Source organism: Trematomus bernacchii, unplaced genomic scaffold (genome assembly GCF_902827165.1).
Source record: "Trematomus bernacchii unplaced genomic scaffold, fTreBer1.1, whole genome shotgun sequence".
Lineage (NCBI taxonomy): Eukaryota > Metazoa > Chordata > Actinopteri > Perciformes > Nototheniidae > Trematomus > Trematomus bernacchii.
In genome coordinates, this window is record NW_022987727.1 from 9,352,094 (window position 1) to 9,476,544 (window position 124,451).

Sequence of the window (124,451 nt, forward strand, 5' to 3'; positions counted from 1 at the left end):
GTTCGTCTTCAGGGATCAACTGCCCAATCATAAACGGCAATAACCTCAATAAACACCAATTTTCGTGCGCGTTGCCACCAATTCTTTTGTTTCGGACAAAATTAACTGGGACCAAATGAGGTCGGTTTTTTTTGTCCCCCCACTTGTATGGAAAGTTTTTGATGCTCTTATTGAGGTTTTCAAGCGTAACAAACTTTTTGGGAATAAGCACACCAAGGCACAGTGCAAGCTCTACTGGGACTATGCCCTCAAAAAGATCATGGACAACATCAGGAGGATACCCTGATGTGACACTGAAATGGGCAAGTCTTTCTGTGAAAATACACGCTTTTTTTACACCAAAAAAGCTACCTCCTTTTGCCTGTGCAGTATCAATATGGACTTGATGAAGCTCCTTGTTTCTTGGGGTAAATGCACCCGATTTCACTTCTTTAACCTGAGTTTCTGCTCGCTGAGCTGTACAAAACCTACAAGCATATGGGCCCGAGAAACTTTCCACAAATCCGGCTATTCCATGTGCTGCAAGGTTGTCTGACACTACACACTGAAGTGTCCCTTTCACAAATGTACCCAGTTGTGAGACAAAAACACCCTGCCGCTCCAATGTAACAAGGTCTTGGAGTAATGGTTCAAATACTTTGCAATAGCCAAAGGTCTTCACGTCATCACTTCTACATAAAAGAGCCAGGTATATTGAGGTCAAAGAGGAATGGCTGCCAGGAGGCAAATTTCCCAAAATCCAATAGACAGCACAGAGTTTGTGTGTTTTACGTGAAGTACCGAGTGGGTTGCAGACTTCAAAGTCATCTACGTATAGACAGATGGAGATTCTCAGTTCCCCCCCTGCCAGAAAATCATTGTTCTTGAAGTACTGGCCATCTTCAAAAGATTTATAATGAAGGTGGTCATTCACTACCTGTTGTTCTCTTCTCTTTTCAACAACCTTGCTAAGCACATCATTTTGATGAAGTAGCTGATGTAAAACCTTTAGCAAAGGGACATACTGAAAACTTCTTTTAGTCTTTGCATCAAGTATGTACTGAACTGGATCAACAATATTGAAATGATCCTTGTAGTATTGCTTCCTCTTAAAAGCAGTGGCTAAAGGTCCTTCCTTTTGTAAAGCTTTTGACAGAGGGTTGGACGTACAAAGTGTACAGCCTAACTCATTAATGAGCAATTGGTCAACTTGCAAGTTATGGTTACTGAAGAAATCAGCTAGAATGTTGTTGGATACTGGCACCAGAGAAGAACTAATCAAATAGTGCAACTCGTTTAGCAGCTCATCAATGGCAGAGCCTGGTACATGGAAACAGTTTTCAAGTTTTAATAAAACAAATGCCAGTTTCTGTTCTATAACTTTATGCAAGTTCTCTGACGTTTGGACCAATGCACCAACCTCAAGCTCATCATCGTGTAGTATCTCATCACTCTCTGTCAAGCATGTATCTCCCAAAGTACAACTCAATGAATCTGCCCTTCCATTTTCCACAATTCCAGCTTTGAAATTGTTCAGTGTATGCGTCTTGTGCTTTCTGTTCTTGTGTGATTGATATGTTCCGTAAATATTTGTTGAAAAGGAACAACTTTCAAACACACAACAGATGGTTTCGTGTCTTTTGAGATGGTTGTTAACATGAACGAAAAACTCTCTCAATGAGACAATGCCACTACAAGAACAATGATGGCAGGTAAATGTTGTTACATTTACAGATTTTTGTGACGTTTGATCAAAATGTGATCTGGATAGATGACTTCGAAGGGCATTCCACGTTTTAAATGTGCATGGGCATTTAGAATATGTGCATGGATAAGGTTGTCTGCGGCCAAAGTGGCCATGTATTAACCTGTAGTGCTTCAATAGCTGAAATCTTGAGGTTTCCTCTGCACCACAGTCTTTACACTTCCACATGTAACTGAAAATGAAACAAACAAAAATATTAAACAAAAAATGACAGAGTATAGATCAGTGATGCAAACACAGGTATGGTGAAAAAAAGAGAGAACTATTCGAAGCAGAGAAAAAACAGCGTAATATACCATCTGACAAAGGCCTGTGCTATAATGCTTCAATGAACTGGCTATTCTTTATAATATACTCAGATCAATAGGAGACAGAGATGTTAAGTTATAAATCAAGATTTTTCATTTTGGATATTTTACAAATCACTCCCCTTTTAAACTATATTCTTGTTATTTTTAACAACTTTTTTGTTACTGTCATATAGTATTTTATACCTGTTTTTCATTTAGTCTCTAATGTCTCATTAATAACTATAATGATCATATCAAGGTGTGCCTTAACCTCACTGAGCTGAGGTTATTTGAGCCTCTCAGGAGAGAGCTCTCTTCCACCTGGTTGTAGAGAAGCTCTTTAAATTCGTTAGCATAGCTAGCTAACCAGATGCTAATAACAACAGATCGCCACTGTGATTACAACTAAAGACACAGCCACGCAAACACTGCGGCATGTGTACGGCTCCTTATGGGTACTGCAATATTTGAAGAGCTGGAGCGGCTTTCCGGTGCTCTCCGTCAGCACTCCTTTCAGACATATACCACGTGAAGACACGTTACGCTCGTGTTGTGTTCAAGGAACCTGTCCTTGGTCAGGAAAAACAGGCACTCGCTTGTTTAATTATTTTGCGGTCTAGATTTCTTCTTTTTTTAAGTACGAAGTTGTTGACGGACTCCAAACCCCCCCCCCCCCCCCCCCCCCCCAAAAACGAAAACTCTTCGGTTCTCCACGAATTACACAAGTCACCCAAATCAGCGTTAAAAAAGCGGGAGGCGCCGAAAAGCACTAATTTGCATCACTGAGCCCCGCTCCCTCTCTCACTCTCGCTCGCCCAACCACTAACGTAGCTGGTTTACGTTAGCAAGCTAGCTCTCACACTGTAACATTAGTGCTATCACACAGTCTGTTCTTTATCTGCAAGCTTCTGTCTTCCCCCGCCACAGGCATCTCAGTTGCCGCCGGTTAATAGCCGGTCCTGCTCACTGACAGTCAAACACATATCCCTAAACCCGACCAACAGCCATCTTCGCGCCACTTTCACAATATTAAATTAACATTTCACAACACACAAGTCAGTAATTTATAATTCAATTTAAAACTGTTTGGTTGCTACTGTGATATATTCCTGCTGGCTAGCATTAAGTTAGTTAGTTAGCTTTCCAGCTAGCCAACCTTAGCTGCCATATGCGAAAATATTGCAGATATTTCTGCGAGTTACAACACTCTCAATTTCACATTCTAACCGCATGTTTATAAACTAACTTAAAATGTTGCATAGGAAAAACATACTCACTCATATTCATTTGGATGTCGCTCAGGTCTCTGCCATTGCTTCTTCAGCTTCTCCTGTCCTTCCTCACCGCGAAAAAGCCCACGTCACAATCATATCCCTCATGTGAGCCTCTGCGCATGCGCCACAGGCAATTTACACAGCTGTGTTGCGTTGGAGATAATTGAGCAGCATATGTGGCTTCAACAGGTATCCATTTTAAGAAAACCCTACTTAAATCAACTAGGTTTAAACAGCAAACTCAGATATATCAATTAAATTGGGTAAAGATGCATTCATTAGATTCAACAACTCACAGAGTTCACTTTTTTGAGTGTAGGCCTGTTTTAAGGAGGCGTTCTCTCCATGGTTTGGTTAACGTGCCAGATCGACTCAAAGCTGACACTGGCAGGCCGATTCTCACCCTTCTATCCTCATTTCTGCTGCTTTATTGTTATGAAAACAGACAATGGGCGAGCACTAAACAAAGGAGAGAGGGAGAGATGACGGATGGCAAATGTTTCCTCAAGAGAGATGGAGAAACATCTCCAATTCTAATGGGACAGGAGAGGGCGGCTGGGGGTCAATATGGGGTGAAGGCCCGCAGGGATAAAGACAGTGTGTGGAGGAGGAGAGAAGGGGGAGATTTGGGGGTTATTTGCACCGTCACGGTCTAATCTCATTTCCATAAATGAATCAGGGACGCGTGCCCTACTGTGTTTGCTGGCAGCTGCTGTCCTGCTACATGTCTGCGAGGGAGTCGCTTCATCATTTCTTTTTTTCTTCCTGGACAGGAAAATGCATTTCATCTTCTGTAAGGCGGCTCTGGATGTATTTCTGGAAAATATGCCGCTCACCAATCATGTTTTTGTTTCTTTGCTTCAGATGCTTTTCCAGAAATCTGAAAGCCAACTGTTCCGTCACAATGTGGCTGGGTAATGAAATTGACAGACAATGGCTCTCACAAGAAGTTGGAGCTCTTATTGGCGCATCTGTGTGAACCGTTATGCTTTCATATAGAAACCAGGACAGGCAATACGCTTTGAGGAAGTATCATGAGTTCCTTAATGACCAAACAATAACATTTGATGTCTCAACTATCCAGAAAAGGTTGGAAAAGTGATTTGATGGATAGTTGGACCAATTACATATAGTTCCACTTAACTGAAGTCGTTAAAATAAATAAAAGAGATGTTATTATAGTCAACAATTATTCATAAATAAGTATTATTTCCTGTTCATAATTCTGAGTTATTACAGCACTGTTGACACACAGCTTAAATGCTGGTAAGTGTGCGTTGTGCATGCTTGAGGCCACTGTCAGAGGTTAAAAACAAATGCAGATGTTCCAGTGAACTGGACCAGTTTCAGCAAGATGAACGCTTGGCTTTGTTTCAGTTGCAACTGACAAACACTCATTGGTTTGTTTTTCTATTTCACAATGCTTTCATTTTCAAAAGGGGTAGAGGAGAGTAGAAGAGTAGGTTTTCTCTGAGCTCCCACCCACAATGTTGGTCTGCTGCTGCTCTCTAGTGGACATGCATGGTACGTCCCAATACACATCCCCGTTCCCCTTCCATGAGGGATAGTCGGTTAAGAAGATGGGTTGGATTTGAATCGTTTTCCAAATTTCACAAACAATTTACGCTTCCATCCAATGATCTACAGTATATATGTACCTCCAAATAAGACAATATATCACAAGTGAGATCAATATATAAATAAATATAAACATTAATAGTATAGAGGAATGCTTTCCAACTAAAAAACCCATATTGGTTCAAAAGCTATACCTGATACCTCACAAAATACCTGGAACATCAAGCAAAATAGGAAATAGTCATTCAATTAAATAATTCAACATTATACGAGGGAAGACCTGTGGGCAAGCTGTCTTTAAGGAATCAATATTAGGTTTACATAATGGAACAACAAACGAGTCTGCAACCTAAAATAGATACTTTTTATACAAATATGAATATATATGCTCAGCAGTTAGGGACTAGCTTAAGAGACAAATGTTCCTCACGTGTTGATCTAAAACTGAATTGAGAGTGAATACAGGACTTATATCTGTTCAGTGGCCAGATACACAACTTTGAAATGAACAATACTGTGGCTTTGTGTCTTCTAAGTGTGTCAAAAGGCCACTGCTCTGCTGCCCCAAGTGGCTAAACACAGATCCAACAGCTTTATATTCAGGATGAAGTCAAATGAGACAAGTGTTAGCTTCAAAAAGTGCTGAATCATCACATTTGATTCATAGATGGCAATGGCTAATGACAGCATTCCAGTTTTTATTTAAACTGCTTCTCATAAAACACTTCACTGTCAAACACTTCTGCCACTTTTCTTTCAGAAGTAAAAAGTAGCAATGGGCCAGAAGAAGAGACTTTTGGATCTTTTGATCCGAGAATAGACCTCTCTGAAACACTTTGAACAGGAAGTGAACCTTTGCATGTAAAATCAGATCCTGCAGGGTAACTTATAATTAGCTGTGAGGTAAATGTGGTTACTGATACTGTTCAGTGCTGCAGTTCAACACTACAGCTCTAAGATTATAAACTGGGTAATCATTCATAAGCCTGTTTATAATAAATGACATTGTTCCTCTGAAAGTACTTTGGAGTGTGCTGGTGGAGAACATACAACACAATGACACAAAGGCACCTGACTCACTGACTGATATATCACACTGCAGCTGTGGGCTGCCTCACTGCCCTCTGCATACCAAATCATAACACAAGGGAAAGAACAATGGTTTTGATACTACTTGAATCTTTCAAACTCACAAAACAACATATCTAAGAGTCTGCCATATTTAGAATTCTGAAGAGTTGCTGAATTAAGTTCAAGCACATCAGAGATTTCAAGCTATAAAGTAGTCAAATGACTTTTTATGGATGTAAATAGTTACATCAAGGCTTATTGTACATGTTCTTGCTACTTAGGATGTATTTTGTGTTATATCGGGGATGCCATACTCATTTTAGATGATTGGCCACATACAGTACAGCCCAATTTGATCTCAAATTTGATCTTGGCCGGACCAATCGAAATGTGCACAACTACCAACACTTGCAAATGTTCCCCTTTTTGAAACGTAAAGCAGTAAAAGTAGATTCTGAAAAGAATAATGAGGCCATTTACAAATCAGATGAACAGCCTGAGATATCTTTAGAGACAATATGTTGCACTTTTTCCACATTCACTACATTTGAGCAGTTCAGCAACATCTGTAATGTCCGTGTGCTCAACATTTGCAAGCCAAATGCAACAAATGACTTTGTACTACATGTGGCTGTCCCAAGCTTCAATAAGATCTAAACGTCCTTTCCAGGCACATGGTTTCTGCAGCCTTCTGAATGCATGTCTTCTCAAACTGACCCTCAGAGTTTGGCTTTGATGCTGATGCTATACCCTGAGCAACAAGGCAAGCATGTAGCTAGCCTTCACTTAAAGCAACTTCTTGCTATATTGTTCCACAATGAGTCCGATAGTAGAGCCCATTTTCTTTCTTTGAGAACTGAAAGAGGCTGTGACATCACAAAGCACACTGGCTTGATTGATCCATTTGTCATTGCCAACCAGACAATATTGATCCTATGTGTGTGAGCCTGTACACAAGCATGCATGGTCCAAAACAGTGTATTCAGCATAGGGTCTACTTCTCTTATTAGGAGAATTCAACCACCAGATAGAAATATCACTGCATTTGATTGCGCCTTGTGTTTGGCGCTCCTGTGTGTTTTGGAAAGTTCACAGAGCCAAGCAGTGCAGGGTTACCGAGAATAAGTCTGTCCTTACTCGACCCTGAGCCTCTCCTTCCCTCTCTGCAGCTGCTCTGTGTGTGAACACACACCACACACAGGCTGCTGGGTCTCTGCCAGCAGCTCTAATGTTGACCTGCCGCCAACTTGCACTAGTTAGTTGGGGTAAAATATCTCTTTATGTGTCCGCCTTTCTTTTTCTCTTTCCTCAAACCTCTGTCTTTCTCTCTCACATGTGCACACTCTGCCATGCATTTCCCACCCACTATAAAATGAAGTGTCCTCCGTGTCCTAAAGTAACCTCACTCAAAGCGACCCTTTGTCTGTGTCTGCACAGGAGCAGTTAAGACTCCATATTACATAATGTCATATATTTTGAATATATATATATATATATTTGTATATATAATATCTGCATGTATATTTTCTATTTCAACATGTATATTTTCTATTTTATTTTATTTTCTTTTTCTTTCTATTCTTGTATATTTTGTAGTTTTGTTTTATTGTAAAATGCCTTTTATGCTGCTGTAACAACAACAATTTCCCAATTTGGGATCAATAAAGTACTATCTATCTATCTATCTATCTATCTATCTATCTATCTAAGACAGTGAGAATGATGATGAAGAGGGAAATAAGAGTCCATATCTAGATCTGCAGCTAAACCCAACCCACTTTCTCTTTCCTACGATGCTTTTCCAGATTGTTTACTTGTACTGGTTCGGTCTCCCTCCCTCTCCCTCCCTCTCCCTTCCTCTCCCGCCCACTAGTTGCTTTCTGCTGAGTGTTGGTGGCGATAAAAAGAGCAAAGAGGAGACGGGGAGACGGCCTAAACCGAACTTTTTTCTGTTGTTGCACGTTGGCTGTTGCATCTTCTAACCGTGCACTTTCACTCTCAAACGACAACTGTGAGTATCTGGACTGTGGCTTTGCAGAATCAAATAAACAGGCAATAATGTATTTGGGCACTGGGTAGAGGGGATGAGAACCCCCCGTCCACACACAGCTAGGGACAGTGGCGGACGTGCAGGAAACCATGACAGAGATCTGGCTGAAGATTAGTTGAACTGCACAAATATACAGCAGCTGTGTTGAGATAGGAAAATACGCTTTCTCAACAGTATGTGGGGTTATTTTTATTCTAGAAGCAAAGCAACATATGGAGCTTAGAGAGATTGTTCCAAGGATGACATGCCCTTTTGGATCGTGCAGGGATAAAAGAAAGTTTTCCTACTTAACATTGCAAACATGTTGTGAAATATGTTAGTCAAACACATTGAATGTTTCCGAGAGAGGCACGAAGGTCAGTTCGGACTCTAAAATAGACTAAATGCCAATTTCCGCCATACTCACTTACTGTGTGTGTTTGTGATAAGCCACAGAACAACAGTTGAAAGGACAAGAGCAATATGAGGGAAGCTGCTACTTTGATAGAAACTTCAATCACAGTCTGAACATAAGCTCTCCAAAATCAATGCATGGTTAAAGCTCTGTCTTACGCCACAAAATCCTTTGCTGCACCGACAACAAAATGTATCTTGTACATTCACGAGGGGCACAATTTGTATTTTATATCTTAATGTGCTTCATTTAACGCTCACGCAAGTATCCATCCTTATAAAATCACCTGGTGACTATCAGAGTGACGTAGAGCCATGCCTTTATCAACGGAGCATCTACAATACAGCTTATGTATCATATGTTCCGAAACAACCCAATACCACTTTTCCTGTCAGATACCTGATCTGTCAATAATGATAACAATATAATACATTATATAAGCTATTAGTTTGTAATGCTTCCCTTTACTTTATTAAATAGTCTAACATCATGCACAAACTGTGAAACTATTATCTTTCTCTCCCAAAGAAAGAAAGAAAGACCTAGCCCACAACATGACATAGTTATGCAATACTACTGTGTCTTTGTTTGTTTCAACATTTGGCAGTGCAAATGTCTAAGTCTAAGTGTTTAGAATAACAAAGGAATTATAATTCAAGTGCTAAATACCCAACACTTGTTTGCTGACTGATCGTTTAGGATATCAGATATGCATACCTCTTTATATTGCCATGTGATCATATCTGAACAGTATTGATCCTGCTAGGCTCCACGTGTAGCGGGTGCCTTTAAAACGTAATTTTCACTTGAGTGGGTGGGTTTTAATTGCATTGTATGATACACTGCACGTATATTTAGCAGTAAAAGATAATGAGGTGTCCAGACAAAGAAGGGATTTGGCATTCATCCAGAGCACCTTAATAAAGCACTCCATGAGATGTCCTGATGCGTCGCTGTGAATAACACCTCAGACAGACATGCCTTACTGTACCACTGATGGCTTTTCAAAGAGAATGGTTGATTAAAAGTTCACACTACTGCAACATAAAACATAATGGGCAATTTAGAACATGTAAATGAGTGTGCGAGTGTGCTTAGCCTGTACAATAGTTCAGAAATAACTCTCTTAATGAACTGTTGGATGGGTTATTGCTGCCTTTAAGTGCTCTTCCGAGAGTCATAATTACAGCGTGCATTTCAGTGCTTTTGTCCTGCTTACACAACATTTGATTTTGCCACAAAATAATACTGTAGGTGGACTTGGCATTTACTGTCCAGGGATAGTTACTGTAGTTAAGTATAGGTCAAAGAGACTGGAAAAATATACAAAATCCAGCACTTGGAATCTGATTTGAAATAATGGCTACATTACTAAAATGGCAAGGTCCTTACAAGGGTTCCTGTCATGAGAAAAAAAATCAAGCATCACTTTTACTTTTTATAATGATTTCTGACGACACCTGAAGGCAGCATAATGCTGCACCATTTACAGCAGCTGACTTTAATTACCTTATTGGTGTTCAAAGATATATTTTATGAAGAAAAAAAACATCTTCCACACCATCTTAGATAAATGTATATTTTGTTTTTATTTTTGGTCAAACCAAGACAGTAAATACTGATAAGATAACTAGCCACAGACATTTCAAAGCAATGCCTGTGTTCGAATTTAAACTTGTATTTAACTGACCTGTTTCCAGATGCTCCGTCTGACTGCAGGGCGCGTGGGAAGCCTGGTGGCCAGGCGTGCGACTGTTGCCTTGACTACCAGCAGCGCGAGGATGGCTAGCCATGGTCACGGTAATATGTCACCCATGTGTTTTTATAACTTGGCCCGTTGGCCAGCAAGCAAAACAGTATTTTTTGGATAAACTGTGAACAAATGAGGTGGTGATCAATACATTTAATTATTTTCAGTGTCAAACGGAATTGCTAAACTACAGAAACACAGAACATTACACAGGAAATTAGATTGAACATGAAACATTGCAGTTCACATAACATACCGGTAGATTAATGCATAAACAAATGTTTTGTTAGCATTCAGTTAGCATAACATTAGCTATCTTACCTATGTCCGGATGGTTGTAAAGTCTTCTTTGGCCCCATGGACCAAATATGTATAATTTTTTTTATTTCAGACAGGTGTAGGCACTAACAACATTGATGGTCTTTTAAATCCCTAAATACAGGTGTCGTTAATTAGCTTTACTTAGTAAAATAACGTTCCGAGGGCATTTATAATTCCCCGCTGTCCCAGAATGCACTGCGTTCGGCCATATATGTTACTGTGAACCTTTTTATCCTAGCCTAGCCATACATAGACTTTTAGTGATGAGAAGTACATTAACTTAAGTCCTGTTGGCCTACTTACAATTGCGATGTACACACCTGAGTCATCTCTTTTATGCCACTTTATACTTGTGTGCCACTTCATTTCATAGGGAATATTCAACCTTTTTAAATTAAGGCCTAGCCTACTTGACAGCGTTAACTAGTTAATTTGCCTGAGTTAAGCCAAAATGTAAGCTAACCTACTAAGATTTTTGCTTACAAAATATACAGAGTCTAAATATGATGTCTTGTCCTAAATTAAACAATCAAACAGTCAAGTTAAATATTAATTGTCATATATTTTGATAGAGAAAATATTAAGAAGAATGAAAATATTCATTAGCTCCAGTACTATACTAAACAGTTCAAAAAGAGGCCCCACCTGAACCTACTGCAATGGTTTTAAATGAATGCACCGGCAACAAAGATTATACAATATCTAATATAACAGTGAACATTTTCTGCATAAAATACTTAATTTTACTTAATACTACTAATAATTTGTTGCTTTCTTTTACTGAATTAATACTTTTAATGCTGGACTTTCATTTGAAACAGTATTTTCATAGTGTGATATTAATATTTTGACATAATAATTTTTCTTTAACCACTGAATACAATCACATTAAATTAATCTGGATTAACTAGTCATTCACTAAATGTTCACTTTATGTAACTTTCCCCCAGTATTCAGAAGGCCAATGTACCAGATCAGGAGGCCTCAGTCTGAAGTGACCTCAAACCAGCAGATGGCACTGCTGCATCACGAAATATACACAGATGTGTTTAAACAACATGTTATCATTTTCTAAAGGTTTTAAAATGTTCTCTTGACTGTACGTTGTTGCAGCAGTTTGGTTCCACACGTGTCTCTGTCCATCCATCCAGAGGTGTCAGAGGCAGTGGACATGTCTAAGCCGATGTACTGGGACCGTCGGGAAATCCCCCTTCCTGATAAACGCTACAAAGACATCCTGACCCCTGCTGACAAGAGCCTGAAGGAGAAGGAGAAGGGACCCTGGGGCCAGCTGAGCAACGAGGAGAAGCTGGCCTGTAGGTTCTTATACACACAGGCATAAAACACACATCACAACAAGCTTAAAACATGCTTCAAATGAATAAATACGCTCGACAAACTCTGTGCAGCATCTATGTGTGATGATTGCAATGTCTTTATTAAATAAAATACAGTATCTTTGCTCAATTCAATACTCAGAGACCACAATTCATTTAAGGCTCAAAAAATAAAATAATCCAAGTACATTTACAGAAGTAGTCCAGTATTCAAATGTTATGCTGGATTCTACTTCTACTCCACATGGTAGTGTTACTGTACTTTTTACTCCATCAATCTGAACTAGAGAGGAGCGAGAACAGTATCCCTGTCGATTTTTCTTTCTTTCTTCATCATTTGAGAAGGAATTCAGACAGGAAGTAGAAGACACCACCGTCCATTCAAACTTTAGCTCCAAGTCACTAAATACATGCAGTCGTGCACACAATACAGGACACGAGGAAGGATAACTTTTCTATCTTTCCTGACCTGCAGTGTACCGGCTCTCCTTCTGTCAGACCTACCCAGAGATGAAACAGTCGTCATCAGAGTGGAAGACTGTGGTGGCGGGGGTGTTGTACTGCTTAGGCCTGACGGGCCTGGTGATCATTTGGCAGACAGCCTACGGTAAATCTGCCTCACACTGTGAAACTCTCCTGTCTCTTATAGATTAGACAGTAGTAATGCAGGAGGCTGAGAACAGACACCATTTCTGCCTGAACATCACACGCGGGGTAAATGTCTCTTGCCAGCGATCTTTTTCACAGCAGACTTTCTCACTGATCACAGCTGTCACTAACAGAATTAGTGATGGCTCTGTTCCTTTTAAGTATCAGAGAGCCATACAGGTCAGGCAGTATGAACGAAACCAGAGCCCGGTAAGTGGACTTCAGGCTTTATGCTTTACACCAGCATTTGACAGGTCAGAGTGTCTGCTGTGACAAAGGGAAGCCCTGAGAGGCAAGTGAGAATAAAAGATGGTGGTGACACATTATCCTAGTCAGATCTAAACCGTTTTCTTTCCCTTTATGACTTCACAACAGGTGGAAAAGGTTTTGCTTGTATAATTATTTTAGTTCCTGTGATGTCATCTGAAAAACAGAACGGGAAAAGTTTTGCCTGGTGAAAAAACATTTATTATCACGTCAGGATAACTGTTGGTAGTGTTTGTTGTTGTAATATGCATTTGGACCACAAACTGCTTAAGTGCACCACTACCCTTCTAAATATTACAAAACATGTCTTTCCAAAAACTGATAAGAACAAAATAATATACATTTCTAGCCATAGGAAGACGTGACAGTAAGGTTTTATAATTTGCCAACATACAATATATTTACATTGTGTTTGGAGTGCATGAACAAAGGTATACTCACATGGATTATATTCCTAAATATAACATTGGTTAGTGGAGCACTTCACCCTCTTGTTGCCCAAATGAGTATTCCAACAACAAAAACAACAAAAAGAAATGTCGGAAGTTAAAGTAATGAACCTTGAAATATAGCTTTAATGTGTTCTTAAGTCATACACACAGGATTGAAAACAATTTAGATTCAATATTTTGAGTGTACTGCAGAGTCCATATACATATCAATATGAATATAATATATGTTTTCTCTCTCTATTCCCTGTTTGCTTCAGTGTCCCCTCCAGCCCCCAGGACCTTTGACGCTGAGTGGCAGGCCAAACAGGTGAAGAGGATGTTGGACATGAGGGTTAGCCCCATCGAGGGCTTCGCTGCCAAGTGGGACTATGAGAAGGGCCAGTGGAAGTAGAGAGAGCTGACCTCCATGTGTTGAAGATCTGAATGTGGCATTGATACAGAAACACTAGAAGGATAGAGCAACTACACATTTCCCGTTGGCCCCTATAGCTCTTAGTCAGGGGCCTCTTCTCGAACCACTGCAGCCTTGTATCCGTCCTATTGTGACCTTATTATAATAATAAAAAAGTTCTGCTTCTGCCTCTGTAAAACTCTTTTATTATCTGGAGCTCAACTGCTAAGCTGATTGCATTTTAGTGTCAAGGTCATAATTGTTTAAAGGGGTCCTGTTATGCAGATTTTCAGGTCCATATTTGTATTTTGTGCCTCCACTGTGTTTACATGCTTTAATGTTCAAAAAGGGGGGGGGAGTGTGTGGGAGAGAAACTCCCTCCAGAGGGAACCTAGGGATTTTTGCAGCCATTAACATGCACAAACACCTTTATAACTCCCTACATGAAAGGGAAACCCCCCCAAAAGCATAACAGGGACCCTTTGGATGCAAAGCATTGCACAAAAAGTCCTACTATCGAAATTGTAACCACGGGGTAGGGAGGGTTTTTACAGCTTATGATACAAGATATTGGTCTTCTCAAGGCAAAACATTCACAGTACAAATACAGATCATTTGCAGGGTATTTTTCAAACAAAAGATTATTATTATATCACCATCTATATCAGGGGTCTCAAACTCAAGGCCCGGGGGCCAAATCCGGCCCGCGACTTCATTTTATGTGGCCCCGCAAGAGCTTGCAAAGAATATAATACGTTTATTATATGGTTACATGCCACTTTACAGAAGCAGGTTGCCCATAAACTACATGTCCCACAATGCATCTCGTTTTGTGACATGCGCACTGAAGAGACTTGCAATTATTTGCCCTTGACTTCTGCTTTCAGACGTAGTTAATTACTAAGTTATTATCCTATCCGATAATAATCCAATTCAGAGGCAATAATGTAATATAAGACATTATTTTATATATATATATTATATATTTATATAGTTACAACAGGCCCTTTGAGTGCATCCTTTATGCGAATGTGGCCCGCGATGAAATTGAGTTTGACACCCCTGCATATGGTATTTATTATTCAGGACTAAAGACCCTCTTATCAATTAATTAGTGTCTGTAATGAAGTCCTTTAATCGAATGAACTCATGATTTGCAATCATATAAAGGCCAGTTAAGTCATTATCGCTAACTGCATGTTGAGCTAATGACCCACTGTTGAAAGCTCTTGAATCAATCCAAAAACAGGAAACTACATCTTATCACCATAAGGATATTTTTTACAAAATCAGGTTTAATTTTTCATTGTACTCCTTATGAACTTAGGAGGGGCTTTACAAACCCTTTGATTTCACTGGAATGCTCCAAACTAAAGCAACACACTAACTATGACTACATTTCCTCACAGCAGTCGAAGAGTTATTTTCGGCGTGAAATTGACTTTCTTCAGGATGATTTTTCTCCCGGAAATACCTTGAATATTTGACATGTCTTAATGAGCGTCTCTTCATGCACGCTTTAACACATACTCTATCCAAGACTTCAGAAAGACCCGGCAGACTCAGTTCATGTTCCAACATTGGCTTTATTCGGTTCATTTTACAACGGCATTCTAAGACATACAAACAGACATCTTTAGTCGTGTTCTCTTTATGGCCGACAAGAGAGCTAACGTTTTGAAAATATCCTTTTACTTAGCATGTTCTCCAATAACCCTAACAAACAAAGAAACACAATGCACATCAATGCAAAGAGTTTAAGGCCATTCGAAGGGGCACAATTATGCTTTTTACACCAAATATAAAGCAATCACTTCTGTCCTCCTTAAATATGTCACTAAGCTAACGCACTATTCTAATCAGTTTAAATAACTAGCATATATATATTTATATAGAGGCGTGCCAATGCTGTCACACTTCCTTCATTTGTGCCTCCATCAAGAACATTTTCCGCACAGTAATTCACACGCATGCACACACACACATAATGTGCAGGGGGGGGGGGGGGGGGGTTTGAGCGAGGGGCCAGGAGCAGCTTCTTGGTGGGGCATACACTAGAACACTAGAAAAATAGATTGATACTGTACTGGAATGTATGAGAGCAGACCTTGGCTAATAAGACGCTCCGGACACGAGCATTCAGAGGACACTCAGCAATAGTCAGTTTGTTTTTTATTGGTTGACATATTTATTCCCATCAGTTTAGAAAGGGAAATCCATAAGAGTTTATAGATGGACACGATTCAGTGAACATGAGGAAAAGGAGGACAATTGGAGGTGGATGAAGAGACATGAGACGGATGTTTCTTGCAGAAATCCAAATGATTCTTATTCTTTCTATGGACTAAGACAGTCAAAAGATACTAGCATCATGAACTCCTAAATCCAAGAATGCTATTATTGTGATGTCATAAAGAAGTGCTCCATAGACAATGAATTGTGAGAGATGATCACACGAGAGCAGCCAGGGGAATATTCGGAGTATATGGAACATTTTCTGAAAGCACTACAGTGGAATAACGCTCATTTGGGTATTCAAAAATAAAATAAGCATCTGTAGGTCAACAAAATCATTCTACCATCCATTGTCTATGGAGCAGCTTCAGACTTATTACCTGCTGACATGACAAGTTTGGAGCTTATGCTGCGTTCCAGACAACTTGGACATTTGAAAATAACAACCTACTACTAAAAAAACCTCAAATGGAGCGCCACCTGAAGTCAGAGCTTCTACTCGTAAATGCATCTACTCTACAAAGAGACAGCTCTCTGACGTCACACAACAATGGAGAAACGCACATTGTCAACGGTAAAACACCAACTTAAATGCAACATCAAGTATTTATGTCTGTATTTATTTAAAACAATACAAGCTAATGCATAGTTCCAAACTTCAATCTATATCAGAATATCTCGCTAGCGATTACAATCTCTGTAGGTTATCTTCTCTGCAGCAAAAGCTATTTGAGATCACTTACAAATGCTCCAAAAATGTGGAGGCTGCACTTCTGAGAAAACCCTTTCCAGAAACATCAGCACCTGGAACACATGGAGGGCAGACGTCGGAACATTTTCACTGGAAAACATCTTAGCTCCGAGGTGTCTGGAACGCAGCTTTACCTTTCTGGTTCTGGGTTTGAGAGAGAAGCTCATGGTCACTAATATTGAATTTCTAGGTCACGGAAATAATCTGAATTTAGGTGATGTTCCCTTAAATGTTCACTCAACATTTTTGATAAGAAAATGGCCTGTACTGAGCTGCTGTAACACACGAGGAAATGTTGTAAGCTGGAGACAGTATTCGGGATGAGATCCAGATTGAGCACTGGGTGGGGGTACTGGGAACAGGGTGAAGTACCCCCCCCACCCTTCCCAGTGAATTAATGGAGCTGCCAGTTGTTGGTGCGTGAAACACCAGGCGACAAACCCTCCGACTTAAATTAAAGATGGAAAGATGTTCGGAAACAAAGAAAGGGTCTCCTCGTCTCTCACACACTACATGTGACTGGTAGGTGTAGGTGTGTGTGTGTGTGTGTGTGTGTGTGTGTGTGTGTGTGTGTGTGTGTGCGTGTGTAGCAGCATGTGGGCCAGCTGTGACTGACACACGTGACTAGGTGCAGTGACAGCCGGGGGAATCGCAGAGGAGGAGGTGGAGACGGATGTGTGGGGGGGGGGGGGAGACGGATGGAGCTCTGACAGATTTCCAGTGTCTGGGGGAGAGGGAGGAGGAGGATGAGGCGGGGAGGGGGGGAGGATGGTGAGAGCTACGGCTGGATAACTTGGAATGAAAGTGTGTGAGATGGGAAGGTGTGTGTGTCCTGCAGACGCTGACAGCTGCTGATCATTTTCTAATGAAACTGAAAACACATGTGAGGCAGAACTGCTTTGTCTCTTCACTTTGCTACAAAAAAGGCTGTGATGTTTACGGGGAGAAACTGTGAGACATGTACATTTGAGTAATGGTTTGTAGTTAGGAATGACTATTGAGATAGCACAGAGGAGCATTGCAGCACATGATTAGGATTTTATTTCAAATTTAGCACAGAAATTATAAACACTTTATTTTAACCTTACCAAGAAAAAGCTGCAGCTAACACTTTCTCTAAAAAATCAAGTCTTCAGATGTCGTCGTTTATCACACCAACAGTTTAATTTACAATAATATAACATGACATTAGAAAAGAAAGCAGCAAATCCTCACATTTAACCAGAATATCTATGCTGATAATTATTCAATCAATTATCAAAACTGTTGCCGTTGACTTATCCAAAAACTGACTAATTGTTTGCAGCTCTTTAAACAATAAGTTAATTGTTTACAACGCATGATAATGTAGGTGTAAACAGACATAAGGATATTTAAGTGTTTATTAATGTAGTTTTCAACAATAATAACTTAGCAGTTATCTGGATTATGAACAGATAATCAACCAATAACAATATTTCAATTGCACGGACAATTTAAACCTGCCTGTGAAAGACCGTGTCATTAATAAACGTCTTACTGCTAAAGGTTGAACTGACGCATTGTGGGAGAAGTTATAATTGTTGACTCACACATTGATAAGCACAAGTATAGTGTTTTACAAACCGATGAATAAATGTGTACATGTGCTAATAGAAGCTAAATAGGGAGGGTTAAAATAAAGGGGTTGCCAAAATAGACAGCCAGATCTCTATGGGCTGTGTTCAGGGTGCTACAGTATCTGCTGCGTTCCTCAGTGACTGAGAGGAGGACATGGACGCAGTCGTACAAGAAACTGACACACGGGTCAGAGTGTGTGGTCAGCGGGGCGGGGGGGGGGGGGGGTTTGAATGGAGGAGCTAGGAATTGAGTTTAAGACTCCTGTTAGCTAAGATCTTTTCCACTCCTTCTCATACAGCAAACGATGACGTCTTTTTGTAAACCCGGGATTGAGCATAGCAAGGGCTCCTTCCACACAAACCAATACCATTTATCCATTCGATTTTGGAATATTTCAGAAAATAAGATCTTTGGCAAACACACGTTTATGATACTTTCACGTTTTGTTCTGATGGATTCACTTCAAATATTAACACCACTTTTATAGCAAATGCAATCGCAAGAAGTACTTAGCTAACGTTAGGCTAGCAACGGACTACAGTTTGCCGTGATGGTGTTTAGTAGTTTCAACCAGTTGCGTAGAAGCTTCAGACATTCACCAGTGGGGTATTTATTTTTAATGTCGTAAAAAAAAAAATGTGTAAGCTTGTGTTTACCACAGGTCTTATGATCCGAAAAATCATTGACTTCCATAAGAGCGAACTGGAAGGAAAATCTACAATGCTAACTCATTTCGGGGTTAAGGACACATCCCTGCACCACTCTTTTTCACACTAACCAATGAGCATGAAGGAGCGGGCAGGACAGAGCAATGGTTGGGTTAGGGTTATGTTCATACTGAAGCACAGAAGCTGTTCAGAGAGCAGATGCTACATCCTCCCTGCTCTCACTCTCCATTAGGCTCATACGTACAGCCGTCTGTGGGGGGGGGGGCGAACAGGCAGCCGGGCCTGAAACACACTCTTTATATCTTCAAAGACTGGGGTCCTTTTCAGCTGCTTTGTGAGGGCAAGATTAGGAAACCAAAAATGTGTTAAAAGTGATGCGTACAAACATAAAGACGGATGGAGAGGAGAAGAAGGAACAACTCTTTATAACCGCACAAGAATACTAGAACTCTTCCTCTCCTCTGGCTTTTACTCCAAAGTTCAACACAGGAGGAGTCCTCAGGTGTGTGTGGAGGGAGGAAGGGGGGAGTAAACATCATCAGCAGTTCTGACGAGACAAATGGGACCTTCATTTTATCTTCTTGTAGGGGGAGGGGGTCTTCACTGGCGCTTCTGGGCGAGGAGCGAGCCCACCACCACCCCGGTCACCAGGGTCATCCCCGCCAGCAGCCACTTCTTGAAGCTCTCCTGGGAGCGCCGGCTCTCTGCCGCCGCGTCCTGCCCGAACATCTCCGCAAAGCGCTCCTGGAGGACGGGAGAGAAAAGAGGAAGAATGAATATAGAAAGAAACACTCTATTCTTACTGGTTCATTGTCTGTAGGAACACACCAGAGAGATCTGTCTGGAGACCCTTTATTTGATGCATGGGAGCTCTGTAGGATACCACTACATTATGATGCGTTGTAAACAATTGACTTATTGTTTAAAAGAGCTGCAAACAATTAGTCTATGGATAGGTCAACGGCAACAGTTTTGATCATTGATTGAATAATTATCAGCATCGATATTCTGGTCTGCTTTTTTCTAATGTCATGTTTTATTATTGTCAACTAAACTGTTGTGATAAAAAAAGAAATTTGAAGACTTCATTTAACAGAAATGTGTTATATTTTAAAGACTAAATGAGGTTTTAAAAAAGAAAAGAAAAATCAATAATGAAAGAAAGCGTTAGCTTTCTCAGTAGGGTTGAAATATCAGAATGTCTTTGCTAAATGTGCAATAAAATCCTAATCATGTGCTGCAATTGTCAAACAAGAGAACATTTGTCCTCTGTGCTAACTCACTTATAATAATAGGCGAGAGGAAAGGGTTAACACCGGCTATTTGATATGTTTGAATGTGAGAAACCCCAGAGTTTACTGAAAGTGCCACAGACAGGTGTGCAGGGTCAGGTGGAGTCCCTCTGTAAAGGTCACTCGTCTGATGGCTGCTGCAGCCCACATCTGGATCACAGCCCACAGCTGGATCACAATGACTGTCTCAGCCCACACACGGTCACACGGAAATTTCCATCCACCACAGATATCATCATAAAAGGTGACATCACAGTAGCAAAGAATCCCACCTGCCTCGATGCTGTGCACCGTAACACCACCATCTCACTGATTACAGGGTGTTAAGACGTTCAATCAAAATGCTATATGTTGCCCCGGTGGGAAGTTGGGTTATGTGACCTCCATTTACAATCAAATCTAATAAAAACATCAAATAAAAAAGTTTCATGAAATAGAATAGAAATATGTATATATGACCATATGAGGTTGATGTAAAACTGTGCATTTTGTACTACATTATATGAAGAATAAATATGTAAAAATGTGTTAATTACAATATATACAGTGGTGTGTTATGGAATCAGATTTGTGCCAATAAGATCAAGCAGAACATCTTCAGCATCAAGCAAACATAGGAAGTATAAAACTCAGAAAATGTTATCGGAAAGTCAAACTTTCAAACAAATCATTTGTGTAATCATGTTAACTATTAGCATTTGTCCCGTTTTAAACATATTCTTTTGTTTACTTTGGTTCTTTCCCACTGATCACTGATCTCACCAAGTTTTAGATTCTCTCAAATTCTTATCTTTTCTCGATACTGAAAAAGGTGATGTTATTGGCAGCTCTGATTCCATAGTGTATTAGTGTTAACAAAGTGTAACTCAGTAATAATCCTTAGTGATATGAGTTTTGCGAAGTTATAATAATAATTGCAAAGGTTATACAGCCTAAGTATTATCCGTATTGAACAGAGCTCTGTCCCAGCAACTCCTGCTGGAAAAGTGATCCATACAGCTCCATTGTTGTGCTCACGTCCCACTGTGTTCCTCACATTGCTAAACCTACATCCCTCCCACTGAAATCATTTCCTGGAAATGAAGCTTCCGCACACGCAGTTCTGATGTCGGCCAGCAGGAGGCGCCTTCAGGCTCAGAGAGCAGTAACACAGATCAGCTGATCGACTGGACATGACCCACTGAGTCTCAAGAGCAAATGATCAAACAAATGGGGAAATGACTCAATCAGATGACTGTCTTCTCTTTAAGGGGGGGGGGGGGGGGGGCTCTGCTACTGGGAACCGCAAAGAAGGAGACGAGTGAAAGTACATGGAGGCTATCAGTGAATCACAGCAGGAATGCAGGGAGGAAACAGAGTCATAAAGTAGAGGATATGCTTCTCTAACCCCGGACTTCTCCCAAAACTCCTGTTAACCATGTGGACTCAAAACAAAACCTGACCCTAATCAGCTCCGATGACACAATTCACCACGGCAACGGAGGGAATTTAGATGAGCCTCCATTTTAATCCGGAGCAGCAAAAATATGAATGCATGCATAATACATACCTTTAAAAACACACTGAAGCAGAAGCAAAAGAGCCGGAGAGCACAGTCAACAATTACGTTTTGATCCAGTGTAGTGTACTCATTAATTATTTACCAGACTTGAATTTCCTTAATGCATGATGAAGTGGCGTAATCTCGCTGTATAATATACATAAGAGTCATAAATGTATTTATTCTGCTGTAGCCTGACAGGCAACTGGAGATGAAATGCAAGAATACACCGTTTTACTTATAGAGCCATGATTGTAAGCATCATTTAGGGGGATGTGCAGTTGAAAAGAGGCTCGAAACTCATTTTCTGGAACAGCGGCGGATGGATACGAGTGAAACCAAACTAAAGGGGCAGTGACAGATCAGACAGAGAAAAGGCTGGACAGGGTTAGGAGTATTATTCCTGAGTCATTCCAGAGTTCTAGGAAATTCTAATCTCTGGCTGATAACTTAACTGTGGTGTCTTGTTGCCCCGACATCCTCCTAATCCCTGAAATAAAAACCTGAACAATTCAACTGACCGTTCCCCAAGTTGTGAGGAAACATACCAACAATGAGACCACGTAGTTACAGTGACTCAGACTCTTCAGAATAACTTGTTGAGGAGGAAGGGTGTTTCTGTCTCCATCTGATGCGATGTAATGCTGAGTATTTCTTAGGAAAGGAATCTTGTTGCTGACCTTTCTTTGGGTGTGAATGTGCTGCTGTGAGATAAGGGGAAGGATTGTGTAGAAATGACCTCACTGCTGTGGTGTTAGTTCGGCCCTAACCAGAACCCGATCGATGATTGTGCCAATAGAACAGTCACTTATATAGAGTATACTGGTGTTACGTTGGTTACAGTATCAACAGGACTTTTGTAGTTTTTTTAAGAGCCAAAACTACAACAATATTACATTTCTGTGTTTTGCAACAAATCCAATCAAAAGCCATACAATTCTGGTGTTGTGCAAAAACAATCTAAAACAGTGAGACCAACTGTTGCACTGAATGTCATGTTTCTTCATTATGATTTTTGAGTCAATCCCACAGTATTGCAGCTGGAAATACTCACTGGAGCAACAAATGTGTATTCATCCGCAGCTGAAAATAGTCCCTCAGAAAAGGCCAATTTCCTTCTAAAGAAATAAGGCTGCTAAAAAAAACTACAATCCCTAGCTGTTTCAGGAAAAATACTGCTTTTAAAATGTGAACTTTTATTATTTGTGACTTGTGATGGCAACCAGATTTTTCAAGCTGGTCGCACAGTAGCTCTTTTCATTGATGTTATAGCTCTAAATAAACACACACACCTACAGTGAAGTGCCGGAGCAACTCAGTGAGCAAACATTTAATGAGACACGTGGAGTCAGTGTTCCCTGGCAGTGAGTAGGATGTGAGGAATGTGTAAATATCTAACTGAGAGCAACACGCTGAAGGACGCTCTGCCACTCACACAAGGATCACTCGAGGAGAGAATTTTTCCTTCAACTCTCATTCCTTTAACCCACCCTGCCGAGGCCTCGGTACTCGAGGACGCTCACTGTAGGCATGAGAGGAATCTGACTAGAGTAGTACGAGTAAATATGAGTTCTTAGCTTCACCTTGATTCCGACAGGCCTTGATATGGTTCAAGAACGCTTCAGAAAAGATAAACATGACAACATGGAGGAATATATGGGAGTCATAGTGTGTTTACAAGAGGCTGGGTTAGGATATACACTAGAAAGGAGTTGCCTTTAACCATCATGATGACAGCACTATATAAAAGGGAAGCTGGAATGTGCCACCAGGGATTTTGATAAAAGGCACTTTAACCTGTTAACCTGTTAAGCCCTGAGCCTGTTTTTCAGGTCTCAGGCTCGAAAATGACATTCCCAGAACAAATGACCATATCTTCCCTTCTAAAAGGGTTAAATTAATAATCTTTTTTCTCAAAGTAATGATAAACCTGTGAGTTGGATGTAGAAAAGTCAGAATCAATATAGATGTTTTTTATTTTAAAGAAAATTCAGATTTTACATAGTAAAAAACTGTAAATTATAGTGTCCGTCCAAAAATTCTTTTTTACTTATAGTGAAAACCACCCTTGGATGATGGGTTAGTAGACTAAAAGCTTTAGTATCCAAAATACAACATATAATAAGTACCCTGTATCAAGATTGATGCAAAACAAGTGACATTTGACCTTTTTAGAGAGATTTAGCAAAAATAAACCACTTCTGGGGTCATTTGGGTGGATTTTCCATATCTCTGGCCCCCCTTGCTCGATTTTGATGGTTGACACCTCTTTCTGACCGTTAGAGCCAATAGAATCGAAGGGGGAGTCCCCCACACACACTTATTGTGAAGAGAAAAGGTGGGGGCTTCGCGCATGTAATTTTGCATCAGAGTGAACCTATCTCTAGCTTTGACATCTGGAAACGGAAAAGCAGTTTTAATGCTTATGGATTATCAGAAATCATTTCAAAGGGACACAGACACATTAGATTAACCTATGGATTAACTTCAGCAGCGTTTTTATCGTTTTAATGCCATTGAAGACCACTTTGGAGAGACTACAGAGCCAAGGTAAAAATGTTAGCATTTTTAGCTACCTAGCGTCACCTGTTTTGATGTCCGTTTTTGCTTATAACATCACAAATACGTATAATTCAGTGGTAATGTCGGTGTCGTTAGATTCTGTGTCACCTCACGATGTGAAACGATGTGTTGGATGTGGTGAAAAGATAAATAATAAGGTTTTGCGAGTGATTTTCGGTGCAGTAAGGCGTTAGCATTTTTCGCTCGTTGCTAATTCAGAGGCTCAGTGTTAGCATTGTGGGTTTTCTTTTGAAAAAAAAAAAAAAAAAGATCAGTTGGATGAGTTTCTTCCCGTTACATGGATATAAAACATTCATAGTTTTATTAAATGAACATGCCCTCAGACACCGTTTCCTGCAAGATGTTGCGGCAGTGTCCCGGTACCGGGGTCTCTCGGGCTTAACAGGTTAATAAAATAATGATGTTACATGATTACAAGGTATACGAGTCAATGTTTTACTGAATTGAATACTAATTTCTCTCCAACCTCCCCAGCAGATGGCTCCTTACAAATAGACCATCGTTTCCTACAAACAAGACCAATCTTCAAAAACATTCAAAAGTACTCAAACTGAAGAAAATGGTGCATTTGTATGGGACTATTTTCAGAACAGGATCAATACACATTTGGGGTTCAAGTTTTTTTGGCTGCAGGATGACCAACCAACTAACCAACCAACCAACCAACCAACCAACCACCAAAACACAATACTTTATTTATCCCAATATTTAAAATCTAAATCAAGATTTTACTTGAGTGACAGTGCCACATAACTCAAAATACATTAAAAGGAATTGGTTTTCTATAAAGTATTTCATTCATTCTATACCTATAAACTCGGTTTCTTCACATGAGAATCAGACATGGAGGAATATATGGGAGTCATAGTGTGTTTACAAGAGGCTGGGTTTGAATATACACTAGAAATTAGTTGCCTTTAACCATCATGATGACGGCGCTGCCTAGAAGTTGGAATGAGCCACCAGGGATTTTGATAAAAGGCACTTAAAGTAAATAATGATGTAACATGATTACAAGGTATATGAGTCAATGTTTAAGTGCGGCTTTTTTAATCTTTAATAAAAGAACCATCACTGCCAATCCCTCTCTGTGAAAGCCGAGGAAATGGGTGTGGAACAAAGACAGCACCTTGTGATGGTGACTGACAGCTAAGACGGACATGTCAAGACATGTCAAGACATGTCAAGACATGTCAGCGTCCAGTGGTTCAGAAATATATAATGAAACAATGTGTGATGATGTGCCAAGGGATGCAAAGTAAAGCCCCTTTAATGCTGTGATCTTATTGGGCGTGATAGGTGTTCATGGATCTCTTTTGTGTGAACTTCATTTTCGAATTAATTATCAAATTATAATGTGTTGAGCAGCTTGAATGATCAATAATTAACTGTTCTCTTTCAACTTGAGTCAACTTGCATATTTGGCTCAACAATAAATGTTCATTATTGTTTGCAAGACTCTTCTTATTAATTGGGATACACCTTATCTTTGTTGATGTCAAATACAAATAATGGCTCTCTACAAAAATACCCTTGTTGTAAAGATCAATCTTCAAACACATTCAAAACCACTCTAACTAAATAAAATACTTCATTTGTGACTCATTTCAGATCCGGATTAATACAAATGATTTACATTAATAAAAATGTGTTTTTATAGTTGTCTTATTGTTTTATGTCCTATATTTACTCATTTACATTGCCATAAGTACACTATAGCTACTGTGCAAATGACAATAAAGCCTTTGAATCTTGAATTTGGGCTTCTAGTGAGAACCAACCTGACTACAAAAGTGTGCAGTGTGTGCATTCCCATCAAAATGGGGCTTAATGGCACAGAGGAATGCACTTTATTACAATAAATAATACATCAAAAACGATGTAGTCAAATACTATGACTGGTCTTTGGCATTCTTGTGGAACATGCAATAACTCCTGAAAGTAACCTTTAGTCCTAAAAGATAGAAGGGGTTTCGAACCTTACTTGCTAACTTTTAACACATTATAATGGACACATCACCTGGAAAAGGAAATACATCAAACATGGCAGCCCATCCTTTGTAATGGTGCCAATGGGGTGATCAATTGTACCAGGATCCACTGTGATCACACATCGATTTCTATAAAAAGGTATTTCATTCCATCTCTAGCTTTAAACTCAGTTTCTTCACATGGGAATCAGAAAATCTATAAAACGTCACAGTTTAAATATATTACGAACAGAAAGCCTCAGAGCCCCGGTTTGATTTCTTTCCCATTATAACCAGTCAGCTCACTACGCACATGTCAAAGCCGTTGGTTTGATACGCTCAATCTCTGTTAGTCCCACCTGGCAGGTAAACCCCGTCTTTAGCTGCTCTCTCCCTTCCCTTTCACACGGTCACGCCTTTATTTCTTTATCTCCGCTCCCACAGGGGATCAGGTGCTAGGCAGCGGCCTGCACAGCGCTTTCAGCACTTGTCTGTGCTTTTTCTCCCAGCTCCTATTTCCCTTTCTCTTTCTTCGTTCGCCAGGGAGTCAAAAAGAGGATGAGGGAAGGATTAGCTCATGAAAGCAAAAGTATGGTCAAAGAGACAGAAAGGGAGGGAAAAAGTGAAGGGGCACAGAAAAGGAGATTCTGCAGTCGGTTGCCAAGGCTACCGGCGAGCAGCTGATTAGCGTGTGTGATGTGTGTGAGTGTGTCTGGGCCTGTTGGTCCATCTCTGTGGCTGATAAATGGTCCCGTACTACATGTGGAGAAAGGAGCATTTTAACGATCATTAGCAGCAGCTTCCGATTCATCAGCTCCTGTGTCTGTTGCGCCGGTGTTGCACCATAACAAGTCGCAATACTCAGTTCAATAACTAGGCAACACTTTGCAAAAGCACATTGCGTTAATATTAGCAACCTTAGGTGCAATCCAGGTTGTGTGAGCAGAGAAATCTGGTAATCTCCTGTATTGTATCCATAGTATTTGAGACACCAAAAACAAATACTTTTTAGAGAGGTCAGGAAAAATGACACAGGTAATTTCCATATGTTGTACGATAAGTTGGTGATGTAAATATTGTAACACAATGGTATGAAAAAATGTATTTTCCTATAAAAAGCCTCAGTGACAAAAAATAAGAATTGACATCAGATATATGGAGCTATGGCTAATTTGACAAATCCCCTGCACTGTAATTCATAGGGGTAACACGTCTGTGTAATAAATGATACAAGTAGACTTCCCCCTACACAATGACTCCGTAACTAACTAAGACATTTCACTTTTACCAGACAAGGGATGCTTTCTAGAAACCCGCAGAGCACATGACATTCAGGCCACGGCGGCTGCTACAAACCAGATGAGGCACGCTGTCTGTGAGGAAGCTGCGCCGTTGCTGAAAAGCTCATTCACATGCAGAGAAGATACCAGAAGGTTCTGAGTGGCTAACTGGAACACTCTTTATAGTGACTGAGAGCTGACAAAAGGCTCTCTCCCTTGGACACATATATGCACTTTCACACACTGTGAGCGAGTGTGTGCAACACTCCCTCTGAACAGCTATGACATGACAAAATCAATCTAGATCAACCAGCTTTGAATCTGTTTCTCTTGAAAGAGTGAAAGTTCCTGAAACATGAGGAAGTCATGCTCTGAGGGCTAGTTTCTTATGATAAGAAGAAGGATGTAGGTGGGGTTTAGTGTTTTTATGAACATTTGAGGAATCTCCAGGTCTAATATATTCAAGGGGCCCTATTAAGCTAATTTTCAGGTTCATAATTGCATTTTTTGCCTCTACTCTGACATGTTTACATGCTTTAATGTTCAAAAAGTATATTTTTCCCATACTGCCTGTGCTACAACACCTCTTTTCACCCTCTGACTGTGTGAGAGAATTGGGAACATGGGATTTGAGCCTTTGCAGAGCATTCACATGCACACAAACCTATAAAACACACTACAGGAATGGGAAAATGGGGGCACTATGTGTTCAACTTGGAAGCTGTTCTCGATACCACACACTGACTAAGTGAAACTGATTCAGTGACATAAGATACACACCTCTAAACTACCTTGAGAATGCTTTAAATTCCCTTTGCTTGAATGAGCAGAATGTCATAACATCCGCTGTCAGTCAACATGGAATTCAAGAAAGGGAAGTTTGTTTTCCCTTTGCCTTCTTAACTAAAGGCCACTGTTCAAACACATAGGAATATCAAATGATGTACAGTATACTGTAGGCAGAACCTCTATTTCCATTCCCTCCTTTACAGGGTTGGCTAGAACTGAACAGTGTCTCATATGGTGATGTATGAGAAAAGAAAGCACTTTGAGAGTTGACATGAAGCGGTAACCCAAAGGCCTGATGGTCCCTGATCTGACTTGTCACAAGGACGAGAAACTGTCCCGGCTGTAGTTGAGCAACACTTTCCTGGCAGTTGCAACACTAGGGATGTGCACACGCACACACCGCATGGCCTTGTGCACACACTCAGACCTAAATGGCTGTGTCCCTGGGCTGTGTCAGTGCTGCGTTGGAACACAACTCATGATGTGTTTTTGTTTATCGAGTTAAATAACTCTTGCAACATGGAGAGTTGGCATGATGTTCTGGCTGCTTGAACAAGATGACGTCAGAGAGTTGAGAGTGTGTATGAATCGTAGAGTGCAGTGCGTGAATGTGTGCTGTGACCTCTGCCCCACGTTGTGATTAACAGTCCATGAGGTGATCATGAGATCACAGTGACTCGGCAAGATCAAAGGAATCAGCAGGTAACCCCCCCTGAGGACATAGAGACACGTTGTAAAAACTTGAATGGAAGGCTGAAGGGTAGCCATTTTGAGAAAATTACACTTCTGGCCTTTCTAGAAATGAAACTTTGTTGTTCCATGCCTTTTTGGGGTACGTTTTCAGACTCTGTTTTATGGAATTTCAAATTCAGTTAAGGTGATGAGATTATCTTTGAGATATCTTTAGAACTTCACTGATGGTATATCCTCTTAAGTTTACATAAAGAAAGAAAACACCTGAATATAGTTCCCATTAAGTTCCTATCATTTATTATGCTTGCCAGACTCAAATGAAAGCTTTGAAGTCCAATAAACTCTCCTTAGATACAAAAAAACGATTAAAAGACAACAATTGTAATTGTGTCAAGGTCGATGTCTGAGCAACGGTAGGAAAACCATTTCTACATCTCTGAATGTCCCCACTGGAAAAGTCCATTATTGTGAAAGGGATGACGCTTGGAACGACTAGTAAACTCTTCAAAGATGTTTACGTACAGCTAAACTCTGTAGGTTCTGCTCCCCCACTTGGATAATACCATCCCTGCGGTGATGCACGGGGGTGGCAACATCATGGGATGGGGTCCGTCTCAGTGGCAGGGAGAACTTGGGAGTCACAGCTCCAGACTACACATGTCCTCAGTCACACTGGGGCAAAGGTTCCCTCCTGACAAGTTAGTGAGCAAACACAAACCGCCTGATTGACCAAGTCAAATCCCTACTTGTACCCCAGAGAACACCTGTGGTGATGCCAGATGGCCGTTCAAACTCTCCCCATTAAGTCTGACTTAACTTGAGAAAATGTCAAGAAGATTTGGACTCCTGATAAAGTGTTTCTAAAAAAGTAATTGATAAAGGCTACAAGTACTGGAGATTATTACTTTGGGCTCCCACACATTTCTTTTTTTTTTAGCACCAAGCGTTGGCTACCCCATGAATAAAGGGGCTCCACTTATTCACACAATGCCTATTTCAGTCTCAACAGATGCTAAGTTTGGCTCTCATGAAAAAGAATGATCTCAGAGTTTAAAAGCAGCATAACCCTGTAACACTCATCCTTATCAAGAGTGTCATCACCATCATATGATCAGACTGACTGTATTCCTAAGTCCCTTTAGTACTAGTGGTTGCATGATGCCAGTTTAGATCTTTTTAGAATCAAATGAGTGTTCAAAAAGGGCAACAAAGCCAACAATGTGAATGACTGTTCCCGCTTCTTATCAATGTCCCCATTCTCCACGAGTTCCAGCTCTTCCTGTCCCTCATCAAGGCCGTCTGCCCATTTTTACATCCGAAATTACACTTTCCAAATTATTATTTTTGAAGGAACAAAGATGTCAGGTCAGCTGGAAGAGATTCTATATGACCAGAAGGGTAGGAATTGCTTACCATCTAAGCACTAGGCAGAGAAACCAAAGACATGTACAGAGCATGAAGGGTAACTCGTGGTTTCAGGATTCTACTTCAGAAAGTGACAAGAGCAGACGCAAGGACAAAGTCAAGCAAATAACGAGGAACATGGAATGTATGTACAGTACAATCAAAAAAGACAGACTGCTCAAGCGAACAGCCAAAGAGAGGAGAATACCCTTCTTATGAGAGGGAAATATGAAAAATACATATTACACTTGCTGATGCCTGGAGAGCAGTGCATCCAGTCGCATCGTGTTGCTTAAAATGTGCATGTTTGAAGTTTTGCTTCCATTGCTTATGAAGCTTTTTGACATTAGAATGCCTGTATGAATAGGGCTCTTTTTGCACTGAATGGGGTTCTCTATACTTGCTTTTGATGCGCTGCTAGGACCAAACAAACAAGCTGACAGGCAGCAGCTATTCCCACAAAAGGTATTGAATGTCATAGCTTTAAAAAAAGATCAGATCAATTGGTGTGTTAATAACTAGTCAACCTTTCTTTGTTCTTCTTCTGCGTTACCCTAATTGAAACCCGGAGTTGAGACGAAAAGCCTGACTTGCTCCAAAGAATGAGGATGTGCTTTCGAACGTTGGCGTCCATCAGTCATTTATCTATTCCACTCTTTGGTTGACTTTGACCGTGATCTAAAGATTGGCAAGATCACAGCCCCCTTAAGCGTGAGATCGATACTGGCGATGAGTGGTGGTGGTGGTGAGGGGGGCAAAATAACTGCTTTGAAGTGTGATGAATCGTTTCCAAGCGGCATCAAGGACACAAGAAAAAAAATGAGGAAATTGAATCATTCAATTGAAAGGGTTGACTCTTGGCTTGTGTTCTGTGCCAACATCAATGTGTCTGCTTGTTAGTCTCTTTTTGGACCTTTGAGCGCGCTCTATGTGCTAGTGTATGTGCACGTGTTGAGCCGGTGGTGAGACCATGAATTAAAGAGAAGATTAATGAGTCAGGACATGAGGGCTCAGACTCCAATCTGTTCCCTGTCCCACTCTGGGGGCTGTCTCTCTCCACCAAACCTCATTCTGTCAGCAACATACACACATGTACACACACACACACACACACACACACACACACGGCTGAGCCACAGCAGCAAGGCCAAAGACTCAGGACTGTGTGTTTAGCAAAGGTTCAGGAAAGCGAAAAGAGAAAAATCCAAAGTATCTGAAGGAAAGCAGACGGGGAATGTTCCTGAATTGATGTCTTTCACAGTGTAACCCTCCACCCTGTAGGCCCTCACCCCACCAAGACCTCCATTCCTGCCATCTGTCTGGATAGAGAAACAGACATTAAGAACGGAAACAGTGAGATTGAGACAGAACAAAAAGGCACAAAGAGAGGCAGGGGTTGAGAAAAGAAAAGCGAGATGAAACTAGAACAAAAAGACAGAGGGTGAATCTGGCTGCGGGGGGGTAAAAAAGGCTGACGAAAACGACTGGAAACTGAAAAGTGGGGAAACCCTTGAGGAGTCAAGAACGTGGAGAGAGGAGCAAGTGGCAGCAGTGAAGCTCACCGACACATTTCCTTGAAACGACACTTCCCATCATTTTCATAAAGTTTGACGACATGAAAGAGAGCGAATCCCCAGGATCACTTCAGAGCGTTTTTGTTCCCTCTTACTATTATCTCTGCTCTCTTATTGCGGTGCCACTGAAGATATCTTCCAACTTTATTGCGTTTACCCCCTTGGCCATTCAAAGGAGCCCGTGATGAATAAAACGGCGATGGCGCTGATGCTCTGTATCATCATTTAGTCCTCGTGCTATATGAGATTGGGTGCCGCATTACCATGAAATACTCATCAACGCCTCTCTATCCGTTCCCCGGCTCTCCCACTTTAATACATACCATGAGACTCACTAATCCCATGATATGCCTCATAATCTGATCACAGATATGAGCTTAGAGAGACAAACAGAGAGAGGAGAGATGGATAGAGAAGTGAAATGCAATCAGAGAGGAGAGGAATGCGTAGGCTTTTGCGAGACGGAAGATGGGAAAAATTAAAAAGAATCCGTCGCTGGAGAGAGGGAAGGGATGTGGGCTGGAGGTAAAACGAGGGGGGCATGCAGACAGAAGGAGGGGGAAGACTTGCTCGTGACCTGATTTCAAAACTAAGCCTTGGAAAAAGTGGAGCAGCACAACCAAATGCAGCGTCTTCCCACATCCAGCAGCTCGTACAACATATAATCCTCCCGTATAGACTATACTCGCAGCGTAACCTATTGACCTACATACTGCCTCCTCATCTAGCTGAGTCACGAGCCTCCTCGCCTTCCCCGCCATCTGCATCTCTGACCCTCTTCTTCTTGATTTTCTGCTGCCACACATTGCCAGACACTTCTATGGGGGTGCAAGTATAATGGTGCACTATAGTCTGATGTCTACCAGTCGGGCAACATCGCTCTAATAGCTCCACGCTCTGCAGTGCTCTGGCAGTATAGACACACACACTCATCTATTACACAGCTGGAGATCTGTCCTGTATACATAAACAGCGTGTGGGTACGGAACATACGGACGTCTCGCTGCGGGGACACCAGTGTGTGTTTCTAAATGAGACGGAGAGATTCTGATGCAGTCTAAATGCAGCAAATGTAATCATTAGAGGCTCTATTGATGTCTCACTGCTGTGTAGTGTGTGTGTGTTGGTGTGTGTGTGTTCCCCTGTGTAGTGTGTGTTGGTTACTTTAAGTAGATTTTCCTCATCGTACTTAAATACTTTTACTTAAGTACCATTCTTGATGCAGTATGTTTACTTGAAATGTTGTATTTTTACAGTGTGGCATTAGTACTTTTACTCGTAAAGAATCTCAATACTTTTGCCCCCTCTGCTTTTTTATAACTATCAAAAATAATAGAGTGATTGGAAATGTTCAAGAAAAACGATCCAATTCTGCAGTTTTTTTCCCTGAAGTGTCAGAAATGTAAAAAGGGCAGCAAAAAGAAACCCTAATCGAGTGGCAAAATTAACTCCAAGATCTTTGTCAAATATCTTCTAATGTCCTCATCACCAGGAAGGCAAACTGAAGGATCCTTCAGCAATGGAACAGCCCATTTGCTCCTCAAACATGAGCCTGTAAGCACTTCATGTAACAACACAAGAAAGCTTTGGTTCCTCGCCTTACAGGCAAGAAAGAGTCCGTATATTGTTCACGTATTTACATAAACGCAAGCAAAACAGTCATGGAGCTGTGAGCACCTGACCACACACACACACACACACACACACACACACACACACACACACAACACACCACACCACCACACACACACACACACACACACACACACACCACACACACACACACACACACACACACACACACCACAACACACACACACACACACACACACACACACACACACACACACACACACACACACACACACACACACACACACACACGGCTGAGCATTCATGAGAGACCATTCAGAGATCAATCTGCATAGATCCGCCAACCACACACAGGCGCTTATTGATGCCCGCTCCAACAAAAGTGGCCGCCATTGATCCCATGCAGAAAGGCTTTGGGGAGCATTGTCTGAGCGCGTGGATTCTATGTGTGTCACAAGTTATAAAGTGAGACAATGGCAACGTCGCTTTCAGACCAGCCCGTCATTTTGAGCGATGGCTTTCTCTGCAAAGCTGCAACACACCTGTGGGCACAACTAAAAAGCCAGGAAGGCAAATTCCTGTTACTGTGTGTGTGTGGGGCCACGGGTCCTTTGTTTGAGGTAGTCACATGACCAGTCTGACTTGGCGCCTTCCCCTCCCCTCTGCAGCACGCCATCGTACAATAAAATGTTCGAATGTAGGAGACAAAACAACAACCTGAGCCACGTGCGTGAATACAAACACACAATCAGTTTGTGGACACTTTGCCTGATGACAAAAACAGTGTTCCTAAAACAACAGGCGGAAAGCTAGAGAAAAACATCTCTGCTAATTAACCGCACGTGATCCATTAGTGATGAAGGCAAGAGGAGGAGGATGGGATGAAGGGAGATAAGGAGGGAGTGAAAGTGGGATGAAGGGATGGTGGCAGCTGCACAGGTGGGGGTGGTGAACAGGGGATCAAGTCAGAGGGAATCGATCACACTGGTGGCCATGTTCGGTGCGTTTTTGATAAACTAACGGATATGGGAAAAATAATTGGAAGGCGGTGTTGACGGTGAGATTGACGAGGCGTGTGGCAGCATGTCTGCTCTACAATATGTCTAACCACTATGGTCTGTAAGCTAGGGATGTGGAGGAGGAGGAAGAGGAAGGGTGGAGGAAGGGCAGACAGGGCTGGAATTAAATGAGCTCAAAAATGATGAATAGTGGAGGAGGAGGAGGGGAGGTACAGATCGGAATATAAGGGACAGATCGATCAGTGGCGGCGGGAGGGTAGAGGAGGTGGAAGGACACGGGAGACAAACAGAGGGAGAGACGTATAGAAGATGAAGGGCGGGGGGGGGGAGAAAGAGATGGAGGCGGACGGGATAGGTCCCAAGGGTGAGATTTCCTGCTCTTCTGCGGTAGGGTAGTCTGACAGACGACTGTGGATCTGACTGCCTATCCTATGTGCATGTTAATTACAGAGAGAAAGAGAAAGAGAAAATAGGTCTGTGAAGGAGGATGGCACAAAGGAAGCTCAGGTGTTTCCCTTGTCAAAACAAGTCAATGGCTTTGCCCTCTACGGGCTTTTAATTACAGCCTCAGTCTTACTCACTTTACAAAACAGACAGTTTGCAAGCATTCATTATCACACATATACTGGAGATCAACAGTCTTTTGATGATGTTTAACTGTCATCAAACCCAAAACTTGTTGTCTTTCGGTCGTGAATATACTGTATAGAATTTTTTTTAAATGCTTGGTACTTTCCGAAGACAACTATAAGCGCTGTAATTTCTAGGAAACTTCTCTTAAAATAAGTAAATAATGCATTTGATGGGGATTCTTTTCAGCTGCGGAAACTTTTGTAGAAGCCAGTCGGGGAAAGAGAGAAAACATGTTTTTATATCAACAAAAGCCTTCGGTGCCAGTCTGCTACTGCAGCATCAACGCTATCCAGTTAAAAAGGGGCCATATAATGCTCTTTTTTTTTTTTGCTACAAAAAAAGACACAGGAATTTTAGCCTTTGCAGCCATTTACATGCACACAAACCAATATCACAGATTACAGGAGGGGAAAACCCCAAAAAGCATAATGGAGTTTCTTTAAGCCCCTGTCACACTGTCCCGAAATTGACACCAGATGGACACACGAATATGGAATTGTGAATTTTGCACGAAGATGGCCCCGAAGTTGGTCAACAGCCAAGCAACAGCCGAAGCAAGTACGATGCCTGCAGAAGGCCACACGATGGCACCCGAACGGGCCGAACCACACAAGGAAATATGGTCGTAGACGTTACTGATGATTTAGAATGTATCCAGACTCAACCTAAGAGCTTGTGCCTCTTCGGGGGGTGCTAACATTTAAACATACACGTTATTCTTTACTTTCTCCGTCTTTATATGTAGATTAGAATATATTACTTATTTCCGTCATGTTGTTTCAATAGCAACAACAACTTCCTGTCAACAGCGTAAACTCGCCTTCAAAATAAAAGCATCTAAATAAAATAGGAAGTTAACCTAAATTACATTTAAGACATACAAGATACAACTGCAACAAAAGTAACAAAAACAATGTAATATCCTTTTCAGTTTCACAGAACACAAATTGGGTTATTTACATAATATAGTTATAGTTTACATGATTTTGTTGTGAAATAAATGCAATCTCGATGTCATCGACGACGGCATTGACATTGCCGAATTTGAACATTTCCTTTATCGTGTATCCATCTGGTGTCAATGGCTTCACGTAGTCGTGTTGCCTTCCTAAGACAATCGGGCAGCTTCTTGTTCCCTTCGTATTGTCTTCGTGAGGCGAAAAATGCCCTCACGAGTGCCTTACGAAGGGCACAATGGACACACGAATTCAACACGAAAATGAACCTTCGCAAGGTCTTTCGGCAATATTTTGGCATGCCAAAGATTTTGCCACCGCTCACTAAGTTGCTGCCGGAGCCTGAGAAACTCCACCGGCAGTCATACGATGGCTTAAGATGCCCTCACGAATGGCTTGATGTTGTTACGATCAGAGCCGAATTTGAACATTTCCTTTATCGTGTATCCATCTGGTGTCAATTTCGGGACAGTGTGACGCAGGCTTTAAAGAGCCACCATGTCGTCACACACACCCAATTACCCATCGTTGCCGCTAGCTCCTCAGGGGACACTGATTGGTCGGATAACTTAGTAATTGGACACAAATGTTTGACTTGAAGCCTGACAACATGGATTTCTATGCGATCTTGTGATTTTAGAAAGCTGTCGTGCAAGGTATTAGGGACAGATAATAATCGACTACAGTTTGTGTGTTCATGGTAACTAAGAATCATTTCAGCTCTGTGCAACAGTGCGTCTCATTGAAACGTTTTTGGACCACAATGGAGCTCTAGGCTTTGGTCATTAGTGCTGAATATGGTATAATAACATGTACTGTATACAGCCATAAGTGGCAGTGATGAAGACAAATAAGCTAGGGAAACTACTGCTCGAGGACATTTTTCTTGTAGTTAACTTTAGCTTGACCTTACCAAGACTGTCGACAGCACAAAGCACAACAACTGAGATAATGGGCTCTTTTTTTTCTTGGTTTCCCTACTGGCACCCCCCCCCCCCCCCATCCCTAGCCATCTCCAGCCGAGCTTCCCCAGACCGTGGCAGTGTGGTTCCTCTAAATGAGTTTAGCCTTTATTAGTCTGTCAGAGGGAGAAAAAAAACATTGTTTCCCCCAGTAGCAGGTCGAGATATTATTCATCTATAATTGGTAATAACCCCATACCCCCACCCCGAGGCGGCTCAATCTCCACTGAGTAATCACTGCCATCGCCTGCTCTGCTGGAAACAACATTATTAGGTCGATGGCACGGTCTCTACCTCTGCTGCCTGCCAAGGTCTATTATCTGACAATATATGGCTTGACTCCTGCGCTTCTTTTAACACCACAGGCAGCGGAGGGAGAATCTGCTTTAAAAAGATTTTCAGCATCCTGGACAGTGGAGGCTCCTAAATGAGCTCCAACGGGATCATTTAGGTGGAGGCATCATCAGTTTTCCTGACAGCGAGGTTTGCTCTGTAGTGCAAAACACATTTCAATTTCACTGTTTTACTGTCACCTCAACTATTTCACCAGTTCAATGACTGTCTCCATTTTTTTCTGGATCGAATTGGGGCTGCAAGTAATGATCCATTTTACATTTCACAGAGCCAAAGAAGACCTTTCTTTCTTTTTGCCCCATTCTTTGTTTTGTCAGAAATGCAAAGTTATTACCCACAGTTAAAGAAGATTTATTTGAATTTCTGGTTTAATCTGACCAAACAATAAAAAGTTTATTACTGAGTTTACTTTTATTATATTTGACATGTTCACATATGAGACGCTAAAAGCAGAAATTGTGTGGATTTATGCTTGAAAACAGACAGAAAGTGTTTTTGACTAATCCGTTTATCATGTAATTGTCTCAGCTCTAGACAGAATGGTGCAGTCATGTGCACTATGTTTTGAAGGTGTTGGCTTGTGAAGGCAATGCAGTCTTAGAATGTATTTCAAGTGTCAGATTAGGTAGTTAAGGCATCCAAAAAAAAAGATTAGCTTAAAAAGATGAATTTATCTCATCAATTTCCACCATATTTTCTATTGTTGTAGTATCACCTACAAACAAACTGTCTGTCTCATTTCTTTCCTCTACTTTCTATGTCACAATCCTTCCAAACTGAAATCTGGGAAGCAATAATAAGATCATGAGACAGAGTGCTGGAGCAGCAGAGTGAAAGTGACCTTGCTGCTGCTTAGAGCAGACTAATATTTCATCAGCCAACACTCGGGGCACACCTGCCTCACAGCTATACTCCTGTTCCCACATCTGCCAACGGCTCTGCGCTTCATCCCTGTGAGGAGGCGTCAGGGGAGGGAAGGAAAGAAGAAAGGAAGAGGCAAATAAAAGACAGAAAGAGAGAAAAACAACAAAGTGTCATGTGGGCACACGCTGAAGCTCTGTTCAAAGTCAACCTACACTTTCCCCGAAATGCGCAGAGAAACCACTAGAAAAGAGCACGTAGAGATACTGTGACAAAGAGGGGAAAGCCAGAATGGTCGGACTTTACGGTAAACTATCTACTCATATGTAGATTTTAGTCTGCCACTGCAGCTTGGGACTACCCCTGAGGCTAGAGTGTACATGAATGAATAACTAACACGGGGACACATATCAGGACAAAGCTTTTCCCCTGCACCAGGACGAAACCAGAACCAAACTGAATAAAAGTGAATTCTGGAAATCAGAAGGGAAGGAAGTGGCATCACGTGCTCGAGACAATATTATCCTGTGGCAAGAGAAGTGAAACCATAACTGTGGAAGCTCAGAACAAGACAATCCATTCAGCATTTTACATTCAAGTCCTTCACTTCTCCAAGGTTACACTGACATGCGAGCCACTAAGCACAACCCAGTGACGTGTGAAGTTTGAGGGAGTGTGTGTGGGCACATTGATGATTTTGACTATATGAGATCATGGAGATCAACCACAGATGACAGATGTGTTGATGACACTGCATTGACGACAGTTGTGGTCAAAAATATTTATGAGTAGCCACTGCGAGAAAATAGATTAATCATGAGACCAACCTATTTACGGTTGATCCGTTTTCTCCCTGCATGTACCTCCAGTGTGAATAAGAACCTACTTTAACCTGTTAAGCCCTGAGCCTGTTTTTCAGGTCTCAGGCTCGAAAATGACATTCCCAGAACAAATGACCATATCTTCCCTTCTAAAAGGGTTAAATAAATAATCTTTTTTCTCAAAGGAATGATAAACCTGTGAGTTGGATGTAGAAAAGTCAGAATCAATATAGATGTTTTTTATTTTAAAGAAAATTCAGATTTTACATAGTAAAAAACTGTAAATCATAGTGTCCGTCCAAACATTATTTTGTACTTATAGTGAAAACTACCCTTGGATGATGGTAAGGTAGACTAAAAGCTTTAGGAATCCAAAGTACAACATATAATAAGTACCCTGTATCAAGATTGATGCAAAACAAGTGACATTTGACTTTTTTAGAGAGATTTAGCAAAAAGAAACCACTTCTGGGGTCATTTGGGTGGATTTTCCATATCTCTGGAACTCCTTGCTCAATTTTGATGGTTGACACCTCTTTCTGACCGTTAGAGCCAATAGAATCGAAGGGGGAGTCCCCCACACACACTCATTGTGAAGAGAAAAGGTGGGGGCTTCGCGCATGTAATTTTCCATCAGAGTGAACCTATCTCTAGCTTTGACATCTGGAAACGGAAAAGCAGTTTTATTGCTTATGGATTATCAGAAATCATTTCAAAGGGACACAGACACATTAGATTAACCTATGGATTAACTTCAGCAGCGTTTTTATCGTTTTAATGCCATTGAAGACCACTTTGGAGAGACTACAGAGCCATGGTAAAAATGTTAGCATTTTTAGCTACCTAGCGTCACCTGTTTTGATGTCCGTTTTTGCTTATAACGTCGCCATTTCGTATAATTCAGTGATAATGTGGGTGTCCAACGATTCTGTGTCACCTCACGATGTGAAACGATGTCATGGATGTAGAGAAAAGATAAATAATAAGGTTTTGGGAGGGATTTTCGGTGCAGTAAGGTGTTAGCATTTTTCGCTCGTTGCTAATTCAGAGGCTCAGTGTTAGCATTGTGGGTTTTATTTTGAAAAAAAAAAAAAAAGATCAGTTAGATGAGTTTCTTCCCGTTACATGGATATAAAACATTCATAGTTTATGAAATGAACATGCCCTCAGACACTGTTTCCTGCAAGATGTTGCGGCAGTGCCCCGGTACCGGGGTCTCTCGGGCTTAACAGGTTAAATGGATGTTTGGACAAATGAAATACTAATGAAATTAGGTGGGTATTATTTTCACATTATCTCTATTTGTTTTAGCTAAACAGAGGGTTTCCTGGGAACCTGTGATTTTATATAGAACCAAAAGGTAGCAATACTACAGTTTTAGAATACTCAGCTACAAGTAAAAATCCTGCATTCAAAAGTGTACTTAAGTAAAAGTACAAAAGTATTAGCTTTTTTCAATAGAAAGGTCTTAAACTCTTAAATGTGGAGAGGGTGTCTGCCTTCAGAACACAAAGTGGACTGAAGCTATGGCCCCAGTTGTACTTTTAGAGACTCCAGGAACCATACATAACCCTGAAATGTGGAAATGCAATGCCCTAGTGGGGTAATGGGGGACTATGAGCTCTTTAAGGTATGCGTGAAATGAATGCAACGTTTATGGCAAACCATTTCATAGTAATAGAAATGTGAGTCTAAAAACAAAGTGCGTCACATCCCTCAAAATGCTGTTAGCATGACTAAAAGCATGGGCTCCAGAAGTGGGGCAGTATTTATGAGAGCGTCCCTCCAGGAGCAGGGAAGGAGGATGCTGCTGCAGCAACAAAGGAACCCCAGTATGACGCAAACCCTAGCTTCACTATCACACATCATACTGTCCCCTTCTCCCATAGCCTCATCCTCGCTGCCCCCCTCTCCTCTGTGTTATCTCCAGTCCAGCATTGTATTCAATAAATACATTCTAGATCTGCAGTGCAAACAGCAGAATCGCCAAATGGGATTTTTAGCTAGGTACGCTACTGGGATGTCAGTTTCCATAGGATCGACCTTTGACCCGGTGTTGTGCAGAGCTGGAGCAAATATAAACAGCCCCTCCCCTCACCCCCTCTCCTTCGTACCATCAAATGGCCAGCACAAAGGAAAAGAGCTGACCTTAACTGTCCTGGAGGTGATCATGAGAACACATGCACAAAACACACAGGGATGTCAGTACCAGGGCAGTGCACTTTCAAGCCAACCCAAGACAAAAAAGGAGCTTTCATCTGGATGCAGCTCCCTTGATGAAGAACATAAGAGAAGAGAGGACAGTGGTGGAAGAAGGAGAAGAAAAACAAAGCACAGAGCCAATCAACTGGCCAGAGTAAAACAAAGGGCTATCTGTAAAAGCCCTGGACTTCATCCCACCCTGTGACGAGAGAACTTCGATCCCCAGGCTGCAGGCAGCTCCAAAGCCCTGATGGAGCCTGTTAAGCCCCCACTTCGATTCAGCTCATTGCGCTCCGTGCTGCTGATCAATTAGAGAACAGCTGAACCAGCTGCTGACCACCAACATTCTGCTTTTAATGCTTTTAAGCACAGATGGGGTTTTTTATACAACGATTGTGCTTCTTGTAATCTAGCTAGTCTTTATTTGTATCTAATCTGAAGTCTTTGATCCTCAACTGCTCACAGAGTCAACCCCACCCCAGTGCCACAATCTCATGGAGGCTGATACAGGTGAAGTGTTAGCATGTGGGCTTATCTGCATAAAACAAGTCTTAACATGTAGGATGGAATAAGAACTATGCACTGGGTTATCTTTTTACTGTGGGATACCACTCATCCATATTAAGTCACCAGAGGTCAGGCAGGCACACAGCTGACCAACAGGAATGATGTATACAACCCCAACACATAAGCAAACTTGGTATTGAAATACTTGCAGAGAAACAAGTATGGGAAACAGTTCCACTCCAGATGAAGTCTGGACGAAATATTGTGAATTTCAATAAAATATATCAAGCACAACTCAAGCCCCTAGAAAGTGCGGTAGGCGTTGAAGAACATTTTCATATTCTCTGTGTTTGTCACGTGACGCAATGGGGCCAAGAAATACTTTTTCCCATCGACTTACATGGGTACAGGTAAGCCTGTAAATGTATGTATAATTGTATATTATGGTCCCTCTCCATTCATTTGGCTGATCCGAGACAGGACTGAGCAACTTTCATAGGCATGAGGGGTCCAGCCTTCAACACAGCTCTATTTTGACATCAATTAAACGTTTGTTGGAAGAGTCTTCACAGATATTTTATCACTGCTCAAAAGTGTCACCACTCAGATTCTTCCAGCTGATTAGTAAAGTAAATACTTTCTGGCTTACATTTTATACAAAATTGGTGACTTTATTTGGGACAAATTCTTTAAATGCCCTCAACATTCGAAATTATTTTTATATAATTATTTTCCTGGTTTTATCTCAAACAGAAGGCCATCGTTGTATTATTTTGGTGAGGTCTTACTAGATTGTTAATATTTGAAACGATGGATGAGCCCATTAAGTTAAAGATGAATGTGTGATCTGCTAAAATAAAGAAATAATAACAAAACGGCTTAAACTTCTAAACCCTCATATCAACTAAAGTCAATAGCATCTATACACATTTTCCACACGCAGTTGGAAAAATAAGTACAGGATTTGTTTTTATTTCAAACTATTTTCCAACTGACTGCTGTTTTCCAGTGTTGCTGCCAGCAGTCTTGTGTATAAAAAGTGTCAACATGGACAATTTCCATACAGGCCATGTCAGCGTATCCATACAATGTACGCAGTAATGTTGAAGAGTATAATAGGTGCTATTCAGTACAAGCACACAGCACCTAAACACACTTTTCTTTGAGAGTGTGTGTGAGACTCACCCATCCTCCTTGGCTCTGGATCCAGGGCTGGATGTGGTTGTCCAGGTAGACGGTCATCCACTCGATGATCCTGCCCACCAGCGGACTCATCTCCTTCTCCACGCACTCCACGCACAGCGCCCCGCCGAAAGCAAAAAGCCCTACGATGCGTCCCCAGTTGACCCCGTCCCGGAACACCTCGTCCATCACATTCTCGAAGCTTTGGTAAGCTGTGGCCGGCGTGATGTGCAGCTGGTTGTGCAGATCGCTGAAGGCGAGGGCGTACCGCAGCTCAAACTCGTTGGCCGAGTCCCGGAGGGCCTCTTTCACCGCGTCCAGGTCCGTCGTTGAGGGCAACCGTTGCTGCCTCAGCGGGGATGCCGGCGGGGTCCCGGGACTTGTGCCATTTACAGTCCCGTTGGCGTGCGTTGCTACCCTCTGCTCCTCACCCAACCCTGCCTCCTCCCCATCAGTCCTGTTCGGATGCTCCAAGAGCTCCATGTGATTGAGAGGATAGTTTCTCTGGGAGAGTTTATAGTTAATGTAGGAAGCCACCAGTTCTCCGTTTTGAGACATTTTGTGTTTAAATAAGCTATTTCTCTTCGCTGCGGTCCGTCTCTGCTCCTCTCTTCGTCGAGCCTTCTTGCTGTGTTAGAGTGAACACACACTGTGCCGGGCTTCCCTCTCTTCAGACCACCATGGTCAGCTGATATCCAGAGGACACTCGGGGGACAAAAAATCAAACCTGCACAAGGCTGACAAATCAGCTCAGGCCCTGCGGAGAGACAACAATGAAAGGTCAAAGTCTGGACAGCCTATAAGCACACTGTGATTGTGTGTGTGAGAGTGTGTGAAACGTGTGTGGGGATGGTTGTAGACATTCAAATTAAATTTGGACAGGTAAGGCCAAAGTGCATCGCTTTAATTGGGCTGTTACATATGGAGCAGATGGCAATGATATTAATGAGACTATAGTAGAGCGATCGTGTGTGTGTGTTCCTAAGAGAGAGAGGGAGAGAGGGAGAGAGGGACAGAGGGACAGAGGGAGAGGGGGTGTGAGGTTTAGGTGAGAAGAGATCAGAGGGACAGTCTGGCGTGAGAGTCCACCGGACAGTCATCTCCTAATCAGTGACCTCTGACCTTTAGGATGAGCTTTAAGGCTCCTTGCTTGTATCAGCTCCAGCTTTCTGTCACGTACACACTCCTCTGCACACAATCACACCTACGCATGCCCTTGAATATGTATGAATGGAATATTGAGCATAATGCAGTTAAGTTTTCATTAACTCAAAGTTGGAAACTTTAGTCACAAACATACTTTACAATAACTCCAGTTATTCTTTGTTAAGCATTGATAACATTCTGAAACTACCGTTGCAGTCTTAGGTTAACATTGAGTTAAACACTTTTAGCACATTTATCACACGACTGCAGTTGTAGTTTCCGGTATGAAAAGGCCATAAGCAGGTTGAGCATGTGTGTGAAAATTATTTTTTTAAAGAATTGAGAATATATGAAACTCTCCTGTTAAACTACTACTGATTAAATCTGAATATTTTCTGAAACAGAACAATTGTGATTGTTAAAAAAGCTAATATCTATATCTACAAAACATTTAGTAGTAAACAATATTTGGGTTTTGAACTGTTTGTGAAATAAAACAAGAAACCTGAAAACATCTCCTTGGCTATTGTAAATGATGACGGGCATTTTGACAAAAAAAACAGTGAATCTACTGTAGCAAATAATCTGTGATTACTCAAAATGATTGATTTGTACCAATTCCTCTAAACCTATTGATAGCAAAATGTTAGAAATAGAAACATGTGTGGCTGCATCGCTTACAGACATTTCCAGTACAATACAGTACAGTCTCAGTATTGTAAACAAAAAGTATTGATATTACATTGAAAGATGAATATTGACCATCCATAGTTGAGAGACCAGTGATATCGTTGTCACTAAGTTGTTGGAAACAAACAATAATATTACATGTGTGTCAGAAATCCTGCAGTAAGTTTATTGAGCTTTGGTGAGTTTACAATCCTGAAACAAAAGACAACCTGACGAAGCCGCTCCCTCACACTGAAGCCTGTCACCATCCCATACACTGCTGGAACAGAAGGAAAAGGAACACAACCTGCCCTTTCCTATAACATGAGTGGCATTTCAACTGATAAGTGGCTGGACATCAGAATTACCAGTGGTAGGATGCAATACATTTACTCAAGTGTTACACTTTGGAAGCCACTATTGTACTTTATACTCAACTACAATTATCTGACAGCTTTCAAATCCGCTAATACATAAACATTTTTTCATAACATTTATAGTCAAGATATCCAGCAGCAGTATATCAAGTAAATACAAACATTCCTCCTTTATCAGCTGTAATACTTTTGGAATATACTTGGTATATTTTGATGTATAGGCCTACTGTTGTACATTTACTAAAGTAAGATTTTTACAGTTCAGTTTTGCTACTTTTTGAATAAAAGATTCTAAATACTTCTTCCACTACTGTTTTTATTGTATGAGACGGATGGGAGAGGAGCTCCATGCAAACAGTGCTGGTGACATAACAAAACAGCTAATGTAGTCCCTCCTCACAGCACAATGGAAGCGCGATACTACGCGCTCATGGCCAAACAAGCCAGGTGCTCCAAAAAACTTTTCTTACAAACTTACAAAAAAAAAACCTTAGGAAGCAGACAATGTAGGCTATATACGGTGGTGAAATACTCCGAAACAGCACGTTAAGCGGATGAACACCCAGAGGGAAGCAGTGTTTACAATAGCCACATGGTCCCCACTCCCCAGCTACAGCACGTGGCTCGGGTTTTAATAGCCACAGCTCGGATGTAAACAGCACGCAGCTTCTATAGAGCGAGTAGCGAAAACATGTAGAACCTGAATGCAACATTCGCAAAAACAACCGTTCAAATATTAACTCACATAAAGCAGAGTTAGGGATAGTGTGTTTATTACAGTGGAATCTGGACTGTAAGGTTACAGATAAACAGCCAGGATGTTAGCACCTCCTCTGTACACCACGGGCTGGTTGTGTGACGCATCTGTGTTTGGATGTAATAATATCCACATAAATTCAGATTTCCATTTTAAGCTATGAAGACTACATAAATATATGATTACTAACCTTGTTGTGTCTTTCGCGATATACACAAATAAAACGAGTTGTCCTCTTTCCGTTCCCTTTCCCTCTGTATAAATGTCCGGAATAGGTCTGTCAGTAGGTCTGTGTGTACAAAAGCTGTCACAATCCAAGACTATAAAATAGTCACTTTGTGTGCGAGTGTATGTTTTCACGTATCCTCCTACGTCTCCCCCTCCTCTCTGGGTATGCCCAGCCCCCCTTATTGCGTAATACGACGCCTTCGGAGATGTCTGAATATCTGGATCACGATCATATCGGGAATCCTCGTTCATGCTGGCCTTTAAACCCAGACCCACTAGACATCCATAATGTGATAAAACGCTATGTTGCAACATAACCTGAGATGAGAGTATAAGGTTTGCTGTTACAACCTAACCAACAGTGTGAAGAAAAGATAGATATATAGAACCCCTTAATAATAAGTGTTCGATTATAGGGACGGGACGTTCGTCTGTGTCACTCTTTGTTCACTTATATATTTGACAGAGCTCATTACATTTACTAAAATATAAATGAGTGTTGGAAATCTCTTTTCTAGCCTTGTGTCATTGCAGTTCAATTGTGCCTTTTCTTTAAGAGAGAAACTTATAGGCATTTTTAATCAAACACACACTTAACACAATTTAAAAACGGTTGAACGGGTTTTAGTAAGAGCCCCTGGAGGCAGCACAGGCCAATTTTCATTCTGCTGTCATAAACACTGGGCTAGACTGTATACATAAAAGCAAAGGCGTTTAATAACAATGCAGGAAAATGCCACTTTGCGACACCACCCTGTGTTCCGGCTCTAAATAGACTTCACCACGCCAGCAATCAATACAAAACTAATTCTTGAGCAATGCCTTACACACCCACAGTTCCGCCTGCACTAAAGCCACCGTAGGCAGCTATGTAGGCTACTGAAGATGGCTGTCACTGTCATATACAGTCTTGGTGTAGTCACTTTTTCATTGACTTTAAACATAGAAATGTGTGTTACAGTGGCAAACTCATTCACTACAGTTTGACAATACATTTGGCGTCAAATGGAATTAGATGGAAACATCTAGCAGGAAACGAAATGATGGTTACGCATTCCAAATCTGTCGACCTCCTTCCTCTGGATTCAGAGAGGAAAATCCGCCCTCTCTACCAGCCTTCCGCTCATTATTTCACCAACAAAACAACCACAGCCATTAGAAATACATTCATAGCCTGACAAGACATACTTACTTGTATGGTGGGCTCCATAAAATCATGTCTGGCGGCTCACAATCCAGACCCCGGCAGTAGTAATCCTATCCGTCATTGCTAGCCTGTCTGGCTAACGCCACGGACGGAGATATCCTAGCCTGCCACTGGCTGCCTCAGATCCGCCCACTAAACTACGTCCTCTGCGTAATGCATTCAATATGCCAGCCTCCGTTCAGAGCTCCCAGGTAGTAATTGTGAGATTTATCCAGAGTGAAGAGAATGCTACATATGAATTAGCAGGACAAATGCAGTCCTCCAACCGGAGAATTCACCGGTCACTTCTAACTTTGTATGAGAGCTAGCTTAGCCGGCTAACCGGAGGAAAGTCCCAGCTAGAATGAGTGCTAACTAGCTAAAAGCGTTTTTTGTATGTGGGGTGTCTGACCCCTACGTGAATTATGTAAGTTGAGCAGTCACATTCCTCATTGTCTGCTTATCTATGTACTTGTTAAAGCAATAATAACATAGCGTTTTCTTTTACAAGGCTCCGTGTAGCAGCTGTTGGGCCGCTTTCTACTTTACTCTCCAAAACAAAGGATGTAAGAGGTCTCCATGGTAACCTTTGTTACCCCAAAATGTAGCGCGCGCAAGGCCGACTGCCAGTTTGAGCACAGCGCGCCCCCTTGTGGACATGTTTATATAGAAAGAACGGAAACCCCTCCTAAACACTAGCTTTCCCCCCCCCAATAAAAATAAATAAATCCCAATTCATTATATACACCTACAATACAGATCACAGAGTTACACAAAGTACAAACCAAGAAAAGTAAGAAAAAGCAATTATGCACCAACAATTAATGGCTTCTTTTTTATAATTGTATTGTGGTACCATACTTCTGTGGGTCTTTTTTTAAGGTGTTTAGCCCTTGGTTTATTCAATCTCTTTGTATTGATGTGATATTTTCCCATAATTACAATGACCTTTAAACACTGAATTATTGAGCAGATTTTGTCTCGTCATCTTACCACAATTAAAAATGAACAAAAAAAGATTTCTGAACAAAATGAAATAATCCATATCAACAATGACTTCCCCACAAAAGAAAGCAAATCATGTGTGTGCAAAATCTTAACATTTTAAAGTGAAGTTTGTCATTTACACTTGCCTCTTTAAATTTGACTTTATTTACGTTTCTATTTTACAGAAGCCCTGGAACTGGAAAACCTTGAGTGCACCCTTTATTAATGTTAATTAATTAACCATTAACTCAAGTCAAAATATTTGAGGATTAAAGCTTTAAAGCTTCATAAACGTAATCAAAAGGCACACAAGTGGATCAGAATTCAGGTTTATTGATTACTTCACCAAATGTTTGGAAGATTACATCACAATATTATGTATAGAACCGTATAGCACTTTCATTTCTATGTATCTTACATTGAAAACTTTACAGTCTGCTTTTTTCATGTACTGTATATATATATATATTTATATATTCCCTAGCTTTAGGGAAGAAAAGTAGACATCCATAGTTGCAAGGGAAGGAATGCTTCTCAAAAAATATTTAAATGCACTTTAAATAATTACATACATCCTTCTTTTAAAAAAAAGGCATGGAATAAACTACGAAGGATCCAGAGATTCCTCTTTCTCTGTAGATGCAACATTTGGTTCTGCTCCGTCCCGGAACTCTACTGCTGAATGTGACACAACACTGACGGGCGCTCCAAACATCCAGAGCTAGAGGATACACCGGAAGGCATTAATACATGAGCAAACTGTCGGCAACAGGTGTGCAAAAAGAGTGTGGGAAATGGACAACCACTGTTTCCCCTCATAGGGCCGAATGATGGATAAGTGGAGGATTTTATGAGCCAGCTGATATTGAAAAGCCAGGAAGAGCTGACTCTGTTAAGTCCTTCAGTGTCAGCACAAAAAAGGAATGTATGACTGCAATCAACCTTTCATTGTAAACCAACCTGAAAAATAATCATAAAGCAAGAGAGTAAAATAAATATGAAAAATCTCATTGATATGGAATTTTAAAGACGAGAGGACGGTTGTGTCACGGAGACGTCTCAAATGAAGCCGCTTGGGATCTTTGATAGTGTTGGAAGAGACGCAGATTCTTCTCACCTGCAGCTCAGAGTTTCAGTGAACAGCCCGCTACCGAATAACAGGAACACAAACATTAAAGTGACAAACAATGCTTTGGGATGAGCATCGACACATGAGGGTTCAGATATTACAACATATTTTCATTAGATCACCAAACTCACAATAAGGGTGTCATCGTTTTCAAACAGGCACAGGTGGCCAAAAATCGCAAATGTAAGGTTCATCGAATTCAATGGTATCGTCGGCGTAAAGACCTCTTTTGTTAAAAAAAAAAAAAACAGAAAAACAAACCAACAAAATCGGGTACAATATCAATAAATTATCTGTTTACAGTTCTTCTTGTCATTGAGATGAGAGTCAGGGGGACGATGAATGACGGTCAGCAGAGAGCGCTGGTCACAGTGCTGTTCATCCCCGAGAAAAAGACGGGAGTAGGACAGGGTGAAGACTTTCCTACAAGCGGAGTGCAGTAGAGAAGCTGAACAGAGACAGAAAAGCTGCAGTCTTTCTCCTCTTCCTCCTCTGTGGTCTGTTCCAGTCTCTTTTGTGTCAACCTACAAATGTCCTTTTGATTTCTCCACCCGATCCTGCACCCACTCATTCTAGGATATGGGAATTCGGGCCCCCTCGGGAGCGGCGATGTGGAAGACGGAGCCGATGCGCAGGAAGAAGCGCCTGAGGACGGCCCGCAGCTCGGGGATCAGGTCGAACTGCATCATCTCACACAGGTGGGGGTAGTAGCAGGAAGCATGGGGCTTGAACTGGAAAAGGAGAAAGTCAGATAAAAAAATATTTACAATTGTCTTTTCTGCTCAACTATCAACACCAAATATGCAGAAGGAGGCCTGCATCTACTCAGACAGCAGACCTGTGCTAACAAGCTAATAGGTGTTGTTCGGTAGAAAGAAAATAGTTCCTACATGAAACTGCGTACAACAAGGTCTGTGGATTATCTTAAACACCCTTAATAATAAATAGCACTATAGCCAAACAAGTTACTTTACTCTGAAATGCATTTAATGTTTACAATTATTTTCCCTTTTTAATATATCTGTGTTTATTGTATCTTACCTATTTTAATCATAGTCCAGTATGATGAAATTAATGTTTTTGGACCATTTCGCGGATAGTGCTAGATCTGTTTATGGCTATTTGGTTACAGGGGCCCTATAAGGCTCATTCCCAGGTTCATATTTGTATTCTGTGCCTCTACTGGGACATGTCCCATGCTTTAATGTTCCAAAAAGTCGGCCCACGGGCCATTTTGGATCGGCTCTAAATCAAAAAGTATAATGGAATGCGGCCCACAAATGAAACTTGAGCTTGTCTCGTATTGTATTGTACTTCTTAAATATATCTGTAAACGTATGTTACACAGTAGTATTCATGTGAGTGTGGGAGAGAAACTCCCGCGGGAGGAAGTTTGGGAATTTAGCAGACCTTTGCAGACCATTTACATGCTTAAAAATATATAAAAACACATTACAGGAAAAGGAAAACCCCAAAAAGAACAATAGGGCCCCTTTGGTTTTAGGTGTTTTTGTTAGCTTGGAAATGCCTCGGTATAAAACATTACTCTCTCCAATTCAACACGTGTGAGTTATTATATATATATATATATATATGGTAAATACATATATATATATATATATATATATATATATATATATATATATATATGGTAAATACTTTGTTTAGTGTCTGTAAAGTTTTGGATAGTTTATCTTGGTGTCCCATTTCATATATCTCAATTATGTCTTTTAGTACTTTTATTTTAGTTAGTGAATAGATGAAAGAAGAAAAAATAAATAACAATAAGCTAAGAGGGCAAATATGTATTTGATTGGGCTGAACTGTACTTTTAATCTCAGCCGACAAAAGTATTTGCCAAAGATGTAGCCAGTGTCTTTGTAAATATTTCCAGGACAGAGAAAGGAAGGGCGGCTGCTCTGTGTGGGTGGAGCTCGGAGGCCAAACAGTTTACAGCAGGGCGTTCAAATGTTGTGTTTCTGAGGCCAGGGAATTACGAAATAGCATTTGGGCAAATACACACAATTTAAAGATTTGTTTTAACAGGTTGGTGCCATCCAGTCCACTTTAACAATACTGTTTTATTTTTTGTTGATGCAGTGGTTAGTGTGGTGTTAGCATTTTCCTCTAAAGCTGGCTGCCTTCCTACAGCTTTAAGTTGCATGCTGGGTTGTTTTTTAACTAAAATCTGCAATAGCTTGGGAAAGAAACCCTGAGTCATGTGCTGCTGTGACTCATCAGTGAGTCAGCTGTCACATTGAGTGTGCATGAGTCATAGGTGAGAGCTCATAACTGTGTTTACCATCCAAGAGATGTGAAATAAATAAAAAATAAAAGATCAAAGCGTCACATGGGAATGTTTGAGATTTATGAGATTATACTATGTGTTTGTTGCTGGGGCAGGATCAGTGGCGTAACAAGGTTGTGATTGGCCCCGGTGCAAATATTGTTTTGGGGCCCCGGTGCAAATATTGTTTTGGGGCCCCGGTGCAAATATTGTTTTGGTGCCCCCCCATCGCCCCAAACATAAGCGCACGCTGATGCGCTCACACACGCACGGACATACACAACCACTCAGAAGCGCCACATGTATAGGCTATCAACAACAGCCTGCCCTGGCCTCAGACCACCACAGCCTGACAACGGCACAGCGAACTAAGAAGAGGATTAAACCTGTTTCCTTGATGTGTGTCTCTGGGGAATGGGCCGGTAGGCCTACATAGACCGGTTGCTATAATATAGCTTTTGATCTTAGCGTCGGGGGTCTCAATAGCGCCATAGAGTCCCCTATTACGCCACTGGGCAGGATTAAGAATGAACAGCCAACAAAAATATAAAAACTGTTATGGACACTTATACAACAGATGGAGAGAAAAGCAGTATTTGTGAACGTAAAACGAACTGACTTTGCCCTTTTACTCCTAGATTGGTGTGTAATATGTCAATTTAATTTATGGTTTGACGTCAATATATTAATTTACATTCGGGGCTTAAACACAATGTTTCTTGTCACATAATAGTAATAACCTTAAATAGGGAATTGCTCTAATACCTCATTGCTATAGATCCTGCAAACAGTTGGTTTGAACCAGAAATATATATAAATATTAATAATAGGTTGCAAAATAAATGCAGGCACTAGCAAGGTAAACTTCTGTACTGCAAGTGGCAATGCTGCTTATGCAAACACTACAAATGCTGTCCACAAGGGGCACGCAAGTCAATAATCTTGTATTTGATCAACTTTCCATTATATTTCTGACCCAGGCTTATTCAAAATGTATGATACTAGTTGAGATTTCATGACCCAAAGCTCCAATGTACATATAGCTGAAAGCATATAGGGGGGGGTGTGTGTGTGTGTGTGTGTGTGTGTGTGTGTGTGTGTGGCCCTGCCTTGTCGTCAGGCAGCCGTAGTGTCCTGGTGAGCAGCAGCATCAGCAGACTGTTCCAGGCCTCTCTGTGGCTCTCTGAGGTCAGACTGATGAAGTACGCCAGAGCTTCACTGCACACCCTACACACACATACACAGGATTATCATCAACAAAATATTATGTTTTGTATACTATTGTTATTCGAGTAGAGCAGGTCTAGGCTACACATCTTGAAACTAAAGCACCAACACCAGTTCTTTAATGATCAGCAGCCCACATGAGTGTAATACATGAGTCAAGTGCAGCTGCTCAGCGAAAAACACAAGGTGATCTGTACCAGGCTGAACACACACACAGAGTACACTTCATAAATATATAATGAGGTATGAGCCATGTGTCAAAACAGTTTACTCATCTCAGAGCAAAAAACATGGCTACACTTCTCTGATACACAGTTTGTGCTTATTTATCGAAAGTTCAACCATGCAATAGAAAAAAACGATGCTTTTGGGTTTGTTTTCTTATTGTGAACAAAACCCTGTGGCACTCACAGCAGCAGGCGTGTCTGGATGTCAGGCCACGAGTCCTGCAGCTGACGGTCAGAGTACATCTTGAACAGGATCCTCAGGCTGCAGGCCAGGCTGCTCGTCTCCTGCTTCAACAGGTTGGGCTTGGACTTCCCTTTAAAGCCTGAGGGCAGAGAGAGGCAGTCATTGGGAAGAAAAACAGAAACAGCAGCAGCAGCAGAGGGCTTTGCATGTCCCTGGTTTGATTCTGTTCATACCCCTCTTAATCCTCTCATGTCCTTTCTGTAACCCTACTGTCTCCAATAGAGACAGATGACTGTGCTTTGAGAGATTGTGGTGTATGCTATATACACTTTTTACAATCCATTAATGTTGTTACTTGCTGCTACTGCTTACTTTTTTATAATGATGCTACTTATTTGTCTACCATGGATGTTTACTTATTTGATTTCGCTTTACTGGTGATTGCCTCTTTATTTCATTAGTTACTCTACTAATCGTATTTTTCCTTCTTTTTCTGCAGTGTCGTCACATTGTACATTTCACTGCTTTGGGATAAATTAAATATTTCTGTCTCCACTTATGAATTTGTCATCTCTTCATCTTCAAGAACAACAGAGGAAGGGACAACATTGCAAAGGTAGATTTCACTTATTAACTTGATGTCTAAAGGTTTCTAGTTAGTTAGAGTCAAGACATTAAGGATACTTTCAGTGTTCAATTACATTCCTCAAAATGTAGACATGATGGAACAGCCTGAATACTCCTCACACAAAGAAAATATTCTCTCAGCGCTGAGGTAATCCAATAATGAAAAATGTTCAGGTTCCATCCAGGCAATAACACAGTTTCTTTCTGAGCGTTTGTGAAGCAGACTTTTCATTTGAACTGAATCTTAGATCCCTTTGTAAACAGTAAGAACATTAGAACCAGGATTACATGATGAAGATTTAGAACTACATATTTAAAGGCAATAAAAGGCAGTCTCACAACAGACAGATGCTGTCATAGCGCTGACTTGTTTCTGAGCCATGGTGGAGGTGTTTGTGTTTACCTGCCCTCCACAGTGCTGTCCTCTGCTCGTTGTTGGAGTTGAAGTCCTTGGCGAAGGTGTGCGACTCCAGCAGACAGTCGAGCAGCTTGAAGAGGTGAGTGGATGTCATGTGACGGTACATGCCCTGCTCTGAGCCCGCCTCCCCCCCCTCAGCCTCAGACTCCTCCAGAGCATCACGCTAACGGGAGGACAGTTTGAGACAACTTTAATTACCGATATGACATTTCATGCTGTAAAATGTAACTCATTCCTCAAATAGAAATAAAACAAATGTGATAAATAAATAGGGGTTTTATCTTACCTGTGCAGCAGCCATGTTCTCTGCGTCCTCCTTTTTGCTGGTTGCCGGGAAAAATACGATATTGTCTATGGTCTGGATGAGTTCAAGCTGCACCACGCATTTAATGAGCAGCCCTGCAAACAGCTTCTGGTCCGAAACTCCTGCAGAGTAAAGAAAAACAAGTGGCGTGAAGATTGACGTTTTTAAGGGTAAAACTGACATTGAAGAGAGACGAAACGCAACAATGGTGGTCAGATTTTACACTGGCAGAATGCAATTCCATTCGAATTTTAAATAAATAAGAATATTAAAATAAAGAAAAAATGTATTATGCAAATACACATTTATTATTTGAGGTATTTTTGTTTGAGTAAATTCACATTTACTACCTTTTTTTATTATTTCAGGGTGTATTTAATAGTCATAGTTATTCATTTCAAAGGCAAATGTATATATCTATTCATTTAACATTTATTGAAATGGCATTCCAAAGCAACAAATGATATACATTTTAGATATATATTTCTTTGTTTATCTCCATTTTTTGCAAATATAGATTCAGGTGGAGGTTGAGTGTGTTGTGTGTATGAGTGTGTGTGCACTCACTAGCACTGGACTTGCCCTTCCAGGTGTCGTCGCTGGACATCTGGCTGTGTCCCCTCTCAGACAGAGCTCTGTCGTAGCTGCTCTGGGACACGCTGTCAAAATCAGCGTCCTGGAGACAAATACAAATGATCCATATTCACAGGTTAGGGTCATACTTCTGATTCACTGCGGAATATAATAATCGTATTTCAGACCAAGTATGAAGCATCTGCTGAGCTGCTGTAGAACATCCTGTATTTATTGTTAAGACATATAAGTATTTGTTTATTTCCTTACTAAATGCTTGCCATCTGCAGTTTCCTCATCCTGCCCAGCCGGTCGCCATGTCAACAAACTGGAAGCAAACAGAATGACAGATCAAGAAACAGGTGATAACATCCTGTCACAGAGGCACACTAACCTTCAACTACTTTAAGGAACTAGTTACATTGAGTAATATCAGATTCTTTTTGTAATGAAATTGTCTGGAAGAAAAGTGACTGAGGACTCACGCATGTGGGCTGGTGTTCTGGAAGATCTCCAGCATACAGGAGCATGTGATCTGCCACACCTCGGGGCTGAACTTCTCCCCGTTCAGGATCACCAGGTTCTCCAGACAGTTGGTCCCCGACCGGGCCAGCTGCTCGTTGTCTGCAGAGGAAGGAGAGGAGGAGCTTAAAGCCCCACTCACACAAACACTGGGAACTTCACTGAGTATTTTCCCCACAAAATATATAGATAGTGTTTTATTTTTGGTGAAACAAATTGTAGCAACTCAATGATATTGATGTTTAAAAGTGAAACATATTTTCAGACCCCCTCTCTATCCCAATAATGTTAGTATAGCATCTTACTACAACTAGCTGTTTTGTTTCGAAATGTGTTCAAAGACTGATACCTCTATTTATGTTAAGATAGAGAAATAGTTACAATATATATTAGGTAAAACACTTTTTTTAAATAAATAAATAATAATAATAAATTGAATAAAAAAAGAGGAAATATTAAAAGAAAAATTGAATAAAAGAAAAATAGCATTGGTAATACAAATCTAAGCAATAAAAAAAGTTTAAAGAATATTAATAAATAGATCTAAAAAAAATATATATATATTTCTTTTAATTGTATACACACACAAAAAAGTAAATGGATAAAATGGAAGTTTAACAACATAACATTTCTACAGCCCTAGTTTGTAAAATCTGGCAAAGCATAGTAGGCGTTATCTCTGTCCTATGAGCAGTTTTCGCTCTTTGTGTGGACAGGTGAGTGTTCTGTGGACATGTTTTGAACACCCACCTTGCCTGACACACCACTGCAGCTGTGTGAAAATGTCAGCCAGCAGGATTTCACTGAGAGGCTCATAAAACTGGGTGAACACGTCACAGATGGCATACAGAGCGTGGTTACAGGTCGTCGTCATCCACTCGGTTTTCTGCAGGCAAACGGGAGACAAACAAAAGCAGATCCCTTCTTTACATTGTGTTTTGCCTTGTAAAACCACAGAGGATATCCTAAAGTAGCTTGTCAAAACACAAACAACCATGGGACTTGCTGCGAGTGACCTCTGACCTCTGTCTGCTGCTCAGGGAGCTTCATGTTGTCAAAGATGCGGAAGACGATTCTGAAGAGGTCGTGCCACCAGTGCTTCTCGAAGGTGAGGCCGTAGCTCTTCATGATCTCGAACATGACCGTGAGACCTCTGTCAGAGACAAAGACAAACGGCTCACTCATCAGTCAAGCTGCTTCACAGACTCAGGACATCCTGGATCAATCAATATTTAATCAATGCTGCTCACCCATACTTAAACACTTTACAAACTGTATTGCACTTTAAAACTACCACTCATTTGATCTTATAAGTGCAAAAAAAGCTGAATAATTGTCAATAAACCTGATCATATTCAAACAACCAAGCCTTTATTTTATTTTTTTATCATATGGCCTAAGAATGATAGACCTAGTAAACTCTACAATGAATGTTTATAGCAATAAAATAACACTTTCTGACTGAATCCAAGGGTTGTAATATATTTGAAAAGAATGGTTGAGGAGGAAAATAGTTGTGTAACAGTTCAGGGATTTTGGATAGGTTAATGCCTTATTATGTTACATAGGTAAGCTCAGGCTTCACCTTTTTTTCCCCAGGCAGAGGATTTTCCATTTGTTTTAGTTTTATTTTATCTTCAATGATTTAGAATTATTAAACCACTTGCAATGCTTTTTGGTCAAATTGTTGTATTGGATAGAATAAGTATTAGTATAGTAAGATAACTGACTAACTTACTAGTGACACCTTCATTGTATTAGTCCTCGCTGCTTATTTGAACATTGTTAATAAGGTCATAATTCACATGATCATTTAAACTGGGCAGGTAAAGTCCTAGGGATTAGAGGGGGAGAACATTTGGAGGACAAATCCCTGTAAACCAGTCCCCACGTTGAAATGAATGAGCCGTTTTTATTTACCTGGTCCGGACATCCAGCTGACAGCGGTTGATGATACAGGAGAGCTCAAACAGGATGGGGAACCAGCCACGCACCCACACCCGATCGCCGGGGGCAACATTCATGTCGTCGCTGGTGTATTCCCTCAGCGCCTGCAGGGACACATCAGGTGGAATGTTACATCAAAACTGTTTAAGAAACCACAGTGCTATTCACAAATGAATTAGGTGCCGTTATCTTGTCACACAATTGCCGTTATTAAATCTCATTGTTCCCACCTGTGGCCTTTCTGAGACGTATTTGGCGCAGTGTCGGATGAGTCTGATAGCCTCCATGCTGGTGTCAGGGAACGCTGCGTTACACACAAACTCTGACAGGCACTTCACTGCATCCTGGAACGAATCAATAGCTGCTGCAAAGTGCTGCTGGAAGGTGTTCACTGAGGCAGGAGAGGAAGAGAAGAAGACAAGAATTAGTCAGTTGGTTAAGGAGATCTTTGCGGAAGCTCTAAGAGGCAAGTGAGAAAAAACATTCTGGTGATCTAAATAGGTTTTCTCTTTTATGTTTATCATTTAAGTTAAATAACAGGAGAAAGAAAGTTATTTAACTTTCAGCAGGGAATGTGGTTGTTTTTTGGCAAGATATGTTTGTTATTATATGTATATGGCCACATAAGGCTGAAGTGCACCACTACAGGTTAGTCTTATTTTAATGTACTTCAAAAGATCCAAAGCAAAACCTTTTATCAACCTGTTTCTTAAGTCCTAAACGCATAAGAGAAAACTGTTTGTATCAGACTAAGAAATTGGACCAGAAAAAAAATCACTTTCGTACGTTAAAGGTAGGTAAGAATGGATAAACCAGCTCGAGTGCGCTACAATTTGAAAGTATGCAGCCGGAAAAAAATCTGCCCCTTCCTTCAGACTTCCTTACAGAGCCCCTCCTCCAACACACACGGATGCGCACATGACCAATGAGGGCACGAGATAAGTTTGTGCACAGATGGAAGGCTGACAGGCAGGTAGGCCATCCAGTCATTTTAGCCGGGCCGGCTAAAATGATCGGTCGTGCTTTTTACAGCGCTACGGCTTCCACAGATGACATTTTTTTATGTATTTATTGTCAAAGCATTTAATATATTCATTGCCATCGGGATGTTAAGAGCATTCCATGGAATGTTTCTGAAGTGAATGACCTACCCCACCTTTAAATACTTCCTGTCATTAATTTCATTATATGTTTTTAAAGCTTCAGCAGTACAACATCTGTCTCATCTGTAGGGATGGGTATCATTAAGGTTTTAACGGTACTACTACTTTTATCGATACCGCTTATTGATCCGGTCCAAGTATTTAGTGCAAAAATACAGTGGTACAGAGCAACACAGGCGGGGCATACAGGTATGCTGCAAAAGGCCTAACGGTTCTTCTGGAGGAAGATTGAGGTTGTGGTGGAACATTACGGGACATAATGTGTTGTTTAGACAATTTGCAATTGCTCGTGTTAACGCCCTTACATGCTAAATTCTTATTGCACTTTTGGCAACGAGCATTGTCCACATCGAGACGGGTAAAGTTTAACCACACCTAGGAGCGCTTAGTTCTCTGCGCCATCTCCGCCCCGTGTGTGTGTGTGTGTGTGTGTGTTGCATGCATGTAGCAGCCACGTGTGTGTAAACTGCCCCGCCCCCTCCCACACAGACGGGAGAGAGAGAGATCTCTCGTTTGGATTGGAAAGACTGAAAATACATCATAGACGTAGTCTTATTGCATATTAGAAACGGAGTTGGCGACACTAAAACTGCAATATAATGTTTGTGTAGCAATAATACATATGACATATTTTTTAAATGTCTCCATTACCGATAAAAAGACCGATAACGTCGGAGCTTAACAGTACCAGTGTCTTTAATAATTCCGCCCCAGGGCCCGTTTAATAGCGGGGCTCGGTACCCATCCCTACTCATCTGAGCACTGTGACGGTACACACGTTCTGTCACTGGTTTCCTTCATATCCCCTGAGCCAAAATGGCTGCCCTGAGGAGAGAGCTGCAGTTGTACTCACTGACGATGTGCCCAGTGGTCTGGAAGGCCAGCTCTACGATGGTCTCATCGTGGTCGGAGGCTGCCTGGTGGAACACCGAGAAGATGTTCTTCCATCCCGAACGGATGTTAGCCGCCTGCGAGTTGACCATCTGAGCCACACACCTGATCACCATGTCTCTGATGGTGGGGGACCTGAGGGGAGGGGAGGGGCTTAATATAGAGCAATACTGTGTTTTCTCTGAGAACATCAAACCAACACTCCACTATAATTATAAAGAATCCATTCCACTTTCAAATTTAATTGAAGAGGCTAAATTGAGAGGATGTACATTTGTGTTCTCTAGTAAACAATTGTATTATAAACAGACTTAGTAGAATGATCATAAAGCAGCATAAAGCACCATCAATGTGCAGACGCTGTATAGAACTATGCCAAAGTGACTTTTGTACACAGAAATGTCAGTCTCTCAGGATCCCATCCGACCATACTACAGTTTGTTACCTGTTCTTCTTCATGATGTGCTCAAAAGGCCGGAGGAAGTCTTTCTGGAAGCGGAAGTTGGCCAGCTCTCCTTTCTCCAAGAACTTCATGGAGAGCTGCCTCAGGGAGTCCACAGCAAAGATGGCTACATCCTCGTTGGGGTTACAGCCCACCTGGAGGAGACAGCAGTCAGGAGGGGAGCTCAGAGATCAGTCAATAAACACTAATTAACAAGAATCATGATTACATGTTTCTTTACAAGGTCATTTTGTGTACTGTATAATCTCAATTAAAAGGACAGCTCAGCCCAAAGCTTAAATTGTCAATTTACAAACAGTTTGACTCTTTCAGCAGAAATAGAACAACATCAGCTTCCATTATATTTAGAGTTGTGTTTCTGGCCATTTGGAGAATGTAAGTCTAACATTCACGCTGAGTGTATGAAATCATTATATAGTGGAGGATCTACATTTCCTTTAAGAAACGGATATGTTTGGATCTTTGTACCCTACCGAATTAATCTCTATGTAAATAACAAGCTCAGTAAAGGAACACTTCAGTGCAATCATATTCTTAGGGGTGACTTGTGCGTACAAACTTAGGACAAAAGTGTCCCATCTAAGTACATCAAAATAAATGACAATATCCTTAAACTACACAACCTGTAGTAGTAAGAAGTCCTCAAGGGGGCGATACAGGACAACGGTCTTCCTCCTGCTGCTGCCTGGCACCCCCCCTCACTAACACACTGTAGCACATACTTTTGTAAATCCTCTAGCACACTGACCTTGTTGAAGTGGTCTCCTATGACCTGCCAGATTCGGGACCACTGCAGCCTGATGCGGTTCATGTTGTAGTACGAGATCTCCACGATCTTCTGCAAGCTGAACATCCTGGGCTGGTGTGCTGAGGCCAGCTCGTCCATGGACACGGCACACAGCCAGCGCACAAAGTCCACTGGACACATTCAAAACAGCAACACACAATGAAGAACTGCTCCTTCTTTGGAACATACACAGACAGAGATACTGTGCACCACACTCACCGATTGCATTTCCATCTAGTCTGGTGGATCCAGTGAAGATCCTGCAAAGATAGAAGAAGCGTTAGTATTTGTACAGAACAGAACCCTTCATTCATCATCAAAAACATATATTGATCATGCATTGATGATGTTATTCATGTCTATTTTGCCTTACCTGTCCACAGCTACCACCACACTCTGAGAACTGGTCTCTCCCACTGACTCCTGGATGTGAGCCATCTGTCTCTTGTCCTGACTGCCGACCAGGTTACCTGCCACACCAAAAGCATTGAACACAAGATAATGCATACAGGTATTAATGCAGAGTGTGTGCTGTTGTATCTAATTCAAACCCTATGTAGGTGTGATGAGAATCCTGAAGAAAGAGACATATTAAGCAGGTGATTATAAGAGATATAAGAGTGTGTCTCACCCAGGCCCAGGGGCATGAACTCCTCTGTGCCGGAGGGTAGACCCTTGATGCCGGCCTCCTTGTCCCGCACCACCCCTGAGATGTAGCGCGTCTTCACCCCGGTGCCGATCAACTGGGCGAGCTCCAGCTGACTGATACACCTCAAGATCTACAACACACAGAACACACATTAGTTCTACTTGATTCTTCATCCATTTGATTAGAGCTACAAATGATTCTGATTCAGTTTATATGAAAAATATCTTAAACAGTGCTCCTAAATGAGCTCTTTTATTATATTAAGCTCTAAAGGTTGAGGCATTTCCTTTGAGGGATGAGAATATAATTCAACAGGGCCACTAATTATCAAACATCTTCCATAAGAAATTGGCATTTATATATCTCCTATCATAACACATCAAGTATTGAATGAATAAAGTCCACCAGGTAAGGCTTGTTTATAGCAGTGAAGATTGCAGGAAATGGCTTTTTGCTAATGAAGCAGTTGTTGATCCCCTACACCTATCGGCTAGTTGTGAGGAGTGTGTAATTGCAAAAAGGTCGTTTTTCAAAAATCATGCAGCCCTACCTAAGCAAATAGGCCAGTGTATGTGCAAATGATATAACATAAGATATTTCTTAGATTTTAGAATACGTTTCTCTTGGACACTAAAGTGGAGGCTCACCTCGTGCCAGGAGTTGCCCAGGTAGTTCCCGTCGGTGTGGGCCACAGTGATCAGGGTCTTGATGGTGTCGATGTTCTTCTGCTTCATCTCTGTGATGCTGGAGCTGGCTGTCAGCAGGGTGAATCTGGCCAGAGCCTGGACATACGCATCCCGCTCCAGCTGCGCACAGGATCATGTGAGAGGTTAGAATAAACTCAGAATAATGCTTATTGTATTCCCTCATATACCTTGGAAACACATTTTTAGTACAATTAAAAAAGAAAATGGATTCCTGCTCCAGATCTTTCAGTTGAAGATACTCTATGAATACTTTGCATGTTTAACATTGAACAATCATGTCCCTATGCACGATGATGGACCACTATTCACAATTGGTTGGGCCACTCAACATTTATTATACATTTTCGCAGTTTTGTTTGGGGTTCCAGATTAATATTGTCCTCAGATAAATAAATAAATAATGATGTCGGCTAAAATGATTTATATTTACAGCTGAATCAAAAACAAATCTTAATCATAAAAGAAAATTCCTCCTAACCATCACAAAGGAACGCAACACGACATGAAATGGAAAAAATGGGCTCTAGTTCAGAGAGGGACCTTAAAAACAAGAAATATGCTCTTCACTTTTCAGTTTCTGTATTAAATTGGTACTGTGAACCATTTTGTTTTTCATTTACTAAAAGAGATCCTATTCATTTGGTCTTTTTTAAACCAATTGGTGTGTTTTCGCTATATTCTTATTTAATTAATATTTGTTAGGCATATTATTTGACCTTAGTTGAAACATTTAGGTGAAACATTTGAAAATACATAGTAATAACGTAGGGCTTGATGCGTTTTCAGATGTCAGACCTGCATGCTGAAGATGCAGGCGATCCTGATGGCACAGCGGATTCCCTCCAGGCACAGAGAGGCCACCTCGGGGTCGTCACAGTCCTGCAGCCCCACGCTGAACGCCGCCAGCAGGGGGGTCCACGCCAGCTGCAACACACACTCAGTATCAGCAGGGGCTTCACAACGCCAACACTTCCCCTCTGTGGTTACTATCTGCACTGCTCTGTCCAAACATGTGGTTTGATAAAGTCAGGAATGTACAGGGCTGCTTGCAAGACTTATTTAACATGGTTACTTATTGACTTTGGAAACATCATGCATTTGTTAAACAAGTCTTTTTTACAGTGGGTTTTTTCTTGAACTTTAAATACAATTTTACTGAGTATACTTTTTTTATAAATGAATTAAAAAAAGAAAGCTAAAAATTAAATATAAATAAATGTAAATATAAAAAATATAATGGATTAAGTTGTAATGTTAGTGTTATTCCAAAACGTATTTATCCAATACATAAAAAAGAATATACAAAAATAAATTAGATGTAATATCTTGTAGAGCTCTGCCACCTCCCAAACAAATATTGAACATTAACTAAACTATATTCGACATATTCTAAGCAATAACTCGCAAAAGTGGACGAAAGTGCCCGTCTGTAACGTTATAAAAAAGGCAGGTGGATTTACAACACAAGACAAAATGAAAGCACAATTTCACACAAAAGCTGTTTTATCTCGATCTTCTTGTTTTCATAACCGTTTGAAGCCAATATCATCATTTGAAATACATTTCCATTAATCACCCAGCTAAAGTAAATAAGATAAAAAGAGTAAGTACCTTGAACATGGGCCTGACGTGCTCCAGGTGTGTGGCGCTGAAGAAGGGCGCCTGAGCGTGGCTCACAGCCTCCATCAGAGCTTTGGCCGTCTTCGCCATCTGCTCCATCTCCACGTTGTACAGCAGACGCCGCTGCTTCTCACTGGCTACACCTGGAGGGAGGAGGAGGAGGAGGACAGGGATGTTTTCGGATGTTTTCCAGCAAACAAGTCAAACATTTCAGATCCTGAGCCCATGAGAGTGTATTCTTGGAAGTAGTCCTGACAGAATGAAAGGAGATGCTCACTCTGCTTGGTGGACTTTGGGGTGATGGAGAACTCTTTGCTCTCCTTCATGGCGATCTTCTTGCCTGCGATCTCGTCGTATATGGAAGATAGATACTCCTCAGGCAGGTCCTTACTGTCGTTGATGCCACGATTCATCTTAATGTACTGCTCCTTTGTCATCTTGTTCTTCACCTACATAAATGAAGAAGATGGAGGAGGGCAGTGATTCATCAAAAACACAGGAAATGGGGATTGTTGCATTGAGACAGTGTACAACTCTTACTGGCCATCTATTCAACCACTGCACATGTTCCAATGAACACACATTGATGAGCTGCTTAATGTTTTTGCATTAATCAGGTGTAAGCTTCCATCATAGTTTGGTCTCTTTACGCTGGACGTTTTTATCGAGCCAGAGCATGTATTTTAAATGACTGCGAGCATATGAACATTTAGTGTTACTGCAATCTTTGACAGGGTATTTACTGAACTACATACATGAATAAAGCCAGCTAAAGTTCATTTGATATGTTGTGTTGCTGCATGCAAATGTGTAGATTATTTGGTAGTTTAACAAACTTTTATAATGTGATTGCAAATCTTCACAGTCGAAAGCATTTTGCCACTTTTACAAAAACAATAAAATGACTTAGGTGGAATGATCTTAAGCCAACTTAAGAGTATTTCTCTTAACAGCAAAAAGGTAGCAGGCAATCTTATTAAGTAGTACAAGCTGCCATACAGTATTACACTGGTGAGATGTATCTTTTAATATACTGAAATAGATTTTCACTGTCATCATCTCACTCTCTTTCCGCCCCATCTATAAAGGTGTGTGTCACAGTGAGACATATTTTACACCTGCTTTTCCCAGACTTGACATTTCAGAAGCAATTTCCTCTGACTCGGTGGTCTGTCAGAAGAGATAAATCAGGAGCAGCAGCTTTTTATAGAAGGTCGCTTTGAGACAGATATGCTGCCAGCATAGAGGTCTCCGGTGAAGAAACACAGTCACCCAGAAAAAACACATGCAAGTGCTGGTAGATCACTTTTTACAGTTTACAAATGGCGTGCCAAAATATATAACAACTGTCACTGCGGTTGGATTCGTGAGTTGTAAAATCCTGTTTGAGAGTGTTATAAACTACTGTGCTGTGTTTTAGTGTGTGATTAGCATTCAAGCTCATTGATGTGTACTTAAACTGGACTTCCTGTGTCATATTTCATCTTTTGTAAGGCATTTTGATAGCGTGTCTCACCTGAGGGCTGTGCAGGTCGGTGGTGAGCATGATGATGGAGTATGCCAGCACATAGGCAGTGTCTGCACTGGCAAACAGAATCTGTCTGCAAAACAGAATACACATGAGAGCAACAATTAGCAGTTTGTTTTACTTTTAATTCAACATTAACTCTTAAAGGAGTGGAATACGTTTTAGAATCTTCTGTAAAAGTACTAATACTACATTGTAAAATATACTCCTCTACAGTAACTTACAATGCAAGTATCATCAGATAAATGTATTGCATTTGTAGTAAAAAGGGCCCTGTCAGTGTTTTACTTTTATATGTGATTTCATTTGATGAATGCATGTTGTACCTTAGTGCTGCAGATGTTAATGGTTTTGCTCATTTTAACGTATTTAATGTTGGGTAGTTTAATCTACAGCAATGCATCATATTCTATAAGACTATTATTATAATAATACATTTGTAGCTTTGTTGTTGTCCTGTAGGTCTAAATGATCATGAGTTTCTTCAAAAAATAGCGTTGTTTTCAGCTTTGTGACTACACGTGATCTTCTCAACTTCAGTTGATCACATACATCTAAAATAGTTAAATGTGTAAATACAAATCTGGAGATACATGCTTTACTGAACAGAAAGGGTTTGTTTTATCTGAAAAGTAACTAAAGCTGTAAAATGTAGTGCAGTAAAATATTCATATTAGATGGAATGGAATTACTCGAGTACTTGCACTCAAGTACAGTACTTGAGATAATGTACTTAATTACATCCCGGGCACTCTTGTGACTTGACTGAAAAATACATCTTTCTCAATTTGATAAAGAAATCTAAGGTGGGCCTTACCCCTGGTTGCACTCCAGGTATCGAGCAGCGAACTTCTCCATCAGCCTGTCGATCTTCTGAGCCTCCCCCGGCAGCCTGAAGCCTTCCAGGAACGCTCTGAGCGCCGAGACAAAGTCCCGCCCACAGAAGTCCAGCTGGTCCACGTAGCAGTACATCACCTCTATGTTGAACTTGATGTTCTCGCCCAGGTACTCTCCCACCTGGGTCTGTGGACGCACAAGTAGAGGGGTTGGATGAACTGTTTTGTTGCTTGAGAACACAGCGCTGTACAATTTAAATCTGTGTAATTCCTCACAGTGTCCAGTCTCTCCTCCTGGTGCAGGAACTGGGCGATGTCCTCGGCTGTGGAGCCCAGCATGCCCTGGTCCTGCAGGTACTGGATACCTCGCTTGGGCTTTTTGTTGAAACTGGGAAGAGAACAGAAGAAAACAGGATAAGAAAAAAAAGACTTGGCTGAAAATATTCCACGCGTTGTACATTTTTTTTTACATTCCTCTGGGGGTAATTTGGGGTTGAGTAGCCTATCTTTCCCTACATCCACATGTTGACTGCAGCGGCTGGGGATCAAACCACTGAACCTCTGCTTAGTAGACGCCTATTAAAGCAGCCCCTAAAGACCCACCAACAAAAGGCTGATCCTCAGTAATGCTAAGAGAAGAGACAAAGGGCTCACAGTTCGATGCCATGCTCGATGATGTCCTTCTGCTGTTTGATGACCTCGTACTGCTCGGGGTGGTCGGCCTGGGACAGCGCCACGCTGGAGGACACGGTGGAGTCCAACGAGCTGATGCTGTCTCGACGTCCAGCCAGCGGCTCTGGGAGCTTCAGCTCTCCACCGTCACTTTCTGAGGGATGCTCCTGGCCTGCAAGTAAATCACACACTCTTTAATTAAATGCTGATCTTCCTCCCTCTGCAGTGTGTACATATTTAAATGACACTTCTCACTTACCGAGGTTAGCCTGAAGGTTCGGGTTGACATACATGTCTTTGCTCCACTCCACCATACATTTTAGGATGGATACCAGACACTCCAAACCCTTTTTACGTAGGCTCAGCTCCTGTGGATATTAAAGACAGCATAAGTTAATTTACACAATCATTTTTTCCAAATCCAAAAGTCAAAATGTGTTGAATAAATGTACTTGTAGTTTTTGCCAAAAATCACAAGATGTTTTTTCTTGCAAAATATTGTATTTGAATCCATATCTGTTGGAGATCAGACTTTCAAGAACAACAAACAGTTTGCCGTTTTGATTTCTATTAATGGGGCGGTATGGAAGCAGCTAACAGCGTTATAAATGACATTTTAGTCAATTACTTAAAGGTGAGGTAGGTAAGTTTGAGAAACCGGCTCGAGATACACTTTTTGTTATATTCCATAGAATGCTCTTAACATCCCGATAGCAATGAATATCTTAAGTGCTTTGACAAAAAATCCATAAAAAAATGTCATCTGTTGAAGCCGTAGTACTGTAAAAAGCACGACCAATCATTTTAGCTGGCCCGGCTAAAATAACTGGATGGCCTACCTGCCTGTCAGCCTTCCATCTGTGCACAAACTTATCTCGTGCCCTCATTGGTCATGTGCGCGTTCGTGTGTGTTGGAGGAGGGGCTCTATAAGGAAGTGGCAGATTTTCTCCGGTTGTGTATTTTCAAATTCTAGCGCACTCGAGCCGGTTTCTCAAACTTACCTACCCCACCTTTAAGTCTTATGTAAAAATGAAAGAAGATCTGTCTTCAGTCGCTTGGCGCTTCATCAATACAATATTTAATAAAACTATTTATTTAACTAAATAATTAAATCTTATGAACCCCTTACTTCATATTGATGATTTTGTGAAGAATTACAAAATGTTTTAAGGGTGATGATGTCCTAAAATATGACGGCAGACATTTGAAGCTTCGTTTAATACCCAGTCATGTTACCCTCAGAACCTGACTGAAGGAGCTGTGACCAGAAGGTTCCTGCAGCAGAGGGTCAGTACCTGCAGAGGAGTCATCCCCAGCTCCTGCCCGCTGCGGCCCTGAGCGATCTTCGACAGGTCGCTCACCAGCCGCTCAAAGATGTTGGATGCATTCAAGTCACAGTCATAGTTCACGTAGATGTCAACCACGCACTGGGCATCTGGTGAGAGGTTGGACAAGTTCAAAATGCATAACTTGTTCTTACTTGAATACAATTCTCCAAAAAAACATATCCCCTGCCCAAAGAAAAGAAATAACCTAATTAATAACCCAATATAAAAGAGCCAAAAGAAATTATTCTCTGCAAGATCAGTGTATACAATTTAAAATCATATCCCCTGTACAACCACAGTAACCAGCAGACCAGATGTCTCCCTCTTCATATTTACAACTGTGCAAATAAGGGTCCCACAGCCTTGGGATTCTATGATTGTTTGGACTTTATAAAACAGGGAGCAGGACTCTCAATGTCATATCTGTTATTAAATTGAGTGGACAACTTTTATATTTGCATGAAGAGAAGAGGTGATTGTTATGCAATCAGAAAAAGAAATCCATCCAGTGATCCAGCCTCTTCTTCAGTCACATCATTAAACGTCAGCTCAACGCTGTAATCTCAGAATGTATTCTCCCACACCAGGTGCCTAATATCCCACAATCCTAAATGTCCTGTTGTGTCTAAATAAAGCTTTAAGTAACAATATTGATTAAGGTATCCCATGTCTTAAGGGTTTTAGTTTGACCGGGTGTGTTTTATTTGGTCATTTCTGACAGTGGATTCGTACCTGCACAGATGCGTGTTAGTGTCTGGATAACCATCCACTTGTGCTCAAAGGAGCTGGTCGATGTCTCTAGGATGGTCAGAAAAATCTCCCGAAAAAACACCTGAGGGAAGATGGACGAGAGATAGAAGTAGGGAGATTAAATGTCAGCATGACTTTATGATCAAACTGGCTTTAACAGGTACTCCGTCAGGTTCAAACTATCTGAGCACAGAGGAGAGTGATTCAGTTCCTCTGCGTCTGTACCTCAATCTGCATCTTCAGGTGGACCTTGAAGTGTGAGAGCAGGGTGAGGAAGATGGCCAACGAGAGCTCAAAGACCTCAGGCACGGAGGAGACGCCATTTTTGGACAGGGCCACGCACAGATACTGTTTGATGGCGTTGACGAACATCTCGTGGGTGCGGAACACGGGGCCGGCGCCCTGCAGCACGGAGAGCAGCAGCTGCAGGGAGACGATCTTAGAGCGCAGCTCATGGGACCTGGAGGAAAGGGAATGTATGATAACATTACTATGCTCAGTAGGCATAGATGTGCCCTAATAAACAGAAAGGAAACACAAGATACTGGGGTATAAGAGTGTTTCGTCATGGTATTTATTAAATGTAGGTCAGACTTCTTTGTGAGCTTCTTCCAGGCTCGGTTTACTCTGGCCTATTCTCTGCCTGGCTCAGGGTCTTATGTTACAGTAACTAGAGAGGACAGGGCCACAGTCGAATGGAAAAGGGCAAGTTAACCTGCGGAGACTCAGAAGAAGCGCTGTGAGGAAGCTGGAGGCATCGATATTCATTTTGGCAAACTGTAAAGGTTGCCGCATAAAAAAGAGTGGAAAGGATCTTCCTGAGCACAAATGTTGGTGATTTCAGACAAATGTTCCCCGTTACCATCATCATTTGAAATGATTCTAGGACAAGATCCCAGGGGAGATGTATGTGATCTACACGTAATATTAGACATATACAAATGTGGATCTTTGTTTTAACACATATATGAAGACATTCATCGTCAGTCCAAAATATGGCTCTTGTGCGCCCCTCCGGTCTTGAAAAATGCACTCACTTTGGGTCTGGGGGTCCTTCAGCCAGAGGCTTCATGGAGAGTTTGCAGAGAGAGCGGAACACCAGGAAGGCGTCTTTCTGCAGGATGTGGGAGAACCGGGCGGCACCGTGGGGTCCTTGCAGAGCGTCAGCATCCTGAAAAGACAGGGGGTGTCAGTGTTACTCTTTTGAAAAACAACATGTCTACAGAAAACAAGATAGAAAAGCAGCTCTGATTACTCTAGCCTAAACAGTTTGTTTGTTGGGACACTTCCATATTGATTGAGGTTTGTGGGAGAGCTCCGGATGATTCCAGAGGTCTTGAGGTGGAGTCAGGAATGTTATCAACAGGGCAAACGTGCTCCCTGACATTTTTGTTATCCAACTCCTCACATTCTGGTGGCAGCGCTACATATTTCTACTTTCAAACTTCACATAATATTCACTGAACTCTTCAACTTGCATGCCTGTTTAGCAGCTCCCTACACTTTTAACTGAGATGAATGCATGATACAGTCACTTCATTCATTAAGGTCAAAGTGGCATAAAAATCATCACATTTCTGATTTATTTGTGATGGATGGATGGATCTTCTTGCCCGTAAATAACCAACACAACACGGTGCAAAATTGATGCAAAACAACTGATTAAGAGTAAATGGCATAAATAGTTATTTCCACTTTGCTTCCCAATTGACTTATTATAATAACTAAAACTACTACGGTCTCTCACCAGCATATCTGTGGAGGAAACAGAAGAGCGGTCCTCAATGATGCCGTTCATCTGCTGACCCTCTGTTCTGACTCTGGGGGGAGTCACCTCTGTCTGCTCTTCCACAGGGGGGGCTGGGTGCTCACCTTCTGGAGGAAGGGAAAGAATGAGAGTTCCAGGTCATGCCAATCAAATAAAGACACTGTCGCAGAATAGTGCATAGACATCTATCAGAGTAGAACAGACAGATGTTCTAAACAACAGGATAACTCAGAGAGAAAGAGATTTCTGACCTGTTCCACTGTGTGTCTGTGCCGGGGTCTGCTCCCCCTCCTCTGCTTCAGCCACCGCTGACTCAGCTGGATTTACATCGCTCTGCGGTTTGTCTCCTTCCTCAGCTGGCTCCGCTGCTGGAGGAGGCGTCTCTGCACCCCCATCTTCAAAAACCGAATCTGTTGTAAACAAATAACAGATGAAGGTTAAATAATGTATGAACGGAAGGCTTTACAATCTCCAATTGTAATTTTTTCTTTGCATTAGAACCTTCAATTGAACCTGAAAGCTGGGGACGTAAATTGACCCTACCTGTTGATGGTGTGATCTGTTCTTCTCCTCCATTCATTGGAGTGTTGCCGCTCTCAGGTTCTCCATTCGTTGACGGAGCTTCTGAAGCTTGCTCCTGGTCCTGGTCCTGGTTCTGTTCCTGGTCCTGGTCCTGGTCCTGGTCCTGGTCAGAGGCTGGGGGTGGGGGCGTGGAGCTGGTGGTGTTGGTGGCAGTGAGGTCTGGAGAACTGGCTGCCGGGGAGGGGGAGCTCTGGGGCTCTGGAGTGGGTGTGCGGTCCGAGCGGGGGGAGCTGGACCTCAGATTACCCGGGACCGGGGAGGGGTTCTGGGGGGGCAGGCGGAGCCGGTCCTTCTCCTGCTCCTGAGCCTCCAGAGCCTGCAGGACAAGAGGAATTGTTCAATACAAGCGGTTTTGGAAGTTCAAGAGACATTTCATGAAAAAACATTTGGATTTATTATTATACAAATGACTCCTGATTAGCACAACACAGACCTCTGGAAGCCTATTTCAGCTAACAAAATGTGGTGTAAAGTGATTCTCAAAATAAGAGTATCTTGAATTAATTTCTAGTATCTAAAGTATCAAAAGATATGAAGTATGAGACTGAGTATTGTATTTTGAGAAAGTTTCCCGTGACTTCAGTGCCTGTACATTTCTTCTAAATTCACTAAAAGTATATAATCATAACATTTCAAAAAACTACAACTAAATAATTGCCTTAATGGAAATACTCAAAAAGGGTTTCAGGTGTTATATCTCTTGATTTTTGTATCCTATTCACCTGTAGTTTTAAATGTTTTATTAATATGTTATTACTAAAAGCTGAATTTTGTTAATGCTCAATTGACAATATTTTCAAATGTATGAATTATAGAAAAGAGAGACCAAAAATTGCTCTGTCAAAATCTTTAACTCTAATTGCCTACTAAATAAAACATGAATGTTGGGGCTAGCTTTTATCCAATGTTCAGATTTCCGTTCTGAAAAATGTATACCCAGCACTTTTTTTTAGCTCTTTTTACAAATGTACTAAAGTCCCTTTTTGGCTGAACAACTTGACTTTAAAAAGAAGGTGCCATGGAGAAAGCAATAGTTTGTATGGAAGGAGTAACAAAGTAAGAGCACTAACAGCCTGGTTCTCCATGCGTATGAAGATCACGTTGAGCATCTGTGTGAGCGTGGCCTTGGCCGTGGTCTGGTTGATGAGGTTGCGGCTGGCCAGGTAGATGTTGTAGCAGGTTCTGACGGTGAGCAGCACGGTGCCCTCGTGGATCTCTATGTGGGGGGAGGTCACCGCCGTCAGCAGCGCCTGGGCGGAGGAGGAAGTGGACAGTTATCAGAAGGGTGTCATGTTAACGCTGCTGCACCTGCTGAGTCACCGCTCTACTTCCCTAGCTTAAGCCACAAAAGTGTAGTTTTTCTTACTCTGCTGCTGCAGAATACAACTTCCATTTCAATGTTACAAGTAAGGTTCTATAAGTCAGGCTAAATAAACTGCACTGGAATTAAGGTCTCGTTTAGTAGTGAAGGTAAGACAAATATATGCTGATAATAGGCTATAAATCTTTTGTCAACAGTGATTAAACGACATGCTTATTACAGCAAGAGAGACTTTGCCCTTTCCCAACAAGCAGGATATGTATTTGATTAACTAAGAGGAGACCCGGGGCAGTACCGGATCATACCTGCTGAGCAAACACAAGGAATGTTATCAACCCCAAGAGGTGACCAGGAAGGGCAAATACATGTGGTAGGAGTCTGAGAAAGAAGTTTCAAATGTGCACTATTCAGGATGCATGATATGGCTACATCATATACCAGGGCTTCTCAAACTCTGGACCAAGGACCGAACTGCAAATCAATCCGGACCGAACCCTGTGTCCCATTATATAAAATGTAAATTATACAAAATAAAGGGGGACTTCACTGGCATTGATCCGGACCAGTGACCTTGTATAAAATTCACAAGTGGACCTTTAATAAAAAAGTTTGAGTACCGCTGTGATATACTGCTTTTATGCTGTTAACATTATCTTAGGGGCAAAGAATGAAGGATGTCTAAAATCCATTTTAAGAAAACAAAATATTCATTGGCCTTAATTAAAAGAATTTAATTAAGGATTACGTGGCTGATATTGTGACACACAAAAAAAGCATGATTAGTATGTATTTTATTTAAATACTCATAACCAACCCCAACTCCTCACATATAACATGCAGAAACATATTTTCTCAGTTACAGTAAATAGTGACAGAATTGATGAGAAAAGTGTGTCCGTCCTGCCTGTTTGGCCCGCCTGGCTCTCAGATCAACAGCAGCAGTGACAGCTGGAGGACCTGAAGGCAGCCAGATGTGGAGGGGTTCTAGGTTTACCTTGATGATCTGCAGCTGGACTCCCTCGTCGGTCTGCGGGCCCTGGAAGCAGTTACAGACGGTTTCCATCAGCCGGTCGATCAGCCTCTTGCCCGGGGTCCGGCTGTCCGGGGCGTTGCCTGTGATGTGGCCGTACGCTATCAGCTTCTGAAGGGGGGAGAAACACAGCACAGGTTAGGGCAGCAGAGGCAGGGTGTGTGTGTAAGTCTATTATTATTATCAGTACTATTATATCTGTATTGAAAAAGGACTGGCATATAAACACATTATCCCAGATTAAAGCTACAAATGTATTTCCATCTGCAGTGCCTGGGCAGGTGACACATGACAATCAAAACACATTGAAACATTTCCTGGTGCCTATCACATTAACAACTCAAATAGATCATATACAAATGTATACAAAATAAATACACACACATTTATCAATACAACTCTAAGGTTACAATTCCATTAAACTTACATATCAAATAACAGTCAAATTAATGTTGGCAAGACTGGCTGCTCAATATCCATTTTTTTGCAGAATGGGGAAAAGGGTAAAAAGTCTAAGCAGGTTAAAGAAACAGTTATTAAATACATTTTCTTGGATGTGATTCCGCATTTGTGTTTAGGTGTATGTGTGGGTTTAGAGTTTATTGCACTGTGTGTTTGGTTCGCTCACTTTTAGAACATTTTGTAACTTCTTTGTGTGTGTGTCTACATTGTAATTAGGAGTTCATTTCATTACAAAGGTGAGAATGTTTTGAAAAAAGGGCCATATGGGCCTTACTACTTCACTTCCATACAGTTGGGCAAAAAAAGGAGAATGTATTCAAATAAAATGTGTCAAACATCAAAGGTGCAGAGTCTTGGAGATGTAGACTTTTAATGTCAAGTTTAGAGTAAAAATCCCAAAATACTAGGGTCTTCATTCACATAAGGCAGCTCTAGTACTATAACAATAAACTGCATTTATACAGCCCCTTTCTTCATCAACGGAAATGCTGCCTTAGATAGGTTAGTCCGGATTAAAACATTACTAATTGTAACAATAAGAAATGAAATAGACAAAACACAAAAGAGGTACATAATGCAACAAAATTAATAGTTTATGAATGTGTATGTATGCTCCTCAATGCTTTCCATTAACAGCCCACATAATGTACTTGATGGATTATAAACAATGTGACCACACAAGTGTAGTAATTACAGAGAGATCCTAAGAGATTACAGGATGGAGAGTGGGTGGTTGGTTGGTTGGTTGGTTGGGTGGGGGTGTGTGGGTGTGTGTGTGTGTGTGTGTGTAATGTTGAGCCATTACTCCAGGTGAACCGCAGAATTGTGAAACAGGTGAAACAAGCTTTCACCCCCTAAAGCCACCACAAAATGGTTAATCTAACCTATAATTATATGCTGAGAGAAAGTCAAGTTCCGTGTGTGTGTGAGTGTGTGCTTGTGTGTGAGTGAATATTAACCTGCAGACAGTCCAGGGAAGTGCTCACTATCCGGGGGGACTTTGACTGACAGGCCAACTCAAAGGGCAGCACATATTTGTCCGCCTCGATGTAGTTGGCTCTGGGTGGGACCACGGTGCCATCCCTGCAGGAAGGAGGACAGAAAACGGACCATTGTAATACAACTGCAGTAGATCATGTGAAGAGATATGGAGAGGTGCAGGAATGAGTCCTCAAACACAGAAATTAGTTAGCATTTTACCACTTCTCGTTATCTTGTCTCAAAGGCTATGTTTCTCAAACATGTTTGGTTAGATGCCTGAAATAGGGTCTGGGGTAACATAAGCTGAAGAGATTTTCATGTTTTGTTCTACAACATAAAACATGTCAGTAAATAACCCAGTGGTAAATGACTGAAGCTTCTATGTTTCATTAAAACAGCGATTGCTAACAAGTGACTAAACGAGACATTTCATCACGCCGAACATTAGCAACCTTTAGCTTAGCAATGATGACGTGCAGTCCTTTGACCATTATGTAGTTCCTTTATCGCCTGAAGTTACCTTTTTACTTGCATTATCACTGCAAAAGTAAAAGTGGTATTAAGATCTTGAGATGATCCTGCTGTACAGAACTTGTTAAAATCCTAAACGTGTGTTTGCCACAGATTTTATTTTCTGCAATATTCTGAAATACAATGAAAAAGTCCCATTGCTTTATGCTTGCAGTGCCAACTTCTGGTACAGCCTATACATATACATCATCACTGCTCCACACAAAATGGTACTTTACACATATTTTCGTATTGTAGAATTTCACAGAGCCTTTGAGTTTGACTTTGAAACCTCCAAAGTCAGCAGGTTTCAGCTCAAGGCTTTTTGAAGTCCTGCTGAATAACTCGTTTTACTGCAGACTGCTTCAGGGCCAACCTTAACTCGACTATTTGCCTCAAGTCATAACAAAAAGAGAAGAACAAACTACACTCAACTGCATTGCATACATTCACTCAGTCAGAGAAAAAGGTATGTAGGTGACAATACTTACTTTTGCTTTGCAAGCTCCGCCTTGATTTCATCTATGGAGGGAGACACAGGAGATTAAACGTTAGTAAAGCCTGAACTTTGACCCTTTCAGCTCCTGTCAGTGTGAAATGATTTGATTCCAACCTCACATGTTTATATAAATAATACTGTTGTATATTGTCTATCCCTATGTGGTATTGCAGATCTCATTCCTTAACAACATTTTTTGCTATTTTACTCTTGAACAGTGAATAACGGGGTGCATTCAGCCAGATGTGACCAACCAAGTGGATACAATCCCCAAACGATGTGGTGGCGAGTACCACAACAGTCACACTCACAAAGAGGAAATGAGGTTGAGTAATATTCACAAACGCTGTTATAGTGATGCTATATTTTCAGTAACTACCACAAAATGTATGACGTGTCATTTCAGGGGAAAAAAAAGTGAACTTGGTTGCTTTTTTTCATGGTTTAGAAATGAGCTAAGGCTGCATATAAATATTATTTGTATTACGGATCAATCTGCAGATCATTTCTCAAATAATCATTTGGTTATGAAATGTCCGAAAATATTGGGAGAAAAAACCTTTCTAGTCCAGGGGGTGTCTTAAAATGTCTAGTTGTTTCACAGTTCAGACTCCTGAATGTATTCCTTTTATGTTTAAGTATTTTCATTGTTGGAGGTGACAGAAAAATAAGGTTTTCATTGCCAAATCTACATTGTAGCTGAACTATGAAAAAAAAGCCTTGAATCCTATTTGGGAGGAACTTTCTGTGTACTTAACTACTGCATGAATAAGCTCTGACATTTCACCTAAAAGCAACCATTAGCAACTAATCCCTTTTCCCACAGTACGTCTATTTCATCACGGAAGCAACAGATGCCATGGCCTGCCGTTAAACAGTATCACTACTTATATTAGAATGGAAGAGCATTGAGCATAAGGAGATGTTTATGAACCTGCAACGGGTTAACCTTAACATCAGACAGTCAGTATGTAAATACATGGGGAGACACACAAAACAGCCCACGTTGGTAGTGTGAGGAGTGGAAAAGGAGTGTTGTGTTCTACTGGGATCATGAATAATGAGTCTCCCTAAACACTTCAAATACCAACTAAATGTATCTGATAGAATCATACGTTTTCAAAGCCTCTACACCAACAAGATAGTTTTCAGTTATCTCATAAAAATATATATGACAGGGAGCTGCACACAAAGGGCCGGGCAGCTTACACTGAAATATAAAAGCAGTATGTGACAATGAATTAAGTGAGGAGCCTGATGTGTAACACTATCTTGGATTCAGTTGAATGGAAAAGCACGGGCGTCAGAGTATCCTGGAGTTAGGTGGCCTGCCGTGTGTGTGTGTGTGTGTGTGTGTGTGTGTGTGTGTGTGTGTGTGTGTGTGTGTGTGTGTGTGTGTGTGTGTGTGTGTGTGTGTGTGTGTGTGTGTGTGTGTGTGTGTGCGTGTGAGGACCGGGCTGTCTGGCTGGCTGACAGTGCTACGTACAACACAGGGATTGGTCTGTTTAGCTAGCTAACCTAGCCCAAACTAGCTAACGACAACTAGCTTGTTTACCTGCCACCGTTGACAGCGGTGACGGTGGTGTAAATGCAGGGTGTTAGCACTGCAGAATTACCAGAAAGATGTGAAAGTGATGTCAACACACTATGAGCACACCTGTAAACGTCAACGGACATCCTAACAGACGGTGAAGGCCATGCTAACGCTAACATTAGCTCACCGCTGTCTATCAAACGAGCAAGACGCGGCCGAAATGTTTCAATGAAGCACAACATAAAAACACCAATCAGTACACAAAACAAACACACTCACCAAGAGCCACCTGACAGGCTTTACGCAGCTGGCTGTTCTGACTCCTCTTCACCTCCTTATCCGAGAGGATTTTTTCTAGCGCCCTGGACAGAAACATGCTCTTAGTTTTGCTGTTTTCTGCCTTTGAGTGTGAGTTGTGCTGCTGTGGGGCCCGCTGGTGTTGTTGCTGCATCTCTCGCTCGTGTTGCCGCTTCTCTCTCAGGCCGTCATTCTCGGCCTGGCCCTGCGAGTAAGCAGGTGACAAGGGGAAGCTAACGAAAGCCAGGCTATCGGTGTCAGTCCAGTCGAGTCGCTACCTCAGCTCAGCGCCGCCATGCTGGTTACACGTCATGTCACGTGACTCTCAGCTGTCTGGGTTTTGACAACAGCCCCCTGAGGAGCGGGTACCCTCCCATATGGGGGCGAAAGTCTCACACTTAACTCAAGCTATCTATACATCGTCGAGATTGTAATCGTGTCCGGGTAACATTACAGACAGTGGAGGAGCTTTGAACGAGCCCGCGTTATGGCGAGTTGAGCAACAGTTCGCCGCTATTACCGCTGGGATAAATGAAGCGCTCCCAATGAAAAGAAAATACGCTATTCCTGAAATGTCCTGCAGATGGCGCCAAAACACCACTATGAAGGTACATGAAAAATATCTGTTAAATGTACTATACATAAATGTTACGCATGCACATCGAACAGCCGATGCCAAAATGACTTGCCATTTGAATAGAGAATTAATATAAATATAAAATGCAAATAGCGCTTTTATTTTAATTTCTGATCAACGTGTGCATCAACATATTTGCCATGAGAAAAAGAACAAAAAACTGAAATGCTTTGTATCTTTCTTAAAGGTGGGGTATGTAATTCACTTCAGAAACACTTTTTGTTATATTCCATGGAATGCTCTTAACATCCCGATAGCAATGAATATATGAAATGCTTTGACAATAAAGCAATTAGCCCGGCTAAAATAACTGGATGGCCAACCTGCCTGTCAGCCTTCCATCTCGAGCACAAACTTATCTCGTGCCCTCATTGGTCATGTGCGCGTTCGTGTGTGTTGGAGGAGGGGCTCTGTAAGGAAGTCTGAAGGAAGGGGCAGATTTTTTTCGGCTGCGTACTTTCAAATTCTAGCTGGTTTCTCCATTCTTACCTACCCTACCTTTAAATGTGCTTCAGTTTTATAATCGTTATGGTCAAAACAAGTGTTTCGATACATTGACAACAGACACAAAGTGCTACACATTAGTTTTATTTCATCCAGCTCCTCCAATCAGCAATTACAAGTGTACATTTATTAATTCATACATCTCCAGTTGAATCTTAAAATATTTTCATTAAATGTGATAAAAATGTACATCATATATACAGTATAGCATCGATATGAAAATACTGACAATCTTCATTACAAATCTATACCATAGGATTTATCTGGCAAGCAAAAAAATCATTGCTCAATCATTAAAAAAAAAAAAAGGACTCAAAAGCAAAACAAGTAGCCTGTTTTGAGGGTTGTGCTAATGATAATTCACAGTATGAAAAAAGAAATAGTGCCACGTCTTGCACACGTGCTTTATGCCGGTAAAATCACCTACTGAAATCATCTATCGGGCAATAACATCTATGAGATTTACGAGCAAAACAATCACGAATAAACATCAGTTATAAAAATAAAGTCATAAAATGTGTACAAAGAAAGAAAATATGCAGACGCATGATTAGAGAATAAATAACAACGTCGCTGTGGTTACAATCCCAGTGTCCTGTGGTAAAGGTTAGAAATTAAGAAAATAAATTAACATTGATTTCTAAAAGTGTCATTCAGAGTACCATTCATTAATGTTGGGAATGAAAGAAGACCATCAGAACTGTGTGTACCATGAAAGAAATGAAAGTAGCTTATACATATATAACGAAATACAATAGTGGCTGTTTCCAGTCATAGGTTTTCACCGTCATGATATATTCAAGCAATACAAATAACTACTGAATGTGCTCCAAGACAAGTGCACAGGGGTTCAGTTGAAGCCAATACACATTACTGAGTGTATCTGTGTGTCCAGTTCATGTTTTAGCAAGATAAAATCCATGCGGAAGTCAATGATATGACTTTTAACAAGATAGTGAATGCAAGAAAAAATCAATAAGGGAAATAATAGACCATCTGCTCTCTCTTCAGGAAGGCAGTTAGCAGCAGCGTGTAATGTTAATGGGCATAAACGTACTTCTTATAAATGTTATGGATCTGCTTCAAGAGCTGAAAACTGTGTCAGAATCCCTTCTTTCTGTGGGAAATGTTTCATGGCATGAGAACACATTTCTAAGGGGTTATATCAGCCAACAATTCAATTTAAAGCTGCACTATGAACATTTGTTGGTGAATTCAGAATAACTCTGTAAGACAAGACAATTGTATTTGTTAAGTTTGTAACTGAAGTTGAAAAAACTGATATAGAATTCAAATGTAGCTTTGAAACTTCCAATTTATTGGAACAGCCCTCATTTATTCAGCCGGAAATTAAAATGAGCTTCAAAGGGCTTAACGTTTTTTTCCATAGTGCTGCTTTAAAGAAAAAGAAAAAAATGCTTAAAATGTATTCTGTCAATAAAGTGTTTGCCGAGAGGACGACCATTGGAGCATTGTTTGGGACTATTTAAGAAGAGCCTCAACTTGGATGGAAATAGTCAAAGCAGATCAGAGCAATGCACGTAAGACAGCCTGCCTCACCTTTATCAAACACAGCCTGAGAACCAGTCTGGGCCTAGCCTACCTGCATGTGTGCTTGTTTAAATATGACTCAATCTGACCAGGTACAAGCGGCTTCTCTCTTGACACGTTATCTATCACTCACTTAAACTCACTTATGGTTGGATTTGCTTATAGTGTTACAGTACATCAGTATTGATCAGGTCAATATTTAGCATTCTGAACACAGCTGTTGGGTAACATTCTCTGTGAGTGTGTCACTATTGAATTCAATGAGAATAAAAGACACAAAAAGTAAGCGGGACATTAATATTGGACAGAACCCTTTCGTATGTGAATGTCACGGGACAAGTGAGCAGCAGAGATGAATATATTGTTCAGCACTGAGGGAAGATATATTGAGTTGTGGTCCAGAGAGAATGGAGACAAACTAGAATAGTAAATCACATTCACATTATTTCATTTGTACACACGCAGCCGGGGAAATAGCCCTTGTCGTGGGAAAGGAGAGGGAGTGCAATATGAAGAAATGGGAAATGAATTCTACTGGAGTGACTTGCGACTTCCAGCTGGTCGGATACATCTGGTCCTACAGTCACTTGTGAGGTACAAGTATTGTGTAAAAACAAAAGAAGAAACAGACACAACATATTCACATGATATAAATCACAGGCCTGATGGTAAAGGGATTTTCAAAACAAAAGTTGCTCCCAAGAATTATCAAAATCATCAACCTTTCATTATCACTCATCAATTAACACAGCAGGTAAAAAGAGAAAACAGTGGTTTAAAAAGAGCCTCTGAGCTAACACAGAACCCAGACTTGTTTTTAGGTGGTCTCTCCTCCAGTAAAAGACACAGTATTATTGCAGATCTCAGCACTTGGTCGATTGTTGTGTGGAAATGTACCAACACTGTTTACCAATCGCATGCTGTGGTCACCTGGGGGGGGGGGGCAAACACATTACCACCAATAGATTGTCAGCAAATGCTAAAAGCTAAAAACCTGCTTCAGTGTGTTTGTTATGGGGGGGGGGGGGGGATTCACTTGCTAACATGATTTCTACCGTCAAGTATTCATGGTCCGATGATGTCTCGTCTCTGCCCTCTTATGGAAGATCAGGGTAACAACAGGTGCTTGTCATGGGTTAGATATGAAGTGGAGGGGGGAGAGGGGGATGGTGGGGGAGAGGGGGATGGTGGGGGAGAGGGGCGGGCATCAAATTACACTTCTTCTACACTTCTTTGTCTGAAAGTTTTGTCCCTGCACAACTGGGTTAGGGGGGGTCACCATTATGGCACACATGCATGGACATTGGCATGTAGAGCAGAAAAGTATGGAGTGCAGTGTTTGACAGTACGGAAGAGGATTAGGGACACATGTGAAAAAGTATTTCAGTTTTATGTCAGAGTTTATCTTTAAAATAATGTTTTTATATCTATTGAGATCTAACTTGAATACATTTACAATTCTTAGAATTAAAAGTATTTAAAACAAACAAAGTCAGAATTGTGAGAAAAAACTCAGAAAACTAACAAATAAGTCAGAATGTATTTTAATAGAGCATGTCTTTCCTAAATAAAGTCTGGATTCTGAGAGAAAAAGTCTGAGTTTAAGTCAGAATAGATTTTCTAAATATATCTAAGTTCAAACTCTTGAGTCAGTATTTTGAGAATTAAGTCAGAATTCTAAAAAGAAAGAGTTTAGTTTCAGAATGTTTTTTAAAAATGTATTTAAGTTGCATATTATTAATGTCAGTATTCTATCTTTTCACATGTGGCCATAACCCTGCTGTAGACATGTAGTTGTGTCATGTTGAGATTTCATATGTACACGTTGTGCTTCTCAGGTTCAGTCGCTGCGTGATGCTGCAGGATGTTCCTGTAGATAATCTGACCCCAGCTCTGAGAGCATGTGGGTGTTTGTCTCTGTTTCCAGTGTTTAGTGTGTGAGCGCCCAGCCTACAGAGTTATCACAGTGCCGTCCTCCTCCAGACTCCGCCTCTCCATTCCTCTGTCTGGGGACGGCGTGGTGGACGTGGCGATGGCGTTGCTAAGCGACCCGCTGCTGCCGCTGGCTGGCAGGGTTCCGTTGGTGTTGACGGAGAGGGCGGAGGTGGAGGCGGCGGCCATGCGGAGGTTGAGGTGCGGCTCGTAGCGGGGCATGGAGGGCATGCTGTAGGTGGAGGAGGCGCGTCTGATGGGCTCCGCCTCGCCTCCTGCCTCGATCACCAAGTCCTCGTCGTCCTCGTCGCTCTCCAGCTCCCCCGCGGGGAAGTTCTGTATGATGTGCGACGGCATGGAGGCCGCGGCGCCGTGCGACGAGTAGCCGTAGTAGCTGGCGCCGCTGTCCGACGAGCGGCCCGAGCTGCCGGACGCTCCCCCCCCCCCTCCACTGCGGACCACATTGTTCCGCTGGTTGGCAGGCTTCACGGTGATGATGAGGTTGTGACTGTTGGCGATCATCATGTCCGTCACCTGGTCCAAAGACTTCCCAGCCACCTCGATACCGTTCACCTCAAGCACCTCGTCGTTGACCGCCAGCAGGCCGGTGCTCTCCGCCAGCCCGCCGGGAACCATGCGGGAGATAAAGATCCCCGGAACCTTCTCCAGGCCCTGCGGAGTGACCCGCACGCTGGAGCCGTCCCGGATGTAGAAGCCCAGCGGTTTCTCCTGGCCGTGCTTGTACAGGCGAACGCGTCGGTGCGTCTCGGGGAGGATGTCCACATCGATGATGGAGGAGACGGGGCGGAAGTCCCTCGGAAGGCTGATGATCACCGGGGGCTTTTTCCTGTTGGTGTCAGGCCGCAGAAGAACCGCCGAAAGCACCGTGTTCTTCTTCCTCGTCAGCGAGTTAGTGCCAAACGTGTAATCAGCTTCCTCTGCGGAATAAAAGATAGAGGAAGAAGAGAAAGAGGAAGAAGAGAAAGGTGGCAGAAAGAGAAGAGAAACAAAGAGGATATGAATTAACAAAAGCTGGTTAAAATTCCATTAGCGTCGGGCTAGGCTAATTACACATCTAGACTTTATTCAGGCTGACACTCTGTTGCATCATGTGTTTTCAGGGGAAAAGGAATCATTCTTGTGCTGGAGCAGCTCTCAGCCTGAGGCATCCCTGCAGGGCGTCTGTGCAGAACACACACACAGCGTTCATCCCCAAACCCCCCCCCCCAGGTCCTACTGATGCAAAATGCCACAGCAGCCAAAAACAGTTACTTCATCTGCACTTTGACAAATAACTAACATATGGTAACATGATAGTGAGGGCTGAAGAGGTGCTGGGACGCAGATCTGTTACATTTGGACTAATGCTGGGCGATATGAATTAAATATCACAATATTTTCGACCAAATACCACAGTATCGATATTGTGATGACATTGTAGGGTTGACCATGACCAAAAATATTCACACAATCAGATATTTCATAAATAATATTCAGTCATGTTGATGTGTTGCCCAAGTGGGTTAAGGCAAATATGTCGAGTGCGCTAGAATTTGAAAATACACAGCCGGAAAAAATCTGCCACTTCCTTACAGAGCCCCTCCTCCAACACACACGAACGTGCACATGACCAATGAGGGCACGAGATAAGTTTGTGCACAGATGGAAGGCTGACAGGCAGGTAGGCCATCCAGTTATTTTAGCCGGGCCGGCTAAAATGATTGGTCGTACTTTTTACAGTATTACGGCTTCCACAGATGAAGATATTCATTGCTATCGGGATGTTAAGAGCATTCCATGGAATATAACAAAAAGTGTATCTCGAGCCGGTTTCTCAAACTTACCTACCCTACCTTTAAGAAAATGACATTATCTAACTGTAATGCATTTTGGAAAAGACGATTAAACTCAAATCTAGGTCTCAGCCCTACTTTGGACTAGCTACATTTGGCTCAATTAAGCTAAGCATCTCCTGGCAGTAGCTTCATAATGATCAGACAGATTAAAGAGTGGTATTGATTTCATCATCTAATTCTCATTTATAAAAGCACATTTGAATGTTTCCCCAACTGGCTCTTTCAAAAATGTCCGTCATGTCGTCAGATCGGAGAGGGTTTGACATCACATTCTCGCTGCATGAGTCACCGGGATGCCTCGAAACCCTGCCCTTTTTATGTACATCGTGAAGTGTGTTCAATCACTGTCAAGTTGCTATAGACTTTAACCCAACATGGCTGATCTGGAAACAAAGCCCAGGCTGGCCAGGTAAGGACGGGAAAAGTAGACCTTGGCTCCCTAATAGTTAACCAGCATAATACAGGCAGCTAAACATTAACATCTTTCTTTCTATTTGTGCCCGGCCCAAGCTCATCAAACTCAAGTTTATCCACTTCTGGTGTTATTTTTAAAATGTTTGTCTTCAACTGTTTTCACCTTTGTCATAGTACTCTCTTTGTGTTGTTTTGACAGCATTTGATAAAGTCTGTTTTTGGATGAAAGTGCTCTATAAATAAATGTGAATACTTGTCCCCTCTGTGTGCCTCTCCCTATGAGTGTGAATGTGTGTGAGTAATCTGGGAATATCCATTCAGGTAGCTGATAAGGGTTCCAGCTCTCAGGTTCTGACAGCTACGCCCCTCTCCATCCCTAAACCAAAACAAAGGATCACCTGTCCCGGGAAAAGAGTGGCGGTCTCTCCTTTCAGTTCCCATGGGGCACGAGTCTAGTGTATACACACTTACTATATCTCTGCCCGGCCAACTCCCCATGAGAAACAAATAGAGCAACAATATCTCCATAAACGGGTCAAAATGCTCAAATACGTCATCCGAGACATGTTCCTGTTCAAACCTTCCACATGCCTTCGCCTCGCCATGCACATAAACACAGCCATAAAGAGGAGCATTATGCAAAAAGGGCGAACAGGTGGATGTTTCAAAGCACACACACGTTTCCTCTATCGCTGACACAGAGGTTGTTCTTGCAGTGCAGTCACGCATAGAAGAAGGTGAACTCCCCATCTCATTTCACTCTTTCTAGACTTCTTTTCATCTAAGAAAAACCCTCCATCTCTAGCGTATGAAAGGCCAGACCTGACAAAAGAGTTATATTTGAGCGAAGAGGATGGGACAGACCCTCAGGGCCACTCACACACACATTCTGTACTCAGCTTCCTGACCATAACATGTGTCAGCCCGATCACACATGGAAACAGCATATGTAAGAATACAGATGCATGTGTTCATTGACACGCATGCATAAGGTTTGTCTCTGGTTAGTAATGATGCCTGAGCACTAATGAATGGTAGCACTGTACACAGAAAAGCCATAGCTACATAATGGCTCATTAGAGCACAGAAGCTAAGCTCTCTATCTCTCTGGTCTAATTGGCTGCAAAGGCCTATAGGCAAGACACAATGTAAAACACACACTGTTCCTTGTTCGGTACAAATGACCTGATTTAGCTTCCTCTATTTACACACAGGGAACGAGAATAACACTAGTCCATTTGTCTCAGTGACACTACGAATAATATCTTGGATGGCTCAGTCAAAGAAATAAAAAAGGGAAAATAAGTCTTTACAAATCTGATGCCATAATGATTTAAGGCTTTTTAAAGCCTGTTTGCACTGGGTAGTTGATTTAACTCAAAAAGAAAATGATCTGCTGATTGACAGACTTCTCTTTCCCAATGTAAGTCAACGGGAAGTCTTTTGGGTTAGGGACTGACACATAAATGTAGTACAACTTTTTGGCCACTACGGAAACTGGCTTCAACTTCCATCTTAACTAAAACGCATCAAATCAAAACATCACAACAATGTCAATATAGAAATAATAAGACCAGTAAATGATGAGGGGAACACAGAGACTCGAATAGACTCGGAACATATACATTAGAAAAAGTGAACTCCATTTGCAAGTAGACCTGTCCCAATAATGATGTTATCAATGTATCGTACGACAAATGGAAATAAATGCGATAAGTTTGACATTATCGACTTTCTGTACAATAAATGGTCATGCCAGCTTTCCACCCTTGTACGAAAAATGGTCATGACTGCGATAAGTTTGACGCACTAAAGTAGATAATCATTTTGCATGCGTGTCTATACTTCCTCTTTTCCTTTTTGTTTGACTTAATTGAATAATGCACACTTTAAATTGATATTCTATGCATGTTTGTAATTGAAGTCAAATGTAAATGATTCTAATCTTATTATTTATGAATGTAGCTTCTTAATTATAAATCACACCAAGCTTTTTATAGCATGCATAACGGTATGACCTTTATTAATGAAGGGACCACCTGAGCACCATCAGTGGTTATCAATAAAACCAATGCAACGATCCCAGCTGGGTAGCAACAATGGGTGCCTGTGGGCAGTCATTATAGCCAATGGCTACAACAGGAAGCCACCGGACAACTCCGCATGAACCACTGACAAAGTTGCCAGGCTAATGGCTGCACAGACTATTCATTTAGGAAGCTGAAAGGTTATTTATTGTCTGCTGTTGTGTGCGTTTGTCTATATAGTGCGTATATGACTTCACTTGTTATTACTTTGAGCTCTGTACATACATAAAGCACAACTGAGGTGTGCTGCAGACAGAGATAGTAGAATGTTGTTTACCATCTATGGACCAATTTCCAAGAAATCAATACAGCCATGAAGAACGTATTCCTGTGTACTCTACCACATGTTCCACTAGTACTTGGCTAATTAGTGAAATGTATATAAACGGAGGAGAATTGACCAAGCCCCACCCCCTTATCTAGTTGCTACACCTATTGAACAAGTGTTCTGTTCCCAGGGCTTAGCAACTCAAAAAAAGGTGTGTTGAAGTCAGTGATATAAACTGGTGATTTGTTATTTTATTAACATGTTATTTAAAATATCTTGATTTGACCAGGAAGAGTGGATATGAACAAATCCTGATGCTTGTTAGAAGAGCTTCACCCATACTACAGAGTCTGCATATCTCAGCCTCTGCTGCTTTGACCTCTTTTTTCATCTATCCATTGTGAGTCCCTCAACTTTGATGAAAGGCATTATGATATAATAATGGAACTACCACTTGAACTACTGCAGATTAACTGTGTCATTAACCAATGTTAAATACATCTGAAATGAGTTCTGCTGTCTTCCCTTGACAAAGCTTCTCTCCTCAGACAATAACTAAAAACACCTGCTGCAGTGTCTCAGTATCAAACCCTGAAGAAAAGCATAATCCCCAGCCCTGCACGTGCCATAGCTGTGCACAGGTAAGGCATCTCAGCTATGCAGAGGCTGCTTTGACTTCCCACACTTTGAATGGAGTCAGTGAGGGGCAAAGGAAGCGAAGCAGTGGAGGAGGAGAACATGACAAGCCAACACACATAGTTACAAGTAAGGACACACATGCAGCGATGCTTAGTCATTCCTCTCTGTAGTATGTACACACAGACGCACACTAGCACACACCCTAACTATTGCATCTCTATCCTGACACTGGAGGGACTACTCTGCCTAAGGAGAGGAAAGCACTTGTATGCATTGGTTGAACACATCATCTTCCTCAGTGCTCTATTCTTCACACTCACGCACTCTGTCTGGACTCTGGCTTTAAAAGAAAATGCAATGTTAATGACTCAGAGTATTCAGACACACCACATCTATTGCCACAATTCTTTATGTTCGTCATACTACAGTAGGCGCTTGACCAAAATGTGTTTTTACTCATAGAAAAACACATTTTCTACCAATTGGGTCACATATGAGAAAACACTGAATACTTTTACTTCTCTTTTTCTGTAGTATGTTATAAGGAAAACGCCTCGATTGCAGTCCTCTGTTTGCGTCCTTAACATAATGACCTCATTACGTAACAATCGCGCTTCTATTGGCTAGCGCTCCAACACATTGTACGTGACGGACATCTCCAAGTGGTTGACAAATCACAACAGAGCCGGCCAGCTAACCAATCAGAGCAGACTGGGCTCTGGTTTCAGACAGAGGGTGAAAAGAGGTGGTGCAGCACAGGAAGTATGAGGAAAATAAAGAGCTTTCTGAACATTAAAGCATGGAGACATGTCCCAGTAGAGACACTGCATACAAATATGAACCTGAAAATAGGAAGAATGAAATAAAATATATCAATCAATTACTGTAATCAATGATAAATACATATTACAGCATGGCTACTGTGCCAAAAATATAAAAACTATTAGGTGACTATATACAACATAGAACAACAAAATGCACTATATTGGAATTAAATGGTCTCTCTTAACTGGAAACTCACTACTCTGCATCTGTAGGAATATTAGATATTTGATACCATAGATAGAAATACCTGAAAGTACAGTAAGGTCACTATAAATATACACAGACTCGTCATAACTTTCCAAGATATATTATAGTGATACAACAGATAAAGTGCCACAAAATAAGTGCAGTATATGTAGGCCTAATTAAGTCGTCTTTGCGCACAGATTGTAAATCCGTATGGTTTAGAAACCGCTGCTCACGGATTAACACGTCAAGATATCTACAGTATGTACTCTAAAAATAGAAAATAAAACCCTCCAAAAATGTATTACACAAGTGTTCATCTGACAGAGCCGCACCTTTTTCCAATGCCCTTTAACATAGTTCCTCTCTAGTCCCACCAACACTCTGATTACAGCAACTTCCTCAGCACCAGCTAACGGCTGCACAGTATCACAGCTGATGCAGGATGACATGGCTCGGCTCTCATTGCAACATCGTGGTCCCCAACGACAACCATGACACCAACAGCCTTTACTTCCTGGTCCTTGTCATGCTGGGCGCTGGCTGCGTCAGGGAACCTGATACTGTGTTAGGTAGGAGCTACACCACACTAACTACCACTACCACTGCCACTGCTACTGTAGTACTACTGCAGTGGTGGGATAAGTATTTAACTACTTTACTTGAGGAAAAGTACTAATACCACACTGTAAAAATACTCAATTTCAAGTCAAAGTACTGCATCATGAAAGGTACTTACGTAATAGATAGTATTTAAGTACGATTAGGAAGATGTACTTTAAGTATATATATATAAGGTAAAAAAAGCACATTGCAATAAAGTATAATTGTACTTGATCATTTTACATGTATTCTACTTTATACTTCTTATCCTACACTTTTGAAACCAATAATTTACTTTTTACTCCACTACATTTATTCAATAAATGAGTTACTAGTTACTTTACAAAATCAGATGATTAGCTTTAAAGTATATTTTGATGCCACTACTTTTTAACTTTAGTAAGATTTTAAAGGCAGGACTTTTGTAACAGAGTATTTTTACACAGTAGTATTTCTACTTTTACTTTTCCAGCAGACTTCCACCATTGGAGTTTTACAAATGAAGCCCGTCATCACATTTGATGACTTCAAGTATAGTCAAGTTAAAACATCGAATAACTGAGTTTTGTTTTTTTATATCAAATAAACTCTGTCTTTTTAAAGCAGTGAACATTTTGTTTTGGACTTGTCCAAAAAATATGGATTGAAGGGTAATATTTGGTTGGATTACAAACATTTTGTAAAATTCTGGAAATGATTACAAATAAATCCGAATATGGAGCAATTTGCCAAGTTCAAAGCACATATATATATATATATATATGAATCACTCTAATACTCTAATAATTAGTGCTCTAGCTAAAGGCTTGCTTAAAAGAACCTGTCTTTTTCTGACAATAAAGAAAAATGATCCAACTATCCATGAAACCTTCCGTATGCAAACATGACACACTTCTCAAGCATCGGAGTCTGAGAAACACCAAGAAAACCAAAAAGCTGTTGGTGTTCTGGAAACAGTCAGGTTTGTTGATGACAAGCCTGGACGTTTACCACGCGGCCGTGCCATGCTGTTCCTGACACAGAGCGCTACGAGGAGGGGGAGCGGGGGGGCAATGTGAACTTGTGTGGATGAGACAAACCAGGGAGGGGTGTAAAAACAGCAGAGTTGAAACAGAGCAGGAGAGGCAGAAATACAGCGAATAAGGAGGAGGTGATAACAAAAACGTTCAAAGGAGCAAATTCCCGGAGGGTTACTATTCCTGGCGTGGTGAGCATACCTCCCTGGCACAGCCCAGATAAAAGTGCCTTAATGCTGCTGATAAGACGGGGGAGAAAGAAATGGAAGGAGGGAGGTCAAAAGGAGAGTGCTGAGAGGAAATAGGGACAGACTACACATACCACATGAGTGAGGGGTTTGGGAAAGGAACGTGCAGGAGCCTTGATGTGTAATTGAGCTTATTAAATCCATAACTCAAAGGACTTGAACAATAGCCTGCTCTGTGCCTCCTCATATAATCTCCCTCTATTACACCCTGCTTTATTACTGCGTCTTGACAGGAGCCATTAATCAAGCAATACCTACATTAAAATCTACACTTCGGGGAAAGCAGCTTTAATGTAGCAGGATGCCTTGTACAAATGAACACAGCTTATGATTCATGCAGAATGGATCTTTTTATTTTGCCTGTACTGTTTGGCACTTTTCCGTGTGTTTGCATCCCAGCTGCATTATGAAGCAATTCCATCCATTGATTTTGTGCTGACGTAGACGCTTCTCTCCTTCCTGCATTCTCTCCTCTCCCGCCCATCTTTCTCCCCTGTGTCCTTCACTCAATCTCCCCCTCAGTCTCTATGCTGCATCTCTCAGTGGGAGCCTTTCTCTTCGTCTCTCCACCTCTGTCTGTCCCTGTTGGTCCTGCAAAGTCTCCTCATACTTCTCTTTGTGCGTAGCTATCAGGCTGTTCTCTGTCCTTTCAACGTTGTGAATTTCCCCAAAAATTACAATTTTTTTATGCATTTTTCACCCTGCGTTACCTCAAATTCTTGATGAAAACTTATTTATTCTCGCATGCCTCCACTGTAAAGCAGAATCAAATGATCATTTATAAACAGAGACAACTCGTGCAGTATAATTCCAGTCTCAAAAATAAAGTTGTATGCTCATTAGTTCTCAAACACATGCATTTTCACCATCTAAACGCTTTGGATTGCGCGCCTTTTTTTTTTTTTTTTTTTTTATAAATAAGAATTTAGTGTACCGTAAATACATGGGTTTTGAGAGTTTTGAGCGTACAACAAGATAAATGAGACCTTAGTTATACTGCACAAGATGTTTTTGAGTTTGTAATTGGAGGTTTTGATATATGTGTTGTTAAAATCAAAATCAAATGTATGTATTTTATTAAATATGTTTTGCTTTTTTCTTTACTATGGAGGCATATGAGGTAATCAACGTTTTGTACAATGATTAAAAGGTAACACAGGGTGAGAGTAATTGATACGGAAATATTTTATTCTTCTGTGAAGTCTTCCTTTAAATCCACTGCTGCTACTACAGTAGGTAAATCAAGCAGAGAACTCGGTGGTCCTTAGAGGGCAGCGCTTGGATGTGGCGACTGGAAAGGAGGGTTAGTGTAGGGCACGGGATGGATGACAGATGGGGACATATGCGTTTCATGAGGGATTGAAACAGGGGGCTATGAGTCAGCATGGGGTGTGTGGACTGAAGTAGGGACGTGCCTGGGGCTGAGGCTGGACATAAGCTTGGGACAGGGCGGGTGAGGGGTTAGGGGCGGGTCATTCTGGGATGTGCGTCTCAGTACCGGGTAACAGGGAGGTGGCTGTGAGGAGGTGGCTAGATCTGGGTCTGATAAACCGAGCCTTCTGCGCAGCCCCGCTATATGAAGCCTCCAGGAGGACAAGGGAGAGGAAGGGCTGGATGTTGGGGAGGATGGAAGGGTAGAAGGGAGGGAGGAGCAGCCGCGTGGGCCAGGGGGACCCAAGTCTATTCTCACAAGCCTGTCGCTCACACGTCTGAAAAGGGACTTTACAGGGGAGGGACGGGCGGGGGGGCTCCCTGGCTTTGTCCTGCCTTCAGCTTCTGGCTCTGGAAGACAACAGAGCCAACCTGCAGTTAGACCACACCACTGACGCACATCTCCCAGTACCACTTTCATCCACCTGCACTGTAGCTAAAGCAAGGAAAGACTCAACAACAATACACATTTGCAAGTGCTAGTATATTAGCTTCACCATATTTAAGGATTAAAGTAATGGTTCTATTTCTAAAGCTTATCAATTTGTATATAGCTTCGTAAGAGTGAACATGGAAAGGATAAGTAGTAGATAAAGAACCAAAAGCAGGGTATATGCAGGAATCCTGAAGTCAAATGTAAAACCTTTTAAGACCTTTTTTAAGACCCTTTCCATACATTTTAAGACCTCATCGCCACTTCCAGTTTTAACCGGTTACATTGGCGACACACTTTACCTCACATTGACTATATACAGTATCGATTGTCCTTCCTCCTTATCTTCCAACCATCTGGACGCAGACTTGCATTTCCCCATAACGATGTTGTTTAACAACCGGCGTAAACAGACCTTCGCGCGCTATCAAGCAGTGAGCGCGCGATGTCCTGTTCAGATGACGTCAAACCCAACGGGATGCCATAAATAAACTACACAGAATCACACTACACACCTACGCAATGATTACATTCAGGCAAACTGTAGAATACAACCTCTTTGGACAATTTATATACTTATTGAAAACAAGCTACAAAATGTAATACCTTGGAAAATGCCCTTTAATACTTTTTAATAGCCTTAATTTTCGCTAAATTGATTTATGAACTTTTAATACTTTTTAAGACCCCGCGGACACCCTGCAAAAGTGACTGTAGTCAGGCAGCCATGTTTTGGAGCAGCGTGTCGGAGCCTGCTGCTGACTGAGGGGCGCAGCTCGCCAGGGTAAATATGCTGGAATGGCCTGCTGAAAGAAATTCACTGATAAGCATATCAGTTATCATGCTTCATATCCATATCACTGCAGTGCCAAGCCCAGGGACAGAAGGAATGCTATTTCATCAAAAATCAACATCAAATACAGCCGTGTGCTCGCAAGCCAAAATGAAAAGCAAAACATGTATTCTGATGAAAAGAACTTCATAACATGATTTTCATTTTAAATAAAAAGGTTTTGCCTTTAAAGTTGTTTCTTTGTTCAAACAAACCGACCATGCTTGGTCTTGCACAGCTTCCATCAACTCAAATAGAGAAAACAGAGCTCTCTGTTCCATGACATAGCATTTATCTTTAAATCCTAGGTAATACAGTTCAACAATTCCAGTTAAAGCCCCAAGAAGTCACACCTTCACCAAACACAATCTTAATTGGCTGCGCAATAAATAGAAATATTATAAAATCGCAACATATACTTGTGTAAAATTCAAATCTGAGTAAGAGCAATATTTGGTAAAGGCAAATATATACAAATATGCTAAATATGTTCAAATCTAGAAGTATTGTGTTGCTGCAGAGAAGACTCAGCCTGAAAACAGTATTCTACAGACTTCATAAAACATCATGCTTTGGTACAGATCCTCAACATGAAATCACATTTTATACATTCTTCAATGATAATGTGAATATTGTTTTCAAACTGGATCATTCCCTCTAATATTTCAAATCATATTGCATATCAGCCAAAAATAATCACATTCTTTTTCCAAATCTTGCAGGCCGAATCTGTATGTCATTCCTTCTTGTTCCTTAGCTGCATTTGTATAGCTCATTCCCTACCTCTAATCCCCCCCCCCCCCCCCATCTTTCTTGTTCCTCAGTTGTTCTGTTATAGTGTGAAGTGGTCAACAGTCCACTTTCTTTCCCTCGCTCTGCCAGTTTCCCCACTGCCTCACCCTCTCCCGCTTTCTCTTTCCACATTGATCCAAAAAAATAATTCATTTTTTTCCAGAGCTCCCTCCGTTTCCTTCCCTGCCTCTATCCCTTCATCTTCCCTAACCAAGTCTGAGCTGAGACATTCTGACAGTGTCTCTCTTGCTGCCTGCATAAAGTCTCATCCAGCCAGGTTTCAGAGGGTAAAGACTAAGGGTTTATCTTGCCATGCTGTGCGCTCTCTCTTGTTTCAAATAGTGCATTTGGGGGGTTTTCCCTTTCCTGTGGTGTGTTCTATAGGTTTGTGTGCATGTAAATCCTAGAAGGGCTAGAAGTTCCCTCCAGAGGGGGTTTCTCTCCCACACACTCCCCCCCCCCCCTCCTACCTGAAACGCCTCCATTGGACTCCTTTATTTACTTCCATAACATAATGACATCATTTCGGGACACTTGCGCCTTTAATGGCTACCGCTCCAACACATTGTACGTGATAAGCTAAAGGTCGGGACCAGAGTTGGGTGTAACGCGTTACAAAGTAACGCGTTACACTGCGCGACTTGCACGTCCACATCTCCGCTTGCAGTGCTGCATAAACATGGCTGAGTCAGCGATAACTTTCGAGGGGTGGAGGTATGCCCATTATTTTGAGTTCGTCCGAAGAATAGACAGGAATGTGACGGTGAGGTGCAAACTGTGTCCAGGCCAGAAGCTGTTATCCACTGCTGTAAACACCACGTCAAAGCTCAACAAACACCTGCAAAGAACACATGCTAAGGTGAAGCTAATAGCTAAGGACCCCCGAACCCAGAGTGAGGATGTTGTGAGTGCGCCGCCGCCGATTCCGAAGCAGCACAAATTAGAATTTGGAGGACCGGTAACCAAAGCAGAGATGGACAGGCTTGTAGCATCCTTCATAGTAGAGGTAATGTTACCCATTTGCACAGTGGAATCACCATCGCATCGTTCAGAGATATACTGCGCAAAATACAGATAGCAGGAGACAGAGGACAGCCATGGTCAGAGCTATCTGGATCAGTCTTATGCGACAATGGAAACTGAACTAAAGAGAACATTTGAAACTTTAGCAGTCTGCATGATCTGCCTGTAGGGAGGGGCGGGCCGGCCCTGCGAGTAAAGTAACGAGTTACTTTATGTAGAGAGTAACGAAGTAGTGTAATATATTACTTTTTTTTAAAGTAATATGTAATAGTTAATATATTACTTTTTTTTTAGTAACGACCCCATCTCTGGTCGGGACGTCCTAAGGAGGTTGACCAATCACAACAGAGCTGGCCAGCTAACCAATCAGAGCAGACTGGGCTCTGGTTTCAGACAGAGGGTGAAAAGAGGTGCTGCAGCACAGGGAGTATGAGAGCTTTTTGAACATTGAAGCATGGAGACATGTCACAAAATACAAATACTGAAGTTAGTACAATAAGGCCCCCTTAAAAGGTCACCTATCATGCTATTTTTAGGCAAAAGCATAGGTCTCAGATATATACAAATATATAAAAAACATGTCTATGAACAGATCACCCATTCTAGCATGCCTCATATTCCTCTATTTCAACCCTGTTACTAGAGTGCTGATTCTGGGTATAAAGCTTTATACAGAAAAGAGGGGGCGGAGCTCATGCGGGAGATTCTACAGGCAGATTGTCAGCTGCCGTGACTAAACGCCATATCATGTTCCAAACCACATCAAGCACTATTTCTGAAACAGTATGGAGGTCAAATGCTTTTTCTCTTGCAGGTTTCCCACAAGGTGAGTTCCTTTTTATATCCTGCTTTTTTACACATACTCTCTCCAGTACAGGTTAGCTCTGAGTGTTAGCGATGCTTGCTAATGTAAACAAAGACCATATTACATCCAAAACAGTCGGGCATTGTTTCTGATAGCAATGTTTCTGATAGGGCCGTGGGTGTAAAACCAGCACACATTTCCGATATTACGTCATATCTGCAGCAAATCTGGATCAGCTCCGTTGTAGCCCCGTTTTTAGAGATTTGGGTATGGAGGAAAAGAGAGAAGGTTTTGTTTTCTGACGCTGCGTGAGTTCCCTGACACACCGGGGACACGTATTTATGTATAAAAGACATCAAAAAGTGCATTTTGCATGATAGGTCCCCTTTAAATGTTCCGTGGCCCTCCGCTTTCTTTCCCCCTTCTTCGCTTTCCAGACCATTCTCCATCTCTCTCTCCATCCATTTATACCCCCTGTTGACGGAGGTCCAGTCTGGCCTCCTGTCCTGTCTAATTTAGCCAGCAGACGTGATCAGAGGCTGGCCACATTCCACCCAAAATGCCCCCTCCCTCCCTCCTTCCTCCATCTCTCCCTCTCTTTATTTCTTTCTCTCTCCCTCTCTCTCCCACCCTCCCCAGCTTGGGCCTCACTCTGCATTCCTCTCTCACTAATACTATTCCCACTATCCTCCTCTCTCTCCCTCTTGCTGCATTCCTATCGCACTTACACTACTCCCTCTCCTTTCTCCACGTCTCTAATTACATGCTTTGCCTAAACAATGCCTTATACATTACTCCCTCTTTTAATACCGTTTACTCTGTCTGCCTTTCATCCTTCCATCGCTCTTATTAGGGCTGAGATACGTTCCTCCTCCACACATTCCTCCTCCAGTGCTTTGAATCCCTCGCAGCATCCTAGGGGAATTATTGATGCTCTGTGGACAACTTGAGATCCAAAGATGGTGGCTGATTTCTATTATTTTCACAGATTTTTGTTCCTAAACTTTTTCTCAAGTCTTTAAAGGGGCTCCATTATGCTCATTTTCAGGTACCATTTCAATGTTGTGCCTCTACTGTGACATGTTTCAATGCTTTAATGTTCAAAACGTGCTTTATTATAGCTTTACCCTCATACTGCCTGTGCTGCAGCACCGTCTGAAACAAGAGCCCAGTTGTGATTAGAGATGTCCCGATCCGATCACGTGATCGGGGATCGGAGCCGATCACGTGATTTTCAAAAGATCGGAATCGGGAGAAAAAAATCGGGGATCGGGAATTATTATTTATTGTTTTTTTTTTTTTATAAAATATTTTTATCATTTTATTTAATGTTACAAAACAAAAATGACCATGTTCACGTCTTAAAGTCATCCTGAGGCCTTAGTTTTGGTTTAAAATTACACAACATCATGTATGTGTTGCTTCTTTTGGGCTTGTTTTCATAGACCTGGTTGCTTATTTCTCTCAAATCTGGCAACAGAGTGGGCAGGGCGCAGTGTCTAGCAGTAAGCTAACAAGAGGCTACGTTCAGCTGGTGCCTCGGGAGTCGGGACAGAGAAAATGTCAGGAGTTTGGAAGTATTATAAAATTGAAAGCGAAGGCAGTGTAACAGCCAGATGCAATGTTTGCAAGGCGGAGGTTCCGCGTGGTGGGAAGAACAGAGCTATGTTCAACACGACCAATCTAATACAAACACCAACAACAACACGACGAGTACACAGCGGCCACTCAGGTAACGGCACTGAAACAACCGACACTTTCAGAGACTTTTAAAAGGAAAGAGAAACTGCCCCAGAACAGTGAAAAGGCCAAAAAAATAACAGCCAAGAATAGCTGAATTCATCGCGTTGGATGATCAGCCGTTATCTGTTACCTTTTTTTTCTCTTAATGCATTGCATAAAGATCGGATCGGGAAAAACCGGTATCGGCAGATTGTCCAAATCAAATGATCGGAATCGGATCGGGAGCAGAAAAAGGTGATCGGGACATCCCTAGTTGTGATCAAACTCTTAAGGCCCTGACACACCAGGCAGTCACCAGAGAACTCGCCGACACCGACACCGACACCGACAGTTCCATCGACGAGTTCTCCTGCGTCTTGGCCATGTGTCGCACTGGAAATCACCGCAAAGACTTCAGCCGAGCACGTACGAACTGCGCATGCGTGAGTGGCAATAACTCTCCTTAGCAGCAGGCGGCGGTAGTGTGTATTCGTCATTCAAAAGAGGCAACAACCGGAAGACAGAGAAGAAGAACAGACTGATATAAACAAACAAATAGCGTGTGCATTCCATTTTCACTCTCGTCCATCGAAAACATGGTTTAGAATATAAAAATACATGAATGATGAAATGAGCACATAAAGTGCAGACATACTATAAAATCACAGTTAACCTGTTTCACACCATCCCCCCGGTACCGGGCGGATAAACGCGTCATTTGCAGGAAACAACGTCTAAGGAATCTTAATATTGAATAAAACTATGAATGTGTTATATCCATGTAACGGGAAGAAACTCAGCTAACTGATCTTTTTAATTTTCTTTTTCAAAAAAAACCCACAATGCTAGCACTCAGCCTCTGAATTAGCCTCGATCGAAAAAACGGGACCTACAAAGGCACTTAAACTCACTCATAACTCCCTTATTACTTATCCTAGATGCACAACCAAACACTCTTTTTTGGTGTCCTGGAGACACTGAATCTACCGGTACCCACCTCAACACTCAGTGATAAACATTCGCGACGCTATCAACGAAAGCGTACATCATCACATGTGGAGCTAAGAAGCTAAACATGTAAATATGGCTTACCTTGGTCAAAAGTGGTCTTCAATGGCATTAAAACGATAAAAAAACGATGCTGCAGTTAATCCATAGGTTCATTCTATGTGTCTGTGCCTTCTTTGAAATTATTTCTGATAATCCATAAGCAATACAACTGCGTTTTAGTTTCCAAACTCCAGAAGGAGACATTCCTCCACTTTGGTTTCGTTTTCCACACGCGAAGCGCCCACATTTTTTCTTTACAACGTGTGTGTGAGTGGGCCTCCCCCTTCGATTCTATTGGCTCTAACGGTCACAAGGGTATGTCAACCAACCAAATCGACCAAGGGGGGCTAGAGATAGGTCAAATCCACCCAAATGACCCCAAAAGTGGGGGTTTTTGGCTAAATCTCTCTAAAAAGGTCAAATTTCACTTGTTTTGCATCAATCTTGATACAGGGTACTTATTATATGTTGTACTTTGGATTCCTAAAGCTTTTAGTCTACTAACCCATCATCCAAGGGTAGTTTTCACTATCTGTAAAAAATAATTTTTGGACGGACACTATAATTTACAGTTTTTTACTATGTAAAATCTGAATTTTCTTTAAAATAAAAAACATTTATATTGATTCTGACACTTCTACATCCAACTCACAGGTTTATCATTACTTTGAGAACAAAGATTATTAATTTAACCCTTTTAGAAGGGAAGATATGGTCATTTGTTCTGGGAATGTCATTTTCGAGCCTGAGACCTGAAAAACAGGCTCAGAGTGGAACAGGTTAATAGACCTGCATCTGATGATCGCAGTGTTCTGGCGGGTGTGTAGTTTATTGAGTCAGCAATGTAATAATGGCCACTTCTTGCTAAATTTACGATGAGATGAAAAACCGGACTTGACCAAACAAATCACGGAGCTCTCAGCAGAGGACAGCCGGGGACGCTCCCGCCGATATCAGAGATGTCCCTGCTATGTGTGGGAGGTAAGAGGACACATTTAAGGGCTATGTTTGATGTCTTTTAAGTATCACCTGCTGGGGTTTAGCTGCTGTCCTGTGCCTTTTTTAATCGTTTGTTTACGTCCCTCACTTCCGTTTCGCTAGGTGAGCAGCTGATCAGAGTGCTTTCTTTGCCCGATAGCTTGTGGCCGTATTTTGGCCGATTCAACATGTTGTCGGCCGGGTGTCGACCGTGAAAGGCCAAATAAGGCGTGTCACGGCCGAGGGTTCGGGACACACCAAATTGACTTTGGGCGACAAGGAACGCGTTGTCGCCAGACAACGCAAGACGGCCGAATACGGCCTGGTGTGTCAGGGGCTTTAGGCCTCCTTCACACGGGAACGTTTGCGTTTATGCACAGTATGCGTATTCAAAAAAGTCTTCCGTTCACATGCATTCGTTTCATTTAACGTGTCTGTTCAAACGAGGCCGCTGGAAACGCTGTAGTACATATGCCAGGACTGTAAGTGGCGCTGTAACTTCCGCCAAAATACACCAAAAGCAGCGAAGAAGAGCAGCCCGAGCAGCCCCGCAGCAATGTTGCCATGGCTACCCTTCTGTTTAGGCCCTGCGGTGTATTTAGCAACATGTAGTTCATGTAATTCTCCATGTCCACTTGTTGCTGATGGTTGTGGTAGAGGAGCTGTAGATTTTGCACTAATATCTGTAGCATGGTCAGTAGCAGTAGCACTAGCAGTAGCTACTGACAGGAGGAAGTGTGTGGCGATTGCTGGTATTCAGCAGGATATAGTCATTTCCTCAGCATGTAAATATATGGATAAATGCAACGGGGAAGTTAACTGAAAGAAACCGAATCTGTGGATATTGCATCGACCGACCAAGAAGCACGTCTCTGTGGAGAGGACGGCTCAGAAAGAGAGATATTCTCTACAAACACCGGGTGAGATCGCACCTTTGTCAATATAATGGATCAATGCATGAAATCTGACTCTGTTTATTTTGTTTAAGGAGTATATTGGGCGTTAACAATTCTGGTTTGCCTTTTATAATATTATTTCATTCAAGAACCCCTTGTGCGTTTAATTAACACAGCTATTTTTGATAGTTGCTACAGCAGTGAGCAGGAGAGGTGGGGAGAGGTGGGGCTATCGCTATTTTTTCAGGAAATATTCGTATAGAGGTGATTACACGGACTCGGTTGACCCCCCAGAGCGTTTCGTTTGCAAATCTATCCACCTTGGGACCCGTTATCGTTTGTGGGGTCAGTTTCTATCGGCCTCGTGTAAATAATAGGGCTATACGCACGCGAAACTATGCAGATACAAGCAGTTTTCTCCTCGTGTAAACGGCGCCTCAGAGATGTCCCCACCCCTTAGCCTATCACATACAATGTGATGGCATGCTAGCCAATAGAAGCGCGAGTGTTACACGGTGATGTCATTATGTTACGGAAGTAAACAAAGGAGTCAAATGGAGGCGTCGGGAGGGAACTTCTAACCCTTCTAGCATTTACATGCACCAAAACACACTACAGGAAAGAGAAACCCCAAAAAGCATAATTCGGCCCCTTTAAACATTTCATACTGAGCTAACAGTATAAATCCCTCGATCCGCCATCCTTATCTCAACATGTTTTCTGACTTGTTATGATTTGTCTTTTCCGTCATCTGGCTCCCTGCGACTGTCAAACTCAGCCCATCTCTTTCACTATGACGCACCTACAGCACTCTTTCATTAGCCAACAGACTCAGTACATTGCTTATCACACTCCTCTGATGTCGTTATCCTGCTCTAATGCTTGCCCTTGCACTTTGTCCGTGCTGTACTTTAACACTGTACATTTCCTTTTCTCTGTTGGGATGATTCACGCGTTGCTGGTTACTTATTACTAGGGCAGTGCCTGCTGGGATAAGCAAATACAAGCATTCCTGTCCCTCCGTAAGAGTTACTGGCCATTCAGGACTGAAACCGTGTGAGCGATGAGCAACGTCACCAAACAAACCTACGCCCTGAGAGGTTGCTTGAAAAGCTGTTACATGGGTGACAACCTAGAAACTCTTTGTGTTTTGTGTGTGCAAAATGTTCTGGATGACTGATGAAGGCAAACACGGCGTCACTCAACGCAAGAGAATCTCTACCGGAAACCAAGTATTACAGTCTAGGCCTGTCACTGTCACCATAACTTATTCTGTTGGAAGATAGTGTCCCAAAATAATTGTGATAAACAATATTGTCCTATGTAAGACCATTTCTTGCTACGGATCAAATAGAGCAAATAAAAGCATAATAATGCAAGTACACCCGTTCAAAGAGCAATGGACTTAATACTGAAGAATAGTTAGACATTAGAATTGGATTGTAACAAAAATATCTTAAAACCCCAAAATGTTATATAAAACCAAACAACCAAAACAATAAATTAAATGGAATAACAGGCTCTGTTGACAAAAAAGGGCAATGCCCAAATCTCATAATTGAAGACAAAACTCATGTAACCACAACAGGCAATATTAAAGGTCAGCAAAGAAGATTGAGGGCATCACTCCATATATCACACGGTAATTGTCCAGCTAGAGCAGCAAGTGCAAGGATTTGACTAAAGTCTTTTGTAAATGAATTGAATCATCCACAGACAAGACAACTGAGGCAGGAGCAGGACAGAAGACGTGGAGCACACGGTTAGAAAGCTTATAACAAGGTGCAGCACATTATTATTACTGGTGAAGATGCTTTTAGGTTTTGTTTTGACATATACTGTAAAGCAAATGATCACTTTAGCATACTACTGATTCTTTCCAACACAGGCTTCAGATTAGACAAGGATTTATCAAAAAGAAACACCTACAAAGCTATCCACAGAGCAGATGTGAAACAAATAACCATAACTCAAACACTTAAGTTGCTCTTTGCCAGCAGTCCCTGATATGTAACAACAAGAACAGAAAACATTCTATTTCAAAAGAGCAGAAACACTCAGTGGACTGAATCATCACATCTGACTAATGATGGCAACAATCCATTTACACCGAGCTTATCAAAAACAGAGTGGACCAGGAAGTAGCTCTCAACCCCCCCCCCCATCTAAGGTTCAGCCTGGAATGGTGCCATTAACAATGTATTTATTTGAAATGAGATCGTGTGTGGAGCGTCTCTGACACATATACTAGTAGGAGCCACAACTACATGAACCGTCAGACAAATCCAAATGAAGTTGCAGAAAGACAGTTTAGATAGACCTTATCTGAAGTGGGGTTGAATGAAGTACTTATCCATAGTCAGTGTATTGCCTACATTAGATGGCCATTGGCACACCTCCAGTTTGGAGAAACAGACAGTCCCAACAGGAAGCTGAGCAATGTACTGCTGTGGATGGCGGCAGAAGCAATTGTATTTTAGCCCCTTAAACAAATTTGATTTCTTTAAGTGTGCGCTATATTTAGAATATTTTCACTGCTTTACCTTGCTGTCGGAAGGACCTATCCTATGACATACTGTAGAAGTTATACATGCTCTATTCCAGCTGTTTTCAAAGTGTGAGGCGCGCCTCCCCGGGGGGGCACCAGAGAGCTTCAGGGGAGGCGCAGCGTGAGAAAGAAATAACAAGAAACAGTGAAATCTAGCTAGTTAACTTCAGCTAACTTTATGCGAGCGGCAACATGGATCGATTTTTTGTGAAGTTACCTAAAGTGAGAGAGGAGACAGCGTCTGGCAGAAAACGTCACTTGCACACTTTTGGCTGTCTGTGGAGACCGAGTTCCCCCACCTCGCCAAAAAGGCTGTAAAAGTGCTCATTCCCTTCGCCTCCGCCTACCTGTGTGAGTGCAGGTTTTCCGCATTGACTTTGATCAAAAGCAAGTACCGGTCAAGCAGGGGCGGATCTACTGGGGTGGCATGGGGTGGAAACTGCCACCATAAAAATTGCCCTGCCACCCCAGTTGGCAGCTTTGTTTTGAAATAAAAGTTGTGGCTCATCGGACATTTATGAGAGAAAATCCCTAATGTCCGAGTGCAAGTGAATGCAGCACAAGACGCGAGCCTTGTAACCCCTCCCCCGGCCCTGGCGCGAGCGAGCGAGGAAATGGCAATTTCATTTGAACGGGACGGTGCAAAACGAGAAGCATTGGGACCCAAGTAGACGGAAGGAATGAGGTATTTGTGGTCTACAATGACAGAGAAGAGACTGTCAAGTTTGGCTGTGCTCAGCATTGAATCAAAACGCACTAAAGCTTTAGATCTTAATACGTTTGTGAGGCGTTTTGCTGAACAACATGGTAATCACCGCATTCAGCTGTTGCATGCCAACTTGATGCTCTGCTCACGGATGACTCGATGAGCATAAGAAACTGTTAAGATGATGACCTTATGTGTGTAAATATTTTTTTTTCTTTGTGGGGGTCTGCCCCCAAAAAACAGTTTTAAGTCCTGAGAAAGTCAAATAAGACGGTGTGTAAAACTACACTGCCCAGACAAAAAAGTAACCACTTTGATTTCACTAGGCCAGTAGGTAAGGGCATTCCACTGGATAATAATACCCCTGCATTATAGCAACAATAACAATAACAATAATAATAATAATAATAATAATAATAATAATAATAATAATAATAATAATAATAATAATAATAATAATAATAATAATAATAGCAATAATAATTGGGAGGGGGGACGCGGCTGTTCTTATGTTCTCTGAGGGGAGGCTCACCTTCCCACACTTTGAAAACCCCTGCTCTATTCAAAGCCACCAGTCTCCATTGACAAAAAGAGTCATTATACTTAGAAGAACACAGGTGTTGCTGGTCTACCGCTGCATTGATTGGTTGTTTGTGTGCCTTTTAATGAGCCTTTGATCAATCAAATGAACCAAAGTGGCTAAATTATGTTTTACTGCTTCCTCCGTCCAGAGCAGTACATTGCTTAGCTTCCAGCTGGTACTCCTGGCTGTTTTTACTAAATAAGGGCATCTGGCCCCAATCTAACACACAGACTATAGTAGTACCTCACAAAACCCCACTTCAACCCAAACTATCCCTTTAAAGCTACGTTTGTGTTTTCAAATGCTAGTAATACTGCTCCCAGCATGCTTTGCAGCACCAATCAGCCTTAAAGAGACTTGAGCACTGTTAATCCACCTATGAACGGACCTCTTCACTGCTGCCATGACAACAAGTAAACAGTGGACACCTCACTGCCAGCCCAATAGTCATGAGCACATTGTTCAAGGATGGGGGGGGGGGTTAAATTGGTGTTTGTGTTGAAGCAATTTGAAAAATGTCCAGTAATCGACGCACAGTAACAAACACTTGGCCACTTTGTCAGCAGTGAACAATACGATGTTAATGGCTGGTCCGTGATGTAGCCTTGATGCATAAACAACAATAATGTGGGCATTATTCAAGAAGCAGACCACAACAATACAACGACAGACACTCACAGCCCTCCATCCAGCCCTTCATCGGACCATCTGCCCACCAATGAATGAACACTCAGTGCACCTAGCCTAGGATAAATGCAGGAATTGGGTCCATCTATCCAGACAAATAAAATGGGATTCCAAAAATAACCTCGCATGACACGCATGGACTGAACTGGGCCAAGTCTAGACACTTTTTTTCTTCTTCTCACACATACAAATTATGCCAACGGAAATTGTCCGTCACAAATGTGTTTACAATCCCTGAGAATGGGGATTATGTTTCTATAAGCTCCATACACATTTCCCCAGATAACTTTGTAATAAGATGTCAGGGCATCCACACTGTTGCCCTGTCTGAAGGCTTGCTCTTATGCAATAATGACCAAACACATCGCGTCTGACTACTGACCATCTGAGACATTTACATAATTGCTCATTACAGTCTCACAGGACACAGTAGTAGTCTAATGCGGTGTGAGCCAGTGCCAAGTTAAGACTCAAATTATGGACTGATTTCCAAATTCAAACTGTTTTTTTTTTTAATAATTCAGCAGTCAATATCTGAAAACTGAAGGGGGGGGTGAGACTAAGAGTAGCCCTTCACTATGACCTTTCTCCCATGCTGCTGATAACAGGGAAGAGTTTGAAGTTGATTAGCCTGATAAACAAGAAAACAAAGAGGGGTGGGGTGTAAAGAGTTACTTCTTGATGCAGAAAAAATTATAATAGGACATTTAAAACCCAATTTTTAACATTATAATTGCCTGTGGCATTTGTGTAAGACCGGGATGTACATTCATTACTTTTTTTGGTTAAAACAAAGGTAATAAAAGATAATGGAAATTAATAAATCTGTTTATTTTACTATGGATCTTTACAAACAGGTTATGTTTCAAAAGTAGCACTTAGTCCCACAATGAGAAAAATATAAGATTTTGATGTTGCAAGATGCACTGATAATCCCATTGCAGCCCTCAAATTCGGATACAAATCTTAAAAAAATATATTCCAAAACTAAATATTTTTTCATAATTTGTCAATATGATATTTTGTTGTTATGAGAGCAGATTTCAAAGATATGAGACATACACAAACAGCTGTTAGTGTTTAAAGGTTCTGATCCCCAACATAAGGAAGCTGATAACTCACTACAGATAATAATACAGGATCTATAAGCTGATAATTTGCTGCATCACCACACTGCAGATCCTTTAAAGCTGGGACCAACTGGTGCTAAGCGGGAAGGTGATGGGTGTAGACGAATCAGGAGGGAAACAGGGTCTTGGGCACATGGGGGCTAAAGGGGGGTTGTGGCTGCATTAATGCAAATGTGCGTCTTCTGTTTTCCTTTTTTACGAGGAAGTGCGTGTAACATGTGTTATGCCTGCTTGCCTGTGTTTTCATGTGTTTTTGTGCGTGAGCAGGAGTGAGCCCAGCGTGGGGGCTAGTGTCTGGAGCGTGTAATTGAAACACAGTCCCATGCAGAGCCACACACTGACCCCACTAATCTCCTCCTGACAAAGTGGCTTAGCTTCTATGGGGTCATATGGCACAGCGAGACAGCTTAAACACAACAGAGAGCGCGGGCCGACCTGCCCCGGCCAGCAGACCCTCTGCGTTCAACAGGTCACACTTCAAAAATCAATTCAACCAAGATTCTATATATATACTGACAGAACCAGGTTTCTGCTTATCTGTAAACACGTGCAAACAAGGACTAGTAAACTAAAGTGATGAGCAAATATTACAGGAAATAAAACATCCAAGTGATACAACTAACTACTTCCCCCGGGTCCTGAAAAGATAAAGGAATTCTCCAGTGATAACATACACCATATGCAGGACAATAGTTATTGTGATTACACCAGAGCCTGAGAGGAAGTAAGAAACAACAGGAGTACACTCAAAAGTGTACTGTATGTGCAGTCACACAGTATAAACACACCTCCTATGTGACTGCCATGCCACAGAAACAGGATATTATGTATTTGACAATTACCCCAGGGTAGTTTTATAAATGGTGGTCAGAGAGAAGTGAGAAACAGTAAGAAACCTAGCACATTTCTTTTCCATCTCTGTTGCATAGGTTTTTCTTCTGTGTGTGTTTTCCTGCCCTTGCAGACCCTTCTAAAGTAAATTCTCAGCGAGGCCGCTGACCTTTAACTATGTGGGTCAGAGAGTGACACCAAAGAACTTAGCCAGAGCGGGGGGATTGTTTGCAATGACAGCTTTACAAGGAAACAAATACAGTACATGAGCAATATACTGCCTCAAAGTAATACTGTGGTGTTTTATTGCGGTATATTTTTGATTATCTTAACAAATAAACGCAAAGCTTAAAACCATATTTAGTTGCTTCTCATACGTCTGAGCTATGTTATTCATAACTAACACGAGACCTTTGTTTGTATATCCGCAGTAAAGCAGAGCAGACTTTACAAATGGGTGGAAAGTGGCTATTTGTTCAAACACTTCCTCTGAGCTTACCTGTCCTCTGCAGGAACAGTCTGAGTAGAGGGCTGGCCACGGAGATGGCTTTGTGGTAGTTATCGTCATTGTTGATGGGCAGCAGGTCCCCGTGGACGTCGGCGTAGCCCACCAGGAGCTCCACGTTGGGGATGCGATGCACATGCTGCAGGAGGCCGTAGAACTCATCGAAGCGGCCCGGCTTCGACCGATCCAGTGAGAACCGACGAAACTCTGCACCGAACTGGGATGGAGCAGAGAGGCAGACATGTGAGCACAATTATAAAACATGTGGGTATGAAAAAGAAAGAAAAAGAAAAGATGCAATCGCCATATGGGCAAGATGTAATCATAAGCCTATGCTTGCAATGTGTGCAAACAACATTAAGAAACCCTTTTAAAAAGGACTGCGTTTTTCTGGCTCTGACTGATGAGGGCTGCACAATTAATCAGATAATAAAAGCATACATGATTGTGGTTTCCCACAATTAAATGAAAATGATTGACTATTAAATGTAAAAGGTGTGCTCCAGACATAAATGTTGCTGCTGCTTACCAGAGTAGAAGAGTCATATTTAACAGAGAGCACGGGAAAAGCATACAGTATGAGCCTTATTCTTATTCTGATGCAAAATATACATTAGCAGTAATGTAGCACATTTTCAACATGGAAGTGATTTAAAAAGTACAACAAAAAAAGAATTAAATGTAATATTGGTGATCAAAATATTGATCTGGATAATCCTTGTCAACTTTTTAGCCATCATTTTGCAGCTATACTGATAAGTACACACTGTTCTGGTAGCCTAGCTAATTTCAAAACCGCTGTATGCAAGAGTCTGTCATCCATGTGGACAACTAACACACACCGCATGTGATGAATTATTAATGTGTACTTTGGGATGTGTGTATCTCTACGTGTCTGTGTTTGCGGATGCAGTATGTTCAAGGCTGAACAGCATTGTCTAGTCAAGCTGGTAACAAAGACTGTCAGCCCCTCAAAACACATAGTTATCAGTTTGGTCTCACTGGATCAATAGAGGTAAATGTCTAATTTTTAGGCACCCTTTTGATGAGACACTGAGCCTAATGTCCCATTGGTGGTGGTGATGAGAAGTGTTGTGGTTACTGTTGCCCAGCGCTGACAAAAGATGATCTACAACTCACTGCCAACCTGGACATCTGATGCATTTAGTAGCTACATAGTAGAATTAAATTAACTCTAGGTATGGGAACAGGTCCCAATCCCGTTTCCCGCATTCAGACATGAGTAGACAAAACATTTCAAATTACCCTGTACTGCTGGGTTTGTAAAATAGCAGAACAAAGTAAAATAATGAGTGTTTTATAACTGCGTGAATAACGTGATAACTGGATGAAAACGTATAACTGTAAACGTATGAAGTAACACAGACACAGTCAACCGTATTGAGTTCCTATAATAAGTTTTGAGCAGTAAAAAGCGCACTGAGGCCCGTCCCCCAGCTAGATGTACACAGAGAACCATGCCAGGGGCATGAGCACTGTCGCGGAAGGAGCCATGAGCCTGTCGCAGGCCGTATAACACCTAACGCTCCGGAAAATAACACAATAACAGGCAGCTAATAACAAGTCATACCAGGGTTATTTGACATAATGACACGCAGTTATTCTAAAACTTGATCTAAACTTTGAGTCAATATTTGATACGGGCAGGGTGGAGCGGCGGAGGTGGCTGTGACAGGTGACACGGGCTCACTGCGGCGTCAGCTGACATAACCTCCACCTTAAAACTTACCCAGAACAACTGAAATATCACTACGCCAGGGTAACATCAAAGTTGTAAGTATGGCTATCTACCAGAAATGAGTCAGTGTCAGTAAACCTGTGTTGGCTAGTTAAGCTCTAGCTAGTGCCTGTGTCATTTGTGCGACATCATAACTTGCTATCAAGCCACTTAGCAGGCTAAATTAGCTAAGGTAATCATCTTTGGGGGTAGTTAAGAACACACCAGGTAAAGTGAAAAATAAGTCTCTATTTGAAGCTGTTACCTTGCTCTTCACCTCCACGGCACTCAGAGAACGGTTGCTCGGCACTCGGTGGTTTTTGTTCATGTTTCGCTAGCAGCGGGACCGCCGCCAAAGCACTCACACACTCGCCCTGCTCCTGCCGCGCCACCGCCGCCGCTGCTCGGTATCCAGAACCTCACGTATCCACCAGTTATTGGTCCAGTCTGTGTCCCGCGACTTCTCGGCGTCCAGCGGTTTGCTTTATTCCTCCGAGAATGCGACAACGGCTGCCAACCAGGCTAGCTCACCCTGTGAACTTCTCTCCTCTCATACTTGCCGCTGCCAGTGTCGCTGTAGCCCTGCTGTGTGTCGTGCTCTGCCTCTCTGCTCACTCTGCGTGGAGAGGGGCAGCACCACACTTCAAAATAAAAGTCTTTCTCTCACCCATGACGTCACAATAAGAGCACTTTATCATTCTACCTTTCTGTGGGCAGATAATTAAACTATGTAATAAAATATATTATTAATGGTTTCTCCTATCTATCAAAAAGTCATCCACAACTTCAAGAATAATCTTTTTTTTTATAATAAATGATTTAGACATAATGAATGTTCTATACAAAATATTTATTTTGGGTCAACAACATCTTGATTGGCAGAGTATGACTGTAATTTAATTATACATCTTTTGTATTTCCAATAAGATATAAGAAGTAGGCTACGCAAAATGGTACACAACATATATCCAACAAATCCATATTTTCCAATTTCTTAAATAGTGAAAACAAATGTTTTTTAACAGGAATCAAAACACATTTATTTTACAATTGTTTTTATTTAAATTATTATTTGTTTTAAATGTATTAATAATTGTTCTTATTATTCTAAACTAAATATGATAGAAAAATGTATTTGCCAGTTTATTATAGCCTACTTTGTGTAGTTACATTTGTATATTGTTTACACATGGGGGGAAGTGTTTTTTAAATTAATTGTCATGGTGATAAATACAGATAATATAACATTTATTCAAAGTAAATGTTATAGATGACTGGAACAACTTCTCTGCTGTTGCATGGTGACACCTCCTGGCCAGAAGCCATATAGCTCTGCTGATACCTGCCTGACTACACTAAACCATGTGTTTTATCTCATGTTATATGGCTTTGGGATCAAAGATTGTGGTTTTAATGGGTTTCAAAAAGGACATTTTTGTCATTCACATTATGACATATTCTGGCATCACACTTTTATATATTGAGCTGAGGTTAACTTACAAAATTGGATAAAAAACAACCCATTAATTCAGCCAAAATGACCAAAAAGGTGAGACTTACGTATGAATGTCAACTATCTGCACAAGCACTGATGGCAGTCTGCAGGAACAACTGAAGAACAGTGATGTCATCCGTCATCCACCATCTCTCATCCACCTGAAAGTAATCTACAATAACCACGTGACACAAATTTACAATGAATGAAACAAAAAATCGTTTGAAAATAAAACCTAAAAAAGAACCCAATAACTCAAATGCAATCTTCGTCATTCTAAATCTATATGCTTATCATATGGTTAGCTAAATTAAAGGGCTATGTAGTTTTATAAAAAAGCTAATGTGTAGGGAGACCAGGGACAGTTGCAACACGGGTCGGTTGTAACACCTTCAATATCTCCAATCACAAACAAGCTAGAGTGATGAAACTCACTCTGTCTGCACATGCGCAGATAGATGGTAAGATCGCTGAGAAAAAAAGGAGCCACGTTTGAATTTCTCGCGTAAGATATCAGCAAAAGTGTGTTTCTGAGGTAAAAAATTAACTAAAATTATATGATGTATCTTTTGGATACTGTCTTGAGTTCAAATGTCTAGGAATCCAAACCAGTATTATTAGAATCACTGTTTTGTAAGCTAAAACCACCTGTATGTAAATTGTAAATAAGCCATCTGTATGTCAAATATGTCTTATATGTCTTAAATTAAATGATGAATTGGAAATGGGGGACCCTGATGTAAACAAGACGAAAGTCTTTCTCTGGTCTGCATCCCCTTAACAATTGTATGTTTTGAGCTGTACTGTACTGTACCCAATATACAAGCTGTTAATACACTTTTCAATCAATCAATCAATCAAACAAATATAACTAGCTAAATATGGGTCAAGCTAGCAATCAGGCAGGTTCACAGGGGGTGAAAGCAAGACTGGTGGTCCTGGGACGGTTGTAACGGGACGGTTGTAACATGGCACATTTACAATGATGGCTCATTTGCTTGAATGATCATTCAAGCATACAGTTGTATTGTTGATTGGTGTGCATTGTCCCTGTAAAAATAAACAGAATAAAATACTGTACAGTAGGCCTAAAGTGTGTGTGTGTGTGTTTACAGTATGCCAAATGTCAGAAAGAGGAAGACAGACAGGGGAGTGCCACTTGCTCTGCTGCAGAGGGCCTCAAATGAAGTTGAGAAGGGCAAATCATTCAGGGAAGTGGCAAAGTCCCTGGATATATGCCATGTCACCCTGTACCGGTTCCATACAAAGAGGCTGAGGCTGGAGAGTCAGGGATCACAAACACCCCCAAGAGTAGGCTACTGGACACCAAAGAAGGTGTTCTCAACAGAGCAGGAGATGCTTTTGAGAGACTATCTGATGGAGGCAGCTGATTTATACTATGGTCTCAGCTCAAAGGAGTAGGTCTACATAATTAAGGTAGAAGCACCTCTCAGAGAACAGTTTAATCCTTCACAGAGGATGATGCTGTGTGTGTTATCTGTTATCCTGTTCATTGTTCATTGTTTGTTGGAGGATGTGTGAAACCCCATTCAAATCTTGTTGCCTTAGAATTTGACAGCTTTCCCTATTTGTTGTCATGTGTGAAAAAAGGTAACCGTTATTAACATGTTACAACCGTGCCTGGCATGTGCTACAACTGTCCCTGTACACAAGGACAGTTGTAACAGTTGAGTTTTTTAAAAAAAATACATTTTCCAACCTGTACTTATTTCATAAAAACATCTTAAATACATTGTTTCAGTAGCTGACATATTGATAATGTATAATATAGCAAAATGGCTATCCTATTGTAAATGTTTTTTTACTTATTGGGGAAAAGCCCAAAAAGTGTTGCAACTGTCCCTGGTCTCCATACATATTTAATCATATCCATTTAGGACTCAGAATGAGTATTTGATAGATAGGATAAAGGCTTCCATGCATAAAGAATATGGTTTTCAAAGGCACATCATTCTCCAAAACCTCACCCTACTCATACCTCAGTTGCATATGCTAAAATAGTATGTTATCAGAAAACAATGCTGCATTAACACTAGCATAGAAACAAGGTAAAATGGTATTTCCAATAAAGCAAGTCTATAACCTTTGCTGAACACCCGCCACTGTGCACTGAGTTTTGCCTTTCTGAGATTTTCTTCTTCCGCTGCTTTAAAGCACCAGAAGAGTCAGAAAGAAATGATGCCTATGACTGTTGTCTGAAATATTGCTTGAGATCCATAAAAAAACAAAAACATAATGTGTATTTTATTTCAAGTTACCTTATTCGGTCTTAATTCGGTGTGTACTTTGCACCACTTATGAGACAACATCTCAGAAGTATTTAATCACTAACTGCAAGCTTTGATTCAGAACTTTATCGAAAGAGCTCTCAAAACAACTTCAAGGGCAGAGAACACGTTTATTTCGCACTAAAAATATATTCCCTGGCAGCAGGGTCATGTAGTGACAAAAGAGTCTGTCCTTCAGCTCGACAGAACAGGATCAGCTACAATGCTGAAAAACAAGAACAAGACAGTGCCAGAGCTGCTGCTTTTAAAACATCACATCTGAACAATGGTACAAGTGGTACAATTCAAAATATATTTAAATATCCATATTGTTTTTTTTTGTCAAGCCAGGTAATGACTGTATCCTTAAATGACCAGAAAACCTGAAATGAAAGACACTCCCCATACACTCACCAGTAGTTTTTGTTTACTACATTCCTCACTCCCCAATTTGCGGGTGTTCCTCTCCCCCATCTGCTGTGCACACAGCTGTACAGATGTGTCAGAAGTGTCTGACCTCCCTCCCCTGCGTCTCACCGGTCTTTTTACTATTTGCAATGTGATGCAGCTACCACCGCTTTTTACCTGCGGTACAAGAGGGGGCCAGTAGCTAACTCAACTTTAACATGGACGATATTTTAGCCCCCCCCTGCACACACACACACACGTCCCTTACCCTTCGCTCCCTCTGCCTTTCTCTCTCTCCAGTAAGATGAGTGTCTGCAGCCCTATTCATGATGTTTAATTCAGCTTTTTAGAAGGACAGAATAAAGGCTATATGCAACATGGGGAGGCTGTGGCTCAGTGGTAATGCGCTGATCTTCAGATCATGGGAAAACAAGTTTGAGTCCCACTGCAGTCAGCATGTCGATGTGTCCCTGGGCAAGACCCTTCAGCCCCAGTGAACCACGTGCTTGTGTGTCCGGGGCGGGAGATTCATGTGATTGGTTGTTGGTCGATTTTCAGACACGCCCACCGGCAAGCTTCAACGCACGCCGCCGTGTGGACGTTGCGTGACGGCCCGTGCACACGGCGGCGTGCGTTGAAGCTTGCCGGCGGGGGGGGCTGAAACTCGACCAACAACCAATCACATGAATCTCCCGCCCCGGACACACAAGCACGCGGTTTGATTGGCTAGAGCTTGTACTTGCATATGATTCAATTGGCTGACGCTTCCGCCGAAGCTTCAAAAGTTGAACATTGCTCAACTTTTGCAGCGAGCAACGCTTCTGAAGCTACACTTCGCTCCCACAATGCAGTTCGGCGAAACGTGACGTCACCCCATTCAAAGTGAATGGGCAGAAGCGTTGAAGCTTCAACGCACGCCGCCGTGTGGACGGACCGTGAGGGGCAGCACCGTGTGTGTGTGTGTGTGTGTGTGTGTGTGTGTGTGTGTGTGTGTGTGTGTGTGTGTGTGTGTGTGTGTGTGTGTGTGTGTGTGTGTGTGTGTGTGTGTGTGTGTGTGTGTGTGTGTGTGTGTGTGTGTGTGTGTGTGTGTGTGTGTGTGTGTGTGTGTGTGTGTGTGTGTGTGTGTGTGTGTGTGTGTGTGTGTGTGTGTGTGTGTGTGTGTGTGTGTGTGTGTAGGGTGACAATAAAGGCTTCTCAATTCTCTAATTTCCCCCTCTCGACTCCTATCCTCGACTCCTATCCTCGTGACTTAGTCCTGCCCACAGGAGATGCGAGCGGAGGAGTCGAGGAGGGGAACCGAGGAGAGAGGAGTGGAAGCAGCAGGCGTTTAGGGTCATTTTAAAGAGACGTCCATTATAGTGATGGGAATTCCGGCTCTTCTTGGTGAGCCGGATCATTTGGCTCGGCTCACCAAGAAGAGCCGGCTCTTTCGGCTCCCAAACGGCTCTTCAGTTTACCACATATTATACCTTTTATAATTCAATCAAATGTAGCCCTTTTTTGACTAATGATTTATATGTGTACACATATCACTTAAATTATTCAATACATCCTTGGTACTGAAGTATTCAAAAGTAAAAATGACATGTTTAATATCAATTATTTGCTGTGGCCAATTGTTTTCATTGCATTTACAGACCCTTGTATCTCTCTGATACCACCCAATGAATGCACAGACTTGCTTGTAGAACCACGCTACACAAAGCAGATAGCAACACCTATAAAAACTTAAGCATAGACATTTAAAAAAAGGGGCTACTGTATCAACATTTTAAAATTATATTTAAAGAAAAGGCCCTGACAAAACAGCAGGGCTCTATTTCAGTATTAACTATAGAAAAAAAGACAGCAACAGCTGACATCAAATCTTTGCCGAGCCCAAGGATAATCATAAATAAATAACATAGTGAAAATAAATATATTGCAATGCTCAGTACAGCAGCATCCAACCGTCTCTAATCATAAAAAAACATAATACAAATAAATGTATTGCAATGCTCTAAACAGCAGCATCCAACAGTCTCTAATCCTTGGATATTACATGCCACTGCATGCATGCACGGAGCAGCTGTAGCGCGGAGATCATCATATCATTCTGTCTTGTATTACTTAACAAAAAATAACAAAAACAAAAAAACGGCTCGTTCGCGGGCGCGAGCCGGCTCCCGTCGTTCACTTAAAAGAGCCGGCTCAAAGAGCCGGCTCGTTCGCGACCGACACATCACTAGTCCATTAATGATGACAGGAGGCACAGCACCCCTCTGTCTCTGATGGACAGATGTGACGACTTATATATTTACTTTTAATTCATTCACAGTGCGGTATAATGAGACAATAACAGGCTACAGATGTGGACATTTATATAAATATATACAATTTCAGAATCAAACAAGTATGAGAGCACTCTCATAGTAACGTAACACAATCAGAGACTGGATGGCCTACCTGCCTGTCAGCCTTCCATCTGTGCACAAACTTATCTCGTGCCCTCATTGGTCATGTGCACGTTTGTGTGTGTTAGAGGGGGGGCTCTATAAGGAAGTGGCAGATTTGTTCTGGTTGTGTATTTTCAAATTCTAGCTGGTTTCTCCAAAATTACATACCCCACCTTTAAGAGGATGTTTGTCCTCCTGTCTTCTCTTATTTCCTTATCTTTCTTTCAGGTGTAACATCTACCAATGGTTGTATATGACATACAGTAGACCTCCTCCACCTCTTCGCTGTCCTACTAGTCAACCCTTCTGATCAGGTCCTTTCCTAAATAGTGGTAAGTTGTTTTACAGTTCAGTGTACGTTCATTTAGCAACTTAATGCTTTACCGCTGTTTAATACATTCTACATTGCTAGTGATTTTATTAAAACTACGATTTGTAAACTTTTTGATTCCAATTACAATAATCTTTTTGTTATAATTGTAAAACATATCTTAACATCCATCAGCAATCAATAAAACAAATCATCCAACACAAAATAGAAGAAAGTCGGACCTATTCTATTTCTTTTGATACAACAGCATGTATTGGGACAGCTCATTGATGTCATCAAGAGCCATTGAGTCTACCTTTTGTAGTCGGCCTCTCAGAATGTTTATCATTTCTTTGTCTCTGAACATTCCTATAATAATTAGTTTTTTTATTGTTGGTATTGTTTTGTTCTTTATTTTTGTTGTGAGAATCACTTTGCAATTGTGTAAGTGCTATATAAATAGTTATACTAATATTATTGTTGTTACCATCATTACTATTATTAAAAATGTTTTCTTTGTTTTCTTTATTTATCGCTGCAGAAAGGATCATGCCAGCCCACATCAAACACCTGATCAAGAACTTGTAAACCTCACTGCTGCTGACACCTGTGTGATATTCAACTCTGACTGAAACCCTCAAAATGACCTGCAGGTACGATATATATATCTGCTCTGTCTGTCCTAAAGATAGTTCAATAGGGCTTCAGTGTTAGTATTATTAGATCTCAGTGCTGCATTTGACACTGTTGACCACAACATATTACTAGACCGACTAGAAAACTGGGTGGGACTTTCGGCAACAGTTCTAAATTGGTTTGAGTCCTACTTAAAGGACAGAAAAAACTTTATTTCTATAGGTAAATACACATCTGAGTTGACAAATATGACATGTGGGGTACCTCAAGGCTCCATCTTGGGGCCTCTTCTCTTTAACATCTACATGCTACCACTGGCTCAGATAATGAAAAACAACAAAATAAGTTACCATAGCTATGCGGATGACACACAAATTTACGTAACAATTTCACCAGGAGATTATGCTCCAATTCAAACACTGAGTAAGTGCATTGAACAAATCAATGACTGGATGTGTCAGAACTTTCTCCAATTAAACAAAGATAAAACTGAGGTAATGGTTTTTGGAGCCAAGGCAGAACGTATAAAAGTTAGCGCTGAGCTTCAGTCTGCAATGTTCAAAACAACAGATAAAGCCAGAAATCTAGGTGTAGTCATGGACTCTGACCTGAGTTTCAACAGTCACATTAAAACAGTTACTAAATCAGCCTACTATCACCTAAAGAACATATCTAGAATTAAAGGACTAATGTCACAGCAGGATTTGGAAAAACTTGTCCATGCTTTTATCTTCAGTAGACTCGACTACTGCAATGGTGTCTTTACAGGCCTCACTAAAAAATCTATTAGAAAGCTGCAGCTAATTCAGAACGCCGCTGCTCGAGTCCTCACTAACACTAAGAAAGTGGATCACATCACTCCTGTTCTGAAGTCTTTACACTGGCTTCCTGTGTGTCAAAGAATAGATTTCAAAATATTGTTGCTGGTTTATAAAGCTTTGAATGGTTTAGGCCCAAAATACATGTCTGACCTACTGCTAAATTATGAACCATCCAGAACCCTCAGGTCTTCAGGGACTGGTCAACTTTCTGTCCCCAGAGTCAGAACTAAACATGGTAAAGCAGCATTCAGTTATTATGCTCCGAATATCTGGAACAAACTCCCAGAAACCTGCAGGTCCGCTGCAACTCTTACTACTTTTAAATCCAGGCTGAAGACTTTTCTTTTTGCCGCTGCTTTTAATTGAACTATTCACATCTTAAACTGCACTGTAACTTTTAACTTTTATCCATGTATTTTTTCTTTTAATGTTTATTTTATTATCTTTCCTTTTTAATGACTGATTTGAAATGCCATTTTTAAAATGTCTTCCATTTTTGTAAAGCACTTTGAATTACCTTGTGTTGAAAGGTGCTATATAAATAAACTTGCCTTGCCTTGCCTTGCCTTGCCTTGCCTTACAACAACAAACAGTCTTTCCGTTTATTCCCTCGGTTCTTTATGTGTATATTTTCCCATTTAATGCTTAAAAACGTTGAACAGCAGCTGCACATGATGCTCTTTTGACCCCTCTTTTAATTTCTTATTTCAGGCTCAAGCTCGGTGTCATCGTATTGGCCAGTCTAAGGCGGTGAAGGTGTACCGTCTGATCACTAGGAACTCCTATGAGAGGGAAATGCTGGATAAAGCTAGTCTGAAGCTCGGGCTGGACCGTGCCGTCCTGCAGAGCATGAGTGGGAACAAAGAAGGCAACAACAACGGGGTGAGAAAAAGAACATCTGTCATATTTCTAGATGCCAAGTCATTTTTGGGTCAGTACGCTTAGTTTATTTTCGAAAAGAGTTTTCTAAATCCACTTGTGTAAATGTCTCTCTGCGTCGCCTTTAGCCGGTCCAGCAGTTCTCCAAGAAGGAGATCGAGGACCTGCTGAGGAAAGGAGCCATCATGGACGAGAACGACAAAGGCAATCGCTTCTGCGAGGAGGACATCGACCAGATCCTGCAGCGAAGAGGCACCACCATCACCATCACCAGGTATGTTCTTAGTAGCACTAGCCACTTGCTCTTTGTGAGATACCAAGTACTTGGCTATTTGAAATGTAATATTGATGATGTAATAAATAAAAACTAGGGATGGGTACCGAGCCCCGGTATTAACGGGGCCCCGAGGCTGAATTATTAAAGACCGTGGTACCGTTAAGGTCCAACGTTATCGATCTTTTTATCGGTACTGGAGACATTTAAAAAATAGATGTCATATGTATTATTGCTACATAAACATTATACCGCAGTCTTACTGTCGCCAGCTCCGTTTCTAATATGCAATAAGACTACAAAATGTGTCGATGATGTATTTTTGATTTTTCCAATCCAGACGAGAGATCTCTCTCCCCTGTCGGTGGGGCAGTTTACATACATGCCCTGCTACATGCATGCCACACACACACACACACACACACACACACACACACACACACACACACACACACACACACACACATACACATACACATACACATACACATACACATACACATACACATACACATACACACACACACGCAACACACACACGGCAGAGAGAACTAAGCGCCCCGAGGTGTGGTTACATGTTACCCGTCTTGAGCATGGATGTATAATAAGAACTGGATACTCGTTCTTTCCTATGAGAGCTGCTCATTGGCGCATGAGGACAAAATGGCCCAACTTTTGAGAGAGCGAAACGTCACAGATTACCCGTCATGCCTGGCTGTCAGAGCAGAAGTATCCGTATGTGCGCTCATAGAGCATGCGCAGTTGAGTTGCCCCTTAAGCCCCGCCCCCCGAGCTCCCACTCAGATGTGCGTTCATAATGCCAAGGAAAATAACTCTCTGAATAACGTTATTAGCACATTTTACAACTTGAGGACCTACTGTTTTTAATAAGGGCTATACAAATGTTCATACTGGGTAGTTTATTTGGTCGTTTAAATTGTGCTGACAGAGCATGCGCCCCTTAAGCCCAGCCTCCTGTCATTAAGCCCCGCCCCCCGAGCTCCCACTCTTGGCTCACTAGAATGAATGAAGAGAAAATAAATCTAGATTCGGCTTTTAGTGCATTTTACAACTTTAAGGACCGAATGATTCTATTTTTAGACGATATTTGACACTCTGATCTTTTCATTTATTTTCAGTTTGCTTCAAGCAGTGGCTGTACGAGAAAGACGTGGAGGACCAAGAAATGCTGGCCAGATTGGCAAAGACCGGAAGATACATAACAGAGAATATAAAGGATATTAACAAGAAAAAGAAAACAAATGTTTATAATTTCTTTGTTGCTATTTAAATTTTGAATTATATTTGTTATTTTTATTTTTAAATCAAATGCATCTGTTTTAGATTATATATTTATTTAGATGTAGGTTTTTTTTGTAATATTATTATATTGTTAATGTATAATTTATTAAATACAAATACTGTTATGAACACTATACAATGTCTTTATTTTGATAGTTACCAGAATACATTGTATATTTAATACTAACATAAGCTGGTGATAGATAGATAGATACATCCCTGCTGAAAAAACCAGCATAGACCAGCATGGTGTTGTGTTTTGGTCATTTGTATCAATCAATCAATCAATCAATCAATGTTTATTTATATAGCCCAATATCACAAATGTTACATTAGTCTCAGTGGACTTCACAGTTTGTACAGAATATCAGTATGACAATACGACACCCTCTGTCCTTAGACCCTCACATCGTACAAGGAAACACTTCCAGAGAAAACCCACAGTTTAAAGGGGAACATGGGAGAAACCTCAGGGAGAGCAACAGAGGAGGGATCCTTCTCCCAGGACGGACAGACGTGCAATAGATGCCGTGTGTAAATCGAAGAGATAATACATTTACAGCATAGGTAGACCAAATGTTTGGAAATGCATGTGTCTATAATAATAAGATGAATCCACGAGGATATCCATCCAGGACTTATGATCCAGGACCACAGCAACACGATCAACCACGACTCAGGATCCCGGTGTAGATAGACACCAAAAAGAAATGTGGGGAAGCTGGGTTATTCAGAACATGATAGTACACAGGTACAGACAGACAGAAGGAAGAAGTAAGGTGTCCCCTGACAAACTATTAAGCGCACTCTTAAAAACGGATAGGGTGTCTGCCGCCCGAACACAAACTGGAAGCTGATTCCACAAAAGTGGAGCTTGATAAGAAAAGGCTCTGGCTCCTATTGTACTTTTAGAGACTCTAGGAACAACCAACAACCCTGCATTCTTGGAACGCAATGCTGGTCTATGCTGGTATGCTGGTATGCTGGTATGCTGGTATGCTGGTATGCTGGTCACCAGCATACCAGCATACCAGCATAGACCAGCATAGACCAGCATACAAGTGACCAAAACACAACATATGCTGGTCACCACCATGCTGATCTATGCTGGTTTTTTCAGCAGGGGCGTACAGGTAAATGTGACATTATATAAGTGAAGGCCTGGGGGGTTAGAGGCCTGACAGTCTCTGTAGGCCTGTGCCCAGTATACAGAGACATGCCCCTCCCAAAACTCTCCAAGGATAAGCTGTCATAGATGATGATTGGGTGTTGATCAGAATTGACTTAAGAGGATGAAAGTAATCTCTCTGTCCTGACCCTGAACCTTTTCTTCCCCCCCTGAGATTTCCTCTCCTCTTTAATGTCTCCCCTTTATTTTTATTCTCTCCTCTTCTTTTCAGTCCCTCTTTTAGTCTACAAATCTGCCACAGGTCTTGCCCTCTCCCTTTTCATTACCTCTGCCTACTGAATCATTCAATTTCATCATTTTCTCCCCATGAATCATCTGCCCGGTGTGTAGCAGGGCTGCTCTGACTGCAGGAGGCGCTAGTGGTGTCTGCAGCCCCCCCACCTCTATCTCTATCTCCATCCTCCACTGTGTCTGTGCCTCCCCCCTCACTCACACCCCCCTTTCTCCATCTCCCAGCACTGCAGAAGAGGCCTCTTTCTTTACCCCCCCCCCCCCCCCCCCCCCCGTGCTGGTGTCATAGTCCCGGTTTGCGTGGCACCCTGATCCAGATGACCTCCAGCAACATGCAATATTCACAGGATGTAAATTACATGAGGAAATGTTGAACCCACTACATCACATCCACTCGCACACACTCTCGTACAAATGTGTTATTATTAACCCCCCCCCCCCCCCCCCACACCTCAGTTTCCTGCAGGAGGCGCCATCATCGACTCCACTGCAGCCGTTACACCATGACAACCTGCTACATGTCCCCCTCTCTCCTCCTTCCTCACATCACCCCCCTCAGATCTGCCTCCCTCTCCTCTCCTCTTACCTCCTGATGGTCATGTGATCACAGCTCAGGTGCTGCAGGTCAGGTGGGGGCAAATTCTAAACTGAAACCTGGGACCAGATCAAGCAATTAGCCCCCCCCCCCCCCCCCACCCCCGCTGTTAAGTACGAGTGACGTGTTAAGAAAGCAGCCTGCACCTCTTTGTGTCTGGCACCACACACACACACACACACACACACACACACACACACACACACACACACACACACACACACACACACACACACACACACACACACACACACACACACACACACACACACACACACGCGGGCCTTGCTGTGTCCCTCCTCCAGCTACAGGGGGCGCCAGTCTCGACACCACTATCACCTGCCCTCCCCCCACTCCTCCTCCTCCCATCTCACCCCCTTCCTCTCCCATCTCTCCCCCCTATAGGCCCCTACTCCTCAGTCTGCCCCTACCACTTCCTCCCCTCCTTCAACCTCTCCCTTCTCTTTGCTTCTCCTCCCTCGCGCTCCCATTCCTCTCCCCTTCCCCCCCCCGCTCCTTTACCCACCCCTTTCCTCTTGTCTCCCCCTCTCTCTCTCTCGCCTCCCCTTCCCCCTTTGAAAGGCTGTTAGGCGCTCCTTCTGCACACAGCACTGCAGATGAGGCCTCCGCCTCCCCCACAGTCTGCCGGGCCTCTCTCACTCTCTCTCCTTCAGCCTCCCCCACCACTCCTTCCCTCCCTCCCTACCTTCCTCTCTCTCACTCCTTACAACAGCATAGCAACACTGACTAGCGAGCCAGGCAGAGTCTTGCCTCCCTCCCTCTCTCCCTCCTGCACTAGGGTAATTTCCCTCCATTTTAGATTCCTCATCCCAGGGCGGCAAAGGATGGCATTTGTAATTAACTACTATGAGGTAAAAATAGATGAAGTGAATCGACGCATCTTACTTCACTCAATTCACCTGTGTGTAGGATAGTGAGACTCACAAGGTGTCAGTGATCCATCCCTACTCTGGGAGAGTGCCATCCGTCCAATGGTGCAGCTCAAAGGGTTAATAATGTTCCATCTCTAATCATAGGTAACATGCAGGCAGGGACCATTTGATAAAGCTAGGAGGTTTTATAGCTTTCTGGCAAACATACCATGATAACATGTTTCATGTTTTCTTAAAACATCTGGATGTGCACCTGACGTTCAACAAGGTTTACTTCAAATGTGTAGCTGTCACAGATTTCTGTCAGCCAGCTGGATTTAGGAACTGAGAGCAGAGGGTTTGACACAGGTACTGAGGTATATTTTCAACTGGGCACAATGTATAACTTCACTATCAGCATTTCAAAAAACTAGAAGAACCTCTTTTGAACACAAATATTAAGTTCACTTGAAAATACACGTTTCGTCAAATCAAGTATGCTTAGGTGTGAGATGCATAGTGTTGGAGATATCATCCGTAAAGATGACTGCCTTCTCTGGAATATAATGGAACTAGATGGTACTTGGTAGAAACAAGGCAGATATCTTTACAGCAAATCCCGACAAAGAAATGCAACGCTGGAGGAAAAATAGGTTCGTTTGATTTTGGTGTTAACTGTCCGCTTTAAAGGTGACCATATTTATATTTATTTTAGAGATATAAAGAAATAGCATCCCACCTGTCACCGTTCTATCTAAAAATGAATAAGCAATGTACATATTCTTCAAGATGATGATTGATATTCAATTTGCTCATTTGAACTGTTCAACAAATACTTTTCAATTACTTCAGTGAAAGTATCATTTGCATGATGTCACTTACATTAGATTTATTATATATAAAAAATAATACTCAAAGGAAAACTATAAAAACCAAAAGACAGGCATTTCTTGCATTTGAATATGATCCATCTTCCTGGCTGCAGGCTGGTACATGCAGTGTTGCGCTGACTGTAAAGTTAAAAGACAAGATGATATCAGTCTTCAAATCA

The 124,451-nt window shown here is 41.6% G+C and overlaps 5 protein-coding genes across 7 annotated transcripts in view; 1 reads left to right on the forward strand and 4 right to left on the reverse strand.

Moving 5' to 3' along the window:
- The window catches only part of LOC117493977 (sterile alpha motif domain-containing protein 3-like), a 9,538-nt gene extending 5,917 nt beyond the window's left edge, over positions 1 to 3,621 (reverse strand). For both annotated transcript variants that reach the window (XM_034144573.1, XM_034144574.1), the window contains exons 1-2: positions 3,312 to 3,621; positions 1,848 to 1,916 (exon numbers count right to left, since the gene is read on the reverse strand). The gene's annotated coding sequence lies outside the window, so the exon portion shown is untranslated. The remainder of the gene's footprint in view (positions 1 to 1,847; positions 1,917 to 3,311) is intronic.
- A 4,158-nt stretch (positions 3,622 to 7,779) lies between these two features.
- Positions 7,780 to 13,756, forward strand: LOC117494519. The gene is made up of 5 exons (XM_034145470.1): positions 7,780 to 7,968; positions 10,102 to 10,201; positions 11,624 to 11,788; positions 12,285 to 12,416; positions 13,434 to 13,756. The coding sequence occupies exons 2-5, from the start codon at positions 10,102 to 10,104 to the stop codon at positions 13,565 to 13,567; spliced, it is 531 nt and encodes a 176-aa protein (XP_034001361.1). The 5' UTR covers positions 7,780 to 7,968; the 3' UTR covers positions 13,568 to 13,756.
- Positions 13,757 to 19,219: 5,463 nt separating this feature from the next.
- bcl2l1 (BCL2 like 1) lies at positions 19,220 to 47,567 on the reverse strand. The gene is made up of 3 exons (XM_034144964.1): positions 47,405 to 47,567; positions 43,039 to 43,792; positions 19,220 to 19,564 (listed from the first exon to the last, which is right to left on the reverse strand). Exons 2-3 carry the CDS (start codon positions 43,591 to 43,593, stop codon positions 19,421 to 19,423), a joined length of 699 nt encoding a protein of 232 aa, XP_034000855.1. The 5' UTR covers positions 43,594 to 43,792; positions 47,405 to 47,567; the 3' UTR covers positions 19,220 to 19,420.
- A 1,131-nt stretch (positions 47,568 to 48,698) lies between these two features.
- Positions 48,699 to 78,698, reverse strand: arfgef2 (ADP-ribosylation factor guanine nucleotide-exchange factor 2 (brefeldin A-inhibited)). 2 transcript variants are annotated; one of them, XM_034144931.1, is made up of 39 exons: positions 78,192 to 78,698; positions 76,371 to 76,401; positions 75,348 to 75,471; positions 73,891 to 74,037; positions 72,646 to 72,825; positions 71,537 to 71,891; positions 71,245 to 71,403; positions 70,973 to 71,097; positions 70,263 to 70,396; positions 69,451 to 69,685; positions 69,208 to 69,307; positions 68,443 to 68,582; positions 67,406 to 67,514; positions 67,129 to 67,318; positions 66,751 to 66,862; positions 66,456 to 66,661; positions 65,627 to 65,711; positions 64,388 to 64,559; positions 64,102 to 64,253; positions 63,286 to 63,414; positions 62,431 to 62,589; positions 61,766 to 61,913; positions 61,508 to 61,604; positions 61,354 to 61,394; positions 61,096 to 61,265; positions 60,330 to 60,481; positions 59,847 to 60,019; positions 58,061 to 58,221; positions 57,804 to 57,934; positions 56,907 to 57,036; positions 56,634 to 56,769; positions 55,847 to 55,985; positions 55,632 to 55,689; positions 55,356 to 55,464; positions 54,771 to 54,910; positions 54,470 to 54,647; positions 53,440 to 53,578; positions 52,911 to 53,028; positions 48,699 to 50,245 (listed from the first exon to the last, which is right to left on the reverse strand). In XM_034144931.1, exons 1-39 carry the CDS (start codon positions 78,361 to 78,363, stop codon positions 50,087 to 50,089), a joined length of 5,595 nt encoding a protein of 1,864 aa, XP_034000822.1. In that variant the 5' UTR covers positions 78,364 to 78,698; the 3' UTR covers positions 48,699 to 50,086. The 2 variants fall into 2 exon arrangements, with proteins under 2 accessions (XP_034000822.1, XP_034000821.1); XM_034144930.1 differs by having other exon boundaries at positions 70,973 to 71,100.
- A 3,382-nt stretch (positions 78,699 to 82,080) lies between these two features.
- On the reverse strand, positions 82,081 to 110,281 carry pard6b (par-6 partitioning defective 6 homolog beta (C. elegans)). The gene is made up of 3 exons (XM_034145230.1): positions 109,931 to 110,281; positions 107,922 to 108,144; positions 82,081 to 83,771 (listed from the first exon to the last, which is right to left on the reverse strand). The coding sequence occupies exons 1-3, from the start codon at positions 109,991 to 109,993 to the stop codon at positions 82,852 to 82,854; spliced, it is 1,206 nt and encodes a 401-aa protein (XP_034001121.1). The 5' UTR covers positions 109,994 to 110,281; the 3' UTR covers positions 82,081 to 82,851.
- Positions 110,282 to 124,451: the final 14,170 nt, after the last annotated feature.

Bases quoted from the DNA above. Each gene is read 5' to 3' on its own strand.
- pard6b (XM_034145230.1), bottom strand. From the start codon at position 109,993: ATGAACAAAAACCACCGAGTGCCGAGCAACCGTTCTCTGAGTGCCGTG. The intron at 108,145-109,930 runs GTAACAGCTTCA...GCTCCATCCCAG, and splicing joins CCGTGGAGGTGAAGAGCAAG to TTCGGTGCAGAGTTTCGTCG. The intron at 83,772-107,921 runs GTAAGCTCAGAG...TTTATTCCGCAG, and splicing joins ACTGTTCCTGCAGAGGACAG to AGGAAGCTGATTACACGTTT.
- LOC117494519 (XM_034145470.1), top strand. From the start codon at position 10,102: ATGCTCCGTCTGACTGCAGGGCGCGTGGGAAGCCTGGTGGCCAGGCGT. The intron at 10,202-11,623 runs GTAATATGTCAC...CCATCCATCCAG, and splicing joins GATGGCTAGCCATGGTCACG to AGGTGTCAGAGGCAGTGGAC. The intron at 11,789-12,284 runs GTAGGTTCTTAT...CCTGACCTGCAG, and splicing joins CAACGAGGAGAAGCTGGCCT to TGTACCGGCTCTCCTTCTGT.
- bcl2l1 (XM_034144964.1), bottom strand. From the start codon at position 43,593: ATGTCTCAAAACGGAGAACTGGTGGCTTCCTACATTAACTATAAACTC. The intron at 19,565-43,038 runs GTGAGTCTCACA...CCCGTCCTCCAG, and splicing joins TCCAGAGCCAAGGAGGATGG to GAGCGCTTTGCGGAGATGTT.
- arfgef2 (XM_034144930.1), bottom strand. From the start codon at position 78,363: ATGCAGCAACAACACCAGCGGGCCCCACAGCAGCACAACTCACACTCA. The intron at 64,254-64,387 runs GTGAGCATCTCC...TCCTCCCTCCAG, and splicing joins CCCAAAGTCCACCAAGCAGA to GTGTAGCCAGTGAGAAGCAG. The intron at 61,914-62,430 runs GTGAGCCTCCAC...TGTGTGTTGTAG, and splicing joins TGGGCAACTCCTGGCACGAG to ATCTTGAGGTGTATCAGTCA.